This window comes from Cheilinus undulatus, linkage group 5 (genome assembly GCF_018320785.1).
Source record: "Cheilinus undulatus linkage group 5, ASM1832078v1, whole genome shotgun sequence".
Lineage (NCBI taxonomy): Eukaryota > Metazoa > Chordata > Actinopteri > Labriformes > Labridae > Cheilinus > Cheilinus undulatus.
The window spans coordinates 37,207,234-37,321,630 of NC_054869.1; the positions used below are offsets into that span (position 1 = coordinate 37,207,234).

General features: G+C 40.0%; 4 protein-coding genes and 1 long non-coding RNA gene across 13 annotated transcripts; 3 read left to right on the forward strand and 2 right to left on the reverse strand.

The window, feature by feature from the left end:
* Positions 1-5,287: 5,287 nt before the first annotated feature.
* rnf180a (ring finger protein 180a) lies at positions 5,288-65,858 on the forward strand. 9 transcript variants are annotated; one of them, XM_041786661.1, is made up of 11 exons: positions 5,301-5,384; positions 5,519-5,598; positions 6,469-6,591; positions 6,907-6,987; positions 18,805-18,906; positions 19,371-19,475; positions 24,091-24,273; positions 24,851-24,934; positions 61,343-61,580; positions 62,546-62,671; positions 65,379-65,858. In XM_041786661.1, the coding sequence occupies exons 8-11, from the start codon at positions 24,866-24,868 to the stop codon at positions 65,582-65,584; spliced, it is 639 nt and encodes a 212-aa protein (XP_041642595.1). In that variant the 5' UTR covers positions 5,301-5,384; positions 5,519-5,598; positions 6,469-6,591; positions 6,907-6,987; positions 18,805-18,906; positions 19,371-19,475; positions 24,091-24,273; positions 24,851-24,865; the 3' UTR covers positions 65,585-65,858. The 9 variants fall into 9 exon arrangements, 7 of the variants coding, with proteins under 7 accessions (XP_041642597.1, XP_041642598.1, XP_041642599.1 ...); XM_041786663.1 differs by lacking the exons at positions 5,519-5,598; positions 6,469-6,591 and having other exon boundaries at positions 5,288-5,384; positions 24,091-24,123; positions 24,208-24,273; XM_041786659.1 differs by lacking the exon at positions 5,519-5,598 and having other exon boundaries at positions 5,296-5,384; positions 6,466-6,591.
* On the reverse strand, positions 42,724-44,054 carry htr1aa (5-hydroxytryptamine (serotonin) receptor 1A a). The gene has a single exon (XM_041786658.1). The coding sequence runs from the start codon at positions 44,052-44,054 to the stop codon at positions 42,771-42,773; it is 1,284 nt and encodes a 427-aa protein (XP_041642592.1). The 3' UTR covers positions 42,724-42,770.
* An 8,434-nt stretch (positions 65,859-74,292) lies between the features above and the next one.
* rgs7bpa (regulator of G protein signaling 7 binding protein a) lies at positions 74,293-89,075 on the forward strand. Its single transcript, XM_041788112.1, has 6 exons — positions 74,293-75,116; positions 76,057-76,223; positions 84,168-84,298; positions 84,610-84,763; positions 87,870-87,940; positions 88,108-89,075. Exons 1-6 carry the CDS (start codon positions 74,967-74,969, stop codon positions 88,197-88,199), a joined length of 765 nt encoding a protein of 254 aa, XP_041644046.1. The 5' UTR covers positions 74,293-74,966; the 3' UTR covers positions 88,200-89,075.
* A 5,932-nt stretch (positions 89,076-95,007) lies between these two features.
* On the reverse strand, positions 95,008-107,533 carry c7a (complement component 7a). Its single transcript, XM_041788190.1, has 18 exons — positions 107,395-107,533; positions 107,181-107,242; positions 106,990-107,068; positions 106,676-106,817; positions 106,452-106,596; positions 106,227-106,365; positions 104,362-104,505; positions 104,007-104,250; positions 102,206-102,322; positions 101,941-102,104; positions 101,638-101,866; positions 99,476-99,647; positions 99,255-99,342; positions 98,848-98,980; positions 98,569-98,766; positions 97,443-97,539; positions 97,172-97,356; positions 95,008-97,090 (listed from the first exon to the last, which is right to left on the reverse strand). Exons 1-18 carry the CDS (start codon positions 107,398-107,400, stop codon positions 96,906-96,908), a joined length of 2,529 nt encoding a protein of 842 aa, XP_041644124.1. The 5' UTR covers positions 107,401-107,533; the 3' UTR covers positions 95,008-96,905.
* Positions 107,534-108,476: 943 nt separating this feature from the next.
* Positions 108,477-110,987, forward strand: LOC121510230. The gene is made up of 5 exons (XR_005991923.1): positions 108,477-108,760; positions 108,850-108,917; positions 108,998-109,107; positions 110,646-110,795; positions 110,863-110,987. It is a non-coding gene; the product is annotated as an uncharacterized LOC121510230 (long non-coding RNA).
* Positions 110,988-114,397: the final 3,410 nt, after the last annotated feature.

The following is a 114,397-nucleotide window of genomic DNA, read 5'->3' on the forward strand; positions in this document are numbered from 1 at the left end:
GAGTTTGACTGCCATTCATTTTCATGTTGAACTTTGCCAAAGATCAACACCTCTTGGTTCTAATGAGTTTGCATCTCCACGGACTATAAATTATTTCTGAGAGTTTTCAGCTATCATGATATGAAAATGCCAGCCCAGCTCTTAAGGGAGCAACATTGCAATCAATTTCCTAATGCTAAAATGAAAATGTCAAGAACCTTCACTGTTGATTTTCCCACAGGCCCTTGTGGTTTAGTTGAAGCTCATTATTCTATCCATATTGTAAAAGTGGACTGTATGTAACCCTGTTCATCAGAGGACTTTTTCCCCCTTTTATCCAAAAATAAAACACCGGTACTCTTTAGACTCTTGCTTTCCATGACAGCTTAGCAGAGAGGTGTTGACCCTGCAGGATTTGTGCTGATTTAAGTCGTTTTGTTTTCCTAGAGGACCAATTTAACAAAAAGAATAAGAGGATTGTCACTCTAGTCAATAGAAAAACAGATGAGTGTGACTTGCAAATTGATTGCAGTGTTAAGTCCCTTGGTGTCGTTTAACGGAGAGAAGTCTTCAAACATGAAAGACTAAAAATATATGTCCTAAAGTTATGATATGGGAACTATGAAATGTATCTTTTTTAGGCCGGCCACACACAACAGGATTTTAAGCCTGATTTGGGGCAAGATTTGCCTCCCCCAACAACCGTGGGGGTGTATACCGACTGGAACCTCATCGCAAATGATTATTTGTCTGAGTAGTCTGCATGTGTGGGGTGCCACCACGATTAATTTACTGCTCCAAATCGCATCGTAGCCTCCCGAACCCAGAATTGTGAATATCAAACATGTCTGATATTTATGATTCTAGGTCTTAGTGCTGCTGACGGAGTACCAACAACAACCAATGAGAGCGTGCACACAGGGTAGTGTAACCAGACGAATCATATGTACTTTCACAGCTCACAACCATTAACACAACTGTACCTTAATTCCAGCCAGGATTTCGTCCTGAGTCTTCCCCTTGTTTTTTGATTGTTGCTGCACCTGTAACGCATGCCAGGACACTCTGTTGTGGAGAGACAGCAAGATGATATCGATAGACATCTGTGTTTTCTTTTCTGAAGTCACGTGATCATGCAAGGCCGTAGGCAGGTCGGCAGGTGTGTAGTCTCCAGTGATCTGACAGTCTGGCTGAGTCGTCTAGTGTGTGCTTTCAGAGGATTAAAGATGAAAAATCTTTGGAAATTGTCCTGAAGTCTGTTGTCTCCCACGGTTTTAAAATCGCTTCAGATTTAAAAAATCGTCTCGTGTGTGGCTGGCCTTAACCTCTTAAAATTTTTTTAAAAATAAGACAGTCCTAATGACTAAAAGATACATCTTTAATCGATAATAAAGGGATGAAATTATCACCTCCGCCAAGGAGGTTATGTGATCAGGTGGGTTTGTTTGTTTGTTCATTTGTTTGTTTCTTAGTTTGTTAGCAACATAACTCAAAAAGTCATGGACGGATTTTCAGGAAATTTTCAGGAAATGTCAGAAATAGCATAAGGAAGAACTGATTAGATTTTGGGACTGATCCAGATCACCTTCTGGATCCAGGAATTTTTTAAAAGATTCTTTACTATTGGGAGATAGGGCTAATGGCAGAGGTCTGTGCTGTTACCACTTCACACCAGGAGATGGCGGACATGAGTAACTTCAATCCCAGTAGCATGTTGTTGGTGTCTCTCTATTCAAAGTTTTGGAGTTTAAAGTTTGAAAGACGCACGCCCGGTCAAGGAGATGAGTCGGAGTGTAACAGAGAGAGACGGCAAACTGTAGCGAGAATACTTACAATGCTGGGAGGAATAGAGGAATATTCACCCTCTGCCATGACTTTTAGTCGTCTGGTGAGACCATGGGTGCTTGCACCAAATTTTCAAAACAAATTAGCCCGTGCAAGATTTACGAGCCGGTTAATCTAATTACCTATTATTCTAGAAACGTGGGCTTGAAGCCTCGGTCTATAATGCTCTTTAAGACTGTAATGATTCTCCCACCACTGGAAGCCGCTGTAGCTTCAGTTAATAGCCACTGACTTCCTGTCAGAGCTTTACCCAGCACCTCACCAGACGTAAATATGCAAAGCTTGGCAGTTTCTGGATGGAGATTATCTGGCGAGATTTTCCTGAGGTGTGAGGTGTTGTGTGTTAAGATCTGTGCTGAAGAATACTGAAGCCGTACCAATTTTACTGCCTTTTTTTTTCTTTTGTGAATAATTTTGTCACATGTAGTCCAAAATCTATTACTAATTGTCCCTGCCTGTCGTCCACGATGTTAGTTTACGATGACGATTCTTTCTTTCTTTTTTTCTTTTTTTTTTGACTGTGAGAGATTTGGAGGCTAAAGAATGATGATGATGAAAATACAATAGAATTCATATAAGCTAACTAAATAAACTATATTGAAAAGGACAGGAGGTATACAATTAACATTCAGTGCAGTCTTTGGCAATTAAAGTGACACATACTCATGAACAGTGGCATGGTACACTTATTAGTAGCCAGTTATTTACACAGCAGTGGTATGACATGAGCATGGGTTCGTCCAATAAGAATGAGATGTTATGAGTGCAATATAGACGAACAAGATTATCTAGATAATACAAAGATATACAGTTTGGTATTGTTGTATGATATATCATAGCATATCATATCTAATGCAGTATTTATTAGAGGCCTGAGTCTTTAAGTATCTCACACTTGAAAAAAACAAACAAATCATGACCTTTCTATTAAACGGATGTAAAATATCTGCCATGCAAACACTTTTTTCTCCTATTGTTTGAATTGGACTGATAAAAGCATTTGCAGCTTGATTGCGCTGTTTTTCTTCTCCTTGCCTGCATTCATAGACTACAGTGTAAATGCAGAATTTATTGTTCCCCATAAAATCCAGGTCATTACAGCCTGAATGACTGTGTTTATATGACGGCCTCAGGCCTCTTAGGTGAAGCTGCAGCCCGAGGCCGGTCCTTCCAGCTGAATAAGACAGTGCCTCCCCCTCCACCTGTCTGATAAATGGCCAGGGCCCTATTCCCTTGCTTTGCTTTATTTTCTGTTGCCTGTCTTTGATGTCATCAGATAATTGCTCCTTTTAGAACCCGGAAAGGGCCACTCAGCGCTCATGGGACAGAAGAGTATCCATGACGACAATCTTTGTTATTCCATGCTGCAAATAACTGTTTATTGTACCCTAGAAGAGGACAAGGCTTTTGAATGGAGATACTGCACATCTGGGGCAGGGGGGGGAGCGAGGCGGCAAGAGAGAGAGAAATAAGAAGAGGTAAATGATATCTGAGTTGCAGAGTCAGAGACAGAAAGGTTCCTTGTGGATTGCATTTATTCAGGGAGAGAATGTCAAGTGAGGGTTCAATGAAAGGAAAAATAAATCCATAGGATTTCCTCTCCCTGTGTTCACAAAGGATCTGACGAGCATTGATCCCACTAGGCAGGAGGGATATTGATACTCAAACATCGATACTGAACAGAAGTGTCTTTTAGAGAACACATAGGACATATAAAACTCATTTTCTCTTTTCTTTTACCTCTGCACTTTTGCTTCATCTCTCTCTTTTCCTCCTAAGTTATTATTAATGAGTGCCCACACCCACAATGTGAGCTCAGACATTTGTAAGGCTGTCATGCTACTGTGTCCCTCAGCTTCATCAGTCGCCCTCTCCTCTCCTGTATTGGACTTGATGACTGAGCTAAACTCCAATATATGTCAGAGCACTTTGAATTACAACCCTCTTCACACTCCAGTGCAACAATGAAATTGGCCAGCGCAAATTTTGTAGTTATTACTGTTGGATATTGCCAAATGCAATTATGGCAGAATATGCATGGCTTTCAGTAATGGTTTGACTTTGACTGGCTTCTGTATTAATTTTATTCTATCTCTACAAGGTGATGATAGTCAGGCATGTTGGTGTGGTTCAAGAAGTGTGGTTCTCGGTCAAACAAGTGACCCAGCTGTGTGCAGGATTTTAATTTATCTCTTATTTTATGAGGCTCTTTTTGGCTTGCACATTGAACACTGACAGGAAATGTTTCTGTGGGGCCTAAAGATTATAGTAGAGTACTTTTTACTGTTAATCTGTCAGTGAAAGTTACTATAGTACTCAGTTGAATGTTTTGTTGTGCCAGTTACATCATTATAGGATCCACTTTACACATGCTTGATATTTTTATGTAAATAATTGTATTCTTGTTGTTGCTGATGTTTACTTTCTCATTGAGAATGATGCTCACATAACAGATGTTCTCAAATGTCCCTTTTACCACCTGGTATTGGCAGTTTGGACAATACCCATTGGGTATGAGGAAAGCTGCTACTATTGCTCTTGTTGTATTGTGTTTTCATTCAGCCATAATGGGATTGCCTCTATCTACCAGACCAATGCCCCCAACTATCCATCAACTAAGCCACTGGTTTTCTAATTGTGTGGCAAGGCCCACTGGTCTGCCTCAAGGCAAGTTTAGGTGGGCTTTTGGAATTTGTTTGACCGTACATTACTTCTAGGGGGTGCAGGAGTTAGCACTGTTACCTCACAGCAAGAAGGTCCCTGGTTCGGTCCCTGTTCAGGGCCTTTCCGTGCGGGGTTTGCATGTTCTCCCTGTGCATGCATGGGTTCTCTCCGGTACTGTGGCTTCCTCCCACCACCAAAGGCATGCTTGTTAGGTTAAGTGGTGTCTCTAAATTGGCTGTAGGTGTGATTTTGAGAGGGCAGTCAGTCCAGGTTGTACCCCACCTCTTGTCAATAACAGCACCCAACGAGATAAGAGGTATAGAAAATAAATGGATGGATGGACATTACTTTTACAACTATACCACTAGAGATACTGGAGCACATGTTTAGGTTGATTTTTCATACTATCAAGGATCTAGAAAATCATTGTAACAATTGTGTCATGATCCAGGTTTTAATTTATTATGCTCCTGAGTTTTCAGTGCTTTCCTGTGTTTTTTCTGTGTATGTCATGTTTCTAGTTTTCATTGGTGTTTTGTGAGTTTGAAGGTTTTCTCCCCTCCTAGTGTCTCTTATGTTTGTATCTCTTCCTGGTCCAGTGTTTTTCTGTATTGTGAAGTTTCCTTTTTTATTTTGTAGTCGCCTTCCCTTGTGTTTGATTCCAGTTTTCCTTCCTGCCTCAGTTTCCCTCCACTGTGATTACCCTCACTAGTTTCACCTGAGTCTCGTTAACCACACCTGTCTCTCCTTGTGCAATCACTCCCTGTGTATTTAGGTTCTGCGTTTCTCCCTGTCCTTTGTCAGATAGTCACGTCTTCCTATGTATTTCTCCTCTGTAATACTCCTCCTTTTATCCCTGTGCCTCCGGTGCATTTTACCTTTGGACTTTATTTTCAGTAAGTTTTTTTAAATTAGATTTTTCCCCTCATGGTTCTTTAGTTTTTTTCTTGTGTCTGACTTCAGTATATTGTTGGATTTGCCTTCTTTTGTTTGAATTAAATAACTTTTTAAGTTACGTATCTGCACTTAGGTTCTCGTTTTGAGTTTTTCACCAAACCTGACACCCATATGGTACATGAGGCCCACTGGTGTTCATTGAGGAAAGTCTTGGTATGTGTGGTATGAATTTGTACAACCATACAAGAGGCTGTTTATCACAGTGTGTAGTGAGTGTTGAGATTTTTGCTTGATGTTAGGTGTGCCTTAAACAAAAAAGTGAAGCCATGACCCTGACTATGCACATTTATGAACAACTGTTATGCTTAATAAAAGTTAAAACAGATGACAGGAGAAACTTCAACATGCCACTGCGACTGGGCTAAATAACCCCTAAAAGTTCAGGGGTAAATACAAAACTTGTCTATTACGTCTTTGAGCTGAGTATGTGGGTTGCGTCCATGTAAAATTAGAAAAATGGAGCATGTTGTGTCTATTCGTCATGTCTCTTTTGCAGCCAGCCTCAAGGGGACATTTGAGGAACTGGAGGTGTCTTGCACTACATTGGCTTCCTTTTTCCAATGTGGGATGACCCATTTGATTTAAAGCCAATGTTTGATCCATCTGACTGATTTTCTGTTGGCTCCCTCTTCTATCAAGAGCTTCCTTGATTCAATGTAAATACAAATATTGGTGTATGTTGACGTTAAAGCACTGTAAAGCAGAGCTACACACTGGGTTTCTGGACCGGACTGCAATCTGAATGAAAGGATTTGAAATGTGTTCCTGGAAGTGTATAAGCTTCTGATCAGATGGATAGAAAATGTTAAAGAGCAGTTTTAAATTTAAAGTTAGATGTTGCCAGAATTGTGAAGAAATACCCACGCCATAGAAAAGACATTCCTAAGGTGGGGATGGATCACATATTTTCTGTAAACAAGTTGGAAGCCATACTGTGTGAAATTGCTCCCTTTCTACAACCATCTGTGACTGATCTCCCCACATCATGTTTCTTGTTTTTGTATGCTGAACCATTACCAGCAGCAGCCCCTTATTTCAGTGGATCCTCAAAGACATCTCTGGGGTCTGGAGCAGCAATCACTTCCCTGCACTGCATCTTAATGACAGAGGAGCGGAGAGGAGAGATTGTGTCTCTCCGAGGAGTTGGTAAGGGGAAGGGAGAGAGGATTTGGGTAAAATAGTGTGCAGTGGAGAGAGGAGACAAAGTTAGAAGGAGGATGGACAAGTGAGGACAGGCAAGAAAAAGTGTCAAGAGAAGGGAGAAAGCGAAGAAGTATGAGAGAAATTCTAACAACTCCATAAAAAGGAAGTTGGCAGTGATCATACCAGCTGCTGGTACCTTGTTCAAGACATTTCAATCTCCTCTTGACTCTATCTCATTTACTGTATGAATGTTCAGTTTTGGCTCTTACACGTATTTATGATCTGTCTTTTTCCTGGCTTTATGTGCATGTGTTTCAGGTGGACTGGCAGGTCAGCAGACATGGAGGAAGAAATCAGATCAACCTGAACCACCACCTTTTGTCACCAAGGCTGTCAGAGGTCAGTTCTAATTTGGGATGTCAGAAAAAGGAAAGAAACAGATGCTTTTTCTTCAGTTTTAATAACCAAACCACATATACTCATCAAATGTCCTTTAAGAGTCCTTGTACAGGCAGTGGCAGTAGCTGCAGTTAATTTAAGAACCTCATAGCTGAGTGGATTAAACTCTCTAAGGCCCTGTCCAACAGAATAATCAGTGCCCGAGTGTCAAAACCCAGTCACAAATAGTGATGGGAATGGCAGCAGAACAGTAACAAAAATAAATAAATAAAATAAAAAACTCTAAAAACCTTTAATGTCAAAGTGAAAACAGATTTCTACAAAGTAATTTCAACTGAACAAAAACATGTTAGGTAAAATAAGTCACTGAATAAATATTCACCCCCTTTAAAGTGACTGACCTGACCTAATTCAACAGAGGTCCAGCCAGCTGGTGCTGGTAGTCTCACAAATAGTGAAATGGAGTGCAGTGAATGTGTCTCAAGGGATTGTAGTGTAAAGACACCTTGCCTTGTTGACAACTGTCTGGAAGATCCAGTGAAAAAGCAGTATTCCTGGCTGCCATTGCACCATCAAGACAAAAGAACATGTTATTGCAAAGTAAAAATCAGGGGATGGAATAACTGTCCACGGAAATGACCAGACTATGTAGGGAGGGACCCTGAAATCACGGGGGGGGGGGGGGGGGGGGGGCTGGGGGCATGCTCTCCTATACTCCTCAATACAATGTTATTAATACTTTCTATTCTAGAACAAAAATCTTTTTTTTTTAACAGATGTGGTATAATCTGAGTAGACCTTGAAACAAAAATTTAAAAAGGTCAAGATTCCATCTTCTGTATCTTTTATATTGTTGATAAAAACAGATTTCTTATACTCATAACTATATTTATTCAAATTTCTTGTCAAAGACTGAATTTAACATTAACTCGTAGTTATTGTTTGGATGCAGCTCAGTGTGTGCATAAGTGTGTGATGCAAAGTGGAGGAGGACAAAGAGGTGGTGTTCAGGGGAAACTGATAGATTAACCAGGGTGACAGACACTTTGGCTGAGGCAACAACAACACTACACAGAACATCTTTATCTTGGGAAAAGTGTAAAAACAAATTCAGCACCTCATAAAAATGTGATGTTAGTGGAGCAAATTAGACTGGTGGGACAGATTAGACTATGGCAGGCTGCCACAGTCAAGGTCATTAATGGGAAACAATCGGCCTTTTCTTTACACTCAGCTTACTTGTCCACTTATGCGGCACTGATCCGCAGGTTTGGCAAAGGAGTACATATCACTACAGTATGTTACAGCTGACACCACTGGGCTCACCAGTGTGGCTGTTACTTTCTTTCCTTCTGCTTTAGTACTCTCTGTCACTCTCCCTCTACTCTTCTTAGTGATTTTCTTCTCTTTAAATATTGATCTTCACTCAGCCAGGAACTCTGGCTTCAGAAACATTTTTACTTTACTAGCATATGAGTGAAAACCAATGCTACAATACATGTTCAATCTGAGTGGCAGCAGTGAAGCTACACTATATGGACAAAAGTATTTGGCCAGACCTGTTAATTATTACATTTAGGTATTTCAGGTGTATAAAATCAAGCATTTAGCCATGCAGTATCCATTTGCAAACATTTGTGATACAAAATATGTCGTTCTGAAGAGCTCAGTGACTTCAAGCGCGGTACAGTGATGGTTTGTTAAATTTAATCCCTGCCTGATATTCCACAGCCTGCTGTAAATTATTCTATTAGAAAGTGGAAACATTTAGGAACATCAGCAACTCAGCCACAAAGCAGAAGGCCACGTAAAATCACAGAGCAGGTTCAATGACTGCTAAGACGCATGTTGCAAATGCTGTGTTTATTCCAGAAGAGTCCCAAACCTCCGAACTAATGTCAGCACAAAAACTGTGTGATCAAAGCTTCATGTAAAGGGTTTCCATGGCTGATCAGCTGAATGCAAGGCTCACAAAACAAGTCCAGTGCCAAGCACTGGATGGAGTGGTGCAAAGTACACTGACACTGGGCTGCGGAGCAGTTGAAATGTGCTCTGTGGATGACAAATCATGTTTCTCTGTTGCTCTGTCAGTTTGGTGAGTCTGGGTTTGGCAGATACCAGGAGAACGTTACTTACCTGACTGCATTTTGCCTGTGAAGTTTGGAGGAGGAGGGATAAAGATATTTCAGGGCTTGGGCTAGACCCTTTAACTTCAGTAAAGGGCAGTCTTAATCATCATCAGTGAGACATTTTGGACAATGCTATGCTTCAAACTTTGTGGCAACAGTTTGGGGAAGGTCCTTTTCTATTCCATCATGACTGGTGACTGACAAAGCAAGGACTGCAAAAACATGGTTTGATGAATTTGGTGTGGAGAAACTTGACTACCCCACACAGAGCCCTGACCTCAACCCCATCAAGAACCTTTTGGTTGAACTGGAACAGAGATTGCAAGCCAGCGTCAGTGCCTGACCTCATAAATGCTCTACAGAATGAATGGGCACAAAATTCCACAAAAGCGCCCCAAAGCTTGTGGAAATCCTTCCAAGAGGAGGGGGAAACTCCTTATTAAAGTACATTTGAATAGAATGTCATTGCAGTCCCTGTTGTTGTAATGGTCAGGCAGCTGAATACTTTTGTCCATATAGTGTACCATCAGTGTCTGCCTTTCAAATATAGTGGTCATAGAAAATAAGCTCCCAAGAACTGATGAACACAGAGGAGAATGATATAGATTGATATGTTCTATATTACTGTTCTTATTTTCCAGGGCCTTATTTTTAACTCAGCCTGAGTTGGCACATGGAGCAGGCAGTCAGCTGGTCCAGAGTCTGTCAATCGTGCACTCTAGCCAAAGGGATGGTTATAATGTCATGCACTGTCTCTTAGCATGCTTTATCCTCTAACTTTTTTTTGCTGTGACTGACATGATCCTGTCGTTTTCCTATTCTTCCATACTGCTGACAACATCTTCTTAGGACAGTTAACCTCTTTTCGTCACACTCATTCATAAATGCCACTCTGAAGAGTTGAGAAGTGGTGAGTCAAATTGGCAGGGAAATCTAGTTGATGGAAATTTGGCATTATTGATCATATTGTTCTAAATGAATCAGCAGGATCATATATTTTCACACGGATCGTTTGTAGTCAAACAAGTAAATTATCGCTCCTTCTACCAATACTTTGGTACAGCAAGTTGTATTACAGTAATAAAACTGGTTACAAGTATGAGTTATGGGTCCAATATTAACGGAGAAATTGTACCTCTTCTTCCAGAACATTAGGTAAACATTTCTTATGTCTAGCTCTGATTTATAGCTGTTAAAGGAGTAGGAGACAAAGAAATATCCTGCATTGTTTTCTGTAAACTGACTTGAGTATCTCAAGAATGGCACATACTGTACATGTTTTGAAAATCTTTGAGGCAAGTCTGTAATTTTGGGCCACACAAAGTATAAAAAACTTTGTCAATTTTTAAAGAAGGGGTGGAAGAAAGAGAGAGATGAAGAAAAATAAGATGGCAAAAGGGGAAAAAAATCCCTTTGATATTAGGTGTAATAAAGTATCTGGCAATGGCCTTAAACAGAATAATGAAGGAGCAGGACAGAAAGTGAAAGATAACGATAGGAGGGTTTGGTGCTTGAGGGTAAAAAAGTCAGTACAGTGATAAAAAGGAGAAGGAATATGGGACACTAGAATAAAGTCTCCAGTGTCATGTGTGTGTATGTGTGGGTCTTTCCTCCAAAAGTTCATACTGTATGTGGGCTTGTGTAAAGTTAAAAGCCTGCTGGCGTTTAAAGAGCCAAACCTCTGTGGTTTCCAATTTGCAGAGGTCCTTCTCTATTTTGTAAGGCTGAGTTTTGCAATCAGTGCACTGTATTGTTCGTGTATCTCAGATAATCCCGGTCAAGTCCCGGTAGATTAGAGTAGCAGATTTCTCTGAGGTCTCCAGGCTTAACGTCATTGATATGCAGTGTTGTTTTAGAGGAGAGAAAGTCTTCTGGATTAACCGGAGGAGAAAGAATCTGATATGATCATTTGTTATTTCACAGTCTGCTGCCTCGATCATTTTTTATTAACACACATCAAACTGACAAATTCCACCCTTTGTCTCAAACATGATATTAATTCGGGTGCATGATGACACCACAAAAGTCTGATTTTGCATGTTTGGACACAGGACAATACGTGATAAAAGCGTTACACTGAAAAGCAATCAAAAAAGTGATGTGTGTAATCATATTCATGAAAGATTACAGGTCAGAAATCATTGCCTGCATAATTCATGTCATGTCAAACAGCATGTTTTACCCAGTGTATAGTTTCTCCTTTCCTGCTGGTTCCCTTCTTGTGTCATAAAGCAAGGAGACCTTTGCATGCAGCTCGAGATTACACTGTGTGCCAGGAATGAAAAATTCATCTTTTTGCTGAGGGAGCAAATGCCCTACAAATATAAAGGTGTCACTGTTCAGATTAATGACTGGAAGTGTCCGAGCAGGTTTGTGTGGAACATTTTCATTCATCAAATCAGCGCTTCCACTCATCCTGTGAAGGTTCTCAGACTCAGCTTTAGTGAAATATTAACCAGTTTGACTCACATACAAATAAAGATGCTGCATATATAATATTCAATACCACGTTACATAGTCATTCTGTCACATTATATAAGCATGAGGATCAAATGCTTTTACTGTATGGTTTGAATGCAGCCTTGCCAGCTTAGTGTCAAAGGATAAACACTTTAGCCACGGCCCCATTAATGACCCTGCTTGGCCTACTGCCTTTCAGCCAGAGTTTAACTGCATGTCATGTGCATTATTTGATTATTTTTCTGCATTTCATCAAATCACTGCTTAAATCTGGCAGTCTAATCTGCAGGATGTAGCATGGCTGATTTTTCAGGTGCAGGTAGTAGAGCTGGATTGCTCAAAGATGGACCAAATGCACCCTGACAGGCAGAGCATTACCACACTCCTATCATCATGGTGAAACAATGAACAGTTGTGGACTGAGCAAGGACTGGGGAAGTGGAGCTGTAAAACCTACTTTGTAAGATTCTAGGAAAAGATCATGGCTTTAGTTGGAAAGTGACTCATGAAGAAAGCTTAAGTGGAAAAATGAAGTCTAGTTTTGTATGTGAAACTATAATCAGCTTAAATTACTGCTCTTTGAAATTAGCTGTATCTTTATGCCGTGTCATCCTACTTTCTTTTCTAACATCATGTGTCCACTGTAGGTGTCACATGTTTCACAAAGATAGAACTATCACAAAACTAATAGCATGCAAAATATTGATTTCAAATACATTGTTCATGGTATGATGTGTGACTTTTTAAACATTAATAATTGAAAGTATAAATCAAACATAGCTGATATAATATAGTGAAGGTAAACTCCCTTTGGGTTTGTGGTTCTCAGCAGTCTCAACAGTGTTCGCAATGACTGGCAGGCCAGAGAATGGTCAGAGTTCCTGAAAAAACAGAGAAAGGGCTGTGATTTATTGATGATATCAGTGCATGTGTGTTGCTTCATTAGCAATGGTGTTAGCTTTCAGGCTAACAGTTACCTCATTTTGGAGCTGAAAGATGCGTCAAGCTATTATTGTGCTCTGATGTTGGAATTATTTAATCTTGCTACTTTTTAACCTGTCTCATGTTGCCTATTTTAGCTACCTTTTGCCATTTTTGCCCCTTTTCACTCATTATTGTCACTTTTTGGTTTTTTTTCATTTTCTACTACCTTTCCCCTTATGTAAAACTTCATGCCACTTTTATGTTGCCTTTTGCTAATGTTTGCCACTTTTCACCCTTTTTGAATCAGGCACTTCTGTCCCATTTTTGCCCCTTTTTCCTCAAATTTTACCCTTTTTTTAATCAACTTTTTTGTTCATATTTCTATTTTTTGCCCCTTTCTGCCATTTTTTTGGTCAATTTTTTTAATCATTTCTGAAACATCTTTTTGTAACTTTTTTTTCCTGCTTTTGCCCCCCCCCCCCCCTTTTTATCTCTGTTTTTCCCCACAACAGTTATCTTACTTTCTTCTACTTTGCATCCTGACAGCTGTTATGGCCCTGAAGTTCCAAATCACTTAGTTCAATGAGCCCGTCTTTATTGTTCATGTCACTAATAAGAGTAGAGTAATTCTGTTTTTAACAAAAGAGGGTTACCTTTTAAAAATGTCTATAATGTACAAAGGCATAGATAAATGAAATTAATTTTTTGTTGCTTTGATAAGAGTGGTTATCATTCAGGTTAAAAATAATACCTAGTTATCACAGCTTAACTGGGATCCAGATTTTGCTGACCTCCATTGGCCCCCAGAAAGCTTTCTCCTTTATCCTCCTTTATGGACAGCCTTGCTGGCCGGACAGCACTTCCCCCAGCTTGTTGATGTTTCAGCAATCCATGTTTGTGTCATTAAAGGCAGACAACCCCTCCTCCTCCTCATAATGAGCAGCCCTGCCACCACATGGGAAAAGAAAAATAGTCCTTCTCACTAACAGGTGCTGTTGTAGAGGCACAATGAACACAAGTACAGTTAAAGGAGTGCCACAAAGTTTCTAAAACCAAGAAAAGACTTGGTTTAGACTAATATAATTCAAGGAAATACAAATTGAATCGATTTGGGCTGTATATCTGAATGGAGATCACTTTTAACACAGCTGCACTCAGGACACTGAGTGAAGAAGGGGAGGAGGAAATGGTGGAGATAAGCTTTGTCTTAGTCTGTAGGACTGGTGCCAAAGTGAGACATTTACTGGACATCTACTCTGAGTCACACCTTTTAGAGATCACAGACAAAGTAAAAACACGTGAAATCATAGATCTTAAATATAGACGCAATGAAATTACCATAGGAATCATTATATTTAACTTGCCATGATGTAAAGAGACATTTCCTCATTTTGTAATTTTGTTTTCATACCAAAAAGTACTCAGTCTTGAGTGGTATCTCTTGAACCAGTTGGTCATATTGTCAAAAGACTAAATGGCTGCATTTGTATACATGTATCATTTGTGTTAAGTGCAGTCATTTCTCTAGGAAAGGGAAAATACCTAGAAAGTTTGAGTCTTAAATCTGCCATGAACCCTCTCAGTGTGGACACTTTGCCTCAATCAAAGCAGCAAAATAACATTTTAGACTTTTCCTCTGTTGAAATGTTGTCGTCTAGCCAACAGCATTTTGTTGTTTTTCCTCTTCAAACGTTAACCAGCTGTGACACTTTTGCCATTTCTCATTAAATGTGGTCGTGACCCTTTTCTTCACGCTTCTTTCACCCCCTCCTCATGGTAATTGACAGCTTTAGTTGTCTCTCTTCTTCTCTTTCTTCTATTTTTTTTATCCACTTCTGTTTTTTTTTCCCTGAGGCCTTTTGGATCAAAAATACTTCCAACACGTTCTCAGTGTTCCTTTCTTTTTCTTTTTCATGTAACTGAGGGTTATTGAAGCTCGCTGCTGTGTGTTTGCATGTGAGAAACCAGATTGTAACAGGCTGTAATTTCTCATACTGGAAACATATCAGAAATGGTCCTTGAGCAAGTTCATGAGATGTAGGTAATAACATGCATGAGCATAATGCTGCCTCAGCTCAACGTCTCTGGTGAATCTGCTCAGGAAAAGAGGTTCAGAAATGTTCTGGGGCATTTTAAGCGTTAAGCCCACTTTAATGGTATACAGAAATTGCACTGACTCTGCAGACTTGGCTGTATGTATTCCTCCTGAGTCTCCATAATTAATAGATGCTAAGGCAGCCATATGTCATTGATATACAGTACACTGTACAGGATCTATTCTTTTATGCATAATTAACCCAGTCTGTCCTTGAGCCTCGCTTTTGTGCATCTCCTGCTTTCACTAATTTTCAGAGTATCTTACAGTTTAATAATGGTGCATTTTCACATCATTAGCTCCTTTTGTTAGAGCCAAACTGATTGTATTATTAACTTTACGTGAAAAATGCTGCCTGTGCAAACATTGTGCACCAGGACAACACAAGATGTTTGCGATTCTTCCTCACAAGCTAACCCAAGGAAGAGACTGGAGCACACAAGTCACTTTTTGCAGTTGAATCAGGTGTGGTGGACTTGTGTTTGCATCTTCAGCAGTGTCAGACAGTTGTGGTGTGATTTGGAAAGTTTAAATACCCTCCTCATTGCAGTGTCAACACTGATTGGTTGCTTGAAATGAGAAGTCAGCATGCAATGAGCCAATACTGTGACAGCACTAATATCAAGCCCTCTAATCCAACATTCACAGTATAAACAATATACATAGATTATTTCTAAAGATAAATCTGCTGCAACAAACCATGCAAAATAATTTATTACAAAAAAACGTGAAGGTTTTTCATTAAGTCCAAATGCTTTGACTATGTTTAAGGTGTGCAAGGTATGGCAATTAAATAATCAGACTGCGCTAATGAAGATAAAACCTTGTGGTTCACAGTCACACTTAGTGTCATGTACTAAAGGTGTCAGGTTGTTGCAAAAAAAACCTAAGAGGAGGACCCAAACGCAAGGCACTGATGCTAAAACAAATTTTTAACAAACTAAAAATAGCAAAAAAACAAATACAACAAAAAAGTCCTTAGAAAAATCAAAATGCACAAATGGCCGAAATGTACAAAACCTGAAAGCGCACCAAAAAAACACTAAAAACAGGTTTGAACATGCAGGGGATTCACAAATGAAATGAGAAAGACACAGGGAAACACAGAAACTAAATAGACAGGCAGTGATTAGACACAGGGAGACAGGTGAGGGCAAACGAGACACAGGTGAGGGCAATCAAGGTGGAGGGAAAAACACAGGGACAGGAAGAGAACCAGAATCATACACAAGGAGAGAAAAACTACAAAATAAAACAGGAAAAACACTGTGGATGAAGAAAACAAGGACACCGAGGAAATGAACGAGATAAAGGAACTAGAAACTAAACTGGGAAACACAAGGACCAGGGAACACATGAGGTTGAGAAAAAAAAACAAAGCTCAGGAAACTAAGGAATCAGAACCCACAACAGAAACCAAAACCATGACAAAAGGTTGGGTATTCATGCACAGCTGCTGTAAGTTTTAAATAAGTGATGTATTTAGTTCACTGAAGTGCATGTTTTTTTGCTGAGTTGTTAGAAAATGATCAGCTTAAAGGCTGAGCAACACATTGGCTTAAATTTTTGGGTGAAATTGATCAAAACAGCAGCAAAATCTTTTGGTAAATTATCTGAGGTGTATGGGGAACACTGCATGTCTTGTGCATGTGTGTTTGAATGGCGCAAAAGATTTTGTGAAGGTAGAGAGGATGTTCAAGACCGTGAACTTTCTGGGTGCTCATGCACATCCAAAACTTCTGAAAATAATAAATAAATTGAAAAAAAAATCATTTTAAAAGATAAAGGAATCTAACTAATTGCAGAGAGGGTCTCCTTTGATAAAGAGAGAGTTCAGCAAAATTTGCATGAATTTGAACATGACAAATGTGTGTGCCAAAGTTGCCCCAAAACTTCCTGATCAAAAAGAAAGATGCAAGCACATCTTTGGAAACATTTTGGAACAAACTGAAAGAAACTTTTTAAAAGGAGTGATTGCATAGACTGAATCAGAATCAGAATCAGGATCTCTTTATTGTCCCACAAAGGGAAATTACAGCAGGAGCACACAAAAGACAAGGTACACAAGGACAACATGAGCAGTGAGGCCTTGTACACGTGCAGATGAGTGTTTTCTAAAACGAATATCCTCCTTTATTCGTTTTTAAAAATACTTTCGTCCACACCTGATCATTTACAAAAAAACCCTCGTCCACGCATAATCAGCAAATCCGCTGTTAAATGCTGCTTTAAGCATGCCAAACCCATAGGTGGCAGTGTTTTTCAGATGTGAAACCCATGCCAGCCAATCAGAATGAACTTCCGTCATTCTGTCTCTCCTGCCAGAGATTCAAACACGGCACAAGCTGTGACGTTTGAGAACCAAAAACTCTGTTTCCCGGCGTACACATGTAACCACGAAACCGGAGTTTTCCAAAATCTCCACTTTGGCCAGAGTTTTCACAAAAGATCATTTTTAGTGACATAAAACTGCGCTTTCGTGTGGATGACAGGCCTAAACGTATAAAAATATATGTGGTTTCCCAGATACCCGGCTACGTGTGTACAAGACCTGAGAATAAGACCCAGTTAAAAGCCTAAAAGTCAGATATAATCAAACAATACATTATAAGAAACACCATACACATACACAAAATCAGTCCAGAGCTCATACCAAAAATGAAAAATTCCCACCAGTAATGAAAAAAGTGCAATGTGGAAGGTGCAAATGAGCAATAATAGTGCAAGAAGAACAAGGGCAACCTAAGGGCTAATTGTCATTAAGTAAATAAATTGCACTTGAGATAAATGAGACCTGTGGTCTTTTAGTCTTCCTCATAGGAGCCCTAAAATGACGGCCTGAAGGCAAAAGCTCAAACTTGCTCTGAAGTGGATGATTAGGACAATCCAGAACAGCATTAGCCCTCAGGACCTGTCTGTTACAGATGGACATTACCCCGGCCTGCTGACTTCCTCAGATCTTTCCAGCAGTTTTAACAAGACTACCAAGACGATTCTTATTGGCCAAGTTCAGGTTTCCAAACCATGCAACAATACAAAAGGTTCAAACAGATTCAATGGAAGGTTCTCAGTTTTCTCAAAAAGAAAATCTTTGCTGAACCTTCTTGGAGGTAACATCAACATGGGGTTCGAAACACAGTTTATTATAAAGGACCACACCCAGATATCTGTAGCTTTCCACCATCTCAGTGGATTTTGGATCTTCCAATATGATCCTGAGGTGCAGTCATTGCATTGGACAACACCATAGTCACCAAGGATGAAGAAAGCACATCAAAGCAGGTCCAAATTCAAGGCCATGTAGACCGTTCTCTTAGACATTAAGGGTATCATACAATGTTACAATGTTACAATGTCATTTAGCGTACGCTTTTATCCAAAGCGACCTACATTCAAGAGCAATAACAAGCAAAGATCTAGACAAGAAGAAACAACATCAGTAAGTGCCACAAAGTGCTTCAAGTTTAATTGGACGCAGGTGCTATGCAGTGTTAAAGGCAAAGCACATAATGTATAAAAGGTTTTTTTGTTTGTGTTTGTTTTTTTTTTTTGTTTGTTGTATCATTTTGGAGGAGTGGGTTCTGAAGGGTCAGCGCTGAATTAACGCTACTACAAACAGGTTCTAGAAAAACAGAGAAAAGTCCAAAGAAAGAGACCACTGTTGTGGAAAAATGGTTTCATTCTTCATCAAGACAACACGCCAGCTCACACTGTGATAATCCTCCTTATTCACCTGATCTAGCACTGTGTGACTTTCTCTAAGATCAAATCTGTGTTCAAAGAAACACGTTTTGAGTCCGTCTGAAGTTAAGTAAAGACCCACAGAGGTTCTGAGACCACTGTCAGAAGAAGACCCACTGCACTGGTCTGAGCAGAGGAGGACTTCAGTAATATTGTATAACAGCATTGGACTCATGTTTTTATTAACATTCCTCATATTTACTGTACATTTATACATATATTTAAATAAAACATATAAAGGTAATGCAGCCCTAGCATAAAACATGATCTACAGCATCATTAGACAGTGGATTTCTTGTTTAACATGCCTGTGATATTTTGGCACCATACTATAAAGCGTTTTGCGGTCAGGAATTTTGAACATTTAAACTTCTACACTGAACTGAAGCAGTCCTAAAATGACTTCCCTCTCTCTCTCTTTCCCTCTCTATCTGTGTCCATCTCTGTCTCTCTCAACAACATTTAAAGGGTCTCTCAACATTCAACACGAGGGGTCATCTGACAGGCTCCGCTGCTCAGAAAAACGCAACGAGAGTGAAAGGTCAAGGATTTCTGCCAGCCAGACAGCAAGTGGGTGCTGCTCTTCTCTGACCTGTTTTTTTTTTCACTCTTGATGCTAAGTGGAAAGTCTATGAGACACGACAGAGGAGAGAGGGGAGAGGAGAGGAGAGTTACTTGGGGAATAGTGGAGACAGGAGCCAATAGGTGAAATTTGAAGAGCACGGGAGGTAAATGAAAAAAGAAAGGAGGGGAAAAAGGGGAGCTGCAAAGATGAAACAGAGGGTTAGAGATTCTGAGGGTAAGTCATATTTAGCTTTCGATGTCTCATATCTCTGTAAGTGCTTTCTAATTAAACAGGCTTAAATACATTTGTAACCTCTAAAACCACAGGGGCAAAAAAAGGGGAATCATTTTGCTTATAAATCATTTTTATTGACAGCAGCACATGAAGGTTTGAGACTCAGAGGGTCTGAATATAAAATACTGAAAAGCAGATATTGATTTGTATGCATCCATGATTTCTCCCTGCACAGGGTTGTCTGGGATTCTCTTCTTCTTAGGAGACACCCCGGGGCAGACCCAGAACACAGAGGCGGAATAACACCCCCTAACTGGAAACGCCTGAGGATCGCATGCCAGTATTAATCACATCATAACATCTTTATGAGCAGCACAGACCAGCAATAATGTGTCTATTATTGTTCCATATATGGATGTGCCATTATGCCTCCTATATGACATTATATGAAGCATTTGCTACTGTTTGTTGACATGCATGACTTCCCTCTGAGCCCTGTGCATGCACCCTCCTGTACTGTTTCCCTCTGTTAAATGACGTGGTCAGAGGATCATAAGATAAGTCCCCTGGCTGCTGTTAGCACTGCATGTATCTAATTGGCCTCTTTTACAGGCTGAGTTTGCGAATGATGAAGTGTCAGCAAGCATTTATCCTTTAGATATGTGGAGCTGCAGCTAGGCTGTGACAGAGACCAATGGAAAGGTTTTGCGAAGGGGACTTCTTCTTCTGCTGTCCACTGCACACGAACACAGATCGATACACAACACAAATGAGAGCATGCCGTACAGAACTAAACACACCCAGGCCTACCGTACACATAAGCTCAAACATGGGCTGCTGCATGCTGCTGTAAATAGGCACACATACTGAATGTATTCTATGCTTGAAAGAGAATTGATGATGCACATGTGCATACAGCAGCAGCTTCCTCATCTGAAGACCTACAGCTTAGCTTTGAGCCTGGACTCTGATTATCCCTCAGCACCATTCCTTGGGGAACATGTGGACTTTTCCTTGCAAGGGAATGCACAGGCCTGAAGATGGGGAGGAAACTCTGAGGCCAAATGCAATGATTTTACATTACAAAACTAACTAAACCTCTCTTTCCCTTTTTGTCCCTCTCCTCCTTGTGGCTGTGTATAGATTACAGCGCCCTGTTCACCACCTTCCTGCCTTAAGCCTATCTATCACTGCCTATTTAGTACGTAAGGCCAGTTTATTAACTAAGACAAACAGTGGCGACTGTAAATGTAGCTTTCACCAAACATTTGTCAAATAATGTCTGCCACACAAATCTAAAAACCTCACCATGCTGATAAAGTGCGCCTCACAACAACCTTATCCATAAACTGTGGTGTAAGCCATATCATAAATCAAGACAAGGAGGGGCTTTATTTATGCATTGCCTGTCTGCTTGTCCTGAGATATACCACACAGCACTCTTTTGGACATTCATCTAATCAAGGTTTCTGTTTAAATTATTTTCATACATTTATTATCAGGCATGTAAAAAATACTGTCCATTTTGATTAATTAATATTCTATTTTATTCAAATAAAATGTATTTAACCAAAACCTCAAAGAGAGGGTCCTCACTCACAATCTGCAGGGACTTGAACTAACACACACACAAGCTTGCGCACGGAGATGTGCTCCACTAAGTCCAGACTCTAAATGCACCATGAGGCGACCTTTTCTGTTACATATAAATCCACTGCTGTTGTCTCTTTAGAGCTTTAAAAATATGCAGATGTCATTCATGACCACACTCCTTTGGATTAGTTCCACAAAAGCTGGGGTGCTGTTTAAATCCTTATAAACAAAATGCAATGACTTGCAATTATAAACCCATATTTTATTCACAATATAATATAAAAATCATACCAGATGTTAGGTGTTGGGTTTGATTCGCAGATCCTTCACTCGACTGGTAATCAGTGTAACTCCATGACTGTTGACTTGTTTCAGATAAACTCTAGAACAATTGAATGGTCATCAGAGTAACTGTGTGACTGCTGAATGGTCATCAGAGTAACTCTGTGACTGTTGAATGGTCATCAGAGTAACTGTGTGACTGCTGAATGGTCATCAGAGTAACTGTGTGACTGCTGAATGGTCATCAGAGTAACTGTGTGACTGCTGAATGGTCATCAGAGTAACTGTGTGACTGCTGAATGGTCATCAGAGTAACTGTGTGACTGCTGAATGGTCATCAGAGTAACTGTGTGACTGCTGAATGGTCATCAGAGTAACTCTGTGACTGTTGAATGGTCATCAGAGTAACTCTGTGACTGTTGAAAGGTCATCAGAGTAACTCTGTGACTGTTGAATGTTCGAGTAACTGTGTGACTGTTGAATGGTCATCAGAGTAACTGTGTGACTGCTGAATGGTCATCAGAGAATTGATGATGCACATGTGCATACAGCAGTAAGCTTCCTCATCTGAAGACCTACAGCTTAGCTTTGAGCCTGACTGCTGAATGGTCCTCAGCACCATTCCTTGTATGGTCACATGTGGACTTTTCCTTGCAAGGGAATGCACAGGCCTAAGATGTGTGAAACTGAATGGTCATCAGAGTAACTCTGTGATTTTACAAAACTAACTAAACCTCTCTTTCCCTTTTGTCCCTCTCCTCCTTGTGGCTGTGTCAGAGATTACTGTGACTGTTCACCACCTTCCTGCCTTAAGCCTAACTCTGTGACTGTATTTTCGAGTAACTGTGTGACTGTTGAATGGTCATCAAGAGTAACAGTGTGACTGCTGAATGGTCATCAGAGTAACTCTGTCAAATAATGGTCATGCCACACAAATCTAAAACCTGCTGAATGGTCATCAGAGTAAAGTGTGACTGCTGAATGGTCATCAGAGTAAACTGTGGTGTAAGCTGAATGGTCATCAAGAGTAACTGGAGGGCTGCTGAATGGTCATCAGAGTAACTCTTGTGACTGTTGAGATCATCAGAGTAACTCTGTGACATTCATCTAATCAAGGTAACTGTGTGACTGTTGAATGGTCATCAGAGTATTATCTGCTGAATGGTCATCAGAGTAACTACTGTCCATTTTGACTGCTGAATATTCATTTTATTCAACTGAAATGTGACTGCTGAATGGTCATCAGAGAGGGTCCTCACTCACAATCTGCAGGGACTTGAACTAACACACACACAAGCTTGGTCATCAGAGTAACTGTGCTCCACTAAGTCCAGACTCTAAATGCACCATGAGTAACCTTTTCTGTTACATATAGGTCATCAGAGTAACTCTGTGACTTTAAAAATATGCAGATGTCATCGAGTAACTGTGTGACTGTTGAATGGTCATCAGAGTAACTCTGTGAAATGTTGAAAGGTCATCAGATGCAACTGACTGTTGAATTATAAACCCATATTTTATTCACTGTTGAATATGGTCATCAGAGTAACTGTGTGACTGCTGAATGGTCATCAGAGTAATCTGTGACTGCTGAATGGTCAATCAGAGTAACTGTGTGACTGCTGAATGGTCATCAGAGTAACTCTAGAACTGCTGAATGGTCATCAGAGTAACTCTGTGACTGCTGAATGGTCATCAGAGTAACTGTGTGACTGCTGAATGGTCATCAGAGTAACTCTGTGACTGCTGAATGGTCATCAGAGTAACTGTGTGACTGTTGAATGGTCATCAGAGTAACTGTGTGACTGCTGAATGGTCATCAGAGTAACTCTGTGACTGCTGAATGGTCATCAGAGTAACTGTGTGACTGCTGAATGGTCATCAGAGTAACTGTGTGACTGCTGAATGGTCATCAGAGTAACTGTGTGACTGCTGAATGGTCATCAGAGTAACTGTGTGACTGTTGTATGGTCATCAGAGCTACTCTGTGACTGCTGAATGGTCATCAAAGTAACTGTGTGACTGCTGAATGGTCATCAGAGTAACTCTGTGACTGTTGAAAGGTCATCAGAGTTACTCCGTGATATGGATTCAAAGATGGATTGATGGCAGTTGAAACTTTGCAAAACTACAAAGCTAGTTGCCGCTTTTGACTTTTACACAATATGGTGCATTTGAATGATCCAAAACTTTACTAACTTTAAAACTCTGTACAATCCCCCATCAGTAAATTAAACAGATAGACGTCCAGCTTCAGGTATGGGAGCCAAAATCCACATTACAAGACACAATCAATACATACAAACAACAGTAACAGCCACTGTAGTGTTTGTCGCACTGCAAAACCCTGAGCCATCAGTGTCAGACAGGAACAAAAACAGGTAACTAGTTTTTGCAAACAAGACCCAATTAGGTAGGAACAGGACTATCAGTGGAGCTTAAGGGAGTAATTGTTTGCCTCTGACACTATGGGTATCAATATGCCTGTGTGTGTGTGTGTGTGTCGAAGTGTCCAATTACCATGTGCATCTTCTGCCAGCGTTACTATCTTGTTGGCAATTAATACCACATGAGTGAGAGTAAAGATGCTGTCTCAGTGGACACAGCAGAGCTGGCACTGAGATTATGTTGTTATTAAAGATCTATGAAACAGCAATAAAGTCATATTTACCTCAGGCACAAAACACTTAACTGCCAGCAGAAAAATACAGGCAAACTGTTCATTTCTGTTTGCAGAAACACACTGAGGAAATGCACGATAAAAAAATCAAATTAGATGATGTCCCTGAAGCAAAAAGCTGACATGTTAGCTTATTTATCCTGACAGCATGAACATATTTACAGGACACATGCTGAGGTTCTGTAGAAAATACACTGCAAGAGCTGGCAGCAGATGAAACGCAGACAGTAAGTGCTCTTTTTGTTCAAGAGTTCATTTTGGAGGCAACAGATCTTACTCTTGGCAACCTATTTTGCCCGCTGACAGGCTGTGGAGATGATGCAATGAGCCAAGTGATGTTTCCTCTCCAAAATCTCTCTCTGACACTTTCACACTCTGTGTGTCTCTCTCACCCTCACAGGGTTGCTGAGTGTTTCCCAGTGCCATCGACAAGGTACCAGAGGCAGGAAGGTCCAAATTAAAACTTATGTTGGCTCTGTCCGGGTTTGCTAACACCAGCTAAGCCTGTAATTGATAGGAACACACACACAGGATCCATTTCGTTTCATCTGACTAAGAACTTGGAAAACTATGAGATAATGAGGTAAATATTGAACTTGGAGACTGAAATTGCATTTTTACATCTCTAATAAGGCTGATTGAATCCAGAGTTTGTGTGGTAAATATTTATGATGTTTCACTCTGATATATGGGGCTGCTCAAAATTACTAGCTGAAAAAGTATTGAGGTCAATAATTAGGGGTGTGACTGCTAGGCGGCTAAACGGCTAATTTCACATACCAAATTAGATGGTGCGAGGTTTATGAGTCGGTTAAACTAATTGTGGATCATTTTTCAAATACATGGGCCTGAAATGCCAGTACAATTGCTCTGTAAACTGTAATGAAGCCTCCTGCCACTAGAAGCCGCTTTGGCTTCAGTTTATTCCACTACCTTCCTGCAAGAGCTTTGCCCTGGCACTCTGCGGAACGTAAACACACGAAGCTTCGCATTTAGCATATCTAAGGTCTGTTCATCAGAAAGTCCTTGATCCACAGACAAAGGGGGGTTCCACCTTGCAATGCCTGCAGTTTGTTGACGAGTCGGCTGGGGCTGATGAAATTGAATGCTGAGCTGAAGTCATCAAACAGCATCCTAATGTATGTGTTGTGGCTTTCCAGGTGGCAGAGGGCAGTATGGAGAGCAATGGAGACTACGTCATCTGTGGATCTCTTGGGCCTGTACGCAAACTGATGTTGATCAAGGTAGGTGGAATATGGGCCTTGATATGCTGCAGCAACAGTCTCTCCATAGATTTCATGATTACTGGTGTCAGGGCCACAGGCTGGTAATCATTCAAACCCATGATGGTGGAGGATTTGGGCACAGGGATTATAGTGGCAGTTTTCAGGCAGGTGGGAACTGTGGCTTGCTGCAGTGAGCGAATGAAGATGTTGGTGAATACTGCAGCCAGCTGATGAGATGGTGTCAGAAACAGAGAATGATGGTCTGAGTGTCCAAGGTGAGGAGAGGGATGGGCTTTGTAAGCTCCAGGGTTGCTGGTGTAGACCTGATCAAATGTTCTGCCCTTCCTAGTTTTAATGTCCACTTTCTTGTAAAATCTAGGGAGCACAGTCTTCAGGTTAGTGTGGTTGAAATCACTGGCTACAGTGAACTAGCCCTCTGGGTGTTTATTCTGCTGTCTGCTGATGCCATCATGCAGCCTGCCCATAGCTACATTAGCATTAGCTCAAGGGTGGATATACACAGTAGCTACGAACATGGCGGTGATTTCCCTGGGCAGATAGAAGGGTCTACACTTTAACCTTAAGAACTCCTGGTCTTGACAGCAGTGTCTCTCAATGACGGCAGGATCTGTGCACCAACTGTTGTTAATATAGACGCCCCCCCCTTCTTACCAGTCTGATGTGAGGTCTGACTGGAAAACTGAGCACCCTCTAGCTCCACAGCTAAGTCTGGGATGTTATCATGCAGCCAGGTCTCCGTTATTACCATAATACAGCTGTTCATCCGGTTGTTAACAATCTGTCATTTTGATCTCATCCATCTTGTTTACCAGAGAGTGAGCGTTGGCAAGAAAAAAACTGGGAACTGCTGGCCTGTGTGGAATCGCAGTTAGCCTGGCTCTGATGCCGGCTCGCTTGACCGCTTCTGCCATCTTTTGCAACGCCGCCTTTTCTCCCACCAATGTATCGTCTCTAGGAACGAGTCAAACCCTTCTGGGGTCCAGCCGGCCCAGTGCTGTTTCAGGCTGGTAAGTTTGGTTCGGGTATAAGTTGTTTTCAGGAAGTGTCTGCTAACTGAGGTAGAATGCTGGGGCACTGCGTCTTCACACGCCGGCATCTTACTTTTTACACTTGGTAAAATGACATTTTTCTTCAAAGCTCCGAGCTCATGAACCACCCACTCTAAAGACTGAAGTTCTTCAGTACTTTGTTTTATTGTGCTGTGGTTTTAATGTGGAATTGGAGATGAGGGTCTTTGCAGGAATAAAGTATGGTTTTAACTGATACAGTTGTCAGTGCACATGTCTAGCAAAACAAGGTAAATGCAGCTCTACATACATCTTGAGATGAAAATAGGCAAGTCTTCTATTTTCAAGATTCTTGGCATGTGAGAAATGGTGCTAATGACTTTACAATGCAAATTTGATTGTTGGACTTAAAGTGACGAAATGTTGTTGTAGCCTTGAGGACTGTAAGTGGTGCACAGAAAGCTATCTGTGACAGTTTGATTCTCTCTCTCTGTTTTTACAACATGCATTTAGTATGTTGTTAGCAAAGATGCTGCAGTGCAAGCCAACAGTTTTAAATAAATCTGATGGATTTCGAATATCCTCGCTCTGTAGCTCCTGGACAGTCTGTGGTGTGTCGTGATGGCATGGATAGAACGAGACATGATGTCCTTTATGTGCTCGATTGGACTCAGGTCTGGGGAACTGGCAGGCCAGTCTATAGCACTAATGCCTTTGTCATGCAGGATCTTCTGACACATTCCAGCCACATAAGACCGAGCATTGTCATGCATCAGAAGGATACCAGGGCCCTCTGCACCAGCATATGGTCTGACAATGGGTCTGAGGACCTCATCCTGGTACCTAATAGCAGTCAGGGTACCTCTGGCTAGCACATGGAGGTCTGTGCAGCCCTTTAAGGATATGCCTCCCCAGACCATCACTGACCCACTGCTGGTGGATGTTGCAGGCAGCAGAACATTCTCCGCAGCGTCACCAGACTCTCTCACCTCTCTCACATGTGCTCACTGTGAACCTGCTCTCATCTGTCAAGAGCACAGGGCGCCAACGATGAAATTGCCAATGCTGGTGTTCTCTGGCAAATGCCAATCGGGCTGCACAATACTGGGCTGTGAGCACAGGCCTCTGTTGTGCATGTCGGGCCCTCATACCACCATCATGGAGTCTGTTTCTGGCAGCTTGAGCAGAAACATGCACATCAGTGGCCTGCTGGAGGTCATTTTGTGGGGCTCTGGCAGTGCTCCTCCTATTCCTTCTTGCACAAAGGAGCAGATAGCGGTGCTGCTGCTGGGTTGTTGCCCTCCTATGACCCCCTCTACGTCTCCTGGTGTGCTCGCCTGTCTCCTGATATCTCCTCCACGCTCTTGACAGTGTGCTGGGAGACACAGAAAACCTTCTGGCCGTGGCACATCCATGCTGCATATGGATTTGGCGTTCTTGATGAGTGGCGCTACCTGAGCAACGTCTGTGGGTTGCAGATACCGCCTCATGCTACCAGTAGTGGTGAGGGCACTGGAAAAAATGCAAAATTAACCAAAAATCAGCCCAAAAGGATGAGAAGAAGGAAATGCTCAGTGGCCTCCACCTGCAAAACCATTCCTTTTTAGGGGTTGTCTTGCTAATTGCCCCTCCTTTCCACAACAGCAGGTGAAATTGTTTCAATCTCAGTGTTGCTTCCTAACAGGACAGGTTGATATTCTTGGGGACAACAGGGGAGAAGAGTCTGAGTGCATAAAGTTCTTGAAAGAATTTTTTCTCTTGAAAGTAGAAAGGGACTGCAGATTGAATGGAGTTGGGTCATTCATTCAACCACAGGGACAACAGAGGAGAAGAGTGGAGCTAGTCACTTAGGGCTCTGATGTGATGGAAGTAACTGGCTGAGTGTAGCAGTGAGAGGTAGCGTAGACCTAGATGAGGGATTCCAGGTAAAGGAGCAGTTTTAGTTACTGCTCTGTAAGCAATGACTAGAGTTTGAATTTGTTTTGAGCTGTTGAAGCTAGTGTAGAGGGATGAACAGAGGAGTGACATGTGCTATCTTGGGTTGGTTGAAGACCAGATGTGCTGCTGCGTTCTGGATCGTCTGCAGATGTTTAAACATGCATTCAGGGAGGCTTGCCAGCAATGAGTTGCAGTAGTCACTGTGTGATATAACAAGAGCCTGGACCAAGAGCTGTGTTGCATGCTCTTTCAGGAAGGGTCTGATCCTCTTGTTATTGAGGGGAAATTGGTATGACTGAGAAACTGAAGCCACGTGAACCTTGAAGGTCAGCTGGTCATCAATTATGACACCCAGATTGTGGGCAGACTTAGCTGGCATGAGTTTATTTGATCCAAGCTGGATATTGATCTGTGGTTGTATGGTGGGACTGGCTGGAATGACAGTAAGCTCAGTCCTGGACAGGTTGAGCTGAAGATGGTCATGTAGAAATATCATCAAGGCAGGATGAGATCCGAGCTGAGACAGTTTTGTCATCTGGTGGAAAGGATAGGAATAGCGGTGAATTGTCTGCATAGCAGTGATAAGAAAAGCCAGGGAGCAGATGATTGCACCAAATGAAAAAAAGATGTGGAACAAGCAACAACCCTTGAGGCACCCCTGTTGATAAGCCATGTGGTTTGGGTGCTCCTCCCCTTCATGATACTCTGTCAGATCTCCCTGTCAGTACCTCTTATTTCTTTTCTGTCTTGTACTTGTGTAAGCATTGTTTTCTGGCACAAATATCAGATCCTTCTTTTAAATGTTTAATATGGAACTTATAATGACTTTTAAACAATGAAAAATTCATCAATGTGTTTCTGTGGCATCCTGTTAGTCGCTTCACCTCATTCCTACCCTGCGGCAGCAGTTACAGGCATATAAAACAAGTCTACATTAATAATCGCTCTTTTTACTCTTGGTTTGTTTTGCTTTTGTAGGTCAAATAGAGCCTTTATTTCAGTCTGATGCCAGATAAAACTTCTTACAGGGGCAATAACAATCACTTATATAACTTTAGTGAAGTCAAAGTACAGTTTATTCCTCTGAAATCAGGTGGATTTGAAGTAAAACATGGCAAAAAAATAGACACAGTCTATTAAAGACCCCCAAACATGCTCTTGGATCTGCTACATGACTAGTGTAATTAGTTACCTCAGTGCTCAGTGCGGACAGCCAAATTAGTCGTATCTGAAATTCCATTAAACTGTTGAACGCTCAGAGTGAGTCAGCAGACTTTCAGTCCTCTACATCAGATTGTTGAGTAATTATGATGACATTTATAACTCCGTTAATTAGACTGGGTGATGATGAATGGATGTACACAATATTATATGGTTTATTTTTACTTTATGTACAGTTAATTTTTCTTTTTTTTCCCTTTTTTTGTATTATGTTTCATTTACAGTATCTTGTATATTTGTCCATTGGTACTATGCATCTGCATTTAAAGTACTAACTACTGTCCTTGTCTCAGTATACTGAGGAGAAAAGATGTTTTTTTTGTTTTTATTTTTATTTTTTATTTTTTATTTCCAGGGGAAAATGTAAACATTTCAGTTGCTCATACACACAAAACAGCAGTTGGAAATGTAGAACAGAAATATGGAATGAAATGAGAAATAAGCAAAAGCATTAAGTCTAAAAGCACAGAGTGTAGGATGGAAAAAGAAATGTGCAGGGGTGTTAGAAATGTGGTACGAACAAAACACAAGGAACTGAAAAAATAAACGACTCTTACAAAATACACTGCTCTGATTGGTAGAGATTTAGTAGATCATGGATGTAGTAAAAACTGATTCTTCTTAACACTAACTAGTGTTACTTTAACTCAACACTTCTTTGTAGAGTTAGAAATGTACTCTGTGTGTCAATTTGAACTATTAAAGTGTCATCTTCATATTTACACTGGGAGGCCTAAATATTTATGAAACACACTGCAGTATACTTTTCATACTTAATAAAGATTGTCATTTTATATTGGATATCTGTGGCTAAGTCAGATGTTTCCAAGGATGGAACAAAGAGACAAATGCAGAGTTGAGAAACATCTTTTGTTGAGAATCAGCTCACCATCCGTTCTTATAGACCACCCCTTGCCACAGGCGGGAAGTCAGTAACTCAGTGGTTAACTTATCTCATGGTGCAGAAGTGATTAACATTAAAAACAATAATAATCCACCAGCAACATAAGCAGACGAATCCCAGCAGTGATCACACTACAACAGTTTACACCTAAAGCATATAAACACATCTATAATATCTAAAACACATCTAAATACTTTGCATAAAGGTACTGTATATAAGGAAAACTCTGTCCCCCAAATTTGAAATGGGACTGTGCAGTGCTTAGATCAACTGACTACAGAGTTGGATTATTACTGAATGCATTATTATTGTCAAGTTACTCCCACACTGAAGGCTATTTACTCAGAATGGAGTTAAAATTACACTTTGTGGGTTAAAATCAACTCTGAAATGTTTAACACTGAGATTTCAACTCTCCAGGTTTTACTGTGTACTCTGTCATGGCACTCTATGATGAGTTCTGTCAAAGGGACGGAAAGGAAAACATTTTTTTTAGATAAAAGTTTTACATCTTTTGAAAGATGTTTGTCTGTATTTCCTTCATCAATCTTATCAGCAGTGATGGTTTCATATCTGATTTCATAACTGCGTTAACACATGAGTTCAACTTAAAAAATCAAAATTTGTGTAATGAGTGTTATTTACAGTATATGTTAAATGATTAAACCATGCTGTGTGAATGTCTGATGAAAAAGACTGAACTGTAGTCTAACAGAAGATTAGTTTAAGGCAGACTGAAAGATGGTCATGTAGCCCGCTGCAGTTTTGAGAGGGTTTTGAAACCGTGACTACTTGCTGTCAAACTGGCATTTAAAGGGTTAAAATACTGAGAATATTTACCAAGTGGTAGTTTTGATCAGTACTGCAGTTGATTAAAAGATTTAAGTCATAAAAAGAGGGAAAATATTAATCTGTACATTTTTATAGCAGTTTTTGTAAGTGGACATTCTTGACCACAGATGGCTAATCAGAGAGTAAAGTTTTAAATTAGACACGATGCAAAAACTATTACTGCATCAAAATTGATTATTGATAACCTTTGACATGTCCAGGACTACGCTTTAAAATATAGTCATCAGACATTTATTTTTCAGAAAATAACTAAAATAGCTCATTTTCTGACAACTATGCCTTCTTGCGGTTGAACTTGAATTTAAAGGTTAAAATTCAGTAAAAATTCAAATATTTTATAGTTTTGGACACCACTAAAGACGGTGAAAGGAATTAATCCCAAAAAATGAGGGAAAAATAATATTATATAATTTTTTGATTTTTTTTTTTTTTTTTTGCATCAGAATTTTTGTCCACAAATGGGTTATTAATTTTTACAGAGTGAAATGTCAAAGTTTACAAAGGAAACAACCTTCCAAGAAAAAAGTCATGCCCTGTGCAACGACACAGACAAAATTATTACAAAATAAAGTGAAAAAACCCCTCTTTTGGAGTGATACCAGGGGGTTGAAGAAAGAAAAGCCAGTTTAAAGCTAGTGTTTCATTTTTTACTGTTAAATTGAACACCCATTGAAAAAAGGTACAAAAAAACATTTTATGCTAGGTAAAATTTTCCAAGGGAAAAAAATCAGAACCAGCAATGAAGACCAGGACAAAAAAAATCAAAGCTTGATCACCTCCTCCTGTGTTTTTTCTTCATCTTGACTAAAGTCAGGTTGTAGTTTGAATTTTTGTAGTCTAACAATAGTGATAATAAGTAGCTAAGTAGCGCCCCCAACCTTGTGTGTTCAATCCCTTAACTTCCCCCCACCATTCTTCACACTCACGCTCACATACAAGCGACTGTACAGTATACACCGCCTCCAGGCAAAGCGAGAGGGTTTTGTGTTGTTTGGAGAGGCCTTTGTTTAGACAATGTGTCACACAGTCAGTGTTTGGTACTCCACCTCGTCCTCATCCACTCCGTGTTTACCCACATGCTTTATCCCATCAAAGGTCTCTCTAAATGACACTTTTTAAAAAGCACTGAGTGATCCTCTGGGAAACCAGAGAGAAGGGGAAAAGGAAATTAAAGAGACGTGAAAATATCTGAGGCGAGGTGTTTGTCACCGGCTGTAAAACCAACAGCAGCAGGCACTGGAGCACGACTCTTCATCCCTCTTGTGTGTTTGGATTGTTTGTGGAAGCAGCAGAATGCACTAGACGTTGTTTACTCTTACCTTTGTCTGTTTGCTGCCGTCCTTGAACATGCGACGCTTGCCCTCCACGGTGACAAGTGTGCGCCTGTCTGTATGAGCGAGGGATACCACATGCTATAGTTTATCTCTACATGTCTGGACTATACCGCTGAAGAAAAACGGCGCCTCTTTTTTTCTAAATATGGTCAAAAATGTGTGGAAAGTAGAAAATCTTCCTTTCACCCCCTTTTAGAGGGAGTTTTCTGGTGCTTTTTCCTCAGGCGTGCATGCAAAGAAAAGAGAGGGAGAAAGAGAAAGAGGGGGCCTGGGGCATGTGACAAGCTGTGGGCTGTGAGATCCTCGAAAAAACTCTGGCTGATCAAAAAGACCCTGGAGTGGGAGGGGGCGATGCTGAAGCGTGTTGTGCAGAGCATTCTGTCATCTGTCTCTTTTTCTAACATTGTCCAAATCTTCTCTCCACCCATTGTCCTTTAAATCCCTTTTCTAGCTCCTTCTATCTATTTCTTTATATCGCTAACTTCCATGTGGCTTTTGTTTCAAACTTGTTTTCAACTCGGTGTACTTTTCCCCATTCCTGTTTCTAGTATTTACAGAAAAAAATTCAACATCTCTACCAGCAGTCTGAGGTCAATGATTTTAACACTTTATTTTCTAGTATTATCACACAGAAATGTTCTCTTTTAGACTGACTGACTTTACATTAGACTCACGACAATGATGTAACCAGACTCAATGGTGTTTCAGAGCCTACATTTGCTCTGAATTTCCACTTGTAGACCATGAATCATTTAAATGTACTGCAGTGTTGATCACCAGTATCACCTTATTCCTTATGCAACAAATATTTATAGAGTATGCTTTTTGTTTATGCAACTCTATTGCCAGAGTGGTCCTCCCTTTCAGTGCCACCTAAATTTTGAGGAGTATCTAGAGACTGACATTTAAAAAATGACTGACAGGCTCAACTTAGACCAATTAATTTAATAAATCACTACATAAATTAATTAAAAAAACATGAACATTGAAAGTGATCAGTGAATAATATGGTATCCTAGTCAGGGAAAGATGTGTAATCAGAGTGGAACAGTTTATGCAATACTTATGGTTAGGGCTGCACAATAAATCAGATTTTTATTGTTACTGCAATATGAGCTTTTACTGTACTCATGTCATTCAGTCATGGTCAACATAATTTGGATTTTTGACAAAAATATGAAAAAGTGAAAATCAATTTTTACAAAGTAATGTACATTAAATAAAAATATGTAATTTAAAATAAGTGGTTGCAGAAATATTCACCCCCTTTAAAGTGACTGACCTAATTCAAAAGAGGTCCAGCCAACTGGTGCTAGTAGTCTCACAGTTAGTGAAATGAAGATCACCTGAGTGCAGTGAATGTGTCTCAAGTGATTGTAGTATAAAGACACCTGAGTTTGGAAGGTCCAGTCACTGGTTAATCAGTCTTCCTGGCTACCATTACACCACCAAAATAGGGCTTTCTGGCCATCGGACAAGATGTTATGTTCGGTGGACACCAAACACTGCACATCACCACAAACACACCATGCACTGTGAAGCATGGCAGCATCATGCTGTGGGGATATTTCTCAGCAGTCAGCCCAGGCTTGTAAAGGTAGAGGCTAAAATCAATATGGAGGAAAATCCTGGAGGGCGATTTTATTCAGTCTGCAAGAGAACTACAGCTTAGGAGAAGATTTATTTTCCAGCAAGACAATGACCTGAAGCGTACAGGGAAAGCTACCGGGAAAGTGATTTAAATGCAACAAGGTGAATGTTCTGGAGTGGCCGAGTCAAAGCACAAGCCTCAGTCCAACAGAGAATGTGTGGCTCGACTTGGAAAGGGCTATTGATGCCCGATCCCTGTGCAGCCTGACAGAGCTTGAGCAGTTTTGCAAAGAAGAATGGAGTTAAATTACAGTGTACAGAAGATGTGCAAGCCTGACTGAGAGCTACCCACACAGACTCAGTGCTGTGATTACAGCCAACGGTGCATCTACAAAATACTGACTTTAAGTAGGTGAATATTAATGCAGTCACTTTCTCATCATTATATTTTTCTATTTGACATTACTTTGTAGAAATATGTTTTCACTTTGATTTTAAATAGTTTTTCTGGTTTTCTTTGTTGTCAAAAAAGCCAAATTATATTGATGATTGATTATAAAATCACTAAAAGGGTAAAACATCCAAATGGATGAAAATTTTTTATAGGCACTGTAAATGAGAAAAATCATTTAAATGAAACAAGCCATGCTTTCTCACACAGTACATGTAAAGTTTATCAATTAAATGGAGGCCAGGGTATTACAGCTTACATTTTCTATGTGGTCAGATGAAGCTCAAATATCAGCTATCAGCAATCCTCAGATTCACTGGTGCCAATTTAGTGGAGAAAATAGTGAAGGTTTTGTTTAGGATTTAGAACAAACATGATGCACAGCCATAGCTAAAGTTAGACAGACTACATAGTATTAGTATGTTTATGTAAGCAGAGGGAATTGTTGAAAAAAGATGATATTTCCATCAAATAGAAGCCAAACTTCTGACTCCAAGAGGAGGTTTTTGGAAAAAAATTTTTTTAAAAAAACAACCACTCATACTTGTTTTCATGGATGAACGTGAGAAAACATTGGCAGTGTGGGTGTCTTAAACCAAAGAAGTCATGAAAAGCACATTAGTATCAGCCCTGACTCAAAATCACTTCATCATCATGTAAAAGTTACTAAAAAGAGAATCACCTGAAACTCCAAATAACGGAGAAGCATTCTGCTGCTCTGACAGGATGATCAGACATCGTAGATTACTTTCATCAAGATGAAAAAACTCTCCAAACCAACAACTGAGCAACACTAGAAAAAGTCAGACCTGCTGTGAGTTTTATCTCTGCAGGAAATGTGTGTTTCACACCAACAGTAACACTGAATAGTGGCGAACATAATTCAAAGTATCTGTGTAAAGCTGAATGTTTTAACTGTGCCTGATTTAACGGGACGCTGCAGCACCGTCAGCAGCCCTGCTTCCCACGTCCATGAATAAAGTCATCAACAGAAATGAGTAGATCTCCTTATTTGATTGTCTGTTCTTTATGCAGCTTTGCTGTATTATTTTTTAAAGAACCAACATAAACGCCAAAGCTATAATGCCAATAGTGAAATCATTTTCACAGAGCAAATGCTGTTTGGTATTGATCGTAGAATCGATTTCAAACCGGCACTTTGAGAATATTACAATCATGTGTCTAAATTAAATGTCACTTTAAAATGGAAAGGTTTCACTGTAGAATAAGACTTGATATCATTTCCAGTGTACCTTTTCTATTTAAAATCTATGAATGTTTAATGTTGTTTTTCTGCACAGCGAAGGCTGAAGCTGCTTCAAATGTTTAACACAAGCTTTACATTTTTACATGACTGTTCTTTAACGTGATGTTCATCCTTGTGAAAGGGACCCAGCAACAGCAATAATCTGATGCACTTTTCCACAGTTTTAGGCCAGAGGGCAGTGGAACACATGATATTACAGCGTAGTTCAGAGGAGATCAGCAGCTTTTTCGTCCCATATATCAGAACTCATGTATAATGATTTTAATGGACTTACACACAGTCTGACTCACAATTGCAGAAAAAAAGAGTCTTCCCTGCTCAGGGGCTCCTTGGAGGGTCTCTCTGAGCTCGCCATCAGCTCAGACGTTGACCTGCAGGTCACAGGTTTGAGATTAATTTTCCCAAAAGCATTTTGAGCACATTGATGTGGTGCTGAGCCCTCACAGAGACAGAGTGATCACATAGAGACCTTTGTGAGAGGAGAGACAGAGAGGCCTTTTATAGATTTCTACTCACAGCTCCACATCCGCAGGATACTTTTACAAACTTTTTTAACTGGTTATGGCTTTTAATTGTTTTATGATCTATTGCATTTAATAAATATCATATCATTAAAATTAACAATTACCATAACCGTAACAATTCTGGGGCTTTATATATATACCCAATGTAATTTATTATCAGTATCTGGCAAAAACATCATTAACTCTGACCTATTTTTTTTTTCTGGACAGATTAGTCTGCTAATTATCCTTTCAGTTATTCATTTTGTGCACTAAAACAGTAAGTAACGATAACTTGCAATTCGATTGATAATACATGGGAAAATATGGATGATTTAATCAATTTTGGATGGCCCTCCATTCGGCTACCTCATGGTATCAGTTTTTCTCTCATTGTCTTATCTTTAAATTCTCCCAGAAAGCTTAATTTGCACACTAGGATTACAATTCTACCCACAGTTTTGTTTCTTTGTTCTCAAATTTGAACTTATTATCAGCACAACTAAACTTAGCACAAGAAGAAATGTTTAGTATGTTTGGTAGATTATTTCTTTGTTGTAACAATGCTTCTTGGCAATAAACATTATGTTGTAAAGCCTGTTTATTTCCCTTTTAAATGATGCCACATTTGTAAGGAACATGCATCTGTGGGATGAGCAGCAGAGCTGAGTATGTGGGCTAGTAGCAAGTGTAAGAAGCATGCACAGCCACAACAGCCTGGCTCCTCCTCCTCATGCTGGTCACCAGCCTGGTCACACACTGCTGTGGGATGGCATCCCATTCTTCATCCAGCATTTGTCACAAGTCAGCCAATGTGGTTGTGTTGGTCACTCTGGCACGAACAGCACGCCCAAGCTGATCCCACAAGTGTTCAGTGGGGTTGAGGTCAGGACTGCTGGCAGGCCATTCTGTGGGGGTCAGTGTTGCCATCTTAGCATATATTGTATTGCCACTGGTGGAATCTCATCTTGACATCTCTGTACATTGAGACTGCCTCCAATGAGGCCAGTCAGGCACCTGATTGGTAGCACCTGGGGGGACCGAAACAAGAGTCAATAGCAACAGCAAAATAAGCCGTTTGGCATTGGCAGAGAAGATTCTGCAAATTTTTCATGGGTGCAACTCACACACTCAGCTCTGCTGCTCATCCCACAAATGCGTGTTCCCTATAAATGTAGCACCATTTAAAAGGGAAATAAACAGATTTTCCAACACTATAAGATTTATTGCCAAGAAGCAAAGAAATGATCTACCAAACACAAATGTCCTTACTTTGTTTGCTAAGTTTATTTACATAATTATGTTGCCAGTGTAATGCATGGGTGTCAAACTCAAGGCCCAGGGGCCAATTCCAGCCTGAGGTAGTTATACCTGGCCCACAGGTCATATCATATTTTTATTATAACTGGCTGACCAGTATGAGGTCTGCAGATTTCCTCCACTATGAAAATGTAAATTTAACCTCAATGATTTAAAATATCCTATTAAGTCATAAAAACTAAAGAGTAAAAATTTATCTGACAACAAAATCAGGAATGTGGAGAAAAAAAAAATTGTGTTTTCATTTCATACTTTCAATATTGCATCTCAGAATTACCTATGATTTTAAATTTCCCACCTTAACCTTTTCAACTCATAATTTTAACTTTTATCACACATTTTTAACTAAATATTTCAAATTTCATCGCATGTTTTGACCTTCAAATTCCTAACTTTGACTTTTAATCTTGTATTTTTACCTGTTAGACTCAAAATGTATGATTTGAACTCATATTTTGACCTTTTAAACTCATGATTTTGTCTTCCTATCTCATATATTTACTTATAAAAACATTATTTTTACTGTTAATAGTGTGTTTTGACTTTTTGAACTCATTCATTTAATTTTTTAATCTCAGAGTTTCATTTTTAATGTTTCATTTTGACTTTTTTTTTAATTTCCAGGTTTTTTGCCCATGATTTATCACTGGTGAAAATGAGTCGACAGTTTATGGTTAAATGTTGACCCTCAGGTTAGACCTAAATTCAGAATCCAGCCCCTGCTGTGATTGAGTTTGACACCCCTGGTGTAATTAGTTAGAGATGAAGACGCGTTAGAGTCTTAAAATGTATGAAAAGGGTCTTGATAAAATTATTAAAAAAGTCAATTCGATGCCAGATTCTCTGTAAATACCATGTTTTTTGCTGTTGTTTTATAATTCAAAAAAGCCAAAATGGTGCTAAATGAAGAGCAATTTGAGGCTGAAAGTCTGGCTCTTATTTCTGAGCTGAGCCAGATGACCTGGATCTCTAGAAAGAGCTGGACTTCCCATCATCATAATTACCCTGTTTGCTGTCACCTTTTTCAGACATTTGTTTTGCTGTTGTTTAAAGTGTGTCTTGTTTTATTTCCATATTTTATTGTATTTGATTGATATCCATTTAAAAAGCTAAAATGATCTCTAAAGGACCAGATGATTTAGGTGCAATCTTTGCAGTAAAATAAAAAGACAAACCATAAATAAGCCCTTAAAATGTCTTTTTATCTGCTTATAAGTGCATTACCGTGCAGTAAATCATTTACACACTGTTTTCCCCTAAACAAACAGTACAGTGGTAATAGAAGTTGAACATATGTCTTGTGACATTCATCAATATGAGACCATTTCACCACAGGATGTTGGTATGCCACAGGTGTCACCTCTCAGTCAGCCTGCTGTATTTCATATCCCAGCCCACTTCCCCCCTCTCTCACTGACAAAGCCATGGCTTGACTTGTTTCCATGACCACGGGCCTTATAGTCACCCGTCTTGCGAGGGAAGCCGGGTCTTTCTTCCTGAAAGTTGTTTTCCTTCTTTCATACTGTCCTTTTTTTATCTTTGTATCTACAGTTAAGTGGATTCCTTTGATAAATGAGGGCAGTCAGAGAGGTTTCCTGCATCTCTTTCTACATTACAGCCTTCATTTTCTTCTCGGAGCAGCCCTCTACAGTAGATAATGTGCTGTGAGGAGCTGATAAATTCCACGCAGATTTTCTTAATGATACAACCAGCTGTCTTTGAAAACATTAATGCACAGTAGGCCCTAATACGAAATGAAACTGTATTAGAAAAAACATTGATACTTTCCAGTAATCTTTCTCTTAGAGCCTGTTCTTTACCCCCCACACTCACATGGGGGGTAATCAGTCATCAATGGAGAGATGGGGAGAAAAGGTGAGGGAAGCTCTGCAGAAAGAAGAGATAGATGATGAGACTGTGAGAGCCATTATACCTTAAAATGTAACACCAGCCTCCATTTTAGGAGAAAATTGCCCATCTTCACTCACTCTCGACTTTGATGTGGGTTTGATGGATCGGCAGCGATGTGTTCGATACCCATTCAGAGATAGACCTCACAGACAGGGTGCTCTGATAACCTGATCGCCCACCACCACCGCCGTCATCATGAGTGAAGCCTGTCTGAGCAAACTGATGAGAGTATCCCTGCTTTGTTTGACAATTGGTGTGTAACTGATTAAATCCTCGTGATCTATTGTAGGGCTGGGGGATATGGGCCAAACATCTCAACAGTTTTTCGATCATTGGTGACACATTATACACATCTCAACATTTCTCTGCAGGGGAATAAATGGTTGTTACATACCAGATTTTCAAACTTTCAAACAAAAATAGAAGTCCTGGGCTCCCACTATTAGGTCATTTATTGTTTTTAATGCTTAGAAATGGCTGGCAAACTCCTGCATGTTGGTACATTTGGTGGAAATAAGAACCATTGTATCTTACATGTACTACCAGCCTCCATTTAAGGAGAAGTTGCCCATCTTTTCTCACTTTCAGCTATGATGTGGGTTTGATTGATGCGTTTGGTGTGTTCAAAACTGACTCAGTGAAATACTTCACTCACAGCACTACTCTAATTAATTCCTGCACACCGTCAAAATTGCATAATACATCGACAACTTTCAGAAAAGTAGGTTGAACACTTTTCCACATGTTGCTAACCACTTATCCAAATGTTGCCAACATATTTAGGTGAATGGAAATCATTGAGTTGCTGTATTTTTTGATACATCCTATCATTAAAAGAATAAATATTTAATCATTTTTAAAACATGTGAGTATAGAACATTTTGACAACTTCAATAATTAAGACATCCCCATTGTTTTTGTACACTTTACAAATTGTGTAGCATTTTTCCCATCTACTCTTACTTCCTATTTTGCTGTAGGTTTGAGGGATAGGCAGCAGTATGGATACCCTCTTAGTGGAAACCCTCATGCACAGCATGCTATGATTAACTCCCATGCACTGTCCAAATTGCACAAAATATGTTGGCAACATTTGGAAAAGTAGGGGGAACTGAGAGCCATTGTACTTTTAATGTAATGCCAGCCCTGATTTTGTAGACAACTGACCCTTCGCTTTCACTTTCACTTTTCTTGATAGGCAGCAGTGTGTTTAAAATCATGATAAAACACACATGAATGGTTTATACTAAAGTCTTTTTGGTAATAAATGTGTGTTTTGGGCTGTTTTTTCCACTTTAAATGGTGAAAACAGTTTAAATTGATGTGTATTTTTGACAACGATATGTCATTGGAGAGAGGGGACTCAGTGTTAAAAAGGTTGGGAACCAAAGCTCTAGTAAACTCCTGCACACTGTCTAAATTGCACAAAAAGCAATGGGAACATTTGGAAAAGTGACAAGGAGCGAGGCTGCCTGGCTCCCTTGTTCTTCCAACAATTCTTCAGATGTTGCCAATTCATTTGCACAATTTAGACCATGCTCACTCGAAATACAGCTGGAGATCATTGAGTTTATGTACTGTTAAATGTCATAGGTCATCAAAATGATAGTTTTTATCATTTTGAAACACCTTGTATGTAAGAGTATAGAAACATTTTTACAACCTTTGTACAATTTAGACAGTTTGTGAGGTATAGGCGGCGCGGGTCACAAACTTTCCAAATTGCACAAAATACATCAGCAACATTTGGAAAAGTGGCAAGAAGCAACTGCTCCCTGGCTCTCTTGTTTCCACATTTCCAAATATTGCCACCCACTTCTCCAATTGTTGCTGATATTTGTGCAATTTAGACCATGCTCTCTCTCTTTTGGATAAAAAAATGATTAAGTGCCATTGAAACTTTTCAATACCACTGATCATTAATTTTACAGATTTGATCATTTTGTATTTAGTATTGCATGTAAGAGAACAGAAAAATGTTGACAACCTTTATATGCAAAAACATTGCCAATGCTTTCATACAATTTAGACAGTGTGTATGAGTGATGATTAAAAATCCAAACTGTGGCTCATTTTAGACATTGTTTTTGACCAGTTTGTCACGTACTCGACCATGCAAATGTTTGCTGTGCTTCCTACAAAGGCTCTGTAAATAAAAGCTATGAGTGCCACACATGCTAGAATGTAACTTTTTGTGCATGATGATGAGTCCAGGGCTACCTTGGACTTGTGACACTTGTGACACTAGTTGCAGTGGAGAACTACAGCGATGTACTAAACATTTGACAGCAGTTTTGACACAGGGAGGAGGAAGGGTTTTTCACCCAGCTTTGCTTATAAAGTCAGTAGGAAAAAGCATAAAAAAGAGGGTTAATTTATGCCTTGTATTGTAGCAGAATCACTCTGGCAGGTGGTGCCCTGGTTGGTTGGTAAGTTGAGCAAATTCACCTGACGCTGCTTAAAAGTACCTGCATTTGGCTGGTGACAGGTGCTAATTTCCCAGACTGGACAGCATGCTCTGATTAACACCTGCACACTGTCCAAGTTGCACACAATATGTTGGCAAAGTGGGTAGAATGTGGATGGATCAAGGATTCCCTCACTCTTTTCTAGTTCCACACGTGTCCAGATGTTGCCAACATATTTGTGCAATTCAGACCCTCCGACCTCAGCATTTGAAAACATTGGTAATGTTTCTGTACAGTTTAGACAATGTGCAAGAATTTGCCTGCAACTTGCATGATTCAAAACCCCCAAATTGCCCTAAATAGGGTATCTAGTGATTTTGTTTCCATGTATATTCAAACAATATGATTTGCTTTGTAGAATCACATAAAGCTTCTGGCATTGAGACAACCATCTGTTCCCTAAACAGGAAAAAAATTGTGAGACATATCCTCATCAGTCCATTTTGGTCCATATCGCCCAGCCCTACCTCCATCATCATAATCATCACTGTGGCCTGTACTAATGAGTCTTCCCCTGCTCTGTTTGCTCATCAGCCTATAAATGGTTAATTCCTCATGATCTATATGAGGATATATGATCAGAGGGGATCGTCTTCCATGACAGGCCCTGATCCATTCTTACCTCATTATTTATCCTCTAGGCAAAAATCGACTCATTTTTTTCTTAATGACAAACTTTGATTGCTTTTATTGTTTCAGTGCTACAAAGCTCATGACGTATTGGACGCAACCCCCCGCGTGCCTCGTGGTAAAATGCATGGAATCAGCACGACACGTCTTGCATGGTGACACAACGATGGCTGCCGTCGCGTAAAGGCTAAATACTGTAGCTACAACACTGAATAAACATGAGCTTGTACATTAAGAGCGAAAGTTCCTGTTTTGTGTCTCATTTATCAGTGACCCCGGGTTTTCTGGGTTTTTTTTACACGGTCTTTTTGAACACACCCCGAAAGGAGACTGTCCCTGAAGAAAGTCTGGATGATAATTTTTGCTGTTCCATAAGGTCAGAGAACATTTCCAGCTGTCCGGTTATAACCACTTGACATTTTCCCGCCTTGTTTTGGTTAATGTCTGTGGAATTTGCATCTTATAATCTTCTTGAAAGCACTTTGGAAGTCTTTGTTGAAGTAGGCATATATGATGGGGTTGAGGAGAGAGTTGGAGTAGCCCAACCAGTTTATGACAGCGCCCAGCCAGTCCGGCATGTAGCAGCTCTCTGCACAGAAAGGCAGCACGAGCGCCACGATGAAAAACGGCAGCCAGCAGAAGATAAAAGTTCCCATGATGATGCCGAGTGTTTTCACTGTTTTACGCTCCCTTGCAAGCGCAATCTTCCTCTTCGCGCCCGAGTTCTTCTCATTCATGTTTTCGTAGCCATGTGATGAGGACTGAGGAGTGTTGGGCAGAGGCAGGTGCGTCTTGGAGTTGCTGTTAACTTCTATGATTTCTAGTGACTCCCCTTCTTCTCCGTGCCTCGCTGCGCCGTTTACGCACGGAGAGCCGTGTTTGGAGTCGTCTCCGCGCTTCCAACCTTTGCCCCCTGCCTCGCCGTTTGTTTTCTTATGGAAGATGGCCGGAGACACACTCAAGCACTTGTCAGACACTTTTGAAGTCTCGGTTTTTTTCACCGTCTTTCGGATCCGGAAGCGAGCAGCTTTGAATATCCTCCCGTACAGGACCAGCATGAGGATGAGAGGGATGTAAAAAGCTCCAAATGTGGAGTAGATGGTATATCCCGGGTCCTGGCTGATGATGCATGCGTCTGGATTCGCCCTGTCTTCGGCGCTTCTCCAGCCTAACATAGGCGGAATTGAGATGGAGAAACCAATCAGCCAGGTGACGCTTATCAGGACCGCAGCTCGCCTCGGTGTCCGTTTATTTACATAGTCTATGGGGTCTGTTATGGCCCAGTACCTGTCCAAAGCTATTGCGCACAGATGCAGGATGGATGAAGTGCAACAGAGTACATCCAGAGAGATAAACAAGTCACATATCTCCTGCCCTAGTGTCCACTTGTTTAAAACTTGGTAAAGGGCCGCCATTGGCAACACCAGCACCGATACCATGAGGTCTGTGACGGCCAAAGACCCAATCAGATAGTTGGCCACATTCTGGAGAGATCTCTCCAGGGCGATGGCTGCCACGACGCACGCGTTTCCAAATATGGAGCAAAGGATGAGGGCCCCTAGGAGCAGGGAGGTGATAATCTGGTAACTCAGCTCCACATCTGGCAAGGCGCGAGACCCCGTGCCATTGTCACCCGCGCCCCAGTCGCCCACAACGTCCGACCCGTCAGGGTAACCGCTGGTGGCGTTGCTGTCGTTGCTGCTCGTGGTTATAAAATCCATAATGCGACCACACTCGGAGCGCAACTTTCCCGGTAAAGCAGGACACAGTCAGCCTCTCAGACTGCTGCTGCTGCCGCTGTGCGTTTCACCGGCATCCATCGGAGTTACCGTGTTCGTGCCGTCGCTCTCAGGACGCATGACGCAGACGTGTGTGTGAGTGAGTGTGCGTGAGTGGGGTTGTGAGTGTTGAAAGCCGGGTGCGCTCACTGGTACTGCGAATCATCTGAGCTTGGTGACGACGTGAATTCATTTATACGAGCAGCTTCGAGTACGTCAGACCGTGTGGAGGTCGCCCTGGAGTTTTGTGCCTCTGCTCTCCTCAGTGCTCCGTTTTTCACTTGAGACAGCCGAGGAGGGCGCACAGCTACTCCTTCTCCTTCTTTTTCGTTCACTTTTGTACTTTGGGCACACTGAACGCCACTTTTAGTGGATCAACACTTGAAACTTTTTTTTTTACCACAACACCAAGAAACCACATACAAAAAAGTTGAAATTTTTTTTTAAATCATCGTCTTCTTAACCTTATTTTGTTGCAGAATCTTTATTATAAGGTGTTTTTACACTCAACTCAAAATACCTTAAGAATACAAGCCAAGTAGAGAGATTCTCAGAGCCAGGAGAGCGCATAGGACAGTTTCAGGACCAGGGACAGCTCCTCCTCAGCACAGAGAGGAGAGCTGCTGCCATCTGCCGTTCACAGAGGCTACTGCATCAAATCACAGCAGTGAGTGAGTTTAAAGAGAGGGCAGCTACTGTGGGAAGGAAGAGAGGAACATGGGAGAGCTTGGGCTGCAGAGGGAGAGGGTTGAAGAGGCTAAAAGAAAATTATATATTAGATGAGGGAACGATTCCAAGCAAACAATTATTATATTGCCTTATGTTCAAGTTTTTTTTGGGTTTAACTTTTAATGCCAGCCATGAGTCAGAAAACATCCTAAAATAAAAAACAGCTGGTGAGGGAAAACAAACTCCCTTCCAGGATGGAGAGAGAGCTTGGTTCAAGTTTTCCATTAACATAGTCTGACGTTTGAGAGAAATGAAATCCAAAGGAAAATTATTGTTCGAGATTTACAAACCCCAGTTGCAAAAATGATGGAACTTTTGCGATGTGAATAAAAACAGAATACAGTGATTTGAAATCATTCCAATCTGTTTTCAATTCAATACAGCACAAAGACAAGATATTTCATGTTCAAACTCATCAACTTTTTTTTTCAAGTTTTGATGACTGTATCATATTCCAAAAAAGTTGGGACAGGATCACTGTTAGTTTTATGGTATCAGATAGTAATAGTTTAAGTATTAAAGAAGAATTCTTTCCCGTTGTTACTTGATGTGCATCTGAATTGTTCAGCAGTGCAGAGTAGCCTTTGTTGTATTTTGTGCATCATAATGCACAATTCATATTCTTACTGAGAGTCTAGTACCAACACTCTTTCACTGCAAAGCCATGTTTTTGTAATCAGCGCAGAATGTGGCCTTCAATTGTCTCCCTGAAATAAGAAGGGACCTCCCCACCTAGACTGAAGCACATTACTACCTCTCAGTAGTAATGGTGGCTTCACAGATGTGCAAGTTACCCATGCCATAGGCACAAATACACCCACACACCACCACAGATGCTAGCTTTTGAACTTTGTGTGTATAACAGTGGTCCGTTTCCTCTTTTGCCTGGCGCACCCAATGGCTGTTACTGTGGTCATCCGAGGTGAACCCATCCCACAGGACTGCTCATACAAGTACCTGGGGGGTCATATTGACAATACGCTCAGCTGGAGGACCCATGTTGAGAGCCTGTGCTCAAGACTGCAACAGCAAATCTATTTTTTACGCAGACTTAGAGTATTTGGAGTTCAGCAGAAGTTAATGTTGTTATATTCTGCTGTCCTTTAAATCATAATCAGATACGGAATAAAAGCCTGGTATGGTCATTTATCTGTTCAGTTAAAATCACAGATAACTCATCTTGTGCAGACTACTATGAAAATCATGGGTGTCAAAAAGCACCCATCTCTTCAAACACTTTCTGAACAGTCTGTTGTTAGACAGGCGCAGAAAGGTGTTTCTGATCCAACCCACATTCTCCACTCTGAGTTTCAGCTCTTACCCTCAGGAAGAAGATTTAGGGTCCCTCAGACCAGACTGAACCATAACAAACATTCATTTGTGCCCATGTCCATTAAATTTCTGAACAACAGGTGATGTAAGATGTGCCAAGAGATTGTGCAATATGCCATTGCTGCCAGATGTTTGCTTTTTATGTAGATGTAGAAAGTTGTTAGATTGATATGCTGCTGCGACAGGATGTAATGTTATGTGTATGATCTTTATGGACGTATTTATGGATTTTGTAGCTGTGGGACAGAGTCCAGGATAAATTTCCCTACGGGGACATTAAAGTCTATCTTATCTTATCTTACTCATGCAAACAATTGAAATGAGGACTCATCAGACAACTGCACTTTTCCCACTTTGGATCGGTCCATCTCAGATGAGCTCCGGCTCAGAGAAGTCCAGGTTCTCCTAGATGTTGTTGGTACATGGCTTTTCTTCTGGATGCAGAGTTTTAACTTACGTTTGTGATGCAATGACATACTGAGTTACGGTAACTGGCCTTAATTTTCCAAGTGTTCCCAAGCCCACAGACATCGCTGGTGTCTGGCCAAAACCTCCTATCTCCTTTCTTTCAGGGAGTGAAAAAAGAGGCTGTATTCATCAAATTATTTAACAGTGGATAATCATAGCTAGAATCTTTTTGACGATTTTTATTGATTTAAAATCTATTAAAACCTACCGACAGATATGAAGGATGAGTAATAACACTGATTTATGAAAAGAAAAATCATGAAAAATGGAGATACAAGGTTTTGGCCCGATGGCAGCAATAGTCCCCCCAGAATTCTGCCGGTTTATTAAAGGCAGTGCTGCCTGAATAATCAAAGGTAACAGGAATTTATTGTTGGTTTTCAGCCTTGTCCCTTTTGTGCAGAGATTTTTTACCAGAATCTCTGAATCTTTTGATGATATCATGGACTCTAGATGGTAAAATCTCCAAATTCCTTGCATTTGCACATTGAGGAACGTTGTTCATAAACTATGGGTTGAAGAGGGTTTGCAAATCCCTGTATTCTGTTTTTACCTTCATTTTTCCTCAATGTACCAACAGTTTTGGAATTACCTTTTGCAGATTTTTTTTTATATGTACTGCAAAGAGAGAAGCTGTTCCTGGAGCTGGGTGAGTGACAACCATACATGCCCATAAATCACACATGACAAGAAGCATTAATGTTCATAAAAGTGCATATTTGTTTCAGTAATAATAATAACAATAGTAATAACTTTATTTGTATAGCACTTTTAAAAACATGGGTTTACAAAGTACTTTGACAAGTGCAGAAGCAAGCAGAAGAACAAAGCAACAACCCAAAGAAAAGATAAGAAGACAGAATGTGACATGCAGACAACATCAGCAGAATCCATACATTTAAAGAAACTAAACAGGAATATGGATGAGATAGTTATTCATCAAGATCAATATACATCAAAACCTAGATGTCATGTGAAGCCATGCAAACCAAGACATCACAGATATCAATCAGAGTGCAGACATGAAGCCATTCTACACAACTAAGACATCATGTACATCATCAGGATGCAGGCAAGACACAGACACCAAGTACCATAAAACAATAGGAACAATAGGAACCCAGGCAATGCAGGAACCCAGCTGCACAGGCTGAGACCGTACAGTACACAATCACAGGCATGGGGAAGACTGCTGACTTCACATTTCTTTAGACGACAATAACTGACTCCCTCCAAGAGGAGGGTAAGCCACAGAAGGTCACGGCTAAAAGAGCAGGCTGTTCTCAGAGGCCGTATCAAAGCAGATTCATGGAAAGTTGCTCGGAAGAGAAAATTGTGGTAAGAAAAGGAACACAAGCAACAGGGATGAGCACAGCCTTCAGAAGTTTCTCAAACAAAACAGATGGACCCAGGAAATGAACTACAAGTGTCCTGTTCCTGGTGTCCAGCCACTTCTGAACCACCGACAATGTTATAAGTGTTTCACCTGGGCTAAAGAGAAAAAGAACTGGACTGTTGCTCAGTGGTCAAAAGTCCTGTTTTCAGATAAAAGTCAGTTCTGTTTTTCATTTGGAAATCAAGGTCCCAGAGTCTGGAGGATGATCAGAGAGGCACAGGATCCAGGGGGCTTGAAGTCCAGTGTTTTCAGTTTGGGGAGCCTCGTCATCTGCTGCTGTTAGTCAACTGTGCTTCATCAAGTCCAGAGTCAATGCTATCAGCCGTCTACCAGGAGGCTTTAGATCACTTCATGCTTCTGTCTGCTGAGCAGCTTTATGGAGGAATTGATTTCCTTCTCAAGCAGGATTTGGCACCTGCCTACAATGAAGTGAGAACTACCAGAAACTGGTTTGCTGACCATGGTATAGCTGTGTTTGATTGGCCAGCCAGCTCACCTCACCTGAACCCCATAGATGATCTCTGGGGAAATGTCAAGAGGAAGATGAGCGACACCAGACTCAGCAATACAGACGACCCGAAGGCTGCTATCAGAGCAACCTGGGCTTCACAACACCCCAGCAGTGCCACGGACTGATTGGCACCATGCCACATTGCATTGATGCAGTAATTTATGTAAAAGGGGCTCCAATCAACTACTGAATGCATAAATGAGCATTGTTTTCGTACTATAATCCTTTTTTGGACTAGTGTTTGTGATATTCTCATTTGTAGAGATAGCGGATTTTTGATTTTCATGAGCTGTAAGCTGTTATCATCAATATTATAACAGAAAAGGTCTTATCAACAAACATTTTTGGAGCTTATTACAACCAGAGTGGCTGTGGCAGACCCAATATGCATCTGTTGATATCAGGTGCATTTATCATCATATTCACACGTATATTTCAGTCAGTCCGTGCCGTCCCTGTGCATGTTTGGTGCTTATTACTACAGCAGTGGCTGTGAGAGACCTAGTATGCTAATGTTGTTACCAGAATAACTAGTGTACTGGTGCCAAAAGTAAAACTTTTCACACAAAACAAGAGTGCAAATCTACACAGAGGAATTAAACACCAAATATCACATTTCTTTGACTAAGGAGTCTCAGAAATCTTAGCCATCAGTCTTTGATTATAAAACACACTAGAAAAGCTGACACCATGGGACTGGCCATGAGAGAAAAAGGGTGACTCTGGTTTTTTCACCTCATTTTTGTGCGCTCAGTGGTTGCATGGCAGTGTGTTTTCTATAGGTCACGCAGGACAATAGTGAGGCCGTGAACAGTGCACCTATTGTGATGGGGCTCAACAGAGGGACTTTGACTTTGTCAGCAGTGTGGAATAACCCAGGGGGGGCTGACAGGGGATTGATTCATGGCAGAGGGCTACGCTGCTCACCTCCTCTACACTGGAACAGTCCCTGTGGAGCTTAAATAAAGGTTTAAACTCTTCATCCAGAAGGAGAGGGAGGAAAAGACATGGCTTAGGGGGGAAGATGAGAAAGGAAAGACCAGGCTAGCTGGTTGAAGTAACATTGGATGTTCCTCGCTGACCCCTTCTGTGTAAAGGGTCAATATGAGCTCCCCTGGTGGATCCCCTGGGGCAAGCAATGTTGGCTGTCCTGAATCTGAGGATGCTGCTGAAGGACAAACTAATAGCTGCCATCTAAAGGGAATACAATCAGTAGATATAGCCGGGGAGGGAAGGTCGAGCATTGTGGAGCAGCTGGTGAGACCGGCACTGCCAGGGAGGAAGGCACACAGAAAAACCTGCAGCAGGGACAATGGAGGACGACGGAGAGAGGGAAGCCAAGACAGGGACGAGGAGCATCAAAATGTTGGACATGTTGCAGAAAGTGTAGAACAAGGGAGACTAAGGCAGAGAAAGACTGGAAGACTTGAGAAACATGTCAACGGAGACCACGACAGAGAGGGAAGCACTGAAAGTCTGTCGAGCAGTAACTCTGATGCCTTAAACAGCACTGCAGAAGCTGGAGAAGGATCAAACGGCATCATGCATCCTCGACTTACAAGTCTGAACCCTCAACCCCCTTGGCTAGCCGTGAGGTCTTCTCCTCTCCTACAGTCTCCAATCCCAACCAGATCCACACCTTCAACCCCTCAAAGATTTACATCCAGGACAGCAGGAGAACTCCACCGCTACCCCTCCAGCTCATCCAGAGAGCCGGATCCATTCTGGGTGGACGTGAGATCAGGAGCCGCAACCAGAAGATCCCAGCCAAGGAACCTGACTCGAACACCAAACCCTTCTGTGACGAGCTCAGAAATAGGAGAAGAAGAGGAGGACGAAGAAGAGGAGGATGTTGAAGATGGAGTTGCAGGAGGCAGCGGTGCGACGGAAATGATGAGTCAAACTGTGGCCTCAGTAGCAGTGCAACCGTGTGTTCCTTTTGGGGAGAGAAGGATGAGTAAAAGAGAGAAGAACAGGATGAAATGTCTGAGGAGGAGGCAGAGGAGACGGGAGAGGTGGAGACAGAGTCAGCTGCAGGACAACAGACAGGTGAGTGACAAAGTTATCCTGTAATTTAACACAATAATGGGTGCTGACATCAGTTTACTTTCCCCTAATGTTTAATTAGTCATTTAAGCTTAGATTTAGGCCAGGGTGTTCTATATCTTTGTTAAAAGAGGAGTCACAAAACAGTGTATATTATTAGATTTTTTATGGTGACTTAGCAACTAACTGCAATTACCATTTTGATCCAGTTTCATTGCAGTAGCTCTTTGGCACATGCAAAAAAACTCCTGGAAATGTCAGGAAATGTTAGGAATGAGCTGCATGTGGGAACAAAAATAGATGAATTTTTCACCCCAACTTTTCCTGCCAGCTCCTTTGTACAATTTCCAAGAGAATTAAGGGTGAACTGATGTGCAAACACAGCAGTAATATTCAGGAAGATCCACTAAGTGCATTACTTTTTTCCTCTTTTTGAGTCTTCACATACACAATGAAGCTGCTTTATACTCTTTTCAGCTCACCAGCATGTTATTTTCCCTTTTTTGTTGATACTTTGACTATATCCCATTACACATAGCATTGATATAAAAGCAAAAATAGCCACATTGGTGTTCAACACTGTTGACGGTCTTGGATAGGATGTAACCTTAATGTCTTGATTACTTCGTACAGTATCTTGCCTCACTATGCCCCCGTCCAACAAGACAAAAAGCCATTCAGGAAGATTTCAGGAGTAGACTGTCCTGAATACGGGCAGCAGTTATTCACATGAGTTGGGAAACTGTGGGCTGTCGGTTCAAGTCCCAGTTGGGCCAAGTCTGGAAATAGGTCTGGTTACTGGATAGGGGCCAGTTTCCTTCATAAGTGCAGCTGAGGTAACCTTATGAAGCAGCGAGATTTGTCAGACTATCAGGCAAAAGCGTCCTTCAAAGCTCAAATCTACAACATCTGTGCTGAACCAAAGTGAAATGGGGAAAAAGTACATAAGTAAAAGTGCTGTCACTCTGGTTAAAATTTACTTAAGAGAAAAAGTGCTGGTCCAGAGATCTAATCAAGTAAAAGTAAAAAGTATTTAATTTAAAGTTTATTTTAAGTACTGCGTAGCTACTGAGGAGTTGTACAATAAAATATGATCTTTCCTTATTGGCAAGAACAAAAAGAAAATAGGTCACCTACCAGGTTGTCTAGATAAAGTCACACCTTTTTATTAAAGTGAATTAAACAACTAAATTGACAGTGTAAATTAAGCTAATATAAAGTTAAATTTAAGACTTTAAACGTGTACATATCAGTCCACACCACACATAGTTGAACTACACCTTTAAAGTTGTTTAAATTTTTACAGTATGACAGAGCTGAAAAACCTCTTGATATGGTGGTTCTCCACCAGCAAGAACAAACAGAGTCAACCTCATATCAGGGCAATGCACACCGATGAAGAATATGCATTATGGGTCTATTAGGACCACCTAAAGTCACAGGCGGCAACTCTAACTCAGTGGATAACTTCACTCATGGTGCCAAAGTGTCATATCATAAAAACAACAATCTATATGGCTTTAGTGAGAGAGCTTGAGGGTATCCCTGTAGCCTCCCTCCAAGCTCAGATACTTTTCATCTTAAAGGGTACTCTGCATCACCTAGAGTTTAAGAGCACCTGTTTTTGTTTTCAAGATTTTCTCATTGGATGATTTGATTAACCAGAAAAAAAGAAAAATAAACATGAATGGTAGACATTTTCCTAAAAGCTACATCCCTTAAGTCATCATAACTGGGTCAGGAAAACAGTATTGTTAAGTTTGAATACCCAGTTACCTGTCAGTTATCAAACTCCCTTCAATCAAATCCAGGTGCCTATGTGTCTTGAGCTCTTTTGTCTCTAAATCCTTCTGTCACCTGATTTCCCCCAAGATGTTAGCTAACAATACGAGACTAACTATTGTGTCCACTTTGTGGAACTCCGTGCAGTTAAATGTGTAGATTATTCTGTATCTGCATGTATGTCTATTCATTGCATCTACAGTCTGTCTCTCGACAGCCCTATCAACAGCCAGCTAATCTCAATAGCCATTGTCTGTGCAGTTTAAAGAGGGGTTACATGTGAATTAGTTGCATGATGAGACTCAGGCAGAGAGCTCTTCAAACCAGCCACACAAAAGAGCAGATTCAGTTTTGACTGGCTGCTGCAGATCAACAGACTGGCAGATTAAAATTATTCTTAGAGATAGAATTAGCTGCTTTGAAACAGAGAGTATCCATTTCCTAATTATAACCCCCCTGCTGATTATATTGTTTAAAATTAAGATATTCTTCTCTCCTTTTTAGGGGGTTTGGACGTAATCTTCTGCAGTGATGTAGATATGTAGTGCATGGATTGTCTGGTTCCTGCAGATAAAATTGTGTCCTTTTTAATGAAGTGGATTAAAGTGGATTATTTCTGTCAGTGAATAAGGATTATTATCCACCATGAGGACAGATTGCAAGGTTTAAAATGCATTTCAACTTGTCACACAAGTTTAAGTTAATTGTCTTTTAGTGGTGCAAATTAAAGTCAACTTACTTTTGCAAATCCCTCTTACCAATTACCTGCACTGCACACCACTGATGAGTTCAATAATAGGGAGAAAATAAGCCTGGGACCACTTTTGAGAAAGGATTTGACCTGCAGTGTTTTTTTTTATCATTGGGAGTAGTTTCCCTAGTGCTTTCAATGCAAGTTTATGGCATTTGCTTTCAAACTTCAAACCAGTGATTCTCATCTTTGTCTGTGCTGTCAATTGCTTTTTGTTTTAATGTTTGTCTTTACTATTCAGTGGTGCAGTGTTAAGCCCTGTCGCCTGACAGCAGGAAGGTTCCTGGTTTGAATCCCTCTCAGACAGAAGACTTTGTCTGTTCTCGCTGTACATGGCTGGGTTCTCCAGGTACTCAGAGGAAACAACAAGTAACTAATCTAAAACTAGTTATTTCAGCTTATTTTTCCACTTCAACAGCTGATACATTGTTTTTATAAAAGCATATCATGCCAACTGTCACTTGTCTAAATATCAACTATTAGAAGAATAAAGCGATAGCCATAAACTTCCTTGGGTGACACATTTCCATTCAGCTCTTCTGGTCAGGGTTAGTTTCTCCAATTTATCTTCAGAAAGTTCAAGAAAGTCTGTAACACACTGGCGTTCAGAAAGACAGGGAACTCTGGATGGGGAGAGATGCAGACTGCAGGCTTCTGTGAGCTGCTGTCCTCAACCAGAAATGTCCTGAAGTAGTGTTGTCAACAACTCCCACTCATGGCAACAGTAGCTCTGGTGGTCATGGGCTCACATGACCTTTCCACCTACGTACACCAGGTAGTAACTTGGGATTGCTCCTGCATAATAAAGTAGAAAACACAGCAATATTGCTATTCAATTCAAATAGAGTTAAATGTAACACTTTAGATGTGTCTTTATTGGTCCACATTGTAGTTAAAATACACTTTTAGAATTGGTAAATATTTCACAAGGTGATAGAGCCGTAGTGGGCTGCATGAGTTCACGTTCTCCCCATACATGTGTGGATTCTCTCTGGGTGTTCTGGCTTCCTCCCACCACCAAAAACATGCTTGTTAGGTGTGTGAGCATGCCTGGTTGTTTGTCTATATGTCAGCCCTGTGATTGACTGGCCTCTTGCCAAATGACAGCTTGGATAGGCTTAGAGAACTCCAGTGACCCTGAACTGGTTCAGTGGTGTAGAAAATGTTGTAACTTGTAAATCTGTATCAAGATGGGTCTCCATCTCCAAACTCACAGCAAAGTAATAAATACTAATAAAGACTTTGCACAATGCATCCTTTATGAACACCTAAAATCACAAGCGGGAACTCTAACTCGGTGGATAATTTCACTCATGGTGCAAATGTGTGATCAAAAACAACAACAAAACGCTAGAAACATGAGCAAAAGAACTCCAGCAGAGATCACTGTACAAAACACATCTAAATACTCTGCAACCCCCCCCCATGAAATAGCCATGGGTAGAGTAAACATTAACTCTGAAATGTTTAACCCTGCAATATCCAGGTTTTGCTGTGTACAAAAGCTATTTTGGGATGTAATATGGAAACATTCTCTCTGTGCTCCTGTGTAGTTAGCAGAGATGAAAAAAATACAAGAGTATTGTACTGGAATAAAAGTGCAGTTTCTCTGGTTAAAACCTGCTAAAGTAGAAGTAAAAGTACTGATTTAAAAATGTGCTCATAAAAGTACTAAATGCAATTAGTTTATTTCCAATTTGACTTTTTAAATGACCTCCACTCCAGCATTTAGTACAGGTTAGTTCATCTTAGAATAAAGACTTAAGTCAGCTCAACCAGAATTAAAAGATATGCTTATAGTTACTTTTAAAGCTCTGTAAATTACTAACTGTGTTGAGTTTTTTTTTAACACCATTTACATCATTGAAGTTATTAAGAATGACATTGAACTTTAACAGAAAAATGCAAGCTGTTATTACACACAACAAGAGCAGGGTTGCTCTTTTAAGTGACTCTCTTGAAATCACTGTTCCAAAACAAAAGCCGTTGAATTTTAGAAAAAAAAAGTTTTTTATTTTTGCTTTTAAAGCTCCTTATCCACATACTGGCTCCTACATCCAGTCTTTATGCTAAGCTGTTTTCCATACTAAAGGCACATTTTTAAGGACTGAATTAATCATCTTAAATAACCCTCAGTGAAGTCAATAATCTTGCTGGTTTTATTAGTCCCATAAACTCTTTTATTGAGAGGACATTGATTGAACTTGTCGAGTTGTTTATCATCGTCATTGCTTACTGAGTGTGCATGCTTTTCTTCCTCTGCTTTAACTTTGAACATTCATTAAGTCAGCTGGTCTTATTTGGAGGCTACTCACTGAATCCACTGAGCTTTGACAGTTTTCCATTCAGGCTATTTGACACATTTGGTCATTCAGGATACTTTAAAGGAAACTTAATCTATTTTTCAACCTTTTAGGACACACAGCCCTCCAAAAAAATTAGAAAATTTAGATTTATGTAATTTGATTTTTTTTTTTTTTTTTTTTTTTTTGCCTTTTCATGAGCTTTATTTATAGCAAAGTGTAGTTTAAGCCCATGTAATAAGAATTGTTTAACTTGGAGCCCTTTTGTGTACAGTTCTAAGCTGGCAAAGGGTCAAACCCAGCCTTGTTGACATCTACTTTACCACATGAAGTGCTTCCTTCCTTTAACACTGGGTTGTTCTGTTATTATCCAGCTGCTCTAATGCTGCTGAATGCAAGCTGAGATGTGGTTGGAGTTTGTGCTTGTAGTTCTGCAGAAAATGTTGCTGTACAAGTACGTCACTCCTTCTAAGTTTGCACAGCAAATATTTCTCATGTTAGAGGTGTAGCAAGTAAAATCTGATGGAGGTGAAGGTGGAGGTTTCCTCCCAGTCACGATCTATGCATCACAAGCATTCCTTCCCTTTGATAAAGAAGGATGTATTTTCTATTTATGTTCAATGTAACCAAGACAGAGCTGCCATGTTACCACGCATGTTGCCTGCGGAGAGTCTCATTGGCCGTTATAACTTGGGAGCTGTGTGTTCTATCTTCTTTCTTAATGACACACCTTGGGAGGCAAGGCTGGTGCAACAGGGAAGTCCCTGGAGCTCCCCCTGGGCGAGAAAGTGGTAATTACTCTTGAAGCGCCCCCTTAAGCTTTTCTGAGAGCCGAGCTATAGACGCAGATCCCTGAGGGTCTCCTGACACAGGTGGGTGACTTAAGGAGCGCCGGATACTTCCCTCAAATTGGGTTTTTATACTCATCATATGAGTTAAAGCTGGAAATTGAAAGCTGAGGGTGGATTTGGTTGCAGAGCCACTCAGAGGGAGAATGTAGAGACACTTCAAGTTTGAGGGATTACGCATGAAGAAATGAAGGAATACAAACTAGTTAAAAATAACAGAGAGCAGGGCATCATCAGCACAGGGGTGGAAAATGACGAACTGCTTTTACACAGATTACTTGTTTTTTGTGTAGTTTGTGAAAATCATTATTTTTACTTTTACTCAGGATGTTTGAGGGGCAGGGGCGAAATGGTTACAAGGGCACCTGATGCATGCAGTGGGGCACCAGTGCAACAATAAGGTTGCCAACACCGACAACAATATGGTAGATTACATGACTGTGTTAGTGCCTTCTGCTCCTCTATGACCAACAGCATACATGCTATTAGATCCATTACCAAGCGCAACCAGACAGGCAGCCAAGACAAAGTTTTGGATAAGAGAAAAGCTTCTTCTCTGTTTTTGGTGCATTTCTGTGGCTGCCTTACATCGCTACTAATATGCCTGGCATATACTACAGCATTTTCAGTTGTTTTCAGTGGTTTCATGCCTAAGCAGACATTTCTTCAGACAGTGACTTCTTGATGGAAAACTTTTTCAAAACAAAATAGGGTCTCTTTGCCAAATTTTGTCTAAACAGAGGGTCCTTTAAAGGGCACTTGAGCAGATTTCATCTACTCACAGGGCGACTGAGAGGTTACACTGTCAAATTTGTCCTCTGAGAGGGCACTCCAGCGGCCTTTGTCAAATTTTGTCCACATAAAGGACCATTAAGAAGGCACATTGTCAAATTTTGTCAAACTTTGTCCGTTCAGATTGTACTCCAGAGGCACTTTGTCAAATTCTATTTGCTCAGAGTCCAAACTTTATCCACATTAAGAAGGCACTCGGTCAAATTTTGTCCACCCAGATGGAACTCCAGAGGCATGTTATCCAATTTTGTCCCCTCAGATAGTACTACAGAGGCCTTATGCCAAATTTTGTCCTCTCAGAGGACTCTCCAGTGACATTTAATCAAATCTTGTTCACCAAGAGGGCATTGATCATATTTTGTCCCCTCAGAGAGTACTCCAGGGGCCTTTTGTCAAAATTTGTCCTCTCAGAAGACACTCTTGAAGCACTTTGCCAAATGTTATACACTCAGAGGGCATTTCAGAGGTACTTCATCATGTTACTCTACCTAAAGGCATCAGAAAGGGCACTTTATTTGGATTTTATTTAAACATTAGGGCACCAAGAAAGGCGATCATTCCCCTGCCCCCCTCTGAGTCCACCAGTGTTTTACTTAGGTGTGTTTTGAGGGAAGTGTTGTTCTTTATTACATTTTCAAAAGTATTTATTCCTGAGTAAAATAAAAAAAAACCAAACAAAAAAAAAAAAACACTAAATGCCAAAACAAGGAGGTCCAAGCTTTCTGCCAACAAATAGAAAATTGCCAGTATTTTGTCTTTGACAACATGAGAGAGAATGACTCCACATTTCATCCCAAAACAGCTTTACATTTTACTTTAGGAGAAGCCACACCTTATAATAAATAAATAAATAATCTGGCTGGAGATCCATATTCTTTTGTTATCATTGTACATTAAGTCAAGATCATATTTCACTGTGAAAGCCCCTTGGGTATGAAAAGTAGCTACTCAGCACTTTGAGTAAACTTTAAATGTCATACCTTTTACTTTTACTTGAGTACTTATGGATCAGTAATTCTAGTAAATCTTCTTCTTGTGTGTAATAGTCTGGTACTTTTTCCACCTCTGCATCAGCATAAAAACACTCTGAAATTCCAAAGTTGTGAATGCATGCGTCAGTCTTGTGATCTTTTGCTTAAAAATAGCAGTTCTGTGCCCAAAGAGATACTCGCCTCTGTTTCCTGTAAAATGAATGAAGTTTGGGGGCAGCATCGGGGTCAGATCACAGTGATTACACTTTACGGTAAGAAGTGAGAAAATGTAGGAAAGGAGACATTTCATTCTACAGAAATCACACCTGACACCCTCATGTCCTCACACATATGATTACAGCATGCAGATGGCTGTCAAAGACATTTACACTCTCTGAATAAGGTGTGTGACAGACGTGAGTGTCTTAAATGGGATCTCAGGAGGAGAGTGAGAGAGGACATTTTCACTCTTATTTATTACTGGATGACGTGTTGACATCTTGTAGTAGTAATGTATGATTTTTGTTGTTTTTAATGTGACTGTCTGAGGTGTTTTCTCGGGTTATCACAAGTTCAGATTCTAGAGAAGAAGATTGAACTTCATCACTTTTTATAATGTGCTTTGTTCAACAGGACAAATGAGACAGATCCATTAGTAGATCCGTAGTATGTGTTTAGGAGCTGCTGAATAAATATGCTGTAATCTGTCCCTCTGCCCAAATGTGGGATTAAATCAAATCTCCTACTTGTGTTGATTTTGGTGCTCTGCTTAGTCAAAGCTGCACATTGCCTGCATATGTTGACACTGTTTCTTAATTCTATTTATTTGTTTTTGACAAGTCTTATCCTGTTATCAACAGTCAAGCATATCACATATTGTAATGATTTACTTTGGAAAATGTAGTTTAAAATAAGAAAAAAGGCAGTTTCTTTAGTGTGTTGTTAATCATCTGACACTTGTCCTACGGCAGCATTTACACACTTTAAAAATAACTTTTAAAACAGTCAGTCTTTGTGCTGGTGGCCTAGTTTGCTTTTGTAGGTCACTGAGAGGCAACAGTAATTATTTCAGTCTTTTTCATGGAGAACTTTTGGTTTGCATTGGTTCAAGGGACTCCTGTATGCAATGCTATGCCCCTTACCTCTTTGCTGATCCTGTCCTGTACATGTTTAAAGCTGGCCACTTAGCAGATGACTTTCAGATCTTCAAGGATTTTTTAAAAGGGACATCACAAAAATAAGGACAGATTCAAATGTTTTTTCATCCTGTTACTCTCTGAGAGCTCACACTAGATGACTCAGCCAGACTGTGAGACCTCAAATCTGCTGTCTGTGGATTCCCCACACTAAGTCTCTCAGAAACATGTGTGACCAAACCTGACTTCAGAAGGGAAACAAACATGGAGGACGACTGAAATCCTCGACCTGCTGTGTGTTACAGCAAAACTTTAAAAGCAAGGAAACGTGAGTGAAATCCTGGAGAGATGAAGGTGGTTATGAGCAGTAAAACTACGTAATATTTGGTTGGTGTCACCGTCTGCTCATTCCCCCTGAGGTAGTCTGACCTTGATTTATATCAAACATGTTTGATTTTCATATAGGCCCTATTTTTTCCCAACTTTTCATAGGAGGCAATTCAGGCATAAAGTCAGGGTTAAAATTGTGACCATTTAAAGTCATGTCATATGAAGAAATCACCTCCTGCTTCCTTCTATCAGTCAGTTGTATCACCCACTATCAGTCTCTGATGTGCCTTTAATCATTTACATAACACCTACCCCACAAAAATTGTTCCATGCATTTAAAACTACCATTTAGAAATCAGAAATATTTTCACTGATGGTCTTGTTTGTAGTTTAGGTCACATGGAGGCATCAGTGTTGAATCCATTTCTTTTGTAACTAGTTAAAGCTCCAGACTGGGGCTTAAAGCTTTAAAGATAGTCATTAGCCTGTATGTTGTCCTTCGCAATTTTTTACCCCTTTTCAAAAGTTTGTTAAATGATTATAGGTTTATTTGATGTATGTGTAATATTTATTGGGCCCCTGAGGACAACAAATGGCATTATTTGCTGCCATAAAAAGAGTTTATAGTTTCAAAAGAATATTTTGTTTAAACTTGATTTAAAAAAAACTATGTATTTCGACACCTGATGATAGCACATCATCAGATGTGCATGTGTTCATGTGTATGAAAATCCTTGAGGACAATCTGCAAGGCAACTAAAGAGAAAATTAATTTTCCAATGATGGACAGTAAATGGTTTAAAACCATTCCAGTGAATGGTTTAAAGACAACATGGTGAATGCTCTGGATCTGTTTCCATGCCCAGACTTCAGTTCAACAGGCAAAAAAATAAAGAGTTGAATTCTACAGACCAACATTCATTTAAATGAAAGAGTTAAACATCCAAATGGGTCGCTTCTTTGTATAGGCACTGTATAAAAGAAAAGATGATACAGATCATTAGGATTTTATGAAAAAAAAACATGAATTTCTGATATTTTAAAGTCATAAATTCATAAATAAGAACAACAGATTTTTTGTTTAAAAAGTGAAACATTTTCACTCAAAATTTAAGTGCTAAAAAGTAATTAATTTACAAGAAAAAAAATATTTTTCAACAGTCAAAAATGTCTTGAAAACCATAAGAGTTTGACGGATTTAGATTTTTTTTAAAAATCACCCATTGCATGGAAGAAAATCATCCCAAATTCGTCTGTTTTCTTAAAACAAGTCCTGCTTTTAAGAGCCTTGTCAAATTATGCTTTTCACTAGGACTGATCAGAAAGGAAGAACCTGTGATTTTGGCAAAGATGAAGAGACATTTCTGCAAACTGGGGCTTTCTGGACACTTTTTCAGTTTGGTTTCTCATAATTTTATAACTTTATAAAGATGTAAATTTATGACTTCGTAAACTTTTATATTTTGGGTGCTTTTTTGCCTTCAATTGAGAGAGGAGAATGGAGAAAGTCAGAAACAGGAATGTGTAAGAGGTGAATGACCTACAGTGAGAGAGCCACAGACTGGGCTTTAACCTTAGCGCACACATACATGGTGAACAACCTACTGACTAGGCCATCTGTGCCTGACTTTATAAACTTGAAATTTTCAAATTCATAAAGTCAAAATTTACAACCTTTTGAGAAAAGGCTGTTAGACAGAAAATGGCAGCACATTCTCCTCTCAGTGAAACCAGGGTGGACCATATTACAACAAACATGTAGTAAAAATGAAGAAAACCAAGTACTATTGAAAAAATCCTAATTGACCGGTTCTTCGTTGTTTCTTCCTATCCCAGAGTTCCACAGGAAACCCATCCAGCAGCAGCAGTGAGGATGAGGAGGACCTGAGTGCGGGGGACAGAGAAGGCTACATCTGCGCCGTGTGTTTGGACGTCTACTTCAGCCCTTACATGTGCCACCCCTGTAACCACATCTTCTGTGAACCCTGTCTGAGGACGCTGGCGAAGAACAGCCCCACCAACACACCCTGCCCCCTCTGCAGAACAATCATCACGCACGTTTTCTTCCAGAAGGGTGAGCTGATGGACACCGAGTGCTTACATTACCACTGTCATGATTTGTTTATCTCCTCTACTTCTGACTCCACTCAGCGGTCTAGATTGAAGAAGAAGAGATTATAGAAAAACACGCCAGAAAAATGTGGTTCTGGAAGTAGAATAATCCATGACAGTGTGACAGTAAATGTTTGCAGCTGTGTGTGTATTGTTTTGTCTGTATGCTGCACACAACATCTAAGCAGCAGATTGTTCAGAGAGCCCAGCTGCAGATGTCCCAAAGGGAGCGGAGTAGACCTTTAGTTCAGCTCTCACCAGATGAGTCACCCCCGACCGAAAATCAAACGCAACCTCAATACTTTCATTGTGTGCTTTCTGATGGAAAAAGGACTTCTTATGGGTGGAAAATTGGTGTGATAAGACAAAAAAGATATTTTAAGCAAGTAAGAAATAACACCTTCATTTCATATGTAACTCTTAAAAATGCTTTAAAAAAATGATTATTTTCCACTTATGCTTTGAAGTTTGGGACATTTTTATGTAACCACATGATCAGTGCTTGCTGATTACATGGGACATGGTCTGATTTGGACAAAGCTATGAATAAGTAATGAGTTCTGTGATTCACTTTGGCCTACTTCTGGCTGTATGTAGGAGAAATCGAGCAGCAGCAGAGACACTGCTGTGGCCATAAAAAGGCAGAGTGGCCATTGTTATGAGCACTACAGACACACTAAGGGCTCTTGTGAGTGATTAGGTGACAAGGATTGTAGATTAGATTCTTGTGTTGATTACCAAAGCCAAGGTCGCACGGCTACAGAACAAGGAGAAAATGAGGATGCTGCATCTGCTGCTTTACTTGTGTTGAATGTGTTGGAATAAATCAAACACAATCTATCCAGGCCATCAAGGAGTGGAGGTGTGAATAAGATGTGCACTTTTGATAATACAGTGTCTCTCTGTGTCTTTCCCTTTATTTAACAGAGCTGAACCAAACAGCGAGGACATTCTTCCCAAAGGAATACCTTTCTCGGAAACAGAATTTCCAGAAAGCAAGCTGTGCGAAGTGGCCTCTGCCGAGCTGCAGGAAACTCTTCCGCATCTTTGGAGGCAAGTTTTAATCACCAATACATGCAAACTCTATCAGTTTGGTTTTGATAAGTCAGTTTTGACACAATAACAGCAACAATAGAGGCTTTATTTACAAGTTTTCATCCTTATTAACTCCTTGTTACTCTCTGGGTCTTTCACATGTACACTATATGGACAAAAGTATTTGGCCACACCTGTTAAGAACTTAATTCAGGTGTTTGAATCAGACCTGTTGCCACAAAATCAGGCATCTTACCATGCAGTCTCCATTTGCAAACATTTTTGAAACTGAGTGGGTCTTTCTGAAAAGTGCAGCGACTTCAAGCATGGTACTGTGTTAGGATACCAGCTTGGCAATAAGATGGTTCCTGAAATTTCAACTGCAAGTGATATTATTAGAAGGTGGAAGCATTTAGGAACAACAGCAGCTCAGCCAAGAAGCGGAAGACCACATAAAATCAAAGAGCAGGATCAACAAATGCGTAAAGGTTGCTAACGCTCTGCAAAGCTGAGAAGTTACAAACTTCTACTTGCATTAATGTAAGGCAGCTTATCTCCTGTGAGGGGCAGTCTTAATGCTTCTGCATACCAAGACGTTCTGGACAATGCTATGCTTCCAACTTTGTGCCAGCAGCTTCTGGAAGGCCCTTTTCTTTTCCAACATGACTGGAAGGACTGTAACTAAGACTGTAAGGACATGGTTTGGTGAGTTTGGTGCTTCAGCATACCAAGACATTTTGGACAATGCACTGTAAAAATCACACTTGATTAATGTAAACAAGTTATGATTTTGTGGATGCACTCTTGTGACTGAACTAGTTGACACAACACATTATATTGAGTTTCTTAAACTATGTGAGATATATACCAAGCAAACAAATATTTAAGTTGAGCCAGCATTTTCTTGTTGCTATACTTAAATGGTTGGCAAAAATATTCAAGCTGAGCCAATTGACGTGTATTTTTAATGAAAACATTTTCTGCTAACTCAACATTTTTTGCTATGAGCATGTTTTGTCAACTAAATACCAACATAAAGTATTGAGTTGGGTGTCTAACTCAAAAAAGCTGTGAAACTTGTCACTTTACTATTTTACATTGGGCCCTCAAATTCATTTTTTACATTGTGCTATGATTCCAACTTTGTGGCAACAGTTTGGGGACAGCCCTTTACCCCAGTGCTCAAAGTAAGGACTATATAGACATGGTTTGATGAGTTCAGTGTGGAACAACTTGACTGGCCTGAATAGAGTCCTGACCCAAACTCCATCGAGCATCTTTGGGTGAACTGGAATGGAGATTGCATGCCAGGTCTTTTTGTCCAACATCAGTGCCTGACCACATAAATGCTATTCAGAATAAATGGGCACAAATTCCCACAAAAACACTAAAAAAATGTTGTGGCTAGCTTTCCCTGAAGAGTGGGGGCTGTTCTAGCTGCATTTTAAAGTACCTGTATTTGAATACAATGTCATTGCAGCTCCTGTTGGTGTAATGGTCAGGCAGTCGAGTATTTTTGTCGATATTGTGTACTTTCTTTTTAAACATAGAGTCTGTGATAAATCCTGAATGGAAGTAGTGTTGGATCCTTTCCACAAATTAGCCTTTAACTTGTACATCTGTTGACCTTGACCTACCAATTAAAGCTATATGAGGTTCTAAATATGTTTTTGCAATATAAGGACTAAAGGTAACAGTTCATGTTGAACAAAAAACAATTTGATACGATAAATTTATGCTCTACTTTTTCAGATTAAACAGTGAAGGAACTAAAGGAACTAAATTAAGCCATATTCACCAAGGGATGCTTGTAAGCAAAAGTCTTGCTTAGGTAAAACTGGTTTACAAATGTTTTTTTTTTTTTTTTGGCTTTCTCATAAATCCAGTGTTTACAATTTCTTTCACTTTTTCAGCATGATATTAAATAAAATGACCAGATAAACATGGACATAGACTCAGTGATGCCACCTATTGGTTTCTAAAGAGCCATTATGAAGCCAAACAATGGTTATCACCAAATTAAAAGTGTTGCCTCCATTCAACATTTAATCAGTCTTAAACAGACAAAGAGTTGAAGCTAGGCCTCAAACCTTTGAGAAACAGCTTGAATGCACCTGCCTGTCAGTTAACTTTTAGCCTTAATAGTCACAACCAATGTAGCACAGGTACTCAGTCCACAGGAAAAGGCTGGGATGTCCCAGCCCTGATTTTGTTGGATGTTCATAACAAAAGTAAAGTATAAATTTAAAACACTCATGAAAAAATAAGAGAACTAAAACAAAGAGGCATTATCCTCCTGTCCACTCTGCTACCCTGACCTCTTTTTCTTTATCATGCATTTGCATCTGACATTTTGTAATTGGACACTAATCTGGGTCTGTATCCTCTCATTGTCATCTTAAAAAGATATCTACTGTCATATTTGATATGAAGGATATCACTTGGGTCTGATCAATCAAAGGAAACTAATAGGAACTGGTAGCTTGGTTTTAATCTTAACAAAACCTCCAGATTGTGGTGCACAAAACTACTGGCCATTATTTTTAAATAAAGCCAATTAAAGGGTACAACATCCAAAAGGGTAAATTCTTTTTATAGGCACTCTATGCATCAACCTAGAATGTAAGAAAAATGACAACTTAAGAAATGTTTTGTAGCCATTTCCCTTCATTGTGTTTCATATTATTCAAAACTTCCAGTTTTTAAGCCTCATTTGTCTTCTTAGGCTTTCAGAGGCAGTCCAGTCCCATCGCTCGACGCCAGTTCCCCCATGGAGGAGGCTACCGTCTGGACACTCTGGACTTTGAGGACGACTCTCGAGGCTGGCGCTTTGACATGGACATGGTCATCATCTACATCTACTCCGTCAACTGGGTCATTGGCTTTTTCATATTTTGCTTCCTTTGCTACCTCTTCTTCCCTTCTTTTTGAACCTCCTGAAACACTCAGAAAGGATGGAGACCCTAAAAGAAATGACTAAAATAAAGACTGAAAGAAGAAACAGAGGGCAGGGACCCTCATGATTGTAGTAGAGAGGGGGAAAGTGAGGTGAAATGAAAGACAATTAAATTCAAGCAGAGCTTGGTGTGGTGGAGGGAAAAACAACAGAGTGTCAGCTTGTTGTCTCTCATTAATAAATGATTGAAATGGGGAAATGGTGTATAGGGGGATGTTTGGGAATCCAATGTTCTCTGGGCTCTGTTTCCACAAGATGCACATGTAATATTAGCTGCTCATCATGTTCTCCCTTGCATTGAGGGGAGTAAAACTCCAACAACATGACATTTCAGGGCCACAGCAGGTAGGGTACATGTTTTGATAATGAAAAGTCAAAGTGTGTCATGTCTTTGCAGTTTCCAGGAGAAACTGGCTTACTGTTAAAGTGACATATTTTATAAAGTTTACAGAGAAACAAAGGCAGTATAGGTTTGTGTTTGTGTGGCTTTTAAACTAATCGGTAAATTTAAAAAGCTTTTAACTTTTTCATGCATTTTTTTATTTACTGTCAAAAGCATAGCATATTTCTTGACAGATTTCAAGTTTGTTGTGTTTGGATACCAATTACTGCCAAAAGACTGACTGTCAATCTCTTTGACTGAAACCCTCATCCACACATTCATCACCTCCTGTCTTAACTACTGCAACAAAGTCTAGTCTGGAGTACCCAGCAAAGCCCTGGACAGGCTCCAGTCTGTCCTAAAATCCACTGCCAGGATTCTCACCCATGCTAGGCCCTGGCAGCACATCACCCCAACCCTTATCCACCTTGACTCGCTCCCAACAGTCACATAATAATTCCAAAACCCTCCTTCCCACTATGAATCCCTTCCTTCTCTTGCCCCTCAGTACCCTTCAGACCTCTTTCATCCTACACCCCGTCTCAGAAACTCCAGTCCTCACTCACTTGTCTGTCCTTTATTCCAAACACCAGACTCTGTACCCACAGAGACAGAGCCTTTAGGGTTTCAGCCCCTATCTCACTGGAACAATTTCCCTGCAGATATCATCAGTGCTCCCTCTTTAGACATGTTAAAAAAAACCTCCTCAAACACCACCTGTTCACCAAAGCCTGCATCTTTTCAATCTGCCACCCCTCCCCCAGGCGCTCATCTTTTGGTGCTTTGTTGTTGTGTTTTCGTCTGTCTTGCCGTAAAGCTTCCTTGGGTCCCGTGGATAGCATCATATAAATCCAGGTTTTTAACATGATCAACATTATTAAAAGGAATCGTTGTCATTTCCTTCCTATACCAGCAAAAAAAAAAAAAAAAAAAAAAAAAAATATCAAGCACTGACAACACAGACCTCAGTTTGGCAGAGATAAATAATAATGAGCAAATGCAAGTAATACATTTTTATAGCTGCTAATAGGGATGGATAGAGATTCATTTTAACCAATTCCCATGTTTAAATATGCTTTTCAGTCAGGAAATTTCAGTCCTTTTGGACACACTTTAAGGTTTCAGGATGGTCAAGGAAACAAACTTCAGTCCTTGAAAACACTTTAAAGTTTAAAGAATGATGACAAATAAAGAAAAATATCTCAACTTACATAGGTCTGTTGGTTCAGCCTAAATCTCCACAAATGTATTTGTATATTCGGACAAAATTGACTATCGATGTATGCTGAAATACACAGGCAAAATACTGGATGTAAATATCGGCAGAAATTTTGATGTCTGCCAATACTGATATTTGCCTTTTTAAGCTAGTATCTGCCAGTACTGATACCAGACTGATATTGTGCATCCCTAGCTGTTAGCATTAATGCTCTAATCCTGATGCGGTTAAAGTCCATGATTAGTGCATTTAACTTTTTAATTACATTTATGGCATGCTTTATTTTCCCTTTCAGCACACTTTGGTCAAGCCACTGCAACATCTCCCTGCAGCCACAGTAAAATAAGTCCACCACTGCTCCATCACTTAAAAACGTTCAGACAGCTCAGTGAGTCAAAAGTTATCTCCACCTTGTGTTAGCAAACATTTCACATTTTATTATTTCTCTTTACCTTTTTTTTCAATCCATCACAACTTCTTTTTCTGTATTTGAGTTTATGTTATGCTCTACTAATAATTATGTTTTTTTTTTCAAAATTAAAGCAGGTCTGCATCCCACCAGGAGGTTAATTACCCTTAGTCCAGGTCAAAATAAACATGCGCGACACAATGAGCCTGTTTTGGAAAGGGACCCTGGCTGCACGATGGTGTTTTGTGCCATCAACTTCACCTGGAAGGCAGCAGCTGCCTGGAAGGCACATCCCACTCTCTGACTCTCTTCCAATCAGGTGAAGCCATGAGCTTAACCCCTCATCCAATCACCAGTCACCATGGTATCAAGTGAGCAACTTTCCACTTCCTCAGACAACTATGCTAGCTGCCTGCTAGCTTCCCTGTTAGGCATATGTTTTTAAATTTTAGCTACCTTAAGTCAAATCTGAATAATGTCATAGATAAAAGCAAACAAGCAAGCAAAATCAACCCAGCTGAATCTCTTTAGCAGATTAGGAGAAGCTTATGCATTTGGTAGGCATCTAGATGCCTTCTGGATGCTTAGTAACCTAACATATTGAGCCTAACTTACTTCAAGGCAGCTACAGACATGGTAGGGACGTGTTTAATTCTCCAGACTGCTTATACTGGCTACCTGCCTGGCAGCTAACCTGACACGCCAGATGGTTGTGTGAAACTCATCCAAAGCTTCAATAGGAAAGGTTTGGGAAAAGGCAGAGGCTTTGAAAAAAATTTGGACCGTGATTGGATGAACGTTCTGTCACATCTCTACGGGCCAATCAGAGGTACAAAACACGTGAAGTAGCCACTATCAAGCTGCGCATGCACAGCTACCGAGGACTAACACGAAACATGGCGATTGTAGATATGTAAGTACTCGACTTTTGTCATTTTTGAAAAGAAAACAACTCACTGCTGTTCTTTGTTCTTCTTCTTTACCGAAGAAATGTCATCAAGTTCTGATAAAACTGGCGCTTTAGCAGCATCCACGCTAATGTCTTCCGCCATAATGGCACCAGCCTCTTGCTGCTGCTTGTTTATGTCACAACTCTGCCGCACCCAAAAGTACTCCCCCAGTCCCTGATTGGTCCTGTCACTTTCTAACCGGACCCAAACGGATCAGATTGGAGTTTTGCAGGATGGATTCGCCACTGAAAAACAAGGAAACGGGCGTATCCATCTGCTGTGCAAGGTTACCAGGCAGCCTGTTGGTTGTGTAAAACTGTAAGGCAGCTACGCATCGTTGGTGCTTTCCTTCCAGGCAACATATATACTAACTACCTGCCAGGCAACCACTTTGCCCCTTTCAGTTATCCACAAAAAATGAGCTGCCTGGCCGGTAGCCAGTATAAGCAGCCTGGAAGACATTAAGGCCTTGTCCACACGGAGCAGAAATGTTATATTTCTGTTTTGTTTTGAAAAAAAATTCTGTAAAGACGGGATAATTTCCGGAAACATATGCATAAGCACGGAACCACTGAAAACAACTGGATACGCTGTAGTATATATGCCAAGCCTGTACGTGGCGCTATACTGCTGCCACTAAAATGCACCAAAAGAGAGAAGATCACAGAAAACTGACAAAAACTTCCTTCCACTTGCCCTCCTGGATGTGTTCTGCATTGGATTTAAGAACATCTGATGTATACTGTTCTCAGTGGTGGTAAAGGAGCATCAGATTTTGCTGATTAAGCCCTTATAAGCTCAGTAGCTTCTGCAGCACGAACACACCCCCGTAATCCGCAGTTGTTGTTTTGGTTCGACATGGGCATGCTGGGGGTAAGTGGGCTACGCTATTGTGTGATGTTATTGTTTCAAGAAAGATGCAGTTGGCTGTCCACACGGAGATGAAACGGTTTCAAAAAGTAGCGTTTATGGCCTCCTAAAACGCTGTTTCCGTGTGCATGAAACACCGGTATGACAAAAAACTTTTGCGTATGCTCCTGAATTCGTCTCTGTGTGGTTGGGGCCTAAGATTGGGAGGACCAAGGACTGAAAGACTCTGACTTTTGCATGCTCACGTACCGGGAACACCACACAGCTTTGCCCAGTGACCCATTGGATTGATGGATAACACTGCCAAGGTAGGTGAACTGCTCCACAACTTCCTCGCTCTCACCATTCCCAGACACAGATTCAGTGTCAGCATCCAAGGCATCCCTGAATGCCTGGATCTTTGTTTTAGCCCTGGAGACACGCAACCCCAACGCTTCAGCCTCCTCACTCAGCAAGTTTAGAGCCCACACAAGGACACCCACAGTCTCAAGCTCAAGATATCACAGCAAAGTCTGGACATCACCACAGTTCATCACTCCAGCTACTTGTCCCATTATCCAGTCCATACAAGTACTGAAGAGCGCAGGAGCTCAGGTGCACCCCTATCTCACCCCAGAATCAACTGGGAAGAAGTCAGAGATGAAGCCAGCACACTCTACAACACTCTCTGTATCAGAATATGGGACAGATATCAACTGGAAGAGCAAACTTTGGATCCCACGGAGCACCAGAATCCATAGGCTGCAAGAGCAACCCCCTTTGGGGGGGGCACCCATTGAGGACCTGAAGTGCCACATTTGATTAAATATTAATACATTGATATTATTTGGTTTTAGGTTGTAAGCTTTAGTTATAATTTGTTTACAATAAGAATAAAAACATATTGATTTGTGTTTCTGAGTCAAGGAAAAGTTAGGGAAGTTCCTAGAATAACCTCTGGCAATTCAGAGCTGTGGATGTAAATTGTCAAATCTTTCATTGAGATTTACCAAGAAATGATCAAGAGGTGAAGCTGTTCCAGATTCTAAATTTGGGTTTACCTTATCTGAAACACAGGCTCTATTTAGTTCTGAAGGAGTCTGACTTTTCCAGTCTTCCTGATTGATTCGACTCGGTCCGTCATGGGTTCCAATGCCGTCTTTTTAAGAGGTCAACATTCAAAAATCAAAGACAACATTGCAGCAGAATCTGGTACATTCAAAAAGACATGAAATTATATTACAAGGCACTGTGCGTATGCCTTTGGGTGCATGTAAAAAACACTTACATGAATGGGAGTCTCTCTTTGCATTCTCAATTAAATAGTAATGCAGGTTCTGAAAAAGCACTCAGCATACACTGAAATGGACTCCTAATTTATTCAGAATACCAACCACATACATTCCTCTGTGCTTGTGTAAAGCTAGGATGGCTAATAGTCTCTGCTGAAAGCTGCCGATGGATTCAGGCACATTTACAGATACTAACAAAGAGAAATGTTAGAAGACTAGTTTTTTATGGGTTTAACCACACATCACACTCCTACTCTTATTGATAAATTATACATTTATATAACTCATACTGTATGTATATTTCATGCCATGTTGCTCAATTTGTGTGTGAATGCATGAAAGCTGCTCTCTTCCAATTTTATGATACACTTTTACATCATTTTGATGCAGTCAGATGAGATTCAAGCTACCATTTGAACAATTTGTGCTAAGTCAGTGGTTTAAAAATAATGTTTGGATTTATCTTAGGTTCAAGAAGGACAAGTCAAAACATGTACAGAGTAAAACATGAGGAAAGAGTTATAGCAACCATCCTTTTATAAATCATTATGTAGCACATTTTGTATTGTTATCACAATTTTGAACACTATCATTGCACATACCTTTTTCTCATAACTTGCAATCCTATTACCAAGTCTACTACACCAATATCTCTATATTTTTGAGGTGGCTGTGAAGTCATGATAATGCAACACAGCTTAGTATATCTTCAGGAATGTTATGTTTATCAGATTGCTGGATGGATAGGAAAAAAGAAAGTACACTATATGGACAAAAGTATTTGACCACCTGACCTTGACACCAACAGGAACTGTGTTGACATTATTCAAAAACATGCATTTTAATGTGGAGTTGGCCTCCCCTTTGCAGCTATAACAGCCTTTACACTTCTTCGGAGACTTTCCACAAGAATTTAGTGTTGCTGTGGGAATTTGTGCCCATTCATTCTGTGGAACATTTATGAGGTCAGGCACTGATGTTGTTGTACAAGAAGGCCGGGCTCTGAATCTCTGTTCCAGTTCATCCCAAATGTGCTTGATGGGGTTGAGGTCAGGACTCTGTGTGGGCCAGTCAAGTGCTTTTATACTGAACTCATCAAACCATGTCTTCATAGTCCTTGATTTGTGCACCAGGGCACAGACATGTTGGAATGGAAAAGGGCCTTCCTCAATCTGTTTCTAAAAGTTAAAAGTATGTTTTTATTAAGCAAATATATGAGATAGAAAGTCAAAATCATGAATTTTAAGGGTCAAAATATGAAATAACACTTAAAATCATGAGTTTAAAAGGTCAAACTATGAGATAAAACTCAAGATCACGAGTTTAAACGGTCAAAATATGAGAAAAGATTTGGAATCATGAGTTTTAAAGGTCAAACTATGAGATCAAAATCAAAGTCATGAGTTTAAAATGTAAAAATATGAGAGAAAAATCGAAATCATTGGTTTAAGATGGTAAAATATGAGATACAAATCAAAATAATGAGTATTAAGGGTCAAAATATGAGGTAAGATTCATAATAATGGGTTCAAATGGTCAAAATATGACATTAAATTCAAAATTTCAAGTTTAAGAAGTCAAGACGTGAGATTTAATTTTAATTTGTGAGTCTAAAATGTCAAAATATGAGATTTAAAGTCAAAGTCAGAAGTTGAAAAGGTCAATATATAAAAGAAAAAGTCTAAATAATAAGTTGAAGTCGTACTGTGAGATGAAAAATTGAAAACATGAAATGAAAACACAATTGAATTACTTTTTTTCTCCACATCCCTGACTTTTTATTCAATTAGTTAAACTTTTTTCCACATCTATAATGACTTAACAAGGATATTGTAAGGGGCGCAGGTGGCCTAGTGGTTTAAGGTGCGCCCCATGTTCCCAGACAGCCTGGGTTCAGATCCAGTCTGAGGCCCTTAACCACGTCTCTCCCCCCACTCTTGTCCCTCTTTCTGACTCTATCCACTGTCCTCCTCTATCAAATAAAGGTACAAAAATGCCCCCCCCCCCCAAAAAAAAAAATCTTAATCTTAAAAGGATATTTTAAAATCTTTAAGGTGAAGTTTATGGTTGTAATATGATCTTGTGGGTATAAATGTACCACGGGCCCGATTTGGCCCCCGGGCCTTGTGTTTGACACCTCTGATGTGGTTTATGAGTAACTCCCTTATAGTTAACCTATAACAAATTGACATAGTAATGAGTTAAGGAAGGAGTTAAAAACAGCTTGTTAGTTACCTGGTTATAAATGAGACACTAGTTAATCAAGAACACCTGAGTAGGCAAATGCTAGTTTGGCAATGGGAATGAGTAACTAATTAGCTACGCGTTAATAAGAGAATTAATAAGTAACTGGCTGGTTGTTAACAGGAAATAACTGAGTAATGGGAGACTAAGTATCGTTAATAAAAAAGTACCCAGTATGATGTTCCATAGGACAAATAAAGAGTAACTAATGATTTAACTAATAATTCACTACTGTTTAATTGTGTAATGATCAGCTGAAAGTAACTATCTTGCAAAGCAGATGGACACACCCATTTCCTTGTTTTTCACTGGTGAATCCATCTTGCAAAGCTCCCATCTGAACCGTTTGGGCTCAGTTAGAAAGTGACAGGACCAATCAGCAACAAGAGGCAGTACTTTCAGGCGCAGCAGAGTCGTGACGTAAACAAGCAGCAGCAAGAGCTGATGCAGTTATGGCAGAAGAGATTAGTGTGGATGCTGCTAAAGCGCCAGTTTTATCAGAACTTGACGGCATTTCTTTGTTAAAAGAAGAACAAAGAACAGTTGTGAGTTGTTTTCTTTTCAAAGACGACAAAAGTCGAGTACTTACATGTCTGTAGTCGCCATGCTTTGCGTTAGTCGTCAGTAGCTGCGCACGTGCAGCTTGATAGCAGCTACCTCATGTGTTTTGTTGCTCTGATTGGTCCATAGAGATGTGACGGACAGGACGTTCACCCAACCATACTCCGAGTTTTTTTTTTTTCAAAGCCTCTGCCTTTTCTCAAACGTTTCCTATTGAAGCTTTCCCAGATGGATGTGTGAAACAAATCTATCTAACCTGTCAGGTTAGAAAGTAAGTAGTTACTCTGTCAAATGTGATGAGGATTTTCTACCAGTTTTACCAACTTACGGTAAATCAGCAGTTACTTCCTGTTTGATTCCAAGCATTATCTTTTTATGAACATTAAGTAGCCAAAGTTTACCTCATTCCTTCAATTCCTGAAACTAATTATGCCAACTTCAGTCAGCCTCGCTGTAAAGTGTTACTGTTTTACCCCAAATGTAGAATGGCCCATATACATTCATTTCTGACTGATGGGATGAATGCTGCACTTTTTTCTTTTGTGGAAACAAAAGCATGACTTTAGCAGGTTAAGAAGCTTAGTTGGGCTCTAGCTCAGGGCGGGGGTCTGACATGATGGGCCCTATTAGTATTCTCGTCCTTTGGGTGCGCAGTGTTTCCAGCCTCAGAGCCACGTCAGGCCTGTAGCGACTGCTCGTCTTCTGCTGCCTCTCCAAGGTTAGAGACAGGCCCGCCCGACTGCCTGGAAAAAACTCACAGAAGAAGAAGAGCTTGAACTGAGAGCGAAAAAAAGCAGGGTTGAAGTTTTTGGCCAGGCTGAGATTTCCTCCATCACAGAGGCTTAAAGTGTCGGCTGCGCGCTGCCGAGCAGTCAGCGGGGACATTTGCAGCGTTTTTCCGTCTCTAGAAGGAGGTTGTTCGCTGAGGAGAGATCGTTATCGTCCGTCTTATTGGTGCTTAATGGAAACGCGCAATTATAAAAAATGGTTGCATTTGGAGAATATCCGTGAATGTGATCGTCTCCTTCCGACATCGGTGCGTCAGAGGAGACACCTCAGCTAGCTGGACTCCGGGTTGGGTGTGAAGTGCTCACAGTGCACCGTGTGCTGCTGGAGTGAAGGTGACTTGTCGAGGCAATGCGGAGAGGAGTCGCAGGCGCTCATCCGGTACTTGTGCTGCGCTCTGAGGCTCGTCTGGGAACATATTTGCTCCGTCTCCCACACTAAAAAGGGGAGGAACGTGAGAGATAGACAGAGCAACAACAATAACCGAGCTTCTACGGCAGCCAGTAGTTGGCGAAGGTGAATTGAGAGCAAGCGGAGGAGAGAATAAGGTGAACAGTGAGGTGTAAGGTGGTGAGGCAGGGAGACGGAAAGTGGTGGAGTTTAAAGGGGGAAAATAAGACAGAAGCGTTCTGTTTTAGGGCTGTTTTATTAGTGGATGTGTATGCATGAGTTCTGCATCGAATGGGCGCAAAAACCGCCCCAGATCTGCCGGGAACATCTTCCAGATCGGCAAACCTCCGTACCGAGACCCACAGAGGAGGGAGAGCACCGAGAGTACCCGCAAAGCCCAGCGCGCCGTGGCCGACTGCAGAATGGTAGGTTTGCGGCACGTCAGTGCCTGCATGGTAACTCTATCAAGGACTGCTGTGTTATTATTCAAAGCTGTCTTTGTTCTAGGACGATCCACTATCCCGTGCCTGCAGGATGCACAGGCGACAGCTGTTAATAGCTGCAAAAAAAAGCCCGTAGCCCGGTCTGTGAGCCTATAAATAGCTGTATGCATTTGCATTGCCTTGTCGGCAGTGAAGCCAAACAGATCATCTCCGCGTGCACATTGACTGTGTGATTTGCATTTAGAGTTTGGAAAGCTGCTGGGGATTTGGGCTCATTTCGAAATTTCCTTAATTACCACATGATGCTGTTTGTGATCACTGCACACATCAGGTCCTGTGTTGTGACAGATGCTGGCACGGATGATCATAGTCTGCTTTACGTGATGAAGCCTTTGCAGCCCGTATACAGGAGTGCAGCAGGATGATATGCAGGAGTTGGAGAAAAAAAATGAGAACGAAACATTTGCACCTAAATCTTAAGCTCTGAGGCTGTGCAAACAGCCAAACTTGGCACAATGGGACCCCTGTTACTAGGAAAATCTATTCATCCATCATGCATTTGGATTATTTTGTGGACAAGGCTTCACTTTATGCTTATTCACACGTTTTCTACAGAGATCAACTGTCTTTTGTGAAAGCATACGTGCAAGGTTGCACTTTTTTCCTATTAACCCAACATGCACCTGCACTGGCAAATTATTCCTCTCCACTTTCATGGAAAAAAATAGAGGAGCATGGTTACATTTTGTGCAGCTCAGCATTTTCTTGGCTAACTCAGTTTTATTTTGACAAGTTGATATGAAGACCATGTAAAGACTCTATTCCACTTGCAGAGGAGGAGAGGAATGCAACTTAAAGTTGATATATTAAGGTGGGGCTTTCAGGGAATAACTCCTTCCTCTTTCTCTCCTTTATATTTCAGATCGTCCAAGAGTTCAACACACTCGTGGCTCTGTACCGTGAGCTGGTCATCTCCATCGGTGAAATCACTGTGGACTGTCCTTCTTTAAGGGCTGAAATGTTGAAGACCAGAACCAAAGGCTGTGAAATGGCACGAGCGGCTCACCACAGTCTGTCCTTGATATCGGGGTGAGTTTCAAATACGCTGTCCAGGGTGCTGAAACATTTAAACCTGGTCACTCCTTCACACTGCTGTTCCCAAAGTTGTAAAGAATCTAATTTTACCAAAGTACATCTCTAATTTGCATAAGCATCCCTATTTTAAGCTACATGTATACTTAAGCCTGCTCCTCCACACTTCAAAGAAATCATCCCAGTGTCTGCTCCTCTACTTTGAGACTAGTGAGCCTGGAGTGGATGGAGAGAGAGTTTGAGTCAGAAACAGAACATGAGATCAGCTTTTAAAAACCAGGATGTCTCTAATAATTGCTGGAAGAACAGAATTACCAGGAAACACACTGTAACCGTCCATCCCCATTAGCTGAGTCTAAAACATTAATGCTTAAAGTGGAAGGCTCCACAAGATGAAGATCTGAGATAACTGTATCACTAATGTGCAACCACTGACTTTTGCGTTGTTACTGTAAGTGCATTGAGAGAGAGAGAGAGAGGAGGTTTTTGTGTGCATTTTATGGGCTTTATCTCACATTATGGCCATTTGAACTTTTGGATTTCATCAAAACGGATGTTTTTGAGACTTAGGCTCAAGACTAATTTAGAGAATCTGAATTGCTTGGTTTTTGATGATCAAATCAAACTAAACTTTAATATCACAGCCAAGCTACAACTTCAGATATTAAAATTAACAAAACAGAAGTGCAAAAAAACTGCAGGTCCTTGGGTGTCCACTTGGGGCTGGCTGCAAAAGCCTTTGAAGTCAAATGCATTTTGACATGCATTGATAAATAGCTATTTCTACAGAGTAAATACGTGTTTACAGCTGGGTTTAAAACATATTTTAGCCTGTTCACACCTTTTCATTTGTAGTCAGATATGACATTTTGGTGGCAATACTGATAGCAGAAAGTAAACTTGCAATCCATTCACGTCAGAAATTTATGGATTATTTGGATGCCTTCTCCAAATATTTTCATCGTGTAGCAGCAGAAGACGAGTCGTCTTACAGCAGCAAGCTAGCCCTTAAGGCTTTTGCACACCAAGTCCATTATTTTCAAATGTGCTATTCAGATATGTAATAAAAAAAAGGTCAACACAAACCTTACACACAGAGTCAGATGAGTTTTTTTTTCCTACTCACTGCAAAAATTTACAGTACAAGGCAAAATAGTCTGGTGTTGCAAAGAACAAAGTTAGCTCTTTCACTCCTTGTAAAAGGAAAGAGTACTTGGTCTGACCACTCCTGACAAATTGTGCCAAATTGTAGAGAGTGCAACTTTTTTTTTTTTTTAATTCAGTCTCTTTATTACATGGCTGTGAGTACAAATTTTGGCAACAACATTATGTTTCTTTTTTGACGTGCAGCAATTTTGGATGAAAATAAAACAAAAAAGAGTGCAACAGCCTCTAGAAATGGGCGGAAATCTCCTGCACCATTACACACTATCAGCTCAACAATCCAACCAAAGGTCAACATTACAGTAGAGGGCATCCTGGTGGGCCCCAGTGGTACTGCAGGTAAACCACAAGGGGTCATTTACAATAACAACAAAACCACAGAAATATGCTTTGAAAACTAAATCAAATAAAATACTTGATAACGTGATATTTTTTAAAGACTCAGAAGTAGCAAATCACAGCCGTAAGTTTGACCTCATGTCACGTTTTTGTCTTTTTTGTGTGGAACCAGTGTCTGGGTATAGCTGGTATTGGATTAACTGGTGATACTTCCATTAAACACTCTACTATGCCACTTGCTTATGATTTTAAAAAATTTGTTGCTACTAGAAAAGAGTTTGTTGGACCACAAAGTACATTTAAAGAGTTAAATATTAGACAAATGAATTCAAGTAACTTTGAAAATGCCTGATCAAAAGAAAATAAATCAGAGTGGCTCATTAATTGTACTCACAAAAACTTTCTGAGTAATGCAAATGTATCTGAAAGCCAAGCATTCATGTTGAAATTCTCTTTTATGGAATAAAAATTTGAAGGGAAATACTTCAGACTCATCTTACCCTCATGTTATATGAGGGTCTTGGTGGGTCCCAGACCTTTAGAGTTTAAACTGAGCCACATCACACTGAAGTTTGGGAGAGGCTGTTGTACAGAAACCAGCCTAAATACTAATACTAAAAAAACTCATGGCATTCAAATCTTTTTTACACAAAGACTTTTCTGTTGTGTTCAGGATGTAGAACACTAAGATTTGTCCAATGGTTTCTGTGAGAATGAACTGCAAAGCCAGAGCAAGGCCATAAAATGTAGCTTTATAAGACATGTACCATCATAAACAAGTCAAACTGCCACATACTGATAGTGAACTGCACTTATATGACAGGATTAGTCTTGAATCTATGTTAATTATTTAGATAATTGTACAATGTATATAACAACAAGAAGTACTTTTGGCTGCGAGGCCCACTGCTGGGGGGGGGGTGCATCAGTTGTCACAGGTTCAGGGTGGGGGTGAGTCCACTGACCATGAAATATCAGCGGGAAGGGTCAACTTGTCCTCGGCACAGGCGACTGTGTCAGCTGGCCTGGCTGCTGCTACTATATAAATAACCAAAAACATCTGCAGTTTGCTTCAAAGCGTGCTTTATAACAGTTTTATGTAGATGTTTTTTTGTATTCCCAATCTGACATCCACCAGCACAGTAAGACAGTTTCCCCTTACAGCAGTTTTCTGACTTGGTTCAACTGTTCTGCTGCTGCTTTGATGACTCCAAATTCATCTTTATCTCTTTATTCTTTATCAGTGAACACTGTACACGGGCTGACTTCTTGTATAACTCATCAGTTTAGATTTTTGAAAGATTAGTTGTTAAAGATAAGAGGCATGGCTGATCTGACTGACTGACTGGCTGCTGTCAGCAGGCATAAGGCCTGCCACAGTTCCAGACCTTTGCAGCATTTCCAATATGGTGACCACCACCTATGGGCTTCAGATGTCCTCTTCAGAAAATGAAGGGTGAGCTCAGTGATACTACGTCCATGTTTATATACAACCTATTGAAACAGCCATTTCAAAGTTATCCCACACAGACTGACACATGGTTTGTTTATGGTCGAAGTCTTGCTTGGATTTAGGGTCTTAACTACTACCCCTGCAGCTGCACATGCCTATTAGCTTGGCCGTCACCCTCCATTGAGTACAACATCCACTCCATGCTGCAGCCAGTGGAAGAAGGGCAAAGTGAGGCTTGGGATTTGAAGGCTCTGAGTGAGGCTATATGATGCCAGCTGACCTGGCACCCTCAGACTTACTTAAATAACAATCAGACAAACTGAAGCCAGCGGTTGGGGGGGGGGTTTCGAAGGATGTCTGCAGTGCTAGCTGCTTGCCAAAGCCATTGGAACAATAATGGCATCAGGTTCATTCTAGATACAGCCCACATTTCTCCTTGTAGAAGTCAAGTAAAATCATCTGCTGCTGCCCCTTTAAATATCAGCGTGCATTGGGATGAGTTTAAAATCGTGCCTGTTCTATAACCTACTTCCTTGCTCAATAATTAATCCACTCGCTATATCTTACAGTGATTCAAGACTACACATCTTTCACTGTCTGCATGCATGACAAAGTCTTTACATTAAATGTACCGAAGATTTGAAGCACATGTGCATGACACATATACATGGTTAGTTAATAAGCACATTTATGCATGTTTCCTGAGGTACAGAGGCTTCATCCTCTGCAGTATTCTGTTTCCAAACATATAGCTTATTATACAGCTACATACTGTACTTGTCTCTTCAAGACAACAAGTACAATCCATTATAGTTGAATTTGCTGCTGCTGCTATAGAAATAGAGACGGTGCAGCAGCTTCACAGAGGACTCACTGATAACAGCATCAACATGATTGTCATAGTCATCAGCAGCACATCCTCTAAAACCTCCTTCTCTAAAAGCCCTCCAACGTCCGTCTCCACTTGTAGAGAGACACAGAGCTGGAATTAGACAGCACAGGTCATTCCCCTCTAATCAAATAAAGCCAGTGTGTCTGAATGGTCTGCGAGGCCTCTCCAATGTGCTAGAGGACAGCTGATAAGCAGGGCAGCGTTGATGACAGATGCGCTTTAGTGCAGAAGACTGTAGAAGACAAAAAGCAAGGATGGGAAGAAGCGGCAGATAAGGAAAAGACGCAGCTAGGTTTGTGTTTGTAGCAGGTGCGGGTTTCACGCCTTTGTCACTGTCACTTCCGCACGTGATATCACACCTGCTGAATATCACCTGCTGTGGTTTCCCCCCTTTAACACCAGATTTATATGCTCATGAAGCTACTGTTGTGTCTCTCAAAGCTAGAGCTCAGACTGTAGTAAATAAATACATTTCATTCTTACAGTCTTTGATGGTTTCAAGCAGGCAAAAAAGTTTTCAGTTTTCTTTTTCATATTTGTTAAAACTATGTAGAAAACAAAGGAGAGAAAGTGCTGCAGGGTCTTTGTACTAATCCCATACAGGTGTTTTTTGGGTGCTTTGGATTTTCTGTGCTTAATTCTTCTGGTGAAGAGGCATTATGGGTAAAAAAAAGACTTCAAATAAAAAATACAAACTGCAGATATCTTTCAAAAGGACATCATATAACCTAATGTTTTAACATAGCAGTTTAAAGTTGTAAAACTGTGAATATGAACACTTAACATTAAAGAAACTAAATTAAAGGAATAATCCCACATACTTTTGTCTAAACCCCGATAGTCTATCAAGACTCATATAAATTAATGTAACTTTGCTTGATGATCTAGCATATGTGCATATTACTATGCAGTAATGTTTAATTGGAGGGTGAAGGAAACAATTTCACTGTTGTTTCAAGTGAAATCAACTTAAAGTAAACAAGTAATATCTAAGGCAGTGGCTTCAAAAGTGCAGATCTGTGCCTGGGTTAAAAATTGCAACGAATTCTCTGTGAGATTCTTTAAAAAAACATACTTTTTTTTCCTATTTCTTTGTTTTATCCTATCTTTTGTACTGTCTGAGGTCCAAACTACTGTTTTTATTAAATAAATCTAACTGACCAAAAAAATAGCAGTTTCTTTGAGGAGTTGATATTGGGTCCCAAGACTCAACCAGCTGAGAACCCCTGACTAAAGGGCTGGGCTGCAAGTTTGCTGATTCACACCACTGTCCAGCAGGTGGCGGTAACCTGGTTAAAGCAACACTCAAACAAGCAGAAAAAGAAGAAATTTAACAGTCTGAACCATCTAAGCATGTGCTGGAGCCAAGTTTGCCTGCACTGTAAACAGAAGTGAGGACAACACAAGTGTTTTGTGATTTCAACTTTTGTGCAGCTCTGTTGATGTTCTTGAAACTATAAGGCAGGCCTTTTCAATTAGCAGCCTGGGGATCACATGTGGCCCAGAACCAACCCCCAAGTGGCCCAGCCTGTGGTCATGCCAGAGATGCGGAGGGCAACCTGTTTCACAAGTTTTCATAAATTCCCACGGTATTTCAGACCGTGAATGCAACACTCCGCGTAGCCTAGCAGCAGTCTACCTACAATGCACTGCGTTGTTTTGATGCATGGTTAGCGATGCTGACAGAATTAGCCCCCAAGATACAGAGTCTAAAACATTTCCTTTTCAACTGTAGCTATAACTGTGCAAATTTAGTTTTTATGCCTGGGTAAGATCTGACCAAAATTATTGTTTGCAGAATTTCATTTTATTTTTTCATTCTGTTTATTTTAATTTTATTCAAGTAAAAAACATTTCTACTACTACCTCAGGTTATGTTCCAATAAAGCCTGTTGTTGTGTTTTTATGTACTTTTTGATGTGCTTTTGTCATGTTGCCAAATTTAAAAGGGAGACTATGAATAAAAAGTGTATATTTTTCATCAGATTGATCTGTATTGGTCCGAATTTGGACATTACCAGCTACTTGCTGGGCGCCAAACATGTCTGGCTCAGCTACATTTCTTGATTTTAAAATTTGGCCCCGTTGAATTTGTAATTGAATAGCCCTGTTATAAGGTAAGGCCTAGGTACTTGAGCTAAATATTTTTGATCATTTTTGATTAATTTCTTCTCTTTTGAATTTAATTTCTAAGCTGATTGAGCACATTTTTAGTTCTAAGTAAACAGTATTCAATCACTGTTTTTTATCATTGTACTGAAATATTTGTCTGCAGAGTTTCCTCAGAATACCTTTGGGCATTAAACACTTTTGCACCCTGAGTGAAGTTGCCTGCCAAGTTAGACAAGTCCTGCCTGTGTGGAATGTTTTTAATAGGGTAGGGCTGTTATACTTAATGTGGTGGAAAAGCACTTCCTTATTCAGTGTGCAACCTTGGTTCATTTCCACTTCAAGTCACCAAAGTTAGACTACTCCTAGGGGTTTGAAATTAAAATCTGCACAAGATTTAACTGAAAATTACAATGGATGAGAAAAACAAGCTAACGGAACACAAATGCAACAGCAAAATTGAGTTGATTTAACTTAAAATGGCTAAGTACCTGCCACATAGCAAATACTGTTTTTTAGTGAGTGCAACTCAAGTGCAAGAGAAAAACACTAAAAGGCTTTTAATGAGGTCAAAAAGTAATTTACTTAGTTGTTTTAAGGCAAAACATCATCCATGTATCACACTATTCAGAAAAAAATGTAACTACTGTCAAAGATATCTGAGATCTGCTGTCTTTAAAGATGAAAAAAAGGCAATAAGGATGTGTGTGGTTGTCTCCTTTTTAACCTCTCTAGTATTCTGTATAAATGAGTGAACATACATCTTTACCTCCGCCAAGGAGGTTATGTGATCGGCAGGGTTTGTTTGTTTGTTTGTTTGTGTGTTTGTTTGTTTCTTTGTTTGTTATCAACATTACTCAAAAAGTTTTGGATGGATTTTGATGAAATTTTCAGGAAATGTCAGAAATGGCATAAGGAAGAACTGATTAGTTTTTGGGAGTGATCCGGATCCAGGAATTTTTTTAAAGGATTCTTTGCTGTTGTGAGATAGGGCTAATGGTGGAGGTCTGCGCTCTCTGAGTGCCTTTCTAGTGCTTTTATGTTTGTAAAATGTCTGGTTCTGCTCATTATTAAGATTTAGACTAAGATTTTTTTCTTAGTATAGGACAGCAGATAGAGCAGGAAATAAATAGAGTGGGTAATGAAATTTAGGGAAGAAGCCACAGGTTGAACTCAATCCCAGGCCAACTGCTTTTAGAAGTAGAGCTTCCACATGTCGTGACCAAAAATCATGGTCTTCAGCGCCTCTTGTTGACTGCTTCTTATATGAAACAGAAGATGTGCTAAAATTGAAAATACTGTACAAAAGTTCAACATCAGACGCTACTTTATAGGGATGCATAGATGCATCAGTTTAATATCTGCCCTGCTGATAAGCATCACCTACCAACAAATAATGTGGTATGGACAGATATTAGCCAATGTTTATCTGTTGTGTCAACTACATCCAACTGGTGTATCAAAGAGAAAATAATTCACGCATGTCTTTTTTCCTCTTACATGTTCAGACTTCACTTCTATAGATAACATGAAACATGAAAATGTTGGCATAGCAGGAATAGAAGTATTGGAAAAACAAACATTGGAATCAGCAGTCAGCCCTACATTTTACCATCTGCACTTATCTTCTGCTCTCACAGTGTATGACATTAAAAATGTTTCACCAACTAATACTGTACTCTCAAACACTAACACTTCTACCACAGAGCAATTCTATAAGCAAGAAGGTAAGCAATAATTGGAATCAGTCAGAGGTATATTTCTCAAATTTGACCGTTTACCACTCTTTTTCTGACTATTTGTCTTAGAAAAGGACAACTGTGCTATTAGGTCTTACTGCATGCAGTTTGTGAGTAATATACACCTAAGCTATATGTTGCCTTTTCTTTCTGGGTAAACAAATGTCTAAACACAACCATTCATATGAATGGTATTGTTTGTTGCATCTAGTTTCATTTAGCCAGTAACCTGTGTTTGATTTCAGGCCAGAGGATGGGGAGATCCACCCTGAGATCTGCAGGCTCTTCATCCAGCTGCAGTGCTGTCTGGAGATGTACATCACTGAGATGCTCAAATCTGTCTGCCTGCTGGGCTCCCTGCAGCTCCACAGGAAAGGTGAATAAGAGAAATTTTAACCACATTCCTCTTTAAAAGTTTATGTAGGAATAAGTAATGCCTCCAAGTGTGTGTGCTATTCATTTAATGCCATCTTTTTAGAAACATTCAGAATCAGGTTTATTGAAATTTACATTGACACTTAGGAGGATCTTGACCCAGTGTTTTAATGCAAGAATAATGAAAATAGAAGTTTAAAAAGAGGTAAAATGCTCAGTGCTAATGAGTCATTTAAAGTCATCTTCTCCTTTTTAGTTAAAGAGTTAACCATTTCCACGTGTTTGAGTGCGGCTGCCCTCTGTATGTTTCAGGTAAGGAATCCTGTGGCCCTCCTCCTCCCACTGGAGTCGACAACAAGACTGAGGACAGCTCAGACATCCCGATCCTGGAGGACACCTCTTCCTCCCCCACGGACTGTCCTCAGCTCTGCTGGCTGGTGGCCACTGACATAGAAAACATAGAAAAGTAGGTCGACAAATATCTGTTGTGTAATGACATGAATAACTGTAGATAGACGTTTGTTTAACACTCTCTGAAGTTGCTTTTAATTTCCACCTCTTCCACCTGACTAACAGTGTATGAACTGATCGTTTACAGCTGGATTGAAAATTAAACTTTTATTATGATACCAGTGGTAAAAAAAAATTGTGCTTTAAAGCTCTTGTGGGGTCATGTGGTTACATCCAGTTAGAAGGAAAAAAGTCTACACGCACATCCAAACCTAGGCAGACAGGTGCTGAGCTGAGAAAGAGACTGACAAAGACCAGAAAAAACGCCTTGCACACTGCAGGGCTCCAAAAATACAATTATTTATTGCACCAACATGACGTTTCGAGGTACTCTGCTCAAAACGTATTTTTGTATTTTTGGAGCCCTGCAGTGTGCGAGACATTTTTCTGTTCTTTGTACGTCCAGTTAGAAGAAACAGCCCATCTTTACTTTTTCCACATAGAAAAATTCGCAATAAGTGCTCATTTTAACTTCCAAAGCAAAACCAGAATGATATGTTTTGTTACAAAGACACTGCTTTACACATCTTATGGACAAAACCTGAAAAAAGATAAGATGCCCTGTTTGGTTTACAGGATCACCAAAATCTGTACAAACTAAAATTTCCTAAAGGAGCTTTAAGGGTGATGTTTAAACATTGTCTTTTGACAGCTAATCTTAAATTTCTCTCGAAATAATCAGATATTTATGAGGTATGTCGACCTGTTTAGTTGATCATAAATGGATCTTTTTCCTTGTCATTGCTGACAAAAAATATTGTAGCGTTTTAGTGTTTTCCCCGTTTCAGATAGTGAAAGTGATTGAAAAATTTTCATAAAACAACCAGAGTCAAGCATTTTAAATCACTATATGGGATGTTGATGACTCATGTATGGAGGCCAAAGTCCTCCAAACAAGTTCCCAGGTTCAAATCCAGCCTGTGGCTCCTTTCCTATGAGTCATTTCCCACTCTCTCTTTCGCCCTGTTTTCCTACTCTAGCCATTAACCTATCTAGATAAAGGCAGACCCTCTCAGTGAAATCACTGGGCCCTGAAAAACCAAATGAGTCCACATTCAGATGTCATTTACCAGAATCAACACATGCTGCATTAGCATTAGCCTTCTGGCTAACATTCACCTGCTGGGCCAGGCTCTGATCAGCCTTGGAGCTGAGTTAAAGCACAGCTCTACACAGCCACATCCTAACAAACAGGTTGAACATGCTGTCCCACCAATAATTATTGTTATTTTATTGTTGTTAAATATTAATTATTGCTACATTAAAGAAACTTACCAGTTTGAGGAGGTTCACATGATGAAAGAGGTATTAATAAATAATCAGTATTTTTTTTATTGCTTTAACAAGACGTGGTGGCTAGTTAGATTTACAACAAAAGATTGTCATTGCTTAATTTCAGGAAGGAGCTTGTATTTGCTAGCCTCAATGATGCTGGGCCACAGAAAGCTTTCCCCTTTTCCCCCCTTAAATGAAGGCACTGGTTTTTATTCATCTATAAAGCTTTAGTTGGTCACCATACTGTACATTCCCTCATTGTTTAATCTGCCTTATAATCACAACTTGAGATGCATATTATTGGATTTTTGTCAGTATCCAATATGCCAATATTTCCAGACTCATTTAAGCTGATACCAATATCAATACTGATATTTATAAATCTAGTTTAGACCTAAAACTTTGGTCCTGACATATCTTTTAACTTTTCTGGAATGAGGATGAACAAAGAAAAAGACTTCGGCAGATGTAGATCTGTTGGTCCTGCCTACAACTATACTAACTATTACAATGTTCATCTCTGGTCACGGATCGACATGTTCTTGTGATTGGCTCATGCTCAAAGTCCCAGGGACAAACACTTCAGTCGGAAAACAGCTTTCAACTTCCCCACTGCATTCACATGGAGTACTTTACAACTACCATTAAAACTTCATTCACATTTCCTCTGGGTCAATTTAATGGATAATTCTGTTTTTGAATTTGGATTAAATAAATATGCACTTTTCAGAGCATATTTATTTCATTTTATTACTCTCTACGTCATTGAAAAAAGGGCATAGCCCAATGATTCAGAGAGATTAAAGACTGAATGAATTAATAAAATAAGATATCCTTCACATACTTGGGTGGCATCCTCTAATAGCAGAATATGAAATAAGAATGCCGATTATATTACATGCTGAAATTAGGCAGTTGTACTGTAGCACTGTGCGTGCAACTTAAAGTAGATTGTTAGATGTACTTGTAGAAGATGCTGTAAAAATAAAGCAGTATGGTATCGGAATAAGCTGTGAAGCATGGTTGCGGTGGCTATCTGCATGTGCTTGTGAATATAGGAAAAGAAGCAACAAAATATGAATGCCCTTTTTATTGCTACACTGTAAAATCAAACAAGTCAAACATTCTCAAAATATTTGTTGAAACTTATTACATCGAAGTTTTTAAGTAGTGGAAACACATTTTTCAGTAGACTCATATAAAAAACTATAATTTACACTGCAATCCCAGACAAGTTAATAAAATTCAAAACATTAGAGTTAACTGATTATGTAAAACTTTTAAGTAGCTGAAAAACAGTATTTGAGTAGTAGCAAGTACTTAGCCATTTTAAGTTACATTAACTTAATTTAGCTTGTACATTTATAGTGGGTTAACTTAACTTTTTAAGGTAAACTACAGTGTGGAAAACTTCATACACTTGAAAAACTTTGTTTAAATTAAATTCATAACACGGTCAAGTATTTTTTGTAAGGCTTAATGTCCTTCATCCACTGCAATTATGAAGTTTGTTTCTGCAGACAAGACTTCATTAAGGGAGAACTAAGTCATAGCTTCACTTATGGTGCAAAAATGCCTAGTGCCCAAAGACATTCTGGGAAAATTCTGCAGATTAAAGGATGACTGTCAAATAATATGAGTACAATGACAAAAACCCACATAAAATGATTGAGTACTGTTTACTTAGAACTAAAAATGTGTTCAATCAACCCAGGAAATAGAGTTGAAATAGCGATTTGGATGTTTAACCTTCTATTGTCTGGTCTCACACTGTATTGTTATTGCAGGGATATGAGAGAGATGAAGAACCTTCTCAGTAAACTCAGGGAGACAATGCCTTTACCATTGAAGAACCAAGGTAAGACCATGCAGAGCTCTTTTTCTCCTCTTACACATTCAGACTTCACTCCTAGCATGAAACTTTTCACTCATAGAGTTCAGAAGATTCCTTGATACAAAGCGTTGTCATGTAGAATTGGCAGAAATGTGTGACTTGGCAGAGGTCTGCTGTGTTCTTGTGCCCAGATGACAGCAGTTTGCTGAACCTGACTCCCTACCCGCTGGTCCGACAGAGGAAGAGGCGGTTCTTCGGGCTCTGTTGCCTGGTAACCAGCTAAGGGCCCCGCCTTCGTGGGTAGGAGGCGGCAACAAAGACACCATTCCCCACCGTCCTTCACCACTTGTGTCTCCCACCGATCTATTACTGCCATTTTCCAAATGAATCGTCTCTTTCTCCCTTTTTTTTAAAAGCTGCCCATTTTCTAATTTTATTTTGTAATACAAATAAGAATTGTAACTGCGATAAACTGAAAACAAAAGTCATGAGCATATATTTTAAAATATTTTCAAACAAATCTCGGTAAAGAAGTCAAATATCTGCTCGTCAGATGCAAAAGAGAATGAGAGATCATTTAAAAAAAAAAAAAAAGTCAATGGTTGATTTCTTCCACAAACTCTGAGTGAATGAATTGAGGATTCGTGTTTTAAAAAGGGAAGATATTGTCTGTTTTTGTCAGAAACAATGTGATAACTTACAAATAGACGCTGTTTGAATGTTGGCAGATGGCACCTGCAAAGGCAAAGTTATACATTCATCCATCCACACTGAGATGACAGGTTTGTGCAGAGTAAGTCTGTTGTGTATTACAGTCTTTGTTTCTTGCTGTTTTTTCTTCTTAATGTACTTAATTTAGTCTTCCATAAACCAAGAACCTGTACCCAACTTTCCAGCTTCAAAATGGAATATATGATACAATACTCCAAAAGAATACTTCTTTGCACACAATATCTATCTATTAATTCAGACATTAGACCTGTATATACACATACTCTTTACGCAATGCTCTCTGAATTATTTTCAAAGTTGGTTTTGCAGAGGAGCTGTTGGTTTGTTTAAGCAGGATGGCTCTCTGTCTATTTGAGCTGCACTGTGCGGACACAGGGAGGCAGCATGGGTATGCTTATTGATGATAGTGATTGATGTTTAGGGCAAGGAGAAGGTACAGTAGTTGAAATGATGTAGGTCATTTTACATTGTTAATAAAACTTTTGTTATTGAAACTTGCTCATTAGTCTGTGGTTATTATTTGCATGTAATACACAGAAATGTCCACTGGGTGGGGGCAAACTACCTAAAAAGACATTTGTGCAGAAATCAAACAGAGAGAAACTCATTTAAAGACTTGACCACACTTTTTGCTGTCAAGCCATGTAAATGAATGAAAATAACGAGGCAGGCACAGTGTGAGATCTTATCATTTACATATCAAGCTCAAAACACAAACTATGCAGTGATACTTCATTTCTTTTTTGTTTGAGCCACCCTAACGCCTGTTTGAAGAGTAAACAGTTTTATCCCAGAGAGAGAGGACACAGAGTAACACAGGAGAAGGAAGATCTTTTATTAAGTCCTGATGCAGCTTTTGTTTATATTTACCCAGGGTTGATGAGATAGAGGAAAAAAGAAATAGAAAGAAAAAGATTCCTACTGCAAGACCTCCTCCAGGATCCAGCTGGACACCAACTATTAGGATGAAAAGTGTTTTCCTCAGAAAATAAAGTTTATTCAGCTTGCAGTGACAACTGGCTGTCCTCTTTTCCTTTAGAAAACCCAATAGACCCAAAGATACTACATTTATACTACACTGAAACAAGGAAGGCAGATTAGCTTTGTTTAAACTGTACAGTTTCTTCAGATTTACATGAATGTTTGCTCTTTTATAAACAGTTAACATGCCCACACCTTTTCGGGATTTCGTCCTACAGCATCCTAGCATGAGCTCTTACACAGTAATGGACAGACTGGTGCTATTAGAAAGGCTGTTGCAGTTTTAAAGTAGATATAACACTAACATGACTATGGCTACATCCACACTGCAGTTAAAATGACCCAAATCTGATTTTTTCTGACAGTGTAAGCAAGTCACATTGAATCTGTTCCTTTCATATCAGATTCAGGCCACTTCTGTATATGATTCTAAATAAGATACAATTACAATATGAGGGATTGTATCATAGCTGACCTCTGACCTACTGTCTGTTAAACATCAACGTTCAGTAAGGCAGGGAACTCTGGATGGGGAGTGATGCAGGCTGCAGGCGCCTGTGTGCAGCTAGCCTCGTTCAGAAATGTCCTGAAAAAGCGTTGCTCACAGTTATCACTCTTATACCAGCAGGTAAATCAGATCTCTCAACATCAACAATAAGTTGGAATTGCTCAGTTTAGTGTTGTTTTAGCTTAATAACTTGTTTCCTCTGACAAAGCCTGCAAACTCAAACAGCTGTTCAGATACGCTGAGGTGGAAGAGCATGTAGCCAGTAGTCGAATGCCACGACAACAACCCAGCTTCATTAATACCAAATATCCCTAGCTCAAGACTAAAGGGACACTACAGGGAATTATATACTTTTGGAAAGAGAGGAAGGAAGATAAGGAAGCTAACTTTTTGTCCAGATGGGTTGGAAGAAGGCTTTTAAAAGATGGCAACTGGGTCACCAATGAAAAGTAAGAACTTGCCCATTCTAGTGGAAAAATAAAGGCAGCTGCATGTCAGTAAAAGTAACTGAAGGGTATGATGTGAGTCATATGCCATGACCTTTGGATCTTTTATCAGCTGAAAAGCCACTGGACTTTTTCTTCTATACTCATAAAATGAGCTGATCCTTTTCACCACAGGGGGACTTCAGTAATCTTAAAGTGCATTGCAGCTCTTCTTTCACCTTTGTCTTGGACACATCAGTCTCAGTGAGGTGTTTTCCCTCTTAGTTTGTCACCCATTGACATATTTAAGTTCTTGAATGTAAGACATACATTCACTGGCCACTTTATCAGGTAACTCAAATAGCTAATCAGCCAATCACAATGCAGCAACTCACTGCATTTTGGCATGTAGACATGGTCAAGACGACCTGCTGAAGTTCAAACTGAGCATCAAAATGGGGAAGAAAGGAGATTCAGGTGATGTTAAACATGGCATCTTTGTTATATCAAACAGGCTGGTCTGAGTACTACAGAAACTGCTGATCTATTGGGATTTTCACGCACACACCATCTCTAGGGCTTACAGGGAATGGTCCGAAAAGGGAAATATCCAGTGACAATGATTGTGCGTATGAAAATGCTTTATTGACGTCAAAGGAGAATGGGCAGATTGGGTCGAGGTGATAGAAAGGCAACAGTAACTCAAAGAACCACTCATTACAACCAAGGTATACAGAATAGCATCTCTGAACGCACAACACACTGAACCTTGAAGTAGATGGGCTAGAGGAGCAGAAGACCACACCAGGTGCCACTCCTGTCAGCTAAGAACAGGAAACTGAGGCTGCAATTCACACGCTCTCACAAAAATGGGACAACAGAAGTTGGAAAACTGCTGCCTGCTCGATTTTCACTGCAACATCCAGACAGTAGGGTCAGAATTTGGCGTAAACAACATGAAAGCATGGATCTATCCTACCCTGTTGTCAAAGGTTCAGGCTGCTGGTGGTGATGTTATGTGTGGGAGATTTTTTCTTGGCATACTTTGGGTCCCTTAACTTTGCAAAGCAGGTGGATATGCCCGTTTCTGTGCTTTTCATGGTGAATCCACCTTGCAAAGCTCCTGTCTGAACAGGTCGGCCCGGTTAGGAAGTGACAGGACCAATCAACGACGAGGGGCACTACTTTCGGGCACAGCGGAGTCATGATGTAAGCGAGCAGCAACAAGAGGCTGGTGCAATTATGGCGGAAGACATTAGCGTGGATGCTGCTAAAGCGCCACTTTGATCAGAACTTGACATTTCTTTGTTAAAAGAAGAACAAAGAACAGCATTGAGTTGTTTTCTTTTCAAAACTAAAAACAGTTGTGTACTGACATGTCTGCAGTCACCATGGCTCGTGTTTTGCAGTTCTCTATGAAGTTTACTCCTTGTTAGGGGTGCACCAGGTAGCGGTTATGTCATGTGTTTTGTTGCTCTGATTGGCCCGTAAAGATGTGACAGACGGAACGTTCATCCAATCACCCTCCGAATTTTTTTTCAAAGGCTCTGCCTTTTCCCAAATGCTGTCTATGAGAGGTTTACCAGATGGATGTGTGAAACAAATCCACCTGGCGTTTCAGGTTAGGGTCTCTTAGTACCAACTGTCCAATAGAAAAATCCAGTAGAGCAACTTTGGGATGTGGCGGAACGGGAGATTCGAGGAATGTTTCCAACACGTTGAAAGCACACCATGAAGAAAAAAGGCAGTTCTGAAGGCAAAAGAGGGTCCAACCTGGTACTAGCAAGGTGTACCTAATAAAGTGGCCAGTGAGTGTATTGAAGTGGCTGAAGAGTGAAAGTCCCTCTATTTACTCTTTTAACAAAAAAAAAACACTCCTCTTTATGTCAATTGGTGTGTTTTCACCCTTGAGTGCAAGTATGCACTAGCCCTACTGCTTCATGCACCTCTCACCCACCAGCTTTCAGTGCAACTGTGGACAATAACCACACAATAACATTCCTGGTGTGAGGAGACAGAAAGTATCTGGTGTCTTTACACGTTCAGACACACACATGCGCTCACACGGTGTGAGGGCAGCAAGCCAGCGGCAGGAATAGACCGTCAGCAGGGGTTTGCTTGGCAGGCTGAGCGCTGTCTGGTTTAGAAAGCACGAGGCATCTTTGGAAATAGATTATATCAGGCCAGAACAGAGATTTTCAAACTCAAGCTACATTCAGGACTGTTTCAAACTCAAACAGTTATTTAGATTTCAAAAAATCAAGAAAAATGGTAGAAACAGACATGATTTAATGCTTTTTGGACATAATTTTCTCTTCTATATAACAAACCATTAAAAGAAGAAACAAAAGTCAAGATGGCTAATCAAGCTATTCATTCTTTGAGTCAGTTTTATGTTACTGTTATAATCATGCATTAGTAAACTCTAATAGTGCTTTGATTCTGTTAAACAAAAAAATTCTGGAAATCAAGGAGAAAGTGTTAGAGTGAGATAAAGCTTAGTCCCAATTCAGCCCTTGCCCCTACCACCAAGAATGGAAATACAGTGATGCCATAATAGTGTAACAACAAACAGATGCAAAAATTATTAGCCAACACTTCTGATTACTCTTATGAGTTTGATCAATTTGTTGTTCCAGCCCAACTGAACATGTTCTGGGGGCTGACTATTTGAAGCTTTGTTGGAGGTGCCAATGGCACATTTAACCACACCCAACTGAAACTTCTCATCTATCCACTGCCCCTGTTGTATTGGTCTGGATCTGTGTTTCAGTGGTTAACTGGTTCTGATAGCACTGGTGGCAGTGAAGTTCGCCAGAAATGAACAGGACTTTCCACGATACTTGTCTTTTATTACAAACTACACATCAACCGCTCAAAGCCCAGTTGTACGGGCACTATCATATATATGAACAAAACAGCAGTCACACAAATCCTTATGTTGCAAGTGAGCCAAGAGGCAAAAAGAAAACAGGAACTCAGCAACAGGCAGGCATCCATGATGAGAGCACCATTCAAACTGAAAACAAGGATAAACAGCGCCCTCTTGTGAGGTTGCTCAGTATGTCTTAAAGGTACATCACATAATTTCACAGCTACAGTACATTGTGTTTAGTCCAGTAGTACAATTTTTGCACCCCTAAAATACTTCAAGAGGGTAGCTCTGAACTGGGTAAAGACTTATTTAGTAAACAGGCAGTAATATGTGAAAACAGGTGTCTATTCATCATAATGTTTGGATATTTGGTGTGGTCACCTCTGGTGTCAGTGTTAGAACCAGAACTATTTATCCTTATTCTCATTAATGATTTTTGTAAAGTGTCTGATAGTTAAATGTATCTTATTTGTAGACACAAACATTTTTGATCCCGGTGAGAGATTACAGCAACTTCTGGATCTCATAACTTTAGAATTCAGTAAAATAAAAATGTGATTTGACAAAAATAAATGAACACAAAATCTAACAAAACAAAAACCATGATAGATGGAAACTACAAAGCACATATAGATAATTGAGGGTGCTTACAATTGCACATTAAAAATGTCAGATCTAAAACAAAAGTCCTGGCAAAAGCTAAGCATGTTCTAGTTAAAAAAAAATCCTCCACATTCTGTATAATCCACTGATCCTACCTTATTTAGATCACTGTACAGAGGTATGGGGAAACCCTTACAAAACCTCAAACAACTACTTTGCATAAGGCAGAAAAGAGCAGTGAGAATCATTCATGATGTTGGCTATCAGGCACACACTAATCAGTTATCTTTAAAATTAAAAACTTTACAATTTTTTGACTTGGTGGAGCACAAAACCGCTCAAGTATTATACAAAGCAATGAATAATCTGCTAGAAAATGTTCAGAACATGTTCTGTGAAAGAGAGGGAGGCTGTAATTTGAGGTAGAAGTCAAATCTAAAGGTTCGAAGTGTTGGTACAACAATGAAATGTTTCTGTATCACCACAGAACAGAGTGCTGAGATAATACAAATTTTGAGCATAATTCTGTTTAAAAGAGGCACCTAGATGGATAACTACCACTGGGTGTGTGCTTGTTATCTGGATTAAAATGTTTACAGTTCATGGTAAATTTTTCTGTATAGCTATGTTTGAATGTAAAAGCACTTCCTGTGTATTTTCTGTATGAGTAATATAGTGTATATTCACAGTACAAGTTCAAAATTGATTTTATATTTTAGACAATTTTATGATTTTAAGTATAGTCAAATTTGAGCAGAACTTTAGAGGTTAGGATTAGATAAGTTTTTACTTCTTCCTATTCCTTTTATTCTCATGTAAACTGAGATGCTTAGGAATTTGCAGATACAAGTGACTGGTTTGTTTTTTTTGTTTAACTTCTTAGTATTCACTTGTTTTCTTTTTTTTTTTTTTTACTGTTTTTAAGTTTCTGTTTACATGATCAAAATAAAGACATTAATCAATCAAGTGTGTTCGTATGTGTTTATTTTTCATTTGCTGCATATCTGATAAGGGTATTTGGACATAATATCCACAATCTACACAAAGGATCAGTCTTTTTCTAACCAGCATATCTACAAACACAGTTGGCTGAAAGTCACAATTTAACACAGTTACTTACTAAATCAACACACCAGGGATGTTACTTCTACAACTGTATGAATACTGTAAAAAATAACGTGTAGACGCTGTAGTCTGACCAGCAGTCATCAGTCTGAGCTGATCTGATGTTGCCATCAACAATTGATGTGAATCTTATGTAAGTTCTGATCTCAGAATTAACATCATAGTAACATCCTCAGTGTCTCCCTGTTTGTAGTTTACATCCCACACATCTAGGAGTTGTATGTCTGCTTGAGCGCTCTCTTGTGCCCTCTAGTGGTGTCCTCCACTAACACACATTACATATAAAGTGCTCATGATGCAGCCAGAAGCAAATGCAAGTATACCTCCAGCTTTAGACTTTTCCTTACTTTTTGCAGCTCATACCAAGGGGTAGGGTATCCCAATTGTGGGGTGGCCTGACCCTTCAAAGAGAGATTTTCCAGAGACAAATTCGTAACGAAATGTTTTGTGAAATCTCCCAGAATGCCCTTAAAATCATCAGCAAGATCGCTGCTCAAGCATTAAAAGAAGTGTACAAGTGTAAGTAGTTTTCGGTAAATTAAATTTGAGAATCAAGACAGCCATTTAATATTGCAATTTCATATTATTTTGCTGTATTATAGTCCTTTACTGTGAAGAAGCATACAAACTGCTCATAGTAGAAATGTTCAGTAACATTGTTGCATCCGTTTACATAAAGATAGTTTTATAAACTTGGTTCAGGTTCCCTCGCATCGTACCAACATCAGCGGTCACCAGTCTGACAATCTGACTCCTCCATCAAAGTCTTTATTCCTCCAACTTCCTTGGCAATCATCAGTTCAAACCAGTCGATCATCCACCTCACACCACAACCAATGCCACCAACTTGAGCCTCAAATCCCCAGCCCATGAAAGCCCAACACCATCTCTTCATCTTAGCCCCTATAAAAAGTTTTTACCCCCTTGAATGTTTTAGCCTTTTATTGATTCTATAAATCAATCATAATCAATATAATTTAGCTGTCTTTTTTTTACAAGAAAATACAAAAAAAGAAACTCTTTAACATCAGAGTGAAAACAGTTATGTCAATTAAATGAAAAATATGTAAGGTAAAATAAGTGACCCCTTAAATATTCACTCTCTTTAAAATTACTGGCCTAGTTCAACAGAGGTCCAGCCAATTGGTGCTAGAAGTCTCATAATTAGTGAAATGAGGATCACCTGAGTGAGGTGAGGTGAATGTGTCTCAAGTTATTGTAGTATAGACACCTTTGTTTGGAAGATTGAGTCACTGGTTAAGCAGTATTCCTGGCTACCATTGGACCTTAAAGCGAAATTATTTTGACCTTTACTGATTTATAAAATAAATAAAAGTGTTCAATATCTAAGGGGGTGAATAACCTTTATAGGCACTGCCTCTTGCTTGCTTTATTCCTCAAGAATTCCTCCCTGCATCCCACTATCCCTCGACCCTTAACCTCAACCCTTATACCCAAACCATATAATCATCTCAATTTTTAAACTGTTTAAAACCTTTTTTTTTTTTTCACTGCGGTGGTTTTTGTAAGTGAAATGTTGTCAATGACTTCTTTTGATGCATAAGGAACTTGAAGGCTTGTCCAATTCCCAAGGATGAGATTTTACCACTACCCCTTGTAACAATGTTTCAAGGGTTGAAGTGGGCACTCAAAAACAGGGTTGGGGTAATAGTTAAAATGGGACTGAGTCGGTGAATTAAAGAGATACTATCACAGGTGAAAAGGTATAGTTGTCCGTCCTCAGGCATCACAAGGCAGAACACTGACAACGGACACCTTTTCTCCTTTGCATCTCCGCAGCCCCGCCTCACACTCGCTCATGGTCTGAGCCGCTGCAGTGTCATCCTCTCCCACGCGGACACATACATTAAAACCTGGGCTCATGCAATGTGCAGAGTCCTTGCAGCGGCACTCGTTGATTTCATCTGGAAGGAAAGAGTAGATACAAATGTGACTACAAATTTTACACATCATTATTGATTAAGTTTGACCTTGGATGTTCCTACCATCACAGGTCTCCCACATGTGACAATGCGTACAGCCTGTTGTGTTTCGCTCTGGCCACTTGCAGACGCTGTCCTCTTCTATTGTGTGATTCTTCCCCATACACTGCAGTACGTGCATTTTGCACACATTCAGAAGGACTGATTTCCCACTCATAGGTTTGGTAGCACACAACTCCAAGGATGATCTAGTAATGCAAACGCATCAATCTAAGCATTTGAACTGGAAAACGTGCATATAACTTTTTTAAAGAAGAAGAAGAAGGCATCATACCCGCACTCAAATGGCATTTTGCAAACACATTTTCCTCTGACAGACTTCTCCCATGGGTTGCATACCACCGATGGAGAGACTAGTTGTTGCATACGGACTGTGAGAAACAGAAAACATTATTATACTGAAAACAATAGTTTATGCCATCCACATCAATGGAGTGGAGGCTGACTAAGATCCAAAAATGTCCTTTGAGTAGTGCAGTAAGTCAGATTTTTGTGCTGCACTGTCAGTTTTTTTTTACTTACAGCACATTTTTGCTTTTTTTTTTGCTTATTAGATTAATAGATAATCATGATGTCAATCCATGTTAAGAAAAGTCTTCATTTTTATCTTTAACTCATTGGTCTCTGGATAATAAATCAATATCTGTGGATACAAAGTTTTTTGACAGCATGCCTTAAATTGTTAAAATGGGGCACTTTGAGTTTATTAGCAGGTTATTGTTGGGGTCAAATGCTCTAACTAGCACCCTCATTTTGTTCTCCTTTCTGTTCTTCTATCTTTTTTTAAGTTTATTTTTGTATTTCCCAGTTATACATCAGGTGTACATATGACAGAAAAAAACCCAAATTTAAATTCAAATCACTGGAAGGTCGTACCTTCCACAAAATTTAAAAAAGGGCTCCAGGTCAAAGCAAAGTTCTTGTGTATCTTACCTATTTTATGTCTGAGCTTTTCTAAAGGTAAGAAGGAAAGCACCTATCGCACCCACTGCACAAATGATTGGGGTTTTTTGGACTTCCAGTTGAAAAGATTATGTCTACGAGCAATCAATGATGCAAGCGCCGATGCATTTGCCTGCAAGTTTGTAAGGCTACAATTTGGAGGCAGTATCCCAAAAATGGCTATATGAAAATCAGGGGTTATTTTCTGCTTACACATATGAGAGAATACATTGAAAATGTGTTAAAAAATAGCTGTTGAGGGAGGGACAGTTCAACCGAGGCTGGTCTAAAGTTGCACCTTGGACAACCAGGGTCAACTGTGGAGAATATTCCTGCTCTTTTCTTCTATCTTAACTTTGACATAGGATCTGGTTTGGCTATACATAGTGCAGCTGTTAGGTCTAATTATATTATATTATATTATATTATATTATTATAACATCCTTTTATCATTGTACCTTGACGCATCGGAATGCATCTGATGTCAGCAGGGTCAGGTGAAAAATTTCTGCTGGAGTCACATGTAATTCTTTCCTCTCCAATCAGCTGTTTCCCTGCTGGACACGACAAGGTGACCACCTCCCCCAAGTAGAAGTTTGGTCCTGACTGATCAGCGATAACATCTTCAGCGAGGGACTCAAGTGTGCACCTCCAAGCTGTAAGAAAATGAAATGCTAACAAGGATTTACATCATTTACTGTGATTGTAAAAATTAATATTCTGTTGCAGTTACTGACTTGTGCACACTCCAGGCCCAGGGGACCAGGTCAGATCAGCAGTACACTCTCGAATGCTTCTGCCAATCAGGTAGAAACCGCTATCACATGTGTACTCAACTCTGCTGTCCACAAGGTAAACGTCTTTAGGATCCTGTGGAGTAAGGGTGTTAAACATGGGGGTGAAGATCTTCTTTAATCTGAACATTTGACAGAAATATCTTTTCCAAAAAGAAAGGTAGATATAAAGACACAGAATTTCTTTTAATATATCTGACTCAATGGCATTGAGCCTCACAGAGCCAAATTATGCACAGAGTAACACCATAAACTGCCCTTTTAGGAAACACTGACAGTGTTTTTATAAAATTTTGAATGTATCAACATTTTCTGTCTTCGTTGTGTTTAAACTTGTTCTCCATCTTTACCAGGATGTAGCCATTGACCAGAGCAGGTGGGACTCCACATTTCTGGCTCGCTGGGAGAGTTAAATCAAAGCACTGAGGCTCCATTGTTCTGCAGAAAACAAAGAGTTATTCAATGAGTGTATACTGATTATACCCTGAAAGTTCCTCTTATTGACAAGCACTGATTGGTGGTGAGCGTTGTGTCAAAATTTGTGCCAAAGTTCACTGAAACTCGCTCTAACCTTAGGTATTGCAGGTCTTGGTCCTCACAGTCGGATGTCTCAGTGGTCTCCCCAGTGCAGTGTTGTCCTCCGTTCTGAGGGCTGGGGTTAGAGCATGAGCGACTTCTTGACCGTCGACCACCAGAGCATGATGACCATGCGGACCAGCACGCCCAACTGCCATGGATTACTCCTTCGTGAGTAGAAATACAGCGGATGGAGAAAATGAGATATTTAAAGTCCCACTCACTGACTTAGAGACTTATGAGTTCATCCAAATATCACCCCAAGAACTGGCCCAAAGTACTCCAATATATGGTAACTTTTTACAAAATGGCAGGTTTCCTGTTGGAGTTGGAGCATAGATCCAAGAGCCTTTGTAATTGCATCTGCCCACAAAATCTCATAAATCTACAACAAAGAGAAAGGAGGAGGATTTAGTTCAGAAACTGTCAACGGGTGCAATCAAGGCGATCTGTGGGGCACGTTGGAGACACAAGAAGTTGTTTTTTTTTTTTTTTTTTTTCTGCAAGACTTGATGTGCCTGCAAAAGTTCATACATTTTTAACTGACTGCTGAGGTCAGCCCTATGCATGGGTCTGTTAGTGTCCTTTCAGAGCCGATACAGAGTTGCACTATGGGCAGGGTTTAGTCTGAGAGCCATCAGTAATGTCTGTCTCCAATGTGGTTAAAACCTCTGATAAAGCTTTAGCACTGCATGCTTTTTACTAGAACTGGACAACATTTCTGTATGAAGTAAAGAATCAAAACAACCTTAAAAGCTTTTCATGTTGTGTCCTCTCAAAATTTTAACAATGCTACAACCTGTAGTTATCATGAGTCTGCTCTACTGGACCAGAGAAGCAATCACATTTATGTCATGACACAGTTTAAAGCTAAAAAGTCTCAGTTTCATTTTCTCATCCTTTAATTCAACTCTTCAGGTATTCCTTATATCTAATTTTCTGAGTTATGTGAAGTTAAGTACTGTTTTTGAGACATCTTTGTAATGAAATTGCTGCTGAAAACACTCAATTTCCTGAAATTGCACATCAAAATGAAAGTCTTCAGTGATGTTTAGCATTGGAGGCTTTAACTGTTACAGACTTGGCAAGACTAGACCATGTCTACCATCAGATACTCTAGAAAAATTAAGCAATGCAAGGCTAACAGATATAAGGGATAAAACTGTTTCTGCTTGTAGAGAGACAGCCACAGTCTGCCTTTTTTAATCATCCAGGACTAAAGGCAAGTGAAATATGGATTAAAACACAGCTTCAGCTAGTAAGCTGTTTGTTCCTGTTGCATCTTGTTCGAGTGAAAAAATAGACAAGTACTGCAACATTTAACCTGCCCCTTGACCTTTCCACCTGTGGTTGGCAAATTTACCCCACAATGAACAAAAAAGCAGCTGCTGTTAACTTTCAATAAAGGCGGTGACATCAGCTAACAGACTGTGCTGAGATGAACTGCTGGGTGATTTTATATCATTGTAGCGTAAGAAGGGTGAGGTCATTCTCCATTGTGGGTCGGTGAGGTCGCCAGTGCACACATTTGCCCTGTCCAAATTAAAATAAGCCAGGACAGGGGTGGAAAACCTTCTAACTGTATAAATCAAAATAAAGTCACAGATAAAGCTCAGTATTTTCACATTTTAACAACAACCTTATTCCAACATATCTAGTGTGTCAAAATTTTAGATTTAACTTTACAGCATCTTTAAATATCGCCTAAAACTAGGGACAATAAATGCAAAAATAATAAGAACAGGCAAAATAATAATAATGGACTATACTACAAAGACCTTTTATATAAAGTTGCCTATTCAGACCTGACTTTTGGGTTGCAGGACTGGTTTCACAATCAGGATGAATTTCAGCCATCTTTCATCTACTGTACTAGGGGTGCACAAACAGGTGATCATGGCCTCATGACTGGTTCTTGACCAGAGACATTTCTTGCTTATTTGATACTTTACTTGTACAACTGCCCACACTTGCACAGTGTGCACAGATTCCCAAACTTCACGGCTTTTTTTCGTGTGGAAACTGTCAGACAGCATCTGAAATTACTACGACCACAGCAAGCATGATGTGCCTTCCCCCTCCATTTGTAGAAACCAAATTGTTCTCACATGGTTAAGATGGCCATGTATGAAGATCTGGTCCAAGTGCAATACCCACCCTGCTGACTCTCCACCTCTGTCCCCTCCTCGCAGGCCTGTCCTGACGTCCCCGGCTTACAGATGCACTTGCACTGATATCCATCCATGACAGCCAAGCCATTGTTTCTGCAGGGCCGGCAGTTGCAGGGGTCGCTCTCAGAGAGGTACTGCTCTATGGCCCTGCGAAGGTAAAGCCTCTTCACACCGGCACACTGAACCTCCTTCACCAGCTCTGACAGAGGACGCAGCTGCAGAAACAAGTGTTACAGTAAGAGAGGGAGATTCAAAAGGGATGTTATGGCAATTTTTTTTACTTTCATACCTTTTTTTTGATGACCTCTGGAAATGATCGCACAGAGTCAGCCCAGTTTGAGTACATCTCCCAGTTCTTTTGTTGATCATTGAGGTGCAGTCTCTGCAGAGCTGCGATGTACTCAATGCCTCCACCAAACGCTTCGACTTTATTCACTTCACTGGCCCTTGAACCTTTTTGTTTTGACACAAGATTTCAGAGTGAATGAATTGAAAGAGGATAAAACTTTAAAACTCTTAAAACATGTATGAAATGGTTGACATCCATAACGTACTAGAAGATGAAGATGAGCGTGAATTTTGACCACTCTGGCAGTTCACCCTTGTGAAGGGGATGAAAAGAATCCAGCGTTTGGTCTTTTCACACTCATTGTACTGCTGGCTTTCACTGACTGAAGAGGAACAATGGAGAAAAGACAGAAAAATTAGTGTGAGAGGTTAACAGCATGAGCTACAGTGCTGTGAAAAAGTATTTGCCCCCTCTGATTCCTGATGTTTTTTGCATATTTATCACACTTAAATGTTTCAGATCATCAAACCAATTTTTATATCTCACAAAGACAACCCAAGTAAATACAAAATGCAGTGTCTGAATGATAATTTAATTTTTTAAGGGGGAAAAAAATCTAAACTTATTTGTCCCTGTGTGAAAAAGTAATTGCTCCCTGAACCTAATAACTGGTTGTGCCACCCTTGGCAGCAATAACTGAAATCAAGCGTTTGCGATAACTGGCCTTGAGTCTTTCACATCCCTGTGGAGGAATTTTGGCCCACTGTTCTTCGCAGAACTGTTTTAACTCAGCAATATTGGAGGGTTTTCCACCATGAACTGGCTGTTAAAGGTCACACCACAGCATCTTATTTGGATTTAATTCCAGACCCTGACTGGGCCACTCCAAAACCTTAATTTTCTTTTTCTTGAGCCATTAAGAGGTGGATTTGCTGGTAAATTTCATGTCATTGTCCTGCTGTATAACCCAAGAGTACTTCAGCTCGAGGTCATGAACTGATGGCCGGACGCTGGCCTTCAGGATTTTCTGACAGACATCAGAATTCATAGTTCCATCAATCACAGCAAGTGGTCCAGTTCCTGAAGCAACAAAGCAGCCCCAGACCATCACACTGACACCACCATGTCTGACTGTTGGCATGATGTTCTTTTTATCAAATGCTGTCTTATTTTTACTCCAGATGGCCGCACACCTTCCAAAAAGTTCAACTTTTGCCTCATCAGTCCACAGAATATTTCTCCAAAAGTTTTGGGGATCATCAAGATGTTCCTTGGCAAATGTGAGATGAGACTTTGTGTTCTTTTTTTGTCAGCAGTGGTTGTGGCCTTGGAACTCTCCCACGGATGCCATTTTTTTCCCGGTGTCTTCCTTATGGTTGATTCATGAACTCTGACCTTAACTGAGGCCAGTGAGGCCTGCGGGTCTTTAGATGTTGTTCTGCGTTCTTTTGTGACCTCTTGGATGAGTTGTCATTGCACTCTTGGAGTCATTTTGGTTGGCAGATCACTCCTGGGAAGGTTCAACACTGTTCCCAGTTTTCTCCATTTGTGGATAATGGCTCTGACTGTGTTTCACTGGAGTCCCAAAGCCTTGGAAATGACGTAGTAAGCTTTTCCAGACTGATAGATTTCAATCACTTTGTTTCTCATTTGTTCTTGAATTTTTTTTCGGATCATGTCATGATGCATTTCTTTTTGAGATCTTGTAGTCTGCTTCACTTTGTCTGACAGCTTCTATTTAAGTGATTTCTTGATTCAACAAATCTGGCGGTAGTCAGGCCTGGGTGTGGCCAGTGAAGCTCTCCAAAAACTGGTTTATCACAGCTAACTCATGATTTAACAAGGGGGGCAATTACTTTTCACATAAGGCCAGATAGGTTTGCCTACTCGATAAAGACTGCATCAGTCACATATAGGAGATAATATTTATGACCACAGTGTACCTGCTTGCAGAAAATTTCCCTGAATATTACCTTCTGCATCTGTCTGTGTTCACAAAAATGCACCAGGAATCCAGTGCACAAGTAAAATAGCATTTGATTGTAACTTATTATTTAAATCCTCACCCGTTTGTTGTTCACTTCCTGCATCAACACTGGCGATGACGCTGAAGTGTCCTCCAAGGCTTCCTTCAGACACGTAGTGTGTCCCAAACCTTTCCAGAACTTTCCTGTAAGCAGCGTAGTCGTAGACGGATGGGAGTTTGGCCAGTGCTTTCCAAAACTCCTCAGAAATCGGGATATACTGAGGAGAGTTACTTTGGAACTGAGCCACCTCGATGTCGTTCTTTAAAACCACAAGCTTGCGGGTCTGAAAGAATGCAAGTAAAAGCAAAATTTATTTTGTGTTTTTTATTTTCTCTTAAATGTGTCTTATGCGCTTTTTTAGAAGCAGAGCAGAGCATTACATGTTTCTACACACCTGTGTACTGTCCTCTGTTTGATGAAAGTCGTAGTTTTTATATCCTGTCGTGGTCCCTGTCACGGTTCCTCTCTCGACAGTGTCCTTGGCATAGTGCCATTTACTGGTGTACTCCTCGTCGCTGAAGTCATTCTGAACAGTAACCTGGAAGCAGCACAAGTGAAGAAGAAGTCAAGAAGTGATGTGCTTCCATTCCTCACTACAAAGGGTGCATAACTGAGTTAACATGTATGATTGATGAGAGTAAATGCAAACACTGAGATACCAGGATGTCCTGTGTGATTCATAATTCTGCAGACTTGAAACTGTATGTAAAAAGGTAAATCATATACTAAATCATATAGCAAAATACTAATAATAATAAGAATAAGAATTACTAAAATTATTAATTGATTATTACTGATATAACATTTAATTAAAATTTTAAAACGTCTCATAACACAAAAACTTTGTGTGAAAGCTTTTGTGCATAACACTGAGTGTAAAAGAAAAAAAACTGGCAAAATTATTTTTTTAAATGCAAGGCTGTCATTACATATAAAAAAAATCCCCTGAAGTTAAATCAGATAATAAGCAAAATATTTTACATGCGATAAAATAATTTTTACTAATGCATTTTGTTTTCCTTTGTAAAAATATGTCCCATTACATTTTTTAAATGAACTGTTAATCATTTTGTTTATTCATTTAACAAATGGCTAGAATATTTCAAAAGTGAAAAAATCATTTCATGAAACATTAAGTGTTTTACTGAATATAAAATAAATCAATGAAAACAAAAAATAATTAACAAAATATTAGGTAAAATCTTAAACAATTTCACCAAACACAGAAATATTTTTATAAAAATATTAAATATTTTTTTAAAAAATTATGCCAGAAAATGCTTTAATAATTTATTACTTAAATAAGTTAAACTGTAAATATGTTTTATTTATTGTTTCATGAAATATGCCTTTCCATTATAAATGCTTTTTTTGCTTTTTGAAAAATGTTTTCAAGCTCTTTTTTTTTTTTTTTTTTTTTTTTTTTGCATTATGTGAAATATTTTTGCTCATTTTTGTGTCATATGTGATGGTTTTGCAGTTGGCCTTCAGGGCCACCCTACTATTGAGGGAAGTTCGGCTCTTTTCAGAGAGCCAGCTCTTTTGGCTCGGCTCCCGAAAAAGAGCCGGCTCTTTCAACTCCCAAACAGCTCTTTATTTAGGATCATTTGTAGCCCTCTATTTTACCTTAACTTCGCAAAAAATAATGGTTAGTGTGTTGAAAACCCTTTTGCATTCACTGTTTTTATTAGAAGCCTTATAATTCCCTAATTTTGTGCATTTATTCTGTTACAAAACCATTCTTAGGTTTAGCATTTAAATTCCACTGGTTAGGGTTGGAATTAATACCGAGCGGATGTAGATGCGTGTCTGCACATGCGCAGTACAAATCGGGTTTCCGGGACGGATCGGGAAGCAACACCCCCAACTCTGTTTTCACATAATGGTATAATCCTTTATCCTCACATGTGATTGGCAGCATGGCCGCCATGCTGGCCAATCATAACAAAGTTCTGACCTGAGCTGGGGCTGAGCACTATGAGAGCTAAGCAGCAAAAGGAAAAAAACTGGGAGCCGGCTCTCACTTTAAGCAAGCCAGCTCTTCTGATTCACTACTTAAGATGCTTGGACAGCTTTTTGCAACCAGTTTAGTTGCCCCCTGCTGGCTGTTAGAAAAAATGCAGGCTCAAGCCCCTCAGCCTCACTTATAAATCCAGAGGCTGTGCCCACTTTTGTTCAATCTTTGTTTTATAAAGAATACAACATTCTTCAGGGGGCTTTTGCAAGAGAAGAACAATATTTTTTTTAAAAACTACCTACCAGAAAGGAGTATTTGATAGTACTAAAGGGCAGTCTGTAGAAGGTACTGTGGACCCCGCTGAAGAGTACACGACACAGCCCCCCAAAACTCTGCGTGTTGATAACACTGGCCCTCCATGCACCCGTTGCTGCATCAAACCTACAAAAACAATAAAAGCAACACATTATCATATATTATACTGTTACAAGAACAAACATAAGTACTCTCAGAGATTTTTCACTTACCCAAGACCCAGAAGATTAGTGTTAGGTGGTGGATTTGATCGTGGGCATGTGATGTATTTTTGGATTTCACAGACTCGTTCATCAAGGGCATCTCCCTCACAGTCCACATCTCCATTACACATTAGAGACCGACTAATGCACTTCCCTAAAGGAACAGACAGAGAGCTTAATGATCATAATTTAATGAGTTAAGATAAGGAGGGTTAATGAGTTTTACTTCTAACCTGATCCACAGCGAAATCTATCTCCACATCCATCCTCAAGGGGGCAGTCTTTCGTGGTTTCACATGCCCTTGTCTCAGTCCGCTCACCACTGCAAGGGTTTCCACCAAACTGAGCAAAGACAGCCATGGCTCGGCTTCTGGTCTGTTACAAACCATGATGAGACAAAGAAATGTTTTTTTTTTTTTTTAAATGGCAAAACAAGCTTTAAAATATCTTAACCAAATCCTCCGTCAAACAGAATTATGGAGCAAATCAAATACAATTTCATGAATACCACTTTAGCTGAAAAAAATAATCAATATATTTTCATGACCTGTAATTTGGTGCAGCCATCGCACTCTGACCAATCCCCAAAAGCCCCCCACTGGCAATCAACTCTCTGCACACAAAACCTGCATAAATATAACAATCAAATAAAATATAAATGCCACCAAAAGATACTGTATGAAGAGCATTTAGAATATTTACTTTTAATGATAACAGAGTATAGAAAAAGAGATTTACCCCTTGTTAAAGAACAGCAAGAGCAGCCATGGCAGTGCTGCCAAAAAGAGTTGTGAAATATACTGCAGAAAGGGAGAGAGAGAATGGGAGAAAAGGGGAAAAGGGGAGTGAAAACACAAGTGGTAGAACAGAGAACGAGAAGATAACATATGGAATAGAAGCAGTTTAATGAGTAGACTCTAGCTGTAATATATCAAGGGTAAAATCTCCTTACCTTCATGGTGACCGCAGAGCAGGCTGAAGAGTCTTGAAGGGGCTCAGGCGCTTGTTATTTATACTAAATTTTATTCTGGTCCAGGAAACGAAGATTCCTTGGAACTCATGCTGATTCTTTGGACTGCAGAGAAGAAAACATTTTCTACAGCCAAGATTTGATAGGAGTCATTCTGAAACTGAAAGGAAACATTTCCCACTCCTGACAAAGGCAATCTGCAGTCTGTGTGAACACGTGGAATAGTCAGCTGCTGAGCCCCCGCTTGTATATAATGTGGCATGATTCAACATGAGAAGCCACAGTTTATCTGTTGTTCCCTGTCAGTTTAATGCTTACATCAGTCACACCTAACTGCTGATTCAGGGAGATTTTCTATCAGGACAAAGCTCTGATCTCTTCTGTGGTCAAACATGACAGGAAAACGGTGGCATTGTGGCTGTGTTGCACCTAAAGTTTGTTTCAGTTGAAGGTATTTTAAATATCTGTATTGACCTTGTTTATCACATCTTTAACAGGGGTGGACCGGCTGGAAGTTGTGTTTGATCATGATTATGTATTTATCTCCAAGAATCACTGTGTAACTCTGTGATTTAGTTAAAACTAGGGGTGACCTGGAAAAGTCGGCGATTTGACGATTCAATTCGGAGGAGTCTGATTCGACTATGAGCCTCATAGTCGAATCAGACTCCACCCACTGTCCTGCGGTGCTGGGGTTGTTTATCACCTCAGACGGCAAGCACATGGCTAATTATGTATGCACGATAAAACAAACAAGAAGTCTTCCATTTTTTATTTTTGTGGTCAAAAAGCAGCACATTTAGCATAATTATCACTACAGCCATTTTTACACAAAAACGATCCTCTGAGAACAGAATCCCTTTTCTTCTTCTTCTTCTTTTTTTTTTTGTTTGTTTGTTTGTTTGTTTGTTTTTTAAGGTTTGGTGTTTAAATGTCAATCAGATTCACTAATGTACCTGAAACTGCTGTAGTATGCATGCCAGGCCAGTAGTTGGCAGTGTGACTGACAATGAAACACATGCATGCACAGTTTTCCTTCCTCCTGGTGGTGTCAACAGACAAACATGGCTGACACACAAATGTTTGTGTGAACAGATGACGTTGGGTTGCTTCCTAGTGACAGTCAACCACAAAATAAATAGATATTTAAAAAAATGGACACATATAAACGTTGGTAGGAAGTGAGCAGCACAAACAAACAGCACATTTTTGTGTCAACTGTGCAGCACCAGGCCAAGATCAAGTCTCTGACGGACTATGCAGAACATGGAGCAGAAGAAGAAGAAGAGACAGCTGGAGGAGAGCCAGGACGCTCTGACCGAGGAGCTCGCTAAGCTGCAGGCTCACGGTTCTCACATTTATATTAACCATTAAAACATCTTAGCTCAAGTAAAAACAGGCTAACTTGATGGAATTTTCCTCTTTGTTTTTCATCAGAGAAAAGACACGAGATGTCAGGAGAGGAGAAGGAGAAGGAGGACATCAGCAGACACGGAGACATAAAGGTGATGAGGAAACACGTCACTGAGAATCTCTGTTACAGAAATGTGAAATAGCTGAATGTTTTTGTGTCTGTGTGGCACAGAAAACTCCGGAGGAGCAGCTGGAGAACCACAGAGAGGCTCACCACAGACAGCTGAGCTGACTGAGAGACAAGATCGAGGACGAGCAGAGGAGGCTGGACAAGCTCACAGAGTAAGTCTGACTGTTTTAAATCAAACTACTTTTTTAAAGATGTTAGAGACCACAGACATAAGAAGAGACACATGGCATGAGATATTTGAATAAAAGTCTGCAGTAAAATAAGTACACTAATTATTTAGACCAGTGTTACTGAAAACTGCTCAACAAAGGAGCCAAATTGTTGAAAAATACCTTTGCAATAGCCACATTTAAAGTGGTGAAAAGTGGCAAAAAAGGATTAAAAGAGGTATAAATGGTGAAAAGTGATAACAAATAACAGATAACAAAAATGGTCAGAAAGCAGCAAAAAATGTGCTAGAAATAGTGAATAGTGACTAAAATGGCCAAAAAGCAGAAACAGACTTGGTGAAAAGGTGAAAAATAGGTATTAAATGGCAAAAACTAGGTAACAAGTAGAAAAAAACGGGAGAAAAGTGATATTAAAAAAAGGAGTTATGGATGATAAAAATAGTCAGAAGCTGCAAGAATGTGGTAAAAAAAAAAAAAGATGAGTAACAAGTGACTAATACGGGCAAAGAGCGGCAAAATGTCTAAATATAGTGAAAAATGACTAAAATGGCCAAAAGCTGAAAAAAAATGTGGTTAAAAAATAGTGGATGGTGACTAAAATATGGTGAAAATGAATGAATAGTGATTAAAACGACCAAAAGCAGCAAAAAATGGTGAAAAGGTGCAAAATTGGAATAAAATGGCAAAAAACGGGTGTAAAGTGGCAAAAATGGGTGAGAAATGACATTTAAAAAGAAGTTACAGATGACAAAAATGGTCAGAAAGCAGCAAAAAATGTGGTAAAAAATAGATTAAAGTAAGTAAATTGGGCAAAAAGCTGCAAAAATGTGGTAAAAATAGTAAAAAGTGACTAAAATGGGCAAAAAGATGCAAAAATGAATGAAAAGTGACTAAAATGGCTAAAAGCAGCAAGAAAATAGGTGAATAGGTGAAAAATAGGCATTAAATGGCAAAAACTATGTGAACAGTAGCAACAATGGGTGAGAAACGACATAAAAAAGGAGTTACATATGATAAAAACGGTCAGAAATTGAGTCAGAAAGGGGCCTATAATGAACTTTTATTTATAGAGCCATGATTGAAAATGTAAGAGGAAGTATTAGAGCCCTCTGAAAGATCTAACAAAATAAAGAGGATCTGTACATTTCTTGGAAAAAGGTGTAATTTAAAAGTACATTTTTGAGATTATAGTCGTATTTTTTCAAGAACCTGAACTCAGAATTTTCTAGTTCTAAAGTCCTAAATTATTTCATCATGCACTTTAAAATTTCAAGTTTTTAATGTCAGAATTGAACATCCTAAACTTGTGAATTTACAAGGATCCAAACTGAAAACAGTGAACAGAAATGTCTCTTCAGAGTCTGGGGAATAATGATCATGTGATCATCTGATGTAAAGCTGTATCATTTCAGAAATGTTCTGCCTTGTACCATTTTTGTAGCCAAATAACTGGAGAATTTTCCAGAAATCAGAAGAACAAAATGAATATATGTTGATGTGGTTTGTTGACATTTCTCCAGACAGTTACTCTGCCGTTAAAAAGCGCCCAATCAGAGCTTAGCGAGCACCTCCTCTCAGTCTGAACCAGGGTCTGCTGCTGGAGCAGGAGAGGCTGTCAGACTACGACAAACTGAAGACTGAAGAGCAGGAGAAGGACGCCAGAAACTCATGTGAGTAAAGGACTCATCCGTACGTTTATTTATGTGGAATGTGAGTTCATGTGGTTTTTGTTTGCAGGCTGCTGAATGAGCAGAGGGAGCAGACCAGAGAGGACCTGGAGGGCCTGGAGGGCCTGGAGGGCCTGGAGGGTCAGGGTACCAAAGTATCATTTATTTGAAAGGGCATTTAAACGTACAGAAAACAAGAAAACAGACAACTTCACTCGTTTTTTGATTCTGGAAACAAATTGAAAAACGAGTGAAGTTGTCCGTTTTCTTGATTTCCGTAGTTCAAATGCCCTTTCAAAATAAATGATACTTTGGTACCCTGACCCTGGAGGAGGCCATGGTAAGTATTTCCTGTTTCTACAGCTGAGGAGATGTCCCCATGAGGGGCTCAGTGATCATCCACGCATGCAAATAAAGGCTCCATCCTGTAAGACTCCTGCTGTGTCTGCATTTTTGTTGCATAACCCCCTACTTACATCTCTGAGAGCTCCCCAGGGGGGGCGCTGTGCCGCGTCCCCCCTTCCCCATCAAGCATGCCTTGATCCAGGTACCAGCCACAGTGAGGTTTGAACCCCAGCATCCCTGTGCAGAACTGGTCTAGCCCAGTCCTCTGTGCCACCGCCGCCATACCTTTCACACTACCATCTCTTCTCCTGGCACATTTATGCTCTTTGTTCAGAATGTGGCTTTAAAATTCACTTTGACCAAGATGGAGAACCTGGAACCTCCAGACTCTGAGTCAGTCCACTATCTCTTTAGGCTACAGAGCCAGACATGCAGCAGAGCCTCAGAGGGGCTTTTGCTTCTTTATCTGGACTCAAATCTTGAAAACTTAAACACACTGGTCAGATTTGAAAGGCCAGCTCCTGTCCAGGTCTCCGAAAGTCTAGATTTGGACTCTGACTTTTAGAAGAGGTGAACCCATGGTAAGATTTGAACCTGTAAACTCCTGATTCACAGTCAGTTGGCTTTTTCACTAATCCACTGAGACACACACCTGTTCATGTTTCTCAGAGGATCTGATCTCTGCTTTTGGGGACTGGACTTAAAAATGCACCAAGAATCAAACCCACAACCCTATGGTAGTCCTTGTTACTCCTGAATCAGCAGCTTCAAAAATCCACAGAGGACTTGAACCAACAACCTCATGATTTCAGGGCAGTTACCTGTCCAACTGAGCTAACACACAGGCTGATGCTAGTTGCACTTTCTCTGAGACTTCATATCTGGAGTAGAACATCTCTATGATCCACAATCTTTGCTGCGGGAAACTGTTTTCATACTAAAGTTATACATCTCCATGAGTGATGATCTTTGCTGCTGATGACCGTTTTCATACTTGAGAGGAGATATAAATAGATATAAAAGCATTGACGACAATGATGAAACAAACTTGTACACATGTTGAGCTCTCTATTGCTGCTCCTCTGGTCGATCTTCATCACCAATGATTGGAACATTTAGTTAATGCTTTTAGCCACTTGCTCATTTTTCTCCTGTGGAGTGAGCACGAGGGAGAGGGAGTGAGGCTGCATGAATGCAGGAGAGAGAGAGAGAGAAACAGTGGCTGAGCCAAGCAGAGCAGAAAAAGGAGCTGTGAAAATGACAATACAGTGATTTGTTCATAATTTGGAGCTGCATTCAAAATTTTCAGGGTGCATGCCTCCTTCCTATTAGTTTTTTTATCACCCTCTGTTTCTGTGACAGTGTGAGTGTTGCAAAGCTCACATAACCCATGGGTGCAGTGCACCTTGTTGCTGGCACTCAACGGTTGCTACGTATCCGCTTTCGCGTAACACCTCGACATGCAATGGGTTGTGAGGGCCTGTTATCGCTGCTTGCAGCTTTAATTATAATTTAGTTTTATGTCATGAATGCAACTGCAAGACTCTTATTATAAATAAAGCTGAATTTCAAAAAATCCAAAAAATTTTACCAGCGAAATACAACACTTCTGAAATAGACTTTCTCTAAGATGAACAGTCTGTGAGAGTGGCCGTCAGAGATGTACGGTCTGCAGTCATACTGCCTTGTAAAAGTCACCAATGCTCTTCTGATTCCACAGCTGAAGAGTTCCGAACTTCCACACATTACTGTAAGCACAAAAAAACGTGTGGTGTGAGCCTCACTGAGTGGGTTTCAATGGTCAACCAGCTGCATGCAAGCCTCACATCACAAGTCTACTGCTAAGCCTTGTATGGAGTGGTGTAAAGCAGTGTTTCCCAACCATTCTTCCTTGGAGTGAATTCTATTTCATATTTTCACCTTTTAAACTCATGATTTTGACATCTTTCAAATATATTTTCCAAAAACATTATTTTTCAATTTCAATATCATGTTTTGACCTTTTTGAACTAATAAATTTACTTTTCTCAGATTGTGAGCCTTTAAACTAATCTTTTCAACTTTTTAAATGTCAAAATCGTTTACCATCAGTGCTACGTCTTTTTTGTTTGTTTGTTTGTTTGTTTGTTTGTTTGTTTGTTTGTTTTTAATATATTTTATTATCGGTGTAACAAGGTTGACAGTTTATGGTTAAAAAGGTGACACTGTTAGGCCCTCAGGTTAGTCCTGGATCCAGAATCAGGCCCCTGCTGTGACTGAGTTTGACACCCCTGCTCTACAGAATGAATGGGTTCAAATTCTCAGAGAAACGCTCTGAAAATCTTGTGGAAAGCCTTCCAAGAAGAGTGGAAGCTGTTATAGCTGCAAAAAGGGGAGCAATTCCATATTAAGGCACATGGGTTGTCTGTCATTACAGTCCCTGTTTGTATGATGTCTGGGAGCTGGAACTCACCACACTGTAATATTTGGACATGTCTTTATGCCAGGTGGAACTTAAAGGATTAATATATATGATCACTATTTGTGCAATATCCTTTCTTCCACCACAAATCCTAAATTCTTATTGATAACATGCCATTTTACTACACCATAATCCACCAATTCATCGTTTCCATCTCACCCTAGGGATCCACAAAACTGAAATAACTGAAATAATATTTGACATTGAGTTTCATAACTTTGATTCAAATAGTTGTGTACTTTACTAACCACTTACATCTAGTCATATTTTAGGGCAAGATTAAATAAAACAAATGTACTCACTGAAACTCCTGAATAGCATGCTATAAAATAGATGGGTTATATTGCAATGACACCATGATTGATAATAATGGTCATTTTATCAAAAAGAGTTGTGCACGTTAATAAAAACATTTTTGATGGCTCCAGCTTAAGAATGCATGTTGCACAACAGGCCTGTCATTGCCAAGCATTTATCTTTCTAAACTCAACAGCTGAAGTCAAATTCACCAGAAAAAAATGCATCAGCTTGCCAAACTGTTTTGCAAGCTGCAAGTTTGAGCTCTGTTTAGACCATCTTTAATCATCTCCTTAGACAACAAATCCCCACATTTGACTGTCCACCTTTTTAACTTGTTAAAGCAGACATCTGATGCATTTAAAGGCATTTATGATAAGAAACTCGGTGGAGAAATGCTCTGAGAGCAGACATGCTGTAATCATGAGTTTTGTGTTGTGATATGGTCTCACCAACACTGGAGGGCAACAGAGATTTGAGAACAGTTTCTTCTACGTGGCTG

What these genes read in the sequence shown, in the direction of transcription:
- rgs7bpa (XM_041788112.1), top strand. Translation starts at nt 74,967, where the DNA reads ATGAGTTCTGCATCGAATGGGCGCAAAAACCGCCCCAGATCTGCCGGG. An exon ending in CCTGCAGCTCCACAGGAAAG is followed by an intron (nt 84,299 to 84,609) that starts GTGAATAAGAGA and finishes TGTATGTTTCAG; the next exon opens with GTAAGGAATCCTGTGGCCCT. An exon ending in GACATAGAAAACATAGAAAA is followed by an intron (nt 84,764 to 87,869) that starts GTAGGTCGACAA and finishes TTGTTATTGCAG; the next exon opens with GGATATGAGAGAGATGAAGA.
- htr1aa (XM_041786658.1), bottom strand. Translation starts at nt 44,054, where the DNA reads ATGGATTTTATAACCACGAGCAGCAACGACAGCAACGCCACCAGCGGT.
- c7a (XM_041788190.1), bottom strand. An exon ending in ACTAATCTTCTGGGTCTTGG is followed by an intron (nt 106,366 to 106,451) that starts GTAAGTGAAAAA and finishes TTGTTTTTGTAG; the next exon opens with GTTTGATGCAGCAACGGGTG. An exon ending in AGGAAGTGAACAACAAACGG is followed by an intron (nt 102,323 to 104,006) that starts GTGAGGATTTAA and finishes GTTCCTCTTCAG; the next exon opens with TCAGTGAAAGCCAGCAGTAC.
- rnf180a (XM_041786663.1), top strand. Translation starts at nt 24,866, where the DNA reads ATGGAGAGCAATGGAGACTACGTCATCTGTGGATCTCTTGGGCCTGTA. An exon ending in GCAAACTGATGTTGATCAAG is followed by an intron (nt 24,935 to 61,342) that starts GTAGGTGGAATA and finishes TTCCTATCCCAG; the next exon opens with AGTTCCACAGGAAACCCATC. An exon ending in ACTCTTCCGCATCTTTGGAG is followed by an intron (nt 62,672 to 65,378) that starts GCAAGTTTTAAT and finishes TTGTCTTCTTAG; the next exon opens with GCTTTCAGAGGCAGTCCAGT.